Source organism: Trachurus trachurus (assembly GCF_905171665.1).
Source record: "Trachurus trachurus genome assembly, chromosome: 23".
Taxonomy (NCBI): Eukaryota; Metazoa; Chordata; class Actinopteri; order Carangiformes; family Carangidae; genus Trachurus; species Trachurus trachurus.
In genome coordinates, this window is record NC_139912.1 from 10224347 (window position 1) to 10327856 (window position 103510).

At 41.3% G+C, this 103510-nt stretch overlaps 1 protein-coding gene across 1 annotated transcript; it reads right to left on the reverse strand.

Annotated features, from left to right (window-relative positions):
- Nucleotides 1-4402: 4402 nt before the first annotated feature.
- cacna2d1a (calcium channel, voltage-dependent, alpha 2/delta subunit 1a) lies at nt 4403-92042 on the reverse strand. Its single transcript, XM_083999615.1, has 38 exons — nt 91773-92042; nt 73917-73998; nt 71495-71611; nt 55413-55472; nt 50368-50403; nt 49601-49724; nt 40626-40757; nt 39771-39840; nt 39016-39066; nt 37509-37608; nt 33252-33410; nt 32698-32802; nt 32515-32593; nt 32133-32182; nt 31874-31963; nt 31169-31231; nt 30349-30432; nt 30164-30238; nt 29503-29574; nt 29302-29373; nt 29123-29184; nt 28643-28719; nt 24728-24788; nt 24506-24612; nt 22429-22513; nt 22282-22344; nt 21626-21741; nt 21446-21517; nt 20986-21053; nt 20844-20882; nt 20660-20731; nt 17967-18116; nt 16799-16851; nt 16235-16290; nt 14289-14415; nt 13401-13513; nt 12594-12676; nt 4403-9085 (listed from the first exon to the last, which is right to left on the reverse strand). Exons 1-38 carry the CDS (start codon nt 91850-91852, stop codon nt 8963-8965), a joined length of 3228 nt encoding a protein of 1075 aa, XP_083855741.1. The 5' UTR covers nt 91853-92042; the 3' UTR covers nt 4403-8962.
- Nucleotides 92043-103510: the final 11468 nt, after the last annotated feature.

Sequence of the window (103510 nt, forward strand, 5' to 3'; positions counted from 1 at the left end):
TACCCAACTGAACCGAACCTAACCCTGACCAAGAGTGGAAACTCTGTCAGAGCTTCAGTTTCAGTTTTCCATCCTTATGTATAGTATAGTGGTATGGTTCGAACAAGACCTTGGTTGTTTGTCTCTTGGTCTCTCAGTTGTCAGGATTTGGTATAACTGTGCAACAATGGCTGTGACTTTCCGAAACTGGCAACAACAACAACACAGTCCTTTTTAATTTGAAATAAAACACCAACTCCTGTTGTTTTGTGGTGCACAGCGGAATACAACAGCATCTGCGGAGGGTCTGTCTAAACATGTTTGCCATTAATCCCATTTGTACAATCACTTTGTGTCAAAACTACAAACACATACAAAAGCCACAGTTCCCGGAGAGATCAAGCAGACCAGCTGATGAAACCAAGGTGACGGCTTTGACAGCAGCAGGGGTTGTCTCACTCAAAACATTTTCCATTATTTACTGAATTTTTCTGAGAATGATGGAAAGATCTGAAAGTAATTTAGAGCAGCAGTGTTAGACAGTTGGTTCGGTGGCATCATGCTCAAACAGGGAAATGCACAGATTTTTTCCACTGTGGACAGATCATGCAAACAGTGGACATGAAGCCTGTGCTGTTGGTGCAGAAAAAGCACATGCTAAAGGGATTTCCTCCCAGTAAAGCAAGTGCTTACGGGATCACGGAATCCCATGTTCAGAGAGTCTTACCGACTTCAGATCACTTCCCCTGAAGAAAGGATCCCCAAACTCTACAACTGAAGTGATGCCAATGCTTTAAGGCTATTGTGGGAGCAGAGTGAGGGTTCAGCTTTAAGAGAAGTTGTCCTTCCTGGTCAGTTGCTCAGTTTTTATCAGTAGATACAGTCAGGGATCAGAGTTAGATCCGCATCTGCATCTGCATCTGCGTCTATGTTCATTTTTTGCCCTCATAAAGGCCCATCGAATGGAACTAGAAAATAAAACTGACAGGCAACAGATTATGATGGAACTGTTATGATTGTAACCGTCAAAATGTTGGACAACGAGAACATCTAATGAAATGTCAGCTAATGGACGACAGGTCTTTGGGGGTCTGCCTTCAAGCGTGTCCCAGTTGTTTTGAGCATGCTGAACCTTTTAGAAACCACAGTCCAGAAACAGCTGCTTATCTTGGAGTAAAATAATAATCGGAGACTCTAACACTAAATCAAATTCACAATGATAAAAGAAAAACTGATTTGGTATCGGCAGCCCAACTCTTAAGGATAAATAGGGATAGATGTAATAGAAACAACAGGCTACCTGGATCTGCTTGCTGTCTGTATGCCTGGTGAAAGAGCGCCAAACTTTCTCTGTAATCTCCTTCATCGTAATCTAATATCTACAAAAACATAAGAACGTAAGGAGTTGCATGCAGTTGACTGCTGACCCTCGGGGTACAGGCTTTCTGAATAAGAGCGGCACTGTGAAAAACGAAATTCTGTGGGGAAGAACAAGATATGCTAAACATATCAATCTCAACTTTCCTGTAATGAGATCCCCTTGTGCCTAAAGTATCACAAGATATTTACTACAGCAGTTGTGATTGGGTTTTGATCCTGTGCCAAACAAATGCCTTTATGAGGTGTTTGAATTTGAAATGAGGGGGTAAGGACTTCATTTGGGATCAGGGTGGTTACAGATGTCCCGCCCGAGCACAGAGTCAAAGTGACAAACTTGAGATGCACAGGACAAGAGATGTTGAGACAAACCCAAATCTCAACAATGCCTTGGTGGTCTTATCCCCACTCTTTGTTGTAAATTCAGGGATGAAATCTTGATGGGTTTTTTTTCAGGCATAACCCACGAAACAGTTTTTCGGTCTTCCTTTCCAAGAAACATGTGCCCACTGGCTCCGTCTGTGGCCTGCATCTGTGTAAAAACAACTTTCCCAGTGTTGGTCAGCTGAGTTTTTCTTTCTGCGGGCATTAAACAGGTTTCGTGTGGGGACAATGCGCTCTTCAGTAATCCAAAACCGGTCACACTGCGGGATCGCTTCCACAGAATTGGAGGGGAGGGGTGGAGGGGGGACTGCAGAAACCATATCTTCTTCATCTAGCGCAGTGAAGAATGTGAGAGTAAGCATTAGCCGAGAAGAGGGAAAGTGAGGGTTTCGAGGGCAGAGCATGCATATAAATGAAGCGGAAGACTCTTGTATGTGACCGTTCGCAGTCAAGCATGTGGGATCCCGTTCTATAAAAGCACTTAAAGGTTCATTCTGGTGCACAAACGACATGTGACACCGGCTCCACACTCTTTGGAAAGCCCATTTTGGAAAAACAAACCTGCCTGGTGTAATGAGACGACTGTTAATACTTACAAATGTAATTACTTACATAATAAACTTTTCGTATTTACCCTAGAGGCCGTTTACTTATGGGACTTCAGGCCCAGATATCAATCAGTGACAGAGGGACACAAGCCCGGAGACTTAGGATAACAATCAAAAACACAACAAGAATGACCTCTTCGTGTAAACCGACTGGGTCATCTTGTTGCCAGACGCAAAATCCAGAGGCCCTGGCAGGAAATCCACCGTGTGCTGTTGACATCGCAACTCATCCGTGACGGACAAGGAATAACACTTTTGGAGAGGAAGAGCTCGGGAGAGAAACAGTGGAATCCAAAAAAGACAGGGTGCTGTCACCGGAAAACACAGCCTGTTTTTTCTTTTTTTCAAAGCATAATAATAAATCTTTCATGCAATACTCACTCAAGCTAAGAGAATGCATTAAAAACAGAGATTACGCATGGTGAAAAATATGCTGTGGTTCCAAAACATAACAGACAGGGCTTATAACTCAAAATCCAAGGGGGCTGAAGAAATGTACTATGTAATTTCTTTGCATTGCGATGTTGATAAATCATGTTTTGAACTGGTATACAGTTTCTTCACTGATGCAGAGTCCATCGAATCATATACTCACCTACTATGGCAGTTTCACAAATTCTTGGTGGATGTTGTTGTAATGAATTTCTGTCACAGGGTCTGTAAAATATGTAATTTCATATTATTGGTCTCTGTATAGTCATTCACCAGCTGCTCTACCAACAATAAAGGCCATTTTTTTATTAAAAAATAAATATTAAAGACATTGTAATTGGTCTCATTTAAAATGTCCCCATGCACCTAAAGGATTTCAGTTTTTCTTCTTGGGCTAGCACCGGGGTTGGTTTTAACGTCCATAATAAAGAGTAAAATGAGCCTGTAGTTTGTCTTTGGGGGGCAGTGAGGAATAGTGGCTCTAAGAATCTGGATTTGACCACAGCTGGTTTCAGGTTCAAGTGTAAAGCAGACTACGCTAACGAGAAAGTCACTTACCATTTGATCAACATGCAACAGGGAAAAAAACAGAAATTACAGAAAATTTATGAGCAGAGGCACATTGCAGGTCGTTGTTAATGGACGTGTCCTTGAACCAAATTCAATGTTGTGGAGAGATGTGGCTGGACCCCGCGCCTCCGTCGTTTCTTTTCCTGGACATTGTTGATTTTGGCTGGATGTCAGTTTCTGATGTTGGCTAGACACTGGGAGAGTAGACTCAGGGTGCTTCCTTCTCATTCTCACACACATTTGGATGGGAAATGTGTGTTGGCAATTTGACAGAAGTCAGTAACAGAAATCCGATCCACTGCTGGAAGAAAAAAAAAAAGATATTTTGCAAGAAAAGGAGATCAGCCAGAACTCTTAATGCAAAGCAACAGATAATAATCATAAACTTTTATTCTGAATATACCTTATTTGCACATACACGTTTGTCCTCCCCATGGATTATAAACATTGCTCTTTTTTTCTTTTTGTTGAGAACAACATCAGTTTTGTACAAATTTTTTACATGACTGATTCTGGAGAATCAAGTTCCACTAAAGTGTAACATCTTAAAGCACAATCGAGGGAGACTGAGAGGACGGCCCACCAAGACGCTCCCAAAGCTGCTGAGGGACAACCTGGTGGACGCCTCTATCAAGCGCCTGCCTTCAAACCGAAGGCAGGGAAAAGAGCGACCAGTCGTCTTCTAAAGAGGGGCAGCAAAGGTAACAGACACGAAAAAACACACATGAAGCAATCGTCAAGACTCCAGAAATAAAAAAGCCAACCCACACGATCCAGAGAGAGAGAGAGAAGAGCACCAACAGAATCAAAAACACTTCATATCACATTGAGAGAGAGTATATTATTTCCTGAGGTGACAGCATCTGATTTTAGCACTTAAAGAGTCGAATGGAACATGTGGACGACTACAAAGCTCATGTTCATTCTCCAGTGTTTTCTCTGTGTTGCTAGAAGGGTTCAGTTAGAGCATTATAGGTGGTGTGTAATGACCATGTCAGAGCTTCAGCTAGTTTTAGTTTCTGGATTCATAATTCCCTCCTTTTTTTTTAACATTTGACATTTGGGTGTAAATTTTTCAGGCAGTAAATTTGCTTGAGTTGTGTGATGAGACACATTGAGCATTAGATCTGCATTAATCAACTATTTGTGTGTTAAACAGAGCTGAGAGTTTTTGATTCCACGTATTTAGAAATTTCTAGTAAAAACACAAAGCTAGCAGAGGATTTTTAACATTTAAAGACGTTTAGAAGCCCCATTTAAAGGTGTTAATTGTCCATCTAAATCTTGCAGGCCAGAAAAACTAAGTAGAGTTTGATTAAAGTTTGATGACTCCAGCCAACTTCAGGGCTGTTACCGATTTGCAAGGTAATTGTTTCTAAATGTTTGATTTGATTAGATTTCATTGCAACACATTGCATTAGAAAAAAAAAAAGATTTAATTCCTCAGCACACCGAGTTGCTAGCTAGGGCTGATTCAGATAGTTACTGTGATATAAATGCCTATCAACATCTGCAACATGATCTTCCTTGCTTCTTCGTTTTACCAGACATGTGAAAATATGAAGAATAAAATAACAGTGACATCTTTAAATGCAGATTGATTTGATTTTCCTGCACTATTTTTTTTTCTGCAATATGATAAATATCAGTTACGACAAAATTGTTCCAGATTTCGGGTTCACTGTGATGTATAACAATCAAATAATGCACAAGAGTCAGCTATTTGATTACCATACTGGAGTCAAATGAATGGGAACTAATGGCTGCTCCATGCGAGGAACAAGATTAAAGGCTACACTAGCAGCTCTTAGCTTTGACCCAGTTGCTAAATTACCATGTAATGTGCTGATGATAGCAGGTAAACATAAAAATAAAACTTGCTAAATCACTGAGATGGTCCTAAATTTTCACTCTGAGTCACACATGGCTTGAACCAATCAGACAGAGAATAGTGCAATCAAACCTCTCACACTGGCCAATCAGACGCCCCTGTCCCTGGTCGATTCAGACCAGAGCGGAGCCAAATGCTGTCTCCCCAAGAGAAAGGCAGTAATAGCTGTTCATACCGTATCATATCATGAATAAATACCTGACACCCAGGATATTAATGCTTCCCAAACATTACACACTAAAGCAGGAGCACAGTGAATATGATATTTTTTCTTTCTTTTTCTTTTTTAAACAAACTGTCAGCCACTACCATGCAGCACAGGAAAACAATTTTTGAGACTTGCATCTTGCCTTAGTAACGTTGCATAAATTTTATAGTAGGATAATAGGTTTCTCCACAAGAGAATACGAGGGTCCTATATGGCACTTGATCTTTTGGAGTGTTAGTAAATGTAAAAGTAGCATACATACCATTGTTAGCTTCACCACATTGTTTTAGTTGGAAGGTTATAGTTAAAGATGAAGGAAAAGAAAGAGTAAAAAGTGCACATCAGACATGGAAAGTTACTGACGAGGATGATGGTGGTAGTGGTGGTGGAGCTTTGCCACAAAATAAGACTGGGCTAGGATTCCTTGATCCAACATGGAGAAATGCATACAATAAAAAAGTGTCATTGTTCAGATTGATGCAACAGCAATTACCGGGCTAAAAGAACTACGAAGAGGGTCAGAGACAAATGTCAGTAATTATATGGTTTTCACTTTCCCACAGAATAAGTAGTTTCCTGCAAACATGTGTCAGTGTTTATTTGAATAGACACTTATAAAAGATGCACTCTCTGGTTTGTTTTAGTGGTATTCTGAATTAAGTGTCCCCCCCAAATTGCTACTTCTGATGATGCTCTGAATGCCAAACAGATGAACAGCGCATCCTTAAGCCGAGGCATCACACAGAACCTACAGTGGCAAGAAGATGTGTGTATGAACCCTCTGGAATTACCTACCGGTAGATTTCTGTGGTGATAATCTAAATGTGCAGACAACAAACATGTTCTTTCTTTATTTTTGTTGTACCAAGCAAATTAAATGGGCTTGGTGCTGGTGGAAAAAGAAAGTGAACCCTTGGATTTAATGACCGGTTCAACCTGCTTTGGCAACAATAACTTGAAACCAGCTCTTCAAGTAGCTGCACAATGTTCAGGGCTGGATTTTTTGGACCGTTCACCCAACAGAGCTGCTTCAGCTCAGACATATTCTTAGGGTGTTTGGTGAGAGTGGCTGTCTTTAGCTCATCCATCATTCATTCGTTATGGTTAATGATATCAAGCTGTCCTGAGTCAAGTTGCTTTTTGGAAACTTCAGGTACAGTGACATTTCTTTGGAAGGCTTGATTTGTGTACGGCAGACTCCTGAACAGCGATATTAACCAGATCTGTTGAGTCCTCTAAGCCTTTAGCTGCTATTCTGAGTTTTTTTTCTCCTGCGCGTTACTGATCATTCTGTCATCGTGTCTTCTGAGTCATCTTAGCCAAACGCCAACTTTTAGGGAGAGTAGCTACAGAAATAAATCATTTCCATTTATCCAGAGTTTGAATGTGGACTCATGAATGTCTAAACTCTCTGGGGTGACTTTGTAACTTTCAGTTCTTGTTAATGCCATTAGCTGAGGGTTCACATTCTTTTTCAAACCTACACAACAATGTACAAAGATATTTTCAATATGGACATGACCAAAAGAATGATTTGTGTATTTTTTAGCTCAAAATTTGAATTGTGTTTGTTGATAATTGAGGATGTGATGATATTTCAGGACAAAGGTTCACTACAGTAACTCTTTCTTGCCACTGTACATATGAATCATTAAAACATGAGTGTCAAACCTTTACTTGAACTGACCCCTACATCATGATCTGTCTGATCACTCCTTGGTAGCTTTGCCAAACAACAACAGCTGGTTTAAGTCTGTACGACATTTTTATATCAAGGAGCTGTTTTCTTCAATCTATTGTTTTTTGTCAAATTGCAGTAACTGATCCTCAATTTTGTGTGATGACATGAAATAACCACTGCCCTCTTGCAAACAAGATGACTCAACAAGACTTTCTTTCTCCGGTTAGGTACAGCTTCTTCTATATAATGTACTTGAAAAAGCAACAAAAATGAAACAAGATGAATTTATATTGGGGAAAATGAAACTAGAGCAAGACAGAAGCATACGCATGATCTGACTTCTGTGATACCCACTTGTTGATCTCATGCCACAGAATAATAAACAGCAAGAGGGACTCTCATAACGAAGGCAAAAAGAAGCTGTTCTTCAACCAGAAAATCAACCTGCAAAGAAAAATAACAGCTGCACTTAGAGCTGCAGTGCAGATAGTAGTCATTTAATTTAAAAAGTGACAGCAGTGAATACAAACGCACTTCTCCGTCTTTTGTTGAACAAAATGTGAAGTACAAACTCTCATGTCGCCCTCACTCATTTTCTTTAGTAGTGGCAATAAAACAAACAGTAGCATGCTGTCCCGATTCTTTCTTCAGATAACCAATAAATAGAAAATAAATAAAAACTACACTTCTCTCCGTTCAGTAGCCACAGTCTACAAAGCTAAAGGGTTCATCTGAGTCACACAGTCCACATGGCACTAGAGATTTTGTCCACTGAGCACACACAGCGCACCAGCCAGGCTCATCCTGAATGGTTTATGGGTGCTATGGCAACAAAGATTGCACTGGAGTGATACACCGAGGCGGGAAATCCAGATACATTTACCACTCCCGACGGGTAGGTGGTACAGCTACAAAGTTAAAATCCATACACTCAGAAGTGGCCGCGCTGTGGCAGCTGATGGGTTGGTTTCTGTGCATAAACATAACATAGACATAGAGACATAGAAATTTTCCACACTGCAAATACGGCATCTATATGAAAGAACACCGGGCGAGAAAGTGAAGGCAATGTCCTTAAGAGACACTGTGAAAATGTTCTGGATGATGCAATCTAAAAATCAGACTGGGACGACATTATATTACCAGAAACCCAAGTGAGGCAAATGAGGGGCAAAAAGCTTGTGATGTAACAATTTGGCATCTCTTCCTGCAATCGTGGCCAAATTCTCAACCACAAAACAATAAATACCAAATACCTAGCCACTGCAAATCGATTCAAAATAAACTGTATGCTTGCAAAGGGCAGCACTGTTTCTGGCAGTGGTGAATAAAACTGCTTGACATGTTCAATAAACAGCAAGTCCCTCCCATCGTGATTTCAATCCCTCTGGTGCTATAAGGCAGTCCGAGCTCCCTCCTCAGTGACATCAGGCCAGAGAAAGTTCGGAAGTCGCCAATTACAATTCTTCTCTGGAGTCGTCTAATCTCAGCCGGCGGGAACCGTTGAAGGGATGAAGGATAACCGTAGGTCGAGGTCTTTGTCATTGTTCAAACAGAACACGTTTCTTTTGTCACTTGTACCTTTGCACCAGGTGAAATCACTTTGAGAAACCCCTGAAAATGAAGGTATCAAAAAAAAGAAACTGGCAGGATGTGTTATGTTTTTTGTTTTGTTTTTTTTTTTAACTTTTTTTTTCTTTTTTCGTTGCTTATTTGTTATAAGCGCTTCTCATCAGGCCGGTCATCATTTCTGTGGCAGCGTTGCATGCTGGTTGCCATATTGGAGTTACGGAGGGAAGGCGATAGAGGGTGTGATCAGGGTGTTCGGGGGGTCATGATGGGGTGGCGTGGTTTCTGGAGCCGGTCAAAACCCAGAGCAGCGTCAGCTGAAGGCCGATCATCAGCCAGAGCGAGGGGCTCAGGCCGGATGCCCCGCCACAGTCAGGGTCCTCCTCCTGGTGCCGCACAGGGAGGAGAAGAAGTTGAGTTAATATTTGTTTAAAAAACCAACACAATTAACATTTTTTCCAGCTGGTCATTACAGTACCAAACTCCTGCTCACAAACAGCTATTGTCCAAATATAGCTGAATCCACTTAAAAAGGGAGGTAACGTCCTGCTACACTGGAGTTAAAACATCTACATTTCCTGATATAGTGTTACATTTGTAAAACATATTCATATTTAAATCATCTTTTATGATTCTAGATTTAAAACAAACCAACAAATCAGCTAAAGACATTAAAAAGTCAACTAGTGACAGTATTTTTAACCAATATATGACGCCAGTTTGTTTAATTAGCTAGCTAGCTACTGTAGAGGCTACGTAATGTCATTTCTGCTGGTGACCATTGCTTTTTTCTTCCTCTGTACACTGTAAACTGCGTGACAAACGTAGCTATTTAGCAAAACTAGCAAAGCCGGGAGAGGCTCGGCAAATGGTCAAGTGAAGCTCCACAGGGATGAAGAGGTTAGAAAATAGAATACGGCTTCAAAATGTTTTTTTTGTACTTGACTGGAAAACTTTCAGCCGTTATGTGTGACAAAAACGGATATGATACTCTCTGAGTGCTTAGCATCTGGAGAGGTAGTGAGGGAGGAATGTCTTTCCTCGATATATTTTTGGCCGAGACAGAAACAGTTGACAATCATTAAGAGACGTACAAGCGTCTGGATGCAAATGAGTAGTGAGCGGTCTGTTTTAGCTAGCGCCTGGCTACATTAGTAATCAGATGTCAGTTGAGATTGAAGCTAGAATTTATTGCCTGGGACGGATAATGATAGATGGGGAAAGGTACAAAGAGCATAGTTTGAAGTTCAAAGTCAGGTGGGATGGAGAAAATGTTGGCGAGAGTCAGAAAGAGACAGGGAGGTAAGTTGGGGGAGGTGAAGACAGATGGGTAGAACGTAAGAGAAAGTGACAGGTAAAGATGATAGCTGAGGGAAAACAATAGAAAAGGCATGAAATACTGGAAGAGAGCAAAGATGTAAAATATAAGAGAAGATAAGGTGTGGAAAACAAACTGAGAAGAGAAACATCAGGGGAAAGAGAGCAAGGGTCACAAGCCAATGACTGTTAGATTGAATGTAAGATGATGATAAAATGTTAATGAGAGAGAGAAAGAGCTAGCGTTATGGGACTGACCCGAGACAGCACATGAACAGTGGCAGCAGTAACATGAGCAGAGAGGAAACCAATGGGGAGCCTGCGCTCCTTCGGCACATGGCCTCATCCTAACCATCAACAGCCAATCACAGAGCAGGAAACAGAGAAAAGAGAGAAAGAGAGAGTCATGCAGCAAAAGGTCCACATAGTTAGCAAGAAGTTAGAAGCAGAAAAAATTAGTTTAAGTGGACAAATAGTACAAGACGGATGCATTCACTTCTGTGACACAAGTGTGAGAGGGAGAGTTAGTGTGTGGGTGGGTGGATGTTTGTGCGTACGTGAGTGTGAGTGAGCAGCACAGTGCAAGCGTTAAGAGTTAATACAAAAGACCCAAATAGTCCGACATTGGAAAAAGACTATAGAGTGAAAACAAACAGAGCAGTCAGGCACAGAGGTTTCACACGCAGAGATCCTGTGCTCCTCCTAAAAAATGTTTGTTTAGCTTAGCTACTCATAAGTCGAGCAACAGCCGACTCTCTGTCTTTGCGTGGGAAATCCGCGCACGTAAAGCTTTTGAGGGATTGCAAAAAAACAAAAAAACAAAATGACATGCTCCATGTAAAGATATTAGTGATGGAAAGGTGCTATGGGTAGGGTTTCTTCACTGATATATTGTTTCCATATCAGGAGAGCAGCTTAGGGATTTTGGGCTCTGGCCAGAGAGGTTTAAAAAAAAAAAATCCTTCTGGTCTGTGTTTTTTATTGGTCCCTAATATGCTGCTGTTGCTACCTCTTATTTTCCAGGTGATGTGTCAAAACAGATCAGGATGTACACTCTTAGAAAGAAGGGTTTCAAAGGGGTTCTTCTAGAAGGGCTGAGTTTCTACCCAGAAGAGCAGTAATAAGTAAGAGTAATTATATGGTTTTCGCTTTCCCACAGAATAAGTAGTTTCCTGCAAACATGTGTCAGTGTTTATTTGAATATACTGTACACTTATAAAAGATGCACTCTCTGGTTTGTTTTAGTGGTATTCCGAATTAAGTGTGGAACTCCCTGAGTGAGTTCTAGGTGGAACCCATAGAAGTCGTAAAGGTTCTGGATGGAACCCCCAGTAAGGGTTCTGTCTGAAACCAATACACCATAGAAAGGTTTTTTGTAGGACCTCTCATTGGGGGTTCTGGGTGTAATTGTTTATGTTGGGTTCTAGGTGAAACCTTTATAAAAGGTTCTACCAGGAGCCAAAAAGGGTTCTTCTATGAGGACAAGCTGAAGAACCTTATATGGTTCTACCTAGCACTTCTATTTCTAAGAGTGTATCATCATGAGAAAAAAAAACAAATGAAAAAAATGCCCTCAATAGCAGACACTCAAGATAATATGCACCTACAAGTATATGACAATAAATTATCACATTTACCTTGACAACCTTTCATGTAACTGTAATATTTTTGGCTGATAAACTGCAGTCTGATCAGTCACAGATGGATTTTTTTGTGGCTGTGCTTTTGGTTACATGTTGTAGATATTCTCAGCTAATGGATCAAATGATAATGGGGAATGTCAAAGGTTTTGGCCAATGGGAAAAAGTCGATTTTTTATTCTGGTGTTGTCTACTAATATACCGTTTCTATTTCTTATTGTATGTAATCACTTATTTCTGTCATCTTTTGGCATTGGTGTTCCATGAGTCCTATTTGTATGTCTTTATGTGCTGTATACAGTATATCCCACTGCTGTACACCCTGAAAGCATTGATTTAAGTTATGTAACAGTATCAAACAGCTAAATAGCCTTCAGTAGTTATTAAAAACAAAACAGAGCTTAAAGGAAAAAAGTTTCCCCTGATTCATGACTCCAAATAAATGATGTTTGTAACCAATGTCTGGATGTATTAATATCCAACTCTTTTATAACACTGACCACATAAACTGTTTAAGGTTTGATTATATTGGATTCAGACAATGTGATACGGTTAATTTAGGGTCATACTGTATAGTTACATTATATTGCTGCTCCGATAAAATGTCAGGTTTGGATTTCCAGATGATAATAATAGTCTTAGTTGGTGCTGTGAGTCGTGAACTAATTGAGAACCTGTCCTGTAACCAAGCCTTAAATTTCCTTGACATCGTCTGATTTTAGCAGTCAAACCTAAACAGTGGCCTCGGGGGGGGAAAGCAGTTTAATTTGAAAGGCTTTTCTCAATTTCAGGCTGGATTTTCTGCAAACTTATTTCACTCTTATGAAAGCAATAAAGCAGCAACCGTCTCACATGAAACTCTACACAGAGCACCAGCAGCCACACATTTGCACAGTTCAAATTGTCCTAGACTAGAAGCAGTCAGACAGCTACTTACCTGTCCAGTGTTGTCGAAGCAGGCTGACGGGCCTTTCCTGTACCGAGGATTCAGAGCCAGTTCACAGGGGTCAGGACCATCAGCTGGATGAGTGACGTCAGGAACATAACATAGTTTACTGTATTCATACGAACGAATATACTTGAGCTTGATTACCACACGGAAGATTATTATATTAAACATTTTGATTGCTCAGGACAGGATGTTATTACATTAAGCTTCAAAATGAGGTAGATCCAGAAGGACTACGGAACCAAGTTGCCTCTTTATAGAAGCTGAATACATTGCTCAATACCTCAATGACGTGGAAGTCATTTTCAAGCATTGTGTTTTCCAAGGAGTTGAAACTATAATTGACCACAGCCCTGTGTACTTGAGAGACTGTCATAGGCTTGTTTATAAGCTGTTCGGCTGTTACCCTGTACAACCATCTGCTAGACAGACACGGAGAAGCACCCTGAGTAGACATGTCTAAACTCTCGCTCATTATTGTTGCTGTGGGATTTGTGAGGCAAATGAGAGAAATGGCGAGTGGTGAGAACCGCAAACGATGGGAAACAAGGCTTTTTTTTTTTACAGAAGCTTTGGAGAAGGATCGTTCTGTTGTTTACGGAAAGTTTTTCTTTCAACACTCAGTGGTAAAAATATCAGCTAATAGCAACATGTCATAATCAGCGTCTGTTCATGTTTATCTCGTCAAAACATAAACGTTTCAAACATCTGCTGACCGAATCAAAGATGTATATTTTCTGCCAGATGAAAGCTGTGTTTGGTAAAAAAAAAAGAAAAGAAAAAAAAAAAGGATACACGGCTCCTCATCCTGTTTCATCGGGGTGGTGTCACAGTACAAGCAGGTGTGTCTTGCATCAGCAATGATAAAGACCAGGTTTGTCTTGGGCAGCTTTTCAGCGTGGTACATCCTGGAGAGGAGCAGACACACGAGAGACACAAGAGCAGTTGTTGACACATGGGCCTGAGTCCAGGAAAGACGGAGATAAAGTTTCAATGAAACATGCTCACAGGAGATACAGGAAGCTGAATATTTAACCAGAAAGCAATGGAAGCAGGAGACTAGTCTAGTCTGTTACTTTAATATCGTTTTCACAGAGGAGCTCCGAAAGTAGACAGTAATTACTCCTCATACATGACTAAGCAACACTCCACAAACCCTTTAATCTTGAACACAACCCCCCAAGTCTGCAAACACAATGAAAAAAAACACCGTGGGTCACTAAATCAAGTTCCTTAACTGCTTCTATTCCTAAGGGGACAAAAACCTGCTGTGCCACCCCACTGTCGTCCAAGACCTTTACTGAAACCCACATGTCGCTGGTGCACAAATGATTTTCTCTGCTTTTTTATGGCGGTCGTTAAAAAGAAACGTGTGTGCGGCTAATGTGCAGGAACGCCGCACGGCATGCGGGCAGGCACTCCATTAGCCGGCACGAGGGGGCCTTAAAACGGCGTACGCACACACGCGCGCAAAGTGCACAGTCGGTCAAGACGGTGGTCCGTGCGAGTGACTTGACTTCACCTTCATGGCATGTGAATTTTTACGGCCCTGCATCTCTCTTTCTCTCGAGCGCCACCTCTTAGGGACTTCATTTGTATCTCATGGATGCAAATGTATCACTGCGGGTCAGGAAGGTGTTTGGACTTTAGCTGTACTCTGGGAGCTGGTTTTGAAACTTTTACCTGGAGCAGTTTTCACAGTCGACTGAGCCTCTGAAAGACACGTTGTTGTTCAGAAAGAAATACTGAGTCTGCTTGGTGATGCAGACCTCTTTAGTCAAGGCATCGGACATCCCATCATCCATTTCAGCTGTAGAAGAACACACGATTAGATCAAAACATGTTTAATGTAGAAATGCATTTTTTGCTGCTGAAATGTAAAATGTAGTAAAAACATTAAAAAAAAAATATTGAACACGAAAACTTTCCATTTGGTAGAAATGATAGAAATATAAGCAAGCGACTGCCTCATTACTTTTCTACCAGTCAAAGAGCATTTGGCAGACACACTTATTTGCACACATGCATACATGACACCCATACACACTCAAACACTGATGCAGCAGCTTTAGATTAGATTAGATTAGAGAACTTTATTGATCCCCAAGGGGAAACTGCTTTGCCACGCAATAAAAAACACAAACATCCACTTAACAAACAATACAAACATTTCCATACCATTGCACAAAACTTATCAACATGATTGGATACTTCATACAACAGAGTAGGCTGCTCAAAGCAAGTGATTTAAATTGATATTAATATAGGCAAGGATAAATAAATAAATATAAGAAAAATATACACCTCCAGAAGATTAAAAAACAACAACAACAGCAACAACAATAGACAGCCGCTATTTGTGGTTAAAATATCTGACTGCTGCAGGAACAAAGGAGCGTCTAAGTCGTTCAGTAGAACACCGAGGCATCACTAAACGCTCACTGAAGGAGCTTTTAAGATCCTTAAATATATTGTGGAGTGGGTGGTTATCATAGAAGAGGACTGTTTTCAACTTGGTCCTTGTTCTCTTCTCCACTATTACCTCAAGCTTATCTGGGTTAAAACCAATCACTGAGCCAGCCCTCTTGATTTTTAGGGGCTATGTGGGGTTTCATTTTGCCACTTTGATACACAGCAATCGAGCCACCGACCCTCTGGTGGACAAACTCCTCCTTTTAGCTCATTTTTGGTCTCCTCCAACTTGTGAGGGAAATACCTAACTTTCCCTGCTAAATGCTCCACAAACTCGTCTGATTATTGAGACTTTTTTTTAGCAGCTGCCCACTGCTCCTCGATAAGCTCGGTGAGAGTGACCTAAAACTGTGGAATTCTGGGTGATAAAACCAAAACAATGAGCTGAAAGATACTTCAACAGAAGCTTTAAGCCTCCGAGGACTCGTCATTAACACTGATGTCATTTCGGCCATTAATGAAATAAGAGCAGCAACTGAGCAGTTGAGCTTTTAAAGTCTTTGTCCATCAGCCTCGTGGATCTGTAGTGGTACAAAATAACTTGAAAAAGAAAAGAAGAAAGATGCATCCGTGCCAACATCAGCTGACTGTCTGACTCCTACTGTACATCCAGATGCAAAAGAGCATATTGGATTTCAATTTTTGCAGCAGACTTTTCAGACTCCATGGTGCTTAAGCCTGGCTCTTACTGAGTTGTTCCTCCACTCACGCAGTGAACAGTCGGTTCGCTCCAATTTTCTCACTAATTCTCTGTGGTGTCTCTGCTGATTTGGTTTTTGAGTATTCTGAGCTACAAAACATTTCTTAAGAATAATCTTAAATCAATTATGAAGACACATGTTGACCTTTTGTTTTGTTTCAGATCTGTTGGAAATCTGAATTTTACGAGAGCACATTTGCACATCATGAAAACATCGCTCACAAACAAAATGTTTTCAATTCACACCCATCTTCCTCAGAAAAAGAGATTAACTGTTTTTATTGTGACACTACATGTTCCTTGTTAGTGTTGATAGAGATTTCCCGGATAAATAAACTGCTCCACGACAGTGTGTTTTTTTCCTTTGTCTAAGAAAACACTTAATGACATTCAAGTTATACAATGAAGCCACTGTTTGGAGTAGCAAAGCACTTCTCTTTTATCTGGGTTCTCTCACCTGCGTCCAGGAAGTTGGGGAAAGTGATGCTGACCAGTATCTGTTGCAGTATTGACCTAATAACAAAAAAAAAAAAAACCCAAGGATGACAAAGTGGATAACATCTTAGAGAAAATCATCAGTGTAGTTGCTAACACGATTCAAAACCTCAAAACATGCTGAACCTCATAAAGGATTTCATCAAAACGTCTTGTACGCTATGACTTAACTCTAAATACGACCACATTGTGTGTGACCAGATACAAAATTTTTATTGGACTTATTGTAAAACAAGCTGTTAATGACATCAAGTCATAAAGACAGAGTATAAATCAAGTGAAGATTTTGTGGAATGTCGACTGTCTTGGGAATAATTCAACTATTAAACAGATGCTATACAGTACATCCATCCTGGAGGAGCGAATCCCTGCCTGCTTTCCATTAGGATCTGAAGTTAAGGAATCACATTTCTGGTTTTATATTGTTATTTTGTTATTCATCACTGGGAGTAAAAAACGGGATGACACTAATACCAACCATATTGGAAAAGGTTAAAAGAAAAATCATTTTTTCTTTCGAACTCACCAGGCTGCAGCCGTCGCCCACCATCCTAAACTCAAAATGTCTGCTATTGTGGGCTGAGAGGAGAAAAACAAGAATGAAAATGGATCAGAAGAAAACAAAATTATGACTATAATGAATTGTGTAACAAATGGTTTTTGAGCTGGCTGATTCCAAACCTGAACATCCTGCTTGTGTTTACAGTGGCTGCAGACAGTTCACTTTTGCCAGGCACACAGACCAAAAGGTCCGGCCAGAGATTTTATTTTCTTCCCTCTCGGAGGAAATTAGTGCACAATCCCCCTCGACAGACGCAAGTATAAATATGTAAACAAAGGGCTAGTGAGAAAACAAAGTAGCACACGGTTTAAATAAAAGGCCCAACATGCTGTTTTGATTAAACTTAGCATGCGAGGGCCTTATTTTGGTCAATCAGAGCTGTATCCTTTCCCTTCAGTTGACGGTGTGTTGAGTCATCAGGCAGTCTTAACTAACCGTGTTAGAGGCATCACCAGTTGTTGACGGTGGCTTTGATCAGAAGGTGCGTCCTGCTTTCATCTCACCTTGGCGTTTTGTCCGTGTTTAAAGTCATAGATAGAAAATTATGTGGAAATTTGTCTGGTTTTTTGCCCAAACTAAACCCCTTCCTCTTTTCTTTTGTTTCAATTTATTACCTCGACCTCGCTCGCGCTACCACTAACATCAACCCCTCAGGACCTGAGACCAATCCATCCGTTCTGGGGGATTGTCTGCCCAAAATCTGCATCATTTCACTTCAACTTGTGTGTTTCGTAAGTGATGAAAAACAGTGCCGCTTTCTACATCGCTTGGTGTGTTAGCCAAGCACGCCAGACCACCTAATCCTGTTACTGTTACTGCAACTCCCGCTCTAACACTTTCACCATACCCTCTGCTTCCCTTCTCATCTGCTCCACACAGATTTATGGCTCCCTGGTGAGTGATGGTTTGTGTGTAAGCATGGGCGTGTGAGGGAGCACTTATTAGTAAAAAAAAAAAAAAAAGGCTCATGTGTACTTCTGCATCTGTCTGTATGTTCATGAATGGGTAAATGTATGGATATCAAAATGTGTGAACATGTATGTGAAGGGGATGTGGTGCTTAAGTGTGTGCGGTAGGTTGTGTGTGTGTGTGTGTGTGTGTGTGTGTAAAATCTCTGGCTTATGTAACTCACCACATAGACGGATCGCAAGCCTGCATCCGTCTTGCCGCCCTTCTTGGGGTCACAGAGCGACTGGTAGTCGTAGGTCTGCTTCAAGGTGAACAGGGAGTCGTTCAGGCTTCTCATGAGGGCGGGGTCGATCAGTCCAAAGAAACGTCCAATCTAATAGAAGGAAGGAAAATGTAGAAGGAAGTAGAAAATGTTAAAGGGATAGACAGTCACTGGGACAAAATTGGGAGCATATTTCTAAAATGACCAAAAGCTCTGAAACCTTTACTTTCCTTCTGCAAAAATAGTTTCATATCCATGAACCTTTAACACAAGATTAAAATTTCATAAGGTGACCCACGATGGAAGTGGAAAATAATATATCTCTGAATAATATATGTGTGCAGTCAAATAGAAACTCTACAATGCAAAACCACACCAGACTTCGTTAAAAAACACCGTCTTTTTAACACACAATAATGTAAACCAACCCTTCGTCCATTATTACGCCTCAGTACCAGCATATGACCTCACAGATTCATAGAGGAAACAATTTCAGTAACAAGGGTCCACTGAGAAATGTTTGAACCCTCTGTGTGAGCAAAAAAAAAAACTTTAACTTGCACATTGTGTGTCAGGGACTGAGGATTTCCTCAATATTTCTCATTTACAGAGTGCTTAAACACTTTTATACTTTGGGCTCGCAGCAGTTAAATCTATGTAAAACACATGCACAAAACAGCCAAGAATGTGTAAACATGTGCAGAAAATGTTCACAGTAAATTTATAGACACACACACACAGTAAATCTCCCTCAAACCAGGATGATGGACCTCACTTTAATCTGATTAACACAGTTCACAGCACAACTATAAATTTCTACTCAGAGGAAGTAGTTTGTCTCGGCGTCTAAGAGGTGTGACACCACCGCGTGCACGGGAGTGTTTAAGTACTTGTGTATCCAAGAGGTAATATGTAAAGTTAGTAATATTCATCTGTGTGTTTTTGCTGAAAGATGTGGAGCTGTGCATGCACTTGAATGCATGTTTGTGTCATGTGCACAAACTATCCCTTTCCATGCACTTTGTAAGGTCACCGCTAACAAGCCGTCCTCCACATATCCATTCCTCTTTAGTCCAACAGCCAAAGGATATATAAATCTTCCAATCTATAAGGTAAAGGAAGCCTTCACTCCTTCCCCTGTGCAATAACACAAATAATGAATTAACAGTCACAACCCTGTTGGCTGCAGACTCCCTGAGGGACGTGGAGAAAGAAAAGAGAACGAGCCGGAGTAGAGAAAGACATAAAGCGGCAGAGAAAGCAGAGAAGCTTACAGAGCGAGAGAGAGACTTCGCTCCTGTAGGAAATATGATTGAGGGCACACGGCCTTTTCCAAACAAGGCCTCAGGACCCCGGGTTTTAGTGCCGCTGCCAAACTTCAGAGGGCCACTGATTTATCCAGCGCACACCCAGCCCTGATTAGGAAGGGGCCGAGGCCGCATGAAAAAACATTTACTCAGGCGACAGCAGGGGCCCGCTCTGAGTGTTTAGGATAAGGGCGAAGAGGAGCGGGGAGAAACGAGCGTGCTTACTGTATACTGTAGGTGTTTACACGTGCATCTGTCAGTTACTGGAAAAAATGTGTCACATTTTAGGCATTTGAGAGGCTTCACTGGTTTATTTTAGTTCAGGTTGTTATGGTTGATTCTGAGTTCACAACAGGTGTGAAGGTATTGCCTCAGGTTTGAACATTTAGATTATGAAGTATTTATAGTTGACTTCAATGCAGTAATCAAAACTTTAGAAGTGCTATAACGTCAGTGAGGTGAGTGTTTCATACACAAAAAGGATTTCCACTGAAATTCAATTGAAATTCGACTCAATTGCACTTCATGTACGGGCTTTGCTCTGTTTTCAAGGAGATGGCGCAGTTGTGATCATACATTTGGGCTTGGAACCCTTCCAGTCTGGGAAGTGATAACGTGTGTATGAAAGCTGTTAAAAACACAATATTTACAGAGTTAAAATTAACCCCTAGATTGTCATAAAACACCTAAAATATGAATCAAACAGAGGGGAAACTGTCATGTGGAGCATTTTCCCATGAATTATGGAGCTAATTAGTCCATTATGCCTAAATGTACAGAAGATTTCCATTACTGTTCCTCTGTGTTGAATAAACTGTTAATAATCCTTTTAAATTTCTAATGACGCAACCTTTGGAAAGATGTTTCATCATCCTATTTATAGTCAATAACCCTTCGCTAATGCTGATAGATCTGGTGTAAGTCACTGATGATATCATCTTCTGTGTTGCCAGGTCGTGTGAAACATTTTAAGAGCTGAAATATTATAGACACTTACAACTCAAGATATGATAGGATAACCTTAATTAACTACTTTTTCATATTTATAACTGCTGACCTGCTGGGAGTGTTAGAAACTGTGAGACCCATGAGCACAATAAAGGAATAATAATAAGCAACACAGAAAACTGTTTTTCTTTTTAAATTACAACTTAAACCTGAGCTATAAACCCGAAGTAAATTGTTTGATTGATGCTTCACCTATTAACCTGCTTTAAAATGTGTCTAATTAGATAATAGTGCTACATTTTAGTAGTATACTATGCACTAGGGGTGTTTTATAACTTTATGTAGTATAACATATCTTGAGCTACATTTCTGTGAGTGGTAGTAAAACGCAGCACCTACCTGATCATTATATTGATCTCGATTGGACATCACCAGGAAGCCCCCGTCATCCAGAATGACACAGTCTACGTACTGGAACCACAGAGAGAGAGGAATGAACTGGCGTTGCACTCCCCCCCACGATTCACATCTATAAATAACTGCTGAATTATGAAGCATGAAAATATTCAATTAAAGCTCTTACCACATCGTCTCTCTGACAGCCGCAGATCTCATCATTGCACTGGAAAACACAGTGGAGCGAGCAGAGTGATGAAAGCCACAGTCTGGATCGTGTGCGTGTCCGTGCACACATGTGTGTGTCGTGCGGACAGAAAAATACTCACATTCATCCTCTGCGTCGTGTTGATGAATCTGGCCATCCAGTCACTTTTGTCCAACATCACGCCGACCACTGGGATAAAACACAAAAGCCAGACATCCTACATCATGTTGGACCTCTACGTCAACTTTACTCTCTGAACTTCGAAAACGCAAACTTGGCCACGGATCAGAGGAGACGAGACAACCTGATGTGTGGTTTGTGTGTGTTTGCGTGCATGTGTCAAGGGGAGGGGGAAAATAGACAAACGAGGAGTAGCAGACTTTGAATAAGAGCTGGAGAGTGTGTCAGAAACAACAGAGGCATGAATAGGTTTAAAGCTATAGGGTTGCAAATGTATGTGTGTGTTTATGTGTTAATGTCATAGAGAGCGATTCAATATGAGAAATGATGCGTATAAATGTGTAAATACACTCCCCTCAGTCTCTCTGTGTATGTGTGTGTGTGTGTGTGTGTGTCCTCACCAGCTGGTTTCACTGTGATATCATCAATTTGGAGGTTTACTGCTCTGCTCACCAGGACCGAGTCATCGCTCGCTGCAAGAAGACGGACAACAGAATCACTGTGTGTACTGTATGTTCAAATACATAAATGAAAACACACACACACACATACACATACTCCACATGGTGGCCGTTACTCACCGTTCTCTTTTTGGGGGTAGGGTGTAGGAGTGAAGATGTACACATCATTGTCTAAACTGCGCTTATAGAAACTCGACTCGTACGTCTCTGCTTTTTCTTTCCAGTACATCCCGGCACTGTGAAGGCATTCACACAAAACAACACACACATGGACACAAATGTACAATTTAGCAATTATCTGAGAAACCAAACCATGTCTTAGATACATTTAGCAACTATAGACCCATTCCTAATCACCATGTTTTTTCACGTATGATAATGGCAAGTGCCCCTGACTGACTGTATGACTGATTGTATGTCCACCATTGGTCAGTCAAAAAATGTCATGTGACTGAAAATGACCAGTGAGGAACTCCAACTCAAACTGATTTAACAAACTGTTTCTATACAGTATGTGGGACGTTTACAGTCCTCAGTTTGACCAACTTAGTGCATTTGTTGCTTGATTTTAAGACTTTCTTCAAACAAGATGAGGTATAAACTGTAGCAGCTGATGGATGGAAAGGAATTCAAAAGATCTGGTTCATTAAAAACCATCTCAACCATCTAAGATGTGTTTTTCTTGTCTGACCACATCACGGTTTCTTATCAGGGAAATCCCAAACATTATCTACTCCCTCCCATGCACCTAAATCAACCCACACACAGACACAAACCTTTTGGGGAAGACCCGAGTGATTCCTCCATCAGTGGCAACAAATCTGGCGATGACACCGAACCTGACAAGCAGAGAAGATGAAGCTTTAAAACCACAAATCACAACCACATTTGTGCTGGAAAAAATAAAATTGTGCTCGACTTACTGCATCTCGGTCTGTTTCCAAATCTTGATCAGATCCGAGGTGATGCCGGCATCGAGGAGCAATCTGTTCACCAGCTCCACGTTACCTACATTACACAACAAAAACAACAAAGTTCAGCTTCAATCTTTGAGTAGCATTGAAGCGTTTGAATGCACGATCCTCGATCAGTCAGACATCAGCTCTCCAGAGTGGCTCATCTTAGCAAAAAAAAAAAAGATGTTGTAAATTTGTTGTAGCCAGAAAGCTGCGACGGCAATGTGCCAGAAAATGTAATTCAACAGAGAACCAAACAATAATGTAATAATGTGAGAAAAATGAGAGAAGGAAGGAAAAGAAAAAGGAAACATTTACATCACATTTCAGGCATCCATAATGAATGTCAAATCGAGTTTCAAATGGGAATAAACTTCACTTGATATATTGCTAAATGTTGAAGCCTGTGGAAGGTCCAAATGCAAGCAAACGCAACAAAACAAACAAAACAGAATCCAACTGAGAGAGAAACCTTTTTTTTCTACCACTTTTTAAAAAGAAGAAAAGACTGTGAAGAAAAAGGTTATTATCTCAAAATGTCCTGTGAAACAAAACAGAAACAGACTCGGTCCAATAATGAAACTGACGCAACCAAACCGACTTCCAATGAAATATGTATTTAATTTCGAAAAAGATTAAACAAACGTGTCTGATGCTGGCAAGGTGCGAGGTGTAGGTGCCGGGTTGATATAGGTGTAACAAATTATTTTCTGAGACATCCGACAAGACCACATGACAAACATAACAGGCGATAAAAGCCGTTCGCCCATTTTTTGGGCCGTGTCCGTCCCTTTGAACCCTCCGACGACCCGCTTCAGTCCATTAACGTTGAGGCTCGTCGATACGCCCCCACCACCTCCTCCAACCTTTATGACACACCACACACATCAGAGAAAACAGCTGGTGTAACACTTTATTTCTCCCACCCCACCCCACCCCACCTTCCCTCCGTGTCCAGTGGTTTTCATTAGGGATCCTTTATTGAAGGCAGCCCAGGAATTCCTAATGTACTTCAACTTCTTCGCCACTGCAGTGGCTTAACCAAGTAAAGCGTGTAATGATACTCGAGCTGCCAATAGTCCACATGGACCGTACTCCTCTCCCTCTCTCCCTCGACGCTCCCTATGGACTCCATTAAACTAGCAGGTAATAATGGTGAAAGAAATATTTCAATTGGGTGAAAAGTTTTATTGGCGTGATCATGTGGAGATGTTTGAAGTGAAGTTCTTCAACGCAACGCATCAAATTATACTGCGGGACAAAATAAAGGATTCTTTTATGAATATCTGGGGACCTTTTGTTTTACTCAACAGGCAACAAAAACCGAGCGATGCATATCAATGAGTGTATGCAAGAAATGGCAAGGATGTTAATGCGTTGGTCAGATGTTTGGGAGAAGGTCAACTGGGCCCTGATTTGTGTTTTATTGCTCCGCTCGCGCTCTTGGCTTGACGTGTCCTGCTCTTTCTCACAAACACACAGTAATTGGATGAGGTCGAGCGGCTGTAGGTGGGGTGTGGAAGGAATATTACTGGTGAATATTGTGTGTGTGTGTGTGTGTGTGTGCGGGCGCGCCTGTGTCGCATCTAAGCCGACGCACCTCACACATGTGCACTTAGGCGTGTGATGGTCAGGCTTTTAGAGTTAGCATCAAATGGGTAACACGAACTCAGGGGTTCCACATTACAAAGCTTTGCCTGGTCATGCACAGCAAACCATCCAGCCAGACCTGGGTTTCACTGGAAGGAGAGACCTCTGGGGGGAATGGGTTTCGGTTGGCGCTCCTCCATTAAAATGTTCAATGCACACCTCGATGCCAGGCCAGATGTCTGAGATTCATTCACATATTCATACTACAGCAAACACAGAGAGGCTCAGCAGCTCTTTGAGATGTAAATAGGAGTCTGTAGTGAGAGTGAGGTCCAAGTGCTGCACAGTACATGAAGATCCAGTGTAAAAGCTTTGAATCTTTAATGAAAATGTCACAGCTGATGGCACCAGGAGTGTTTAAGATGGGAAGAGGTAAGTTACTGTAGATACTCACACATGGGGTTGTTAGGAGTCTTTGTGTCGATGTAAGCGTTGAACTCCATGAGGAACTCTGTGTTGTTTTTATTCTTGTCAGGTGTCTTCAAGTCCTTACAGTACTCCCTATGAGAAACAAAAGTCAGTCATAGTGAGCTAATGTAAGAAGAAAAAAAAATGCTATTAAGTCATGTTAAAAAAAATCAGTAAATGAAATTTAATGAACTAAATGTCATCTTACCTCGGTGCGATAAACGTATAGCCGTATTCATCAAACTTGTCCGCGAGCAGGCTTTCAGAAACTAATGAAAAGGTACAAAGTATTATGAGTTTCCCATTTTAGATCAAGATTAATTAATATCAAGCTTAAAGAATCAATTTATACAGATGAAACTGAGCTCCTTTGAATAGAGTGCTAACACCTGTTGAATATTTAACAGTGCACCAGTAAAAGAGAAATCCTACAGGGACCAAAAACTGAAATGAGATTTCATGTCTAGCCAGGAATGAAAAAAAAAGAAATGAAAATCACCATCATAGCTCCATATAATTAGCATTTCTACGCTTTCCTTTTAAAAACAATAAAAAGATATTCAGTTAATATGCAGAGGAGCTTTGTAAAGTGAGTGGCTGGTACTTTAAGACAAAATAGGGAAATTAAAAACCAAACTCATAAAAACGGACTAACTGAAGCTTAAGACAGTTTTACACTGTACAGATATAGAGCTCGGCCTTGCACAAATCAGGTATAAATAAGAAGGACCAGAATAGACTTGGCCAGACATGCCGGGTAAAAATGACCGACAAGGCTCAAAAAACAGGAGGGAGATGAAAGTAAAAGGAATAAAAAAAAATACTTGCCATTTTTCCCTGGAGTGGAAAAAAATCCCAGCAGAGAGAAAGTGAGCGAACAAGAGAATCAGCCCCCGGGGAGGTTAAAGACGAGAGGGAAAAGAAAGGGAAAAAAAGACAGGGTAAAACCACAGGGGTCAAAGGCGACACAATATTTTATTCACAGAGCGAGTCCTGAATAGAAATATTGCATTCCAAACAAAAGGTTTTAGGCCTTTGGATGTAAATGGAGACAGTGCTGATGGAGAGGCTTAAAAATGTGGTCACAAGTGTTTAAAGTGATGATTTAGAAGTTTTCTTAGCATTAATATTAGCATTCTTTCGGTGATACAGTAAATCCGAGGACTTACTGCTCTTCATTGATGTATTCGCATCAGAATATGAACTGAGGAAAAATTAACCGCAGCTCATAACCTTTACGTTCCTTTGACATTCTCCAAAGCGCACTGTGTCGACACTTGATTATACAGTGCGGCAGATTTTCTCATGACGACATGGGCTACTCCTTGTCCTCTTTGGTGTTCACGATTGGGAGATAATTGCCCCCATGTGGTTTTCCTTTGATATTGGGTCACCGCTTGCTAATCCAACAAAGTATCTAGTAATGATGGATAGCAGGGAGATTTTTTAGGGGGGGGAGTGACGACTGCATATATTTCCTCCAGCCTTGCACGCTTTTTCACACTGACGATGACATTCCTGCCAGTTCTGTGAATATTTGGAGTCAGTAAAATATCCACGAAACGCAGCTCAAATTCGCCCAAAGTGTGAATTGGATTTCAGCACGAATCAATCTCGCACACACAGAAACGTGCGAGACGAGAAGTGGTGACGACTTAACAAATGCATGACAAGTAGAGAGGGGAATTGGGACATGATACGTTTCCAAATTGACATTTATATTCGCTGTCTGAAAGAGCATAAAACAGACATGAGTCAAGCTTCAGTTTCAGATAAAAACCGCAAGAGCTTAACAATGTCCTGTGAAGAGTTTGGACTTGGACTGCCACAAACAAGATGAAGATGATGACAAAGCACACAGAAGGACGAGCAGAGGAGATGAAAGTTAGTGTCCTAATAGGGAGCCTGTCTTTCATTAGGAGTTATTTAACAAAGTTGTAAAACTCAAAGTGAGTGGATAACAAAGAAAAGCACCGACTCATGTTTTGGGTGCAGACCTACAGCTCTCCTTTATGGCTTCACCTTTAAATAATGCAAACATCCTGTTCTCTGTTGTTTCTGCTACACTGGGTTCGAGCCAAAACCACATCTGAGGGCCACTGGAACAGGTGGGGGTTAAATACATACATGCGCACACACAGACACACACGCACACACGCGCTCTGTCTGCAACGTGCTGTGTGGGCACGCATCGCATGCGAAGCGCTGCCTCTGGAAGCAGATGCCAGTTTGATTCAGTGAAACACAATCGTCATTATTTATTAGAGAACAACAGATAGTGAGAATGAATGAGTGTTTATGAGTCCATCACCACATTTGATGCACAAAAGTTAGAAGTGATGTTACATCCAAAGTCTGATGGTAATGGTGGTGGTGGTGATGTGAGAGTGAGAACAGGACATGGGTTAAGAGGTAAAGCACAGGAGGAGAATACTTGCCCAAAAATGCTGCAGGGGGTCCAACACAGCAGGAATGGTCAGGAGTTGAGGAGGGGAACAGGAGGAGGGGGGAGGAGGAGGAGGAGGAGGAGGAAACAGGGAGTTGGAAAAGAGAGCACGGAAGGAAAGAAGGTTGCTTAATTCAACTCAAAGTTGAAGTAAGGAGCCAGACGAGGATACACGGGGTGTTTCAGGTAATTTAGGGTGAGTTTGTGTGTGTGTGTATGTGGACACAAGATTGTTACGTTGTGGATTCCAGCTAAAAGTTGAAGTTTTATTAATAAAGTGTGGTTATGGTTACGATTCGAGTGAATTTCCTGGGAAACACATGTAAATCAAGACAATGTGCTCCAGAGGAGACAAACACACTGAAACGTCAAGATGATTTTCTACAGATTCACATGTTTTAACTGAGTAATCACCGAGTGTGTTACGCTTCACTGCTTTAACTACATTCACACAGTATTTTCACAGGCGCATGTTGAGTTTTAGATTGAACACCTATCGTTCAACTAATTTCACTCGCAGGGATTTGGCACAAGCTGAGGATTCATTCTACATTTTGATACCTTTAGTAAATTAAGTCATTAACTGTGTTTAATGATGTTCTTTTAATGTTCGGATCCAGATGTGAAACAAAAAAAACACAGTTGTAGGAACAACTGTGAGAGCACAAGCGGACCGAGTTTTCTTCCTGCTCACAACTGCACTTAATGAAACTCTGCTAGAAAAAAAAAAAGAAAGGTGGTGAAATGTTCACTGTGATGGATTACCATGGTCGAGAAAACTTCAAGCTGCTGCCAACTGATTTTTACAGCTCTGTGATATAAAGAGCAGTCGATTCCTGCCTGTATGGTAGACAGAGTAGTCCGGAAAAAAAAGTACCATGTGCTTCAAAAAGTGGTTGTTATTCATGTCAAGTCAATGGAAATCTATAAATACGTGTTCATTAAATGGATTAATTAGCTGTATAGCCTGGTTTCAGCTACAGAGAGCAGACAGACCGACAGACCTTAAGCAGGGATGGCTCCATCCTAACACACACTATAAAACTGTCCTTTGAGTAACACTATGAGTCAATGACATCTTTTACTAGTGGGAACAGTCAGGACTCAAAAGAGACATGAGACGACAGCGCTGCACATATGGAGCGTCTGATCCAATGTATCCATTCACTAGGCCTGAGCATGGACACACACACACACACGCACACACACACACACACACACACACACACACACACACTTGTGGACAAACACATTCGTACTTACACACACTCACAGGGTGAGGCACTGAGCTCTAAATGAATTGATGAGTACTGTATGTGTGAAAGGCGACACTGGAGCCGCTCGTCCCGCTGTCTGGCGACAAAAAACTTTGAAACGGTACCACAACTGAGGGTGTGTGTGTACGTGTTACCATAGCGATCAAGAGGCGAGGGCATGCAGCGGTGGTGTAGATGGATGTGTGTGTGTGTGTGTGTGTGTGTGTGTGTGTGTGTCTGTGTGTGGGTGGGGGGTGCTGTGAATGATGGATAGGAACCATAAGCTGAGGCACAAGCATTTCTCAGCCTTACATGGAGAACAGTGACTGGACAACGTTAGAGTCGCTTTCCACCCGGTGCTATTTATCTAAAGACTGTAGAGGTGGCACAAGAGGCTCGACCGATTTAAGGTGGAACTTACATTTTGCCTGAGTGATCGTGTCACCGATTGTGGCCCTGATGTAGTGCATACTGTACTCAGGAAGGACCAGGCCCAGGCTGAGAGAGGAGAGACAAACACACACACACATGAACACGTCATTGCAAAATATCAAAACAGTGTAATTTTTCACCTTCTGTTCTACATCTATTTTGTTTTTCCAATAACTTCTGTGAATCTGTATTTCTTTGTTTTGTCACATTCTTTCACAAAATACGCATTGCATTGTCTGAGTCTGAGTAACTGTGTGCACACAATCTTGCTCAACCAAAAACACAAAAACACCTAACCAAATTATAGCAACTTCCTGACCCCTGAAAATTGTTTTATGAGATTATGATGACATTTTTTTTAGAGTCTGCCAACACGAAGCATCTGGAGCTCCTCAATTTCTGGATGTAATTTGGTTTAAAAAAAGGACTTATTCAAATATAATGGAATATCACTTTGTGGCATGTATACCTGTAATCCGTCCCCTTCACTGGTCCATACGCATACAACCTCTGACCCTGGTCCATGTAGCGCTTTGAAGAAAGGAAGGCGGTTTGGTCAGTAAACACAATCGTTTATCAGCAGATTCACTTATTACTGACATACTGTAAACTATGAAACAAAAATAAAAAAAACATTATAATAATTACCTCATCTTGGGATTTCACCAGTGTATTTATTGTGTGACGTCCTTTTTCTCCGTCAATCATTTTTGTGCGCATCTGTTGACCGTTTAGAAAGAAAAAAAAAGTTAAGAATAACCAAATTTGTTATTATGAGAAATTGCACTGCTACTGAGTCTGATTTGAGCTCATGAAATCATACAAGTTGGGGTCATTCATTTTTTCTACCTCCACTTTGATCTCATTCTCTATCTCTGCATCCAGGAAGTCCAGCGTTACAGGTTCATTAAACTTGGCCGTCTACGTGGAAACGCAAGCAATTAGTCAGTCTTACAATTAATCATTTGAGTACAAAGGGGAAAAAGTAAGCAATGAACAGCAGTTACTCATCTTCTCTTTTCAAAAACAGACTGACATTTTGTAGCCTTGAAGAGGAAACAAATTATAGACCAAACTGTTAACTCTTGACTTTTTAATGTTGTGATCATCTGTGACCAATGTGTGTGCGATTCACAAGAAGAGTGCATATCTAAAAGGTCAATGGGAAACACATTGGGATGTTTCGACAAACATCCTGAAGCCATGTGATCAAATTATTTATAAAAAAAAAGAAAGAAGACAGGAACTGAAATGTCAGCCAAGTGATACAAACTGTCATGTTTAAAATGTCATGTGTGATCAAAGCGTGTTGTGTAACATGTAACAGTGGGCTGCTGACAGGTTTGACTGATGCTAATGTGACCCTAATGGGTTTTTAGAAAAATAACTGACCACATTCGTTCACTGAAAATAGGAAACATCCAAATCCAACATAGGAACAGTCCCTGTAAACAAAAAAAAAAGTAATGTTTGGTTGTTTCTTTATCAATCTGCGACAGATTCGGCCTACCAGAGGCTGGAGGTTAGGATGAAGCAGCACATATCCGTTGGGGTCAATGGCAAAGTAGTAACCATTTGGTCCAAACTACAGGAAAAAGAAAGAAAAGAAGGAGATATCTGTGAAAGCAGGGAACAAAATATGACATCTACTGTATCTTCTGTACAGTGTTACTTGTGCTGTGTGTGAGCTCTTACAGTAAACCGAGGTGTGAGTCTCTTGATATCTTCCAGGGAGACATCAACAGCCATGACCCCCAGGATGAGCTGGTTTTGGGATTTCTGAGAGAAAACAATAAGAAAAGGAAAAAAAAAAAAGACAGACAGACGGACAGACAGAGAGAGTCACTGTTAGACCTGTGTATGAGTCTTGTTGTTCTTTCTGGATGAGTCAAGTCCCTCTGTGCACTCTGAATGATTTCAAGGAAATGGAGTGCAACAGAAATCTGGTCAGTCTCATTCCCAAAAGCCTTACAGGCCGCCATGACTCACTGACAAGGCATTTCCAGCCTTGTGTTCGGTCGTATTGGAGGTAAACCCTGAAACCTGCGAGGTAGACATGTAAACTCATCTTGAAGCACTTAGCTACTGGATCATTTGTCTCTCTGATGTGCAGGTTTGATCTCATTTTGATTCCTGCTGCAAGACATCCTAGATTCTCTTCCTGTGGAGGCACGTGGGAGAGCTTCGAGGGGCCTCAGCGTCAACAGAGGATACAAGGAAGAGCCACAAGAAAAGCAGAGGATAAAAGTAAAGGATGGGATGGGATGATAATTGAGAGTATTCATGTTGTATGTTTGTTTTTGTTTTTTTTTTGGTTCTGGCCCACATTATGGAGTGTCACGAAACTGCAGACTCTCATGGGGTCAAAGTGTAAGCCACAGTCAATTTAGTCAGTAAAGTCAGCTGTAAAAAGATGGATGTGAGGGAAGACAGAATGAAAGAATGAATCAAGCAATTTAAAAATGGAAATGTAAAAGAAAAAGGTGGGATTTACATTGACTCGCTTTCTCCCAACCTTTGAGCCTGTGCTGGTTTTGTTGAAGACGGGCAGAGTTCCAGTTATCACCAGGTCGAGCTCCTGGAAGATCAAACACAAAACAAATTGTAAACACATTAAGTATTTAAGCAGTTCACTCGTGTCGGATTCATTTCTCATGGCCTAAATTCACAGAGGACTTAGTGTACTCGCTCTGCATTCACTGTGAGTATAACTGCGAGCTATACGGCTTAGAAATAAGAAGTTACCCTGAACAAAAGGCAGATGCATTTCTGGTGCTGAGGAGGTCAGTACAGTCACAACAGTTGTCAGCGTCTTATCAGCAAACTGATGGCAATATCCAAACCATTTGGCTCAGTTTACCAGTCTGCTTTCTTATCTACACTCTCGCCTAAAAGTTAATCTTGACAGAAGCTTAAGCGCCACTTTAAAAAAAATGGCTCCATGTAGCCTGTTTGAAATGACGGTAATCTGTCCTTTCACAAACACAGGGTTGTAGCGGGGTTGAAGTTGAGTTTACCAGGATGGCCAACAGCAAATGTTTGGCACGACTGGACGAGACTTATCTGAAATTCTTCATCTGACAAAAAACAGATTTCGTTCACGTCTTGTGAATCTCTAAATGTGAATACATATCCCACATTCACAGTTTTAAACCCCCCACATCTGTCTCCCGGTTCTTCATGTCTTCGCTTAAACTTGTGGGAAATGCATGCGACATACCAGTGCATCCAGGTAGACATTGGTCCACTGCACCTGCTTGGCCCTTTTGTCTGCCTTAACCATAGGCCTGCCCAAAACATCCAGGTACTCCTGCAGTAAAAAAAAACACCCAAAAAACAAAAGGAGACCAGTTTTATTTCTCAACCTGCACAGCAGCCATTCAACCACAAGAGGGCGTAATATACATCTGGTTGAGTGAGCCACAGTAGCAGGGATACACAGTTTAAATCAATGTGTGTACAAGAGTGAATGTGTTTACCTGGGTGTTGAGCCTAATGGCGCCTATGGATGGGATCTCATAGTAATAACCTGAGACAGAGAAATAAGTCATCATCTGATTACAACATGTTTAGCAACAATACTCACATTTATCCAGTACCCAAATGTCCAAAAGCTAAAAATATGCTTTCTTGGTAAAAATAACCGGATTTGCCAATAATGGAATTGCACTGATAAGCAAACACTGCTGGCAAACAATTTAAAACAATAATTTCTTTACATTTCAATCATAGTAATCAAATATTTTTTTAACCTCATCCTAGAAAAACAAAACAAAACACACACACACATATATTCACATCAGATTTATGAATGAAGACAATGTGTCATAAGATCAGTGGAGCTCTGATGCACCCTCATACCTTTATTTGCACAGGCCATCCACTGTATTGGTCCCTTGTCGTAGTTGTGTTGACCGACTGAAAATGTGAAGATGCGAACCTGAAAGAGGGGGAAATTAAATGTAGAAATCAATGACTGAATATGATGAAAAACAAAAAGCTTTTGCATTCTTCTATGTGAATATTGTGTGTCGTCGGTCCTACCGTTTGTTTTGGGTTGTATTTTTCAAAGATCTCCTCCGCCCTTTCCTCTCCTCCGTCGGTGAAGAGCATGATGATCTTGTTACAGTTTGCCCTCGACACATTCGTCTGTGGGATACGAAGGCAAATTTGAAAAAAATCTGTTGAACTAAGAGAAATGAATGACAGATCCAGGGCCGAGGAAGTTGCAAAACCGAGAAATATGAGCAGAAGCATGGGGGAAAAAACCTGCACTGTCCAAAACAACCAGAAGAGGTCGACACATACTCACTCTTCCAGGGGGACACAACTGGGACTGAGTTGTCAGTATGTCCAATGTCCCATCTTTTTTTTTTTAAATAATTGAATAAAATGATAAATTAGATAAACAGAAGTGTTAAGTGGATTTAAGTTAAGAAGTGTCACTCTGCATATTTTAGGGGACACTGCTGGGTAAGATAATTAAATGCAACAGACTGCTACATCACCACACCTACACACATCCACACACCCTCCTACATCCCTTATGTTAGCCAGACAGATATATTCCAGCACGCTCTCCCACGCTGACACCTTACCTGTGAGAGCTGGTCAAAGGCCAGCTCGAAGCCGCCTTTGTAGTTGGTGATACCCTTCGCAAGGATGTTCTTAACGGCGTCCTTGAGAATCCTCTTGTTGCGCACGTTGGCCTGAACCAGGTTCTGAAAGCACGCTGCATGTGTGGCCTTTTCATTGAACTGGAGGGGAAGAGGGAAGGAGGGATGATGGGAAGTGGTGGGAAGGCACTTGCACATATTTTCTGTTAAATATGTGGCCTGTTTTCCCTTCGTTGCAGAGTCATGCTATGTCCCTTAAACATATGGGATGTACTTTAAATACAATATGTTAAGAGAGATTAAATGATTCCATTATGAAAGAAAAATAATAACTAACAAAGGAAATAAAATAAATAGATCTGCTTTAGTGAGACTTTCACTTCTTGGTCTTGCTGTTGTAAAAAAAAAATCTGTGTGAAATGAAATCAATTTTAATCAAATCTGCACAAACCGAAGGGATCTATAGGAGCAGAAGGAAGGATTGGCAGGAGAGCAGGTAGGGACGTGAACACAGTGGCATAAGGAGGTAAAAAAAACAAAACAATGTTGATTATGGTGAGGTTATGCCACAGAGACAAATATTAGTGTAACTCCATTTTCACAACTCTACATGTTAAGTATGTTTAGATTAATATTGGTGAATAGTTAATGTGGGGAAACAGATGGAACCCAATCAATTCATGCACACACACATATAAACATACACAGACTCACACCATCTATGGAGGACTGGGATGTGGCTCATTAATACCCAACATCTGTTTTGGCCTTGACTGTACCCCTCCAATTATGGTCATGAAACCCACACACTCTTCGACGTGTGCACTCACAGACACCAGAGGTGTGAGCTGCTCACTTATTTGGGGATCACCAAAAAACTTTGCAGTACAGTAACACAGGCAGCCACAAACAGAAGTCTGGCAACCAGTAAGAACAAGCTTTTAAAAGATTATCCTCATTTTTAAGTGCACTGTCGGAACAATAGTGAGTGTTTATAGGCCCATCAGGCTCAAAATAACAGCTAATTTCACTGGTGCAAGAGGAAATATTTCAGAGATCACTGCAACATATGCCAAACACAGAATAAAGAGTAGAAAAATGTGCCTGAACTAAAAAAGAAATCTATGTTATGAGATTCACACAAAAAACAGGATGTCCAAGGAAAAGATAAAATCTAACAGAACTCGTTCCCATGAGCTATTTTTCTCCATCTACTTGGGTTTATGTTTTTAGAGCGCCAAAGGATGCTGCAGCTCATAATGTCTCTTTCCAACTATTCAACATGTTGGCGGAAGTTTCAGGGCAAATAGCTGCCAAGACATTTGTCCTCTAAACAGAAGCACGCCTCCGCACACGCTAATATAAACCACAGTGAAGCCCAGAACTTCATCTAACTATAATGCACACATCTTAAAATATCACAGACACAGTAATATGGTCTCTCTCTATATATACACACACAGTAAATATACACACTGTATGCTTGTGTACTTGTCCTAACAACAACACTGTCAAGACCCTTTCAGTACAAACACAGATATGTATCCAGACTCAAAGCTTGGATATAAATTATACTAAAAGGGAATTAATTTAGTTTAGAGTTTTAAAGTCAGTGCAGAGCAGGCTTGCTGTAGACAAATTTAGAATAATGTACATTTGTCTACAAACAAGCTTGTTGTTGAACAAATAGAGTGAAAGATGAGTGAATAATAAAGATTTAAATGGAAACTGTCAGTTTTAAATTAGACTTGATGGAAATTTGCTCCAATATTTTTAACTCAATCCAACTCAAGCAGCTGTCTTTGAATATTGGCACTATCATTTGCTTTAAATCAGAACCAAATTACAAACTTCCCCCCAAGAGGATTTCGAGAAGTCTGATGGGACCCAACACAAGTTTAATACTCGTACTCTTATGCAAGTCCTGGTAATGACAATAATTCACTACGATGGCTAATACACTGTGTGTTTGTGAATGAGACACCTCAAAGAAACATAAAAAGGAGGAATAAAAGATTTAGATGTAAAAAGTCCAACTGAAATATAAATGTTCACATCACAGGGAAAAAACTGTCAAAGTCTACAATCACACAAAAACTTACTGGCTGGGTGAATGAATCGGTCAGAACAGCTCCACGCGCACCCATCAGAGCTGTGAGTAGACCCAGTTCCTTTTAATTACAGTTTTATTATGAAAGGCTGCAACAGACTGCACCTTCAAAAAGCTTCAAAATGCTACTGGAAGGTCTACAAATTGAGCTGGATGCCATCAATATCCTTATTACGATGCTGCCTGACTTGATTAAATTCAAAAGCCTTTTCACTTAGTTGATTTGAAAGCTCCAAACAAAAACATAAACCTCTGCGTTATTAAAGGAAGTGAAAGAAAATGTAATTAATGGTTCATTTGGAAAGCAGACTGCAAAATGAATTCATAACCACACTCCCCGCATAAGGAAAGAATAAAGGGATGACAAAGAAGAGATACACACTGTATGGATCAAGGAGATTTTAAGTACATTATTCGCCCTGTGCCAAAAATGTCAAGGTCCATAATGTGACATTTTGCTTTTGCACGTCGAGTCCATTGTGAGATAAAATAAACCGAAAGCAAAACGTTGTAAAAGACAGAAAAAGATGGGGAAAAAAACAGGACAGCATTTACTCTCTTTGCCAGAATTAGCCATGACCGACAACACTCCTCTACGCTTATCTCCCAAACTAACTGTTGGCCTGTTTCTGTTCTTGGCCTTCTTTTTCAGTGTTAGGTGGACAAGGTGCGACATATTCACTTAAATTAAACAAAGACATCTCAACTTAATGGGATTTCTACTTCAACCCAGAAGGTTTGACATGTCTGCCTTCCTCCTGCTAGCGTCATCGTGTTTGATGCTTGGCCTGACGACTTTGTCCTTTTAAAAGCTACGTGGAAGCAGTGTCATTGTGTTGTTGTTTAAATGTAATTATCATGGAAAATAACAAATGCAACTAAGGGCAAAAGGCTTAAATGACATTTTGGCAGCAGACGCATCTATTTCATTACTTTCAATGTGCCTTTGTCCAGTCAGACACAATGATCACTGAGGCTTCTCCTCTTACTTTCAGTGTAAACTAAAGGACAGTTTGGTGGTGATTAATTCCCCTCCATTTGTTTCACCAGAGAATATGTAATTGTGTTAAAGTGTTGTTAGTGTTCTTTGGACAGCTAACAACATTAGCTAACTTAAGGTACGCTTACTAAATAACAGACAGCAGCAGGGTTTCCTGGTTGCTTAGCAACAGAGTAAAGAGCAGGATGCCAGCGCTGTCTCCGAAGGGCTCAAAATCAAGTTAGAGTGGTAACCTTCACATTTCAACGTCTAATCTCATCTAGCGGGATTGCTTCCAATATATCTTAGGTTAGGCTACTTACAAATTTCTCGAGCAGAGGCAAATAACCACGGTAACCACTTATAAAAGCCATGTTATTTTTCTTTTCAATGTTAATATTGCCAGGAAGCATGACCGGGCCATGGGGCTTTTTTAAATGATGATGGATGAATATTTCCTCGATAGCAATGTAAGTAAATCCTTTGATAGCTGAGACCCATACTGAATTTCAATTTGACTAATATTGACTTTTCCACTCCAAGCCACTGATGCGATGTGTGGGTCATAAAGCAGCGCACATTCATTTGTCAAACTTATCTTGCGTCACTCCAAGGGTTTGCTCAAATTGTGTCATGAGTCCGCTCTATTAGGCACACACACTTTGACTCAGCTCTGACCCCCTTGACATATTTCTCCCATACATACATACCACTACATAAACATGAACACACATACACACTCATGCTGCATACATAGCTACACATAGATTTGAGTCAGACAAATAAGCAAGCCGGCAAGCATGCAAGCACATATGCAGCCACAATGAAGATCCATCCATCTGTGGTAAATTAAGTCACTCGAAAGGTCACTGCCATGTTTATACCAATGACTCAGACCACAGGAGTGAAGCTATGTAAACAGCCAAGCCACAAATAATGGCCACATTAACATTCAGCAATGTGTAAACCTGGAAATTTCGCACATGTACATAAACACAAGAACTTTCTTGACAATATTTTACAAGAAAACATACAACTTTATAACTTGAAGTCATAGAAAATGGAGTATTTCTCCAGTAAATGTTATTATAGGACACATTTATTTGTATTGGTGTTCAAATTCTCAAGTATTAGCTGTGTGAATACTCACGGAGACGACGTTCACGTAGTCGTCATCAGACAGGGTCTCCAGCATTTTGCTAACGGATGTTCGGATGAGTCTGAGGGTGAGACCTGAAACGCTGCCACTCCTGCAGGAAAAAAAAAGATGATGTGCATCATACAACATAAATCAATAAAATGGTACAAAAAATTTAAAGTGAAAATTAGGTAAGTTCTCTTTTAAAGCTACTTTTTTGTTGCCACATAAGGCAAAGAATAGACGGGTGAATAAACCAAAACCTTTTAAAGGACAAATACCTTAGTCTGTCAGTTTACCCTTTGATATTTTGTGCAAAGAATAACGGACCATCTGCCTGGTCAGGGCGCTGAAGGAAGGGTCATTGGGTATCCAAATCACAGTTATCTGTATCAAATGTCAGAGCAATGTGGCTTGCTGGTGAGATATCCACATACGGGACCAAGTTTCTTCCATTAATATGAAAGCTAAGATGTAGATTTACGCATCACATTAAAAAAGGAAATCAATAGTACTTGTTAATGACATGATTTGAGTGCCACTGGCATGTGACAGCTAATGAACTACATACAAATTGTTAATGTTAGCAGAAAATGAATGTCTCATGTAATAATTCTCCATCTTGAAAACATGAGCCCGGTCTAGACACATCTATAAATATATCACTTAATTGGTTCCTCCAGGTGACAGAATAGAAAAGGAGTTCCAAGCGTGACAGTGGCAGATTTGAGTACCAATTACCAGCGCTGTGTTAAGAGCTACGAGTGGACAAATTTAGTTTCTCATTCATCATGCTGCATTGTCATTGTAGCCCTGGTGCAGTGCAATGGGTGTCATTTATAATGAAAACTCCAACCGAGTGAAAATTACCAGAGAAATCTATTGGATGCCGACAAAAATGCTACACAACACGAGCAGATGTTCTAAGTTAAACTTGTGGTAAATAAGGAAGAAACTTATTTCATGTGTGGGTTAATACACATTCTGTGAGCTTTTTTTTTTACAATGTATGTACAGTTGAAATGAACTACAGTACCCATGTTCATGGTAATGAAGAGACATATCAACCAGTGATGGTCTATTATTTAACAGTTCTTGGACAAAAACTGAACTCTATGGCACAGAGGCAAGAGCTATATCAGGATTTTACTATTGACAATAATGAAAACACAGAACATTTCTAGGCTTATCCTTGACGTTTGGGTCGCTCTTTCCACTTACGTAATGTAATGCTACTTAAAAGAATATGTAAACATCCTCTTTGAACAGCTTAGTACTTCTAAGCTTTAATATTTGAGACATAAACCAGAGAAAGACACAACCAGACTGTAAATGATGAGCTTGCCCGATACACTGATTGCGTTTTGTTTCGTCAGTGTCACAGGGGCGCGGAGGCAGCCGCGAGCACAGTACAGCAGCAGCGCCCAGCGGGACGAAGCCAGTCAGAGAGTTAGCATCTGGCGTGCAAAAATAAAATAAAATCTGACTGTAATGGATGAATCATGGGGTCGTCACTCACGCATCCACCAGGATCAGCATGTCCTTGGGTGAAGCCGCCCCTTGAATGTACCTGGTGAGCAACAACACACACATAGGTCGTGGACAGTGAGAACATAAAGAGATTCACATGTGCACACAAGTGGCAAAAACACAAAATGGACATAAAGGTGACTGTAAAAATGCAAAATGCCTGTTTTATGTTTGTTTCTACACTGCACAAAGACTTAGCACATCTAATAGTGTCTTTCATAAATAAACAGCATGTCTGTGTTCAGAGTTTGGGTACACAGGGGCTGAGGGGGCTTTTGCAAGTAATGAAATTTAATAACCTAGTTAAAAGAGAATTGGTGGCTTCCAGCCATATTTTAATCATTTTTGGATTTAATGAAGCTTTTGAATTGGTACCCTTTGATCTGCAGCAGCTTTATCATCATAGTGCTCTGATGTGTTTGTTTGGCTTTGGTCAGAGACCTGGATTTGCTTGTTTTAAACTGTGTGTGTGTGTGTGTGTGTGTGTGTGTGTGTGTGTGTGTGTGTGTGTGTGTGTGTGTGTGTGTGTGTGTGTGTGTGTGTGTACAGGTCTTATATGCAATCAATTTATGTAACATGCAAATATAGTTTTGGCAAATGAATCTTTAATGTGACTATTACACAGGTAGATTGAATGAGCTTGTGTGTGTGCCCTTGACAAACACTAGAATAATGACTGACAATGAGATGATAAGAGACACAGAAGCACAAACTGCACGTCCCATAACAAGTGTTTGCACTCACCACGGTCGCCTGCGCACGTCGTACAGGTCGATCTTATTTTCTGAGTTGCTCAAGTCCATCCAAGGGGATGCTGGGGTTTGGCAGAAGGAAAAAAATGGTTGACAGTTATGCAGCATATTGAATAAACACACTGCTCTAAGGTGATCCCAATGTAAGATGCTTTATCTCTGTATTCTTAGCGCTTATACCGTAAAGGAATCGTGCCCACCGCTGTCAGCTCATTGTCTATGTGCAAGTAAATATCCAACAAGACCCAGGAGGCAACATTTAGTCTGGCTCTACCTTAGGAATTAAAAAAATGTGCTCATTGGCCTGTCCAAATATTTAATCTGTACACAAACCAAAATGTAATAGCAACAAGTTGTGTTTTTTTAAGGAGGTTTCCTGGAGCAGGGACTTCCTGGACCTTGCTGCGACTGCAAAGACTAAAGAAATATGAGGTAGTTGTTGTTACTGCATCCTGTTTTTATGCCTGAGCTAATTGCCTCATGATTCCAGCTGATTCTCATAACTTGTAGTTTTTGTGATGATGAAGATCAGCTGCAACAACAACAAACATTATGGGAAAAACAATGATCATGGCTGGTGTTCACACACGCATATGTTTATGTTTTCATAAAATAACTCATTCATGACTGTGTGGCCTCTCTCAGCCCACAGTCACGAGACCGAGTTGTGACAAAGTCGGCCAACAGCAGCACAGAGTTCAGAAGCACAAGTCTGCATGTGTTTTTACATCTGTCGCCAGCTTGATGAAACGGCCCTTTGGTGGCATTTTTTTTGTTCCCATCATCGACCACGCAAAAGTCAGTGGGCTAGAGACGGAGAAACCTCATTGGCTGCTGGGCTGCTCACCTGGGTAGTAGCGAGCCAGTCCAGTGGCAGAGCCAAACACCTGCCAGAGGAGCGAAGGGTCTTCCTCTTTGTTTTTACGGAAAACATCCTCCAAGGCTTCTGTCCAGTTTAACTCGTTCAAAATGATGGTAGCTAGAATAAACACACAAACAGAGATTAAATGAGTCACATTTGTGCAGAAGTGAAAAATCATAAAAGTCACACAAGCAGAAAATGCCAAGGCTTTTCAAAAACCATTTACTTTGAAAAAGTAATTCTGAGGAAGGAGAACCCATGCTTGAAAATTTAACACGCACAACCACACACACGCAGATTCAGTATTAGGCTGCCGACATTGACGACTTTGAGGAAGCCTCCTCACATATATTGAAACTGACGTCAGTCTGCTTTGATGAGATATTTCCATTTCTTTCAGTGAAAAAACTCTGAAAACACACACTCAAAACACACAGCACAATCTGCTGCATTAGAAAGTGAGCAAAAGAGAGGGGGGAGGCACAAAGGAGAGAGAGAGGGGGTGAAAGAGGGGTTAAAAACAGGGTGATTCAATTTGATATTTCTGGAATAAGACAAAATCATCTTGTGGATACTCAGGGGACGGACATACAGTAAACGTTTTTGTTTACCTGTTTGTCTGCAGGAGCTCTTACTGCCTTAATGCTCCAACAATCTAGTTTGATCCAAAAAGGCAGCGCTCTGCCTGAGAGAGTGGGCTGCATGTCAAACTGATGCTGTGCATGACTCATACTAGTGTGATGTGTGTGTGTATGTGAGAGAGAGAGAATGTGTGTGTAAAATGCCGCCATCTATAAGTATTTACATGCTTTTGTGTGGAAGCAGCTAGATTTAAGAAACATGAACAAAAAAAAAGCAAGACAGGGGACATCCAGGAAATATGGGGTTTGCTGAGGCGGAGTCATACGTGACAGATGACGAGTAGGTGTGTGGTTCAAAGTGAGTTAGTGTGAAGCACCTGTGCCCGTAACGCCGTTAGAGAATTGTATAACTCAGCAAAAAGAGAAAGCATGGCAGAGGAGAGAGGGGGAATTGAATTTGATCTTCAGCACTTGACTGACACATTTGCCTGAAAAAAAGCCCACAAACCTCATTTATTTTTAGCCAGTACTCAATGACAACACACAGGTTTTTGCCAACTCATAGGATCTTACAGAAGAATCAAATTCAGCCAGTATCAAGAGTCACTCAAATGGCACTGTGATGTTCTCTAAGCTAATGAACCTGTGCCAGCATGCTCACATTGACAATACTCGCGTAGCAGCTAAGGCTACACAGGTATTTGATTTTGCCAAGATGATGGAGCTAGATAAAAAAAATGTTAAAAGGATAGTTCAACATTTTGGCAAATCCGCCTATCGCCATAATCCCTGTAGTTTTAGGAGTAGGTTAATTACTTTTAATTGTTGGTGCAAGCTGTTTTTAGATCGGCGGGGCAGAGACGCGAGCTGCACGGTACTTTCGCGTTTCCCCTCATCAAACTAAATCTAAATCTAAAAAAATAACTGGCACCGACGACAATTAAAGGTAATTAACCTACTCCTATGACTATAGGGATTATGGCAATGGAAAAATTTGCCAAAATGTTGAACTAACCCTTCAACATCTCAAAAGTTCAAAGAATTCATCCTGAGGTCACAAATTAATATCTGCACCAAATTAGATAGCAATTCATCCAATGAGATCAGACCCAAATGATAACGTCATACATATGTTTCTAAGAATTTGCCAATACTATGTATGTTAATGAGAAGAGGCTAAATATATATACTGTATATATATAAAATCCTATCTGTGTAAAATGCAATTGAATTCATCAGCACCACAAACTGAAACTAAGCCCAAAAAGAAAACTGGTTTGCTATGTAGAAAAACTAAAAAAAAAAAATTTAAAACAAACTTTTGAACCTTTGTTTCCTGAGAAAATGTCCTTTATACGATCCCTGAGAAAAAGGTTTTGCTGCTGCACAGTGAGAATTAACTGAGTAAACAAGCAACGTCCAGCCTTAAAAAATATATATTTTTCCTGTGTGACATCCCCGACCCCCCTTCATTTTTTCCACTGATTGTCCTGAAACCTCCCTCAACAAGGCTCTATTCCCATGCTTTGTAGGTTAAAGAGAGGGTTTTGGCTTTAAATGACTCCCTGTGGCACTGTAGAGGAAAAGCATATCCCAATGATAAGTGGTGACAATGTGTTCAGGCCTGATCTCTGTACTCCCCGAGGACGGCCCTTAATGGATTAGTCCTGCTAGTTTCCGTGACATCAGTAACAAGAAGTCTCATACAGGAGGCACTGGCATGTTCCACCCCACACAGCTCATGCTTATAGAGATCTACCAAGAAAAGAGCATATTCAGTTTTTCAATTCAATGCTGTGACCAACCCATTAGGTGATTGGGGTGTGTGTGTGTGTGTGTGTGTGTGTGTGTGTGTGTGTGTGTGTGTGTGGACATAATGAGCAGCGACTGAGTCTGTGTTCTTACTCACTGTGTGTTTTTATGCTTCCTTTGTGCAAAACTGACAAATCCATTATAGTCTCCCATAGGAGCTTTGGATACAGACACACACCACACCAACTCCAAGCTCACACACTAAAATGACGGGCACGGTCAGGCACCAACGATAAGCTCACAGCAACATCAAAATCAAAAGGCGTGGCGAGGCAGCGTCCTCTGATCTCAGCCAAATACTGCAACAAATCACAGTTTCAGTGGAAACAGATCCATCTCTGTGGAGATGTGTGTCGGCGTCTCGAGGTTGCCACGGCGAGTGGCCGAAATGAGAAGCATCTCCAAACAAACAAGCAAACATGAGAAAAGAATAACAGTTTTATTTTCTGCGACATTTACTCTGTCTCTTTTCTCAGGATTACAGATGTTTCTGTTCGATAAATACTAGTTGTGGTGGAAAAAAGCTCTGCAATAATTCACAGTGAACATAGCTCATAAGCGACGGCTAATTTTGGACCTTCTGGCTCTCCGTACATTCAGAGTTCAGCTAACTGGTTAACAATACAAGTTCATGTGACATAATTCACCAAAGCTGAACTTGAAAACAAATGACTATTTCATGTTTGGTTGCCGGTCTGGTCCAAAATTGATATATACAGTATATATAATGTTTTTAAGGTTGGTTCCAGCACTGAGCTTTCAGGATTTGACGTTGCTTCTCTTTACCCATGCTAAACTCTTGTTGAACTTAACCTACTTTGGGATTTGAATTCAGATTTGTCACACAGAAATAATGAATTGAGTGAAGATGCCCTAACAACAGGCCTCATAAATTGCAGAATTCAAATATCACATGGTTAACAAGTGGGAGATAAGAAAAAATAAAAATAAATGAATGATTCATGGGACGAGGAGAGACATGGGAACTGAATATGGAGGAGAAAATACTAAATATCCCCTGCGAGGCATGTAGATGCTTTCAAAAACAAATCAAACAGGATTCTGGCAGTGAGTGATGAGGGTGGCGGCTGGCGGAGGTGAGGGAAGGAGCGGGAGAGAGAGGAGGGAAAGCTGCGCCGTGCTATGCCAAGCGATGCCCCTGTGGCGTTCCCTGTCATCAGCTAGCTGGTGGCTCAAACTGCCTGTGCATTTGAAAGTAATTACATGGTGGGGGCTGAAGTGGTGAGAACCTGTAATCATCGTATCAGAGGGGGCGCCTCCACTCGATGATACTTTGCTACTCACGACTCATTGTGATGTGGGCACGAATACGTACTGTTCACACACAGCGCTGATATCCCCTTTAACTTGTGACACACCTAAGGATCAGCGGTTCAACAGAGGATGAACGCCCATATATAATACATCCTTTCACATACATCCACTTTTATACGTCTTGACAGTGAGAGGAAATACTTGCATACTTAACGACCTAGCGACGACCTAGCAACCGATATTTAGGGCAACACAAACCAGCAGCGTGTGATGCACATCAAAAACACTTGTTCCTATTGTTCATCATGACGGCCCACAAGACACACTACGCTGTTTCCCAGCACCAACACTTGTCAGCTCAGTAGTAACACAGCAGTGTTCGAGATCATCACATCCCCCTTCCTGAGCGCTGACAACTTTATCTGTCTGAACGAACGGCACCTCTGGTGTGTGCTGGGAGCATCAAATGGCATGATGCTCTGTCGAGCAATAGCACGCAAACCCTGAAATCCTGCATGAACACAAATAGTCATTTTTCTAGACTAAATAAGAAAGGAATGTGTGTAAAAAAAAATGAAAATTTTGTTTTTTTTAATGATTTACACAAGAAACTGAGAAAGGGGCAAACATTTGGATGAAATGTCTGATGGACAGGCATGGACAACAAGAACAGCTGGAGGAGAATAAACTTTATGGGTGACTTGAGCTGAGCTGTGATGTGCGATGTTGGATTATATAAAAATAAAAAGTCTCATTTACTCCATGTCACACTATTTTACTGCATCTGATGTTTTCAGACATTTTAAAAGATTATGATTTGTCCTATTATGTGATGTTACCATTCTGGAGTTCAGTCCTGGGATTGGCTAAATCCAACTTTATCTATTTGGCCATAAAGCCTAAAATATAAATTTATGATGTGATGAGATGGGTGAGAGAAAAATGAAACCTCTAGTCCAACATGTGCCTTGTTGGTCCTTGGCTCAAATATGGCCCATATACCTCCAGCAGATTCTGGCTGTTACCATCCAGTGTTGTCTGGCATGTGGAGGTAGCATCATGCTGTACTGTATATGGGCCAAGTGTGGGGGCCAGATTTATTTTGCTACCTGGGTAACAAACACATGGATCGATCGCACTTCAATTGCAATGACGTAAATATAAGTGGACATACTTGATTTCTATTTTTATTTCTGTAGCGTGAGGAAGCTGTTGAGATCATGAAGGTGAGAAAAGCCCTTTTTGTAGTCTCCACTGCTTTCAGATGAGTTACACACTAGACACTATTGACTATCGAGTATGTTTAAGCCTCATAGGCATCATAACGTCGCAAATTTTTCACTAAATGACATTTTACCATCACAGATATAATTTAACAATACGCCGCGTGACATCCAAGAAGTCCTTCATTATTTTCTAAGAGGTTTTATGGAGAGATCAAACAGGATTACAAGGAAGAGACTTGGTCTGGGGACTTTCTGGCCTGGAGGGGAATCCAAATGAGAAACGCAATCAGCTGATTAGAGCATCCTGGGAAGGTATCCAACTTGTCGGAAGGACACGGGTCGCGGGAGTAATGACAGTGAAGGGGGGGACAGAGGCGGGACAGAAGGATGTGGAGAGAGATGGAAATGAAGATACCTAAGAGTTTGGCAGCCAGCACTGTAAACGAAACAGGACATGTGTCAAGTGGCACAAGCCTGCAAAAAAAGGAAAAAAAAAAGAGGAAAAAAATCAATTTTTTACACTGTGAGCTTTGCCACGGGGGCCGTGACTTCAACACAAACACACTCACACACACTGTGTCGGAGTATCTCAGCACGTCACAGTGTGTGCGTGTCTCGGGCTGACAGGTGCCACACAGCGTTGATGCAAACGGGCATCAGACGAGCCTCGGATCTTCTTGCCAAGGCCGCGATGCTCTCCTCTCCTCTCATCTCCTCTCATCGCATCCACGCCAATCTGCCTAATGAGCGAGAAGCCACGCATACGCAGCCATGAGATCCGTATACAGTACAGTAGAGGTGCATGTGACGTGACGTGACGCACACGCGGCGACTCTCACAGCCCGAGCGTTTCTCTTTCTTTCTTTTCCATTTCTCTCTCTCTCTCTCTAAAACATGTTCACACACGCAGACAAACTCTGATTCATCTCCACTGTGCGTGCACACACACACACGAACACGATAATGAATCCCGGTCTGACCACCCACACTGCATCAGTGGGGGGGAATAGATTCCAATCAGCAGGAGTAATGTGGGAGAGAACGACAGTAGCACATTTGTCTCAACACACCCCGCTATTAATATGCTTAATAAAGCGAATCAGGGGATGAGGGGAGAGGTGGATGGAGGTCAAGGTGAAGATGTAGAGCTGTAGATGGAAGGAAGCAAGGTGGTGGAAAAGGATGAGAAGGGAGAAGAAGGAAGAAAGAGGAAGAGGAAGGACTGACAAGGTGTCGCAGTGGTGGACAGTGTGGGACAATTAAAGGAGAGCTGGATGACACACCTCTCCTTCAGCAGCAGTAAAAAGCCACAAGGACGCCAGACAAAATCCTCTAATCAAGTTACCACTCTTTCCCCCACACAACAAGATAGAACATCAGGGCGTGTCCCACTGTGTGTGTCTCCTCCTACACACACGCACACACATACACACGAAAACACATTGCCATAGCAACGCTGACAGTGCTGGCCAGCCGGAGTGGCATCGATGTGGCAGCCCATCCTTGGAGACAGAGAGAGAAAGAGAGCGATAGATAGATAGAAAGAGAGAGGGAGAAAAGAGGAGGAGGAGGAGAGAGGGAGAGAGAAAGAAAGAAAGAAAGAAAGAGGACCAACATCAGCTCAGCTTCACCACTGGAGCTCCACCTAGAACCGCCCTCCACCACCTGCCAGAGAGCTGAGAGAGATCAAACAGATGCAGCTTCAGGAGAGACCAGTTAATATATGGATTATGAAATGAAAGGAAAGAAAAGAAAAGAAATGAAAAGAGAATGAAAGGGAGAAAAAAAAAGACAGACATGAATCACGCTGGGACCAAGCCCCAACCCTCCCCTCCGCCCTTGCATCATTATAACTGCTGCCTGTAAAAATAACTGAGTGCATTTGGCCATTTGGCAATGACAAAAATGTCTGCACACTCAGAGGCCTCAGAGGCCCATCACACTGCACATTTATAGTCCAACTTATGTTGAGTGACTCACTGTATAAGGGCATTAAAGTCATGTGACCCAGTCCACTGCATTTAGCAAACCCACTGTGACGACCATTAGTGAAATTGATATTGAATGCTCAATCAATGCCAGGCAGGCTATTAGCTCATGCTGCATATGAACTGGGAATAAGGAAATTATTTAACTGTTTTGATCCCTGCTAAATTTTATAAGGTTCAATGAATTTACAATATAACAATATTAGTGTTCCTATCATTTCTTATTTAATAATCACCCTTATTTTCTGAAGCCAGGCGATCATCAACCTTCTTTTTTGCCTAATGCTTTTTTTCCCCTTTTTGCCATATACTAACTGTGTGTATAAATATCTCTGTGAGTGTGTCTACAAGAAAGGACATCCTGTAACTCATATTTCAGTGTGCAAGTGTGTATTAAGACGTGTTGGCACCCTTTTGTGTCTTATGTGTGTGTCAGTCCTTCCACTGTGCTCATCATTGTCCTTGAATAAGAGTGTAGTAACCCAGAGGATTATGTCAATGCATGCGTGCATTTATTTGTGTCTATACTGTATGTCTATACTGTATGTGTGTACACAGTCAACCATCTACGTTAGTCCTTTTATCTCTTCTGAGGAAGCTTGTGTTTGTTTCACATAATATTGTTTTCAGAACAAATGTGTAAACAAAAACCAAGGCAATGTATATTTCAAATAATCTAACGCAGCATATTGTTTCTCAACCACATATAAATGCATTACTACAACACTCACCACCACATATCATGTGTCATATTGTTGTCACCTCAGGTTTTCCAAGGACTTACTGCAGACTGTAATACTGTGCATGTCTTGTATGCAATTATCACATAATAAAAATCATCTAGATTGGTATCCGTGTTATTCAGAGTCATAAAAAAACAACAAACTCCATGCTACTCAGGCAAAAGCCATTAGCCTGATAATATTAATTTTACAGTAATGTCTGTTTTGGATTTGGCACTGCTGGGTCATAAAGGATAAAAGTCCAATTATGTGGCTCTTGATGACTCAAATTTGTCTCAAAGAGTTTCAAGCTGGCCACATCAGGTAATAGCATGCTTCATCATACCAGATTTAATCACTGTAAACCAAATCTGGTTTGACTGGTGACCTGTCTAATGTGCTTTCCTCCGTTATGTCCAACACATACTGGGAGAGGCTCCAGGAGGGAGTGGTGGAGAGTTATCCCGATGAAGTTAGGGCTCTAACTTTAGATCAGCTCGATGTGAGAGAAGTGTAATTAGACCACATAGTGACAGCGGTTCGAAAAAGGAGTTGTGGAAAAAGTGCCCAAGGGCATTTGAAGCCCTCCTGTACCACCAGTGCAAGATGCACGTAAATATTGTTATGCTATATTTCTGTGTCTAACATATCCCTGTTAGCATGTGCTATAGTACCATGTCCTAACATTTGGTAACTGGCACTATGAATAAAACACAACTACATGAAATGAAAAATCTATTCATGGTCGTAACTATATAGCCATTATGATGCATCACCTGGGCACCATGAAAGTATTTACAAAATTTCCCCAGAGCTGCACCACTCACATGACTAAATTAAACTTTAAACTCTTCACAGCACAAATAATTCAGAAGATTAAAGGAATGAATATACAGTATAAAGTAAAAACCTGAGATAGTGGAAATAAAAACTGTGAAATATAAACCAAAAATAAAAACAATGTCACACTGGTACGAAGCAGCCACAAAAAAAGATCTGACATCCTGTACAACTGTCCCGAGAGGTTGAGGAGGGTCAGCTATGAGCGGGAGGGAAAGGAGCAGCTGGTGACCAGGCTAAAGAGAGGGCTCGAGTATGTTGGCCATTGGCCCTTTTGGTAGCTGGGCTATATATAGAGTAGAATGGCTCGGTGTGGATGTGTCTACACTGCAGACGGCGCTGGGAGCCCGAGCTCCACATCATGGGAACGTACAGTAGATACTGCACATAGTGATGACGGAGATACTGTGAGACAGAGAGCAGGGTGGGAGGTGGCAGCTTGCTATGTTTTACTATTTATAATAGAGGTGTGCTCGGACAACATGAGAGAGATTTTAAGTGCGTCTTTCAACTTACAGCCTTCATATATATCCGTAGGGATGTGGACAGCAGTGGTGTTGTAAGAGACGAGTCGTTTGAAGTCCGGGTCTATGTGGAAGTCATCTGGAACATACCGGTTCTTCTTGTCTGTTTGATTCAGCTGCAGAAAGGAAAACAAAAAACAAAAAAAAACAGGACATCGAGTTTTGAAACTGTCTTGCAAAGCATCTTTTGGCTTGAGAGCAGTTTGTGTATCCATGTCCACCCTAAACAAACTGCATGTAGTTCCTTGTTACTGTGAGTGACATAGTGTCAATGTTGAGTATTCACTGAAATGTCACTACTGACGGATAAAAAAAAAAGAGAAACTGAATCTTAATTTTGGGCAGTGAAACATAAACCCAGGCATCCAGAGAGAGAGGAACGGGGGAGACAGCCTGTCAGTCAAATACAGAGTGACATTAGTGTGCTGTGGGTGTGTGGCTCTTTCCCACTGGGACAGTGCAGAGGAATTAGATGCTGATCCCTGTTTATCAGAGCAGACAGATGACGTCTGAGGCCAGGGGAGGCATTCAATGTCTCACGCATACTCATGTGTTTTTGAGTGCGAGGCGGCTAAAACATACATTGGCCCCGACAAGAAAAAACTGCAACTTTGTTGCACAAGGGTAAAATATATACTTACAGGTCATCAATAAAACATACCATCAGGTTTGTTGCCATGGTAATAATTTCTTAAGGGGGTGGATATGGGTTGCTCATGGGCTTTTGATATCAGAATGGTGGAATCAAGTTATACTTACGTCATCTTTGGCATTGTAGTAAACAATCTTGTCGGCCTGTAGAGGGATTGGAAGAAAAGAAACAATGAGTGATAAAACAGAGGAAATACAAATCCATGAAGAGAAACTTAATAACAGGTAGCTATATAAAAAAAGAAGGTGTTTCTCTCACTCCACTTTGGTTTAAAGTTTTAACTGTATCGTGATTAACATCAGTTACTTTGTCACACCTGTATGACAACACCAACTTTGATAGACCAGACAACTCCTCATGGACTCATGGAAATGTGTTTATCCCCACCTTATTTTGCTATTGCCATTCAAAACCAATTTCAGTAAAAACCTGTGCCTGATTTTGAAAAGCAGTACTTTTTATGGGTGAAAAAAGATAAAAGGAAAAATGCTAACTGTATATCACAGAGGCTAAAAGATTCTGTCATGGAAAAAAAGCTTTAATCCGAGTAAAAAATAAAAAAAATTAAATAACAAAGTCAAACTGCCACACCGGGAGGCTTTTGAAGTTACTTCTGTGACTGTGTAAATGGTCTGAATCTCGCTGTGTTACCTTACAGAGCCGTGGCCTGTGTTTGACGCTGAGTATCAGTGAAATAAGTGGTGTTGTTTTGCTCTCACACTGCCGGGCTTCCTGTCAGCACACAGGCTAAGCAGGGCGCTAACGAGCTAGCCTAGCTGCTGACATAAAGATGCCCTGCAGCCACAGAGCTGGCTCACTGACTCCCACCACCTGCCTACCACCTCTGCAGCTGCAAGCAAACAGGACAGCGACTCCGCCTGCCGCTGCCACCGTTAGCTTAGCTTACACAGTTTAATATCAGCTCACAACGACTATTTAGCTGAGTAAACGCTGCCAAAACAACAGCATCTGCTCTCTGTTGAGCTGGTTTTTTAAACTGTTAATGACTTAGGACAAGGAAATGTGTTAAGTTCAACAATACGCACATTGAACAGATGTGAGGCAAATATGCCGATATGCACATGCAAGCAAAAACAATATGCACAACAAAAGAGATGATAACAGCAGACCGTCCCATGATGCTCTCTGTCAGGTTATGTTACTGCAGACGATGTGCACCTTAAGAGGTGATGATCACACCAGGGTCACGCCTTCACACCCCTCAGGGGAGGCTACTGTGTGCAGGAACACTTAATGTGTGAGAGCTGCAGACTGATGATCAAGGGGGAGGAAGTGCTGCAAAGTCAATAAATGATTTATGCCATTACTTCCATGGCGTGTTGTGGTGGGAGTGTGATGTGTACTGCCAAGTGAATGTGCGTGTGATCTGAATCTATATCTTGTCCAGATAATAAGATGCTTTTAAAACATCGTTATTACAATTTTCTGTGTGACAGCGGATTGTGTCCACATTTGTAAAAACCTAATGACTTAATATGCCATCCAATCACTGTATAATCCTCCTCCTTAACATCATCATCATCATCTGCTCTCGCCTGTTATGGTGCTTTTCCTTCACAGCAGCTGCAGACACTCGTCTGTCAACAGAGTTGTAAAATTTGACCTTTTTCTCCACAAATGAAAGTTTATACGGGCCGTAAAGTATCACATTTAATGACCTGGAGTGTTTATTTTTGACGTGCCAACTCTTAGCCCATTCGTGCATAAAAATGAGATTAATTCAGACTAAAAGAACTGTAAATATATAAAAACCACCACGTAAACATGAAAACCGTACTTAACTTTATCTCTGTGCAGCAGCCTTTAGAAAGAGGGTTGAAGTCATTGTGAGACACTGAACAGACACACACAAGTGTGTTGGTCAACTGTAGTAGTCGCATCTTTAAGTGTTTATAGTCAGCAGGGAGAGGTGCCCAGTAGAACTGGCCCAGTTATCAAAGGTGACAGAGAACAAGCACATGCACATGGACATACACACACACCACAGCACACTCTGCTGATACTCATGATTTATGATGATACAAATCCAAACAGCTTGTTTTCATTAAATGTAGACTAATGTAGAATTTCCCCAAATTTGATGATGGACGTCTCACTCAAGATGACCACACCCAGGGCCGTTGCATAGACAATTCTAGGGGCCCACAGCCCAGTAGTGGCCACAAAACCCCCGGTGGCCTAATCTTTCTATGATTAAATTATTCTCCATATAACCCTGACTAATATCCATACTGTGCATCAGCATCAAAACAAAGTATGCAATGTAAGTAATAACCCCCTGCCTCCTTATTAAAAATGGTTTAGTCCATGCTGGAGCAAAAGTAGCCCACCATGTGTATCAGGCACTGTCAAGAACATAGAGTAACAGAACAATAAACAAAACAAAAAAAGATAATACATAGTGGCAATATCAAGTCAGGGGGAAGGGGCCCACTTCAGTATTCTTTCAAGGGGCCCAGAGTTCCTAGCAACGGCCCTGACCACACCCAGTGCTAAAAGGTTTTTACATGCACCAATTGGCTGCTTTGTTAAAGCAAACAAATGCCACATATTACACATACTCAAGTGCACAGTGTTATTCAGCTTCTGGTATACACTAAAGGACACACATGATCTGTGTGTAATGAAAGCACCAACAGGTCCATGTGGGGCTGAAGTAGCCTTGGGCAGACACAGCACTGCACAGTTACAGTGCAGCTGTGGCCTCAGATGCGGGGACACCATGATGATGTGCCACCATGTGTGAGTGAGTCTCAGGCCTTTATGCATGTCCTCAGTATTCTTCATTCTTGTGTATTAGTATCAAATCAAATAAGTATAAGAGCTAATTACTTAAATCAGTTGCTTTTAGTTTAGATGAAAGCATATCCACAGTTAAGGCCAACTTGCTAATTCACCATAAAACTGGATCAAGTGTTACGAGTTGTGTACGTGTCACTTTGTGCGCTGCAAATACACTGCGACAAACTCACTCTCTCATCTTTCTGATCTGCGATAGCACCGGTGTGAATTAATTCCCTGCACACATCACACACCTTTGCCTATTTACAATGCAGGACAGATATTTAATTGGTTCAGGTACGCAGGAATCCCCATAACATTAACCAAAAAATTAATTTTGCTTTCTAGCCAAGCGTCTCATGCCAAAGGAATATCACACTTGGTGACTAATACAGCGGGTAAATGACTCTGTTCCCAGAGAGGATATTTCCCTCCCTGTTGTCTAAGCACAAGACAGCATGCAAGACATGTGAATAATGAGAAACTTTTAATGGAAAAGCACCATTAAAGGTTTGGCAAATATGACTGAAGAGTTTCCTCAAGCTAATAGGCTAAATGGCAAAGTTGAGTTGCTCCAAAGTTCTTCCACTTGAGGATGTAAACACAATACCATTAGTCATTTGTTAAAGAGCGTGAGGATTTTCTCACTGCAAATCAGGGAGAGGAAATAACGCAATTTGCATTTATTATGGATCACAGGCAGCGAAGAGCTGAGAGATCTGCATTGTAATCCCCAGAGAGAGAGAGAGAGAGAGAGAGAGAGAGAGAGAGAGAGAGAGAGAGAGAGAGAGAGAGAGAGAGAGAGAGAGAGAGAGAGAGGGCCACTACTCGAGCAAAGTAATTGAATGAGTAAAATAATAGTGAGCTTATATCATTTGCTGTATATTCCCTTCTCATGTGTTCTTAAACTACTACGGTATCAGAGTGTGGTGTGTGTGTGTGTGTGTGCGTGTGCGTGTGCGTGTGCGTGTGCGTGTGCGTGTGCGTGTGCGTGTGCGTGTGTGTGTGTGTGTGTGTGTGTTTGTACAGTATGGTCATCATAATCATGCCTGGTTGTTTCTGCCTATTATGTTAAATAATGAAATTCAATCTAGTATGAAGTCATTACAGGATGATTGTCATTGTAATGGGATTTGCCATCCAATTATACCAATCATACTGGATGATGATGTAGCGGACATACCGGGACCCGGCATCAGCCACAAACCACTAAAGAAGTTAATTGTGCAGACATGCAGAGTTACGGATCCAGAATTGACACTTGATTACTCTTCTCACCAACTAACTGTCAGTTTGACAGCAGACAGACCAAAATAACCTCCTCTCACAAACAACAGACCTTCTTTTAGCAGGTCAGGGTGGTGGATGACCAGACTGTGGGCCAAATGGTTAACGTCACAGGATCAACAAGTGGACACTGGGCCAACTGGAGAAAAACCTCCATTTAAACCTCAATTTAATCACAAAAGACTCTTATTTGTTGGATTTTTTATACAGGTCTGTTACTTGGCAGCAGGTTTTGCCTATCTTGCTGTTTCAGCCATTTATGCACTTTATGATTTTATACATGAATTATTCTTCATTCTTTCTTTGCCACGGCTCCAAGAAACTTTTTCTTCTTTGTCAACACGTGTGATCTCTTTTTTTTCTAAGCCAAGTCAAAACCAATTGAATCAAACAGCCGAAGTGTGTCACAGTAATTTTGTGTAACTTTTTGATAAATATCACGTTTTTCTTTTTGAAGCCTTTTAACAGCTTTTGAGTCATGCCTGCCTCCTCTAAATTTATCCTGCTAAATAAATGCAGGATAAGTTGAATGCATTAGATTATCAGGACAGAGGCCATCCCACAACTGCCTGCAGAGACACAACATCTACTGGCCAACTCCAGCCAGATTCGAGGAGAAGTCACCTGGATACGGCGGTTGAGGTTAAAATCTAACAATATTCATCAAATCTCATTCATAGATGCAGCAGTTATTATTTGTACAGCCTATTGTTAAAATCCATCACATGTTCTCTCCCACCACCATCAACTTATTATGCATTTCATTATTTTTTTCACTATATTGCATTTGCTCTGTAGTTAATGGTTTAGTCAATAAATCTCATTATATAACTAGAGACTAGAGAGGTAGCTGCTAATTGATATGACTGACTGATAACATTAATCAATAAACTGATCCAATAATGTTTTCCTCTCTGAGGACCCGTGCCCCCTTTTCAATAAAGAATTCGTATTCATAAATTGAATACACTCCAGCTCCTCTTGTGGAGTTCATGCCACCGCTTGATCTGTACGTAACGCAGCCGCTGTTAATGAACATATCAGAACATGGCCGCTCGCTCACCTCGCTGTCGTCCCTCCACGAGTGAAACATCTGATACCGCTCTGCCTCCGACGCCAGCCTCTGAGAGAGGAGAGAGAGACACAGCATGTTAGAATTTATTCGAGATTCCTATAAAAAAAAAAAAAAAAACGTGAGGTTAAACATCTGCTCCAAGCTGTGGAAAGGAGCAGGGTTACGTTTGAAATTGTGACATTTAACCCCAAGGCAGCTTTCAGATGATGCTGCTGCTGATGCAAACACAGTGTTTCACGGAAAATACCTAATTCCCTCTCAGCATCCACTGGTATGAATTAGGCCCATACAGTGACACAATGTTACGCTAAAATTAGACCCACAGCTATTCCATCTTTTCCCCAGATCTGGTCCTAATGACTAGGTTAATGGGTTTATAATGGCCCCAGCTTTTAATCTGTACCTGGTCCAGAAATGCACTGTACTATTAATTTCCCTTGGGAAATATCAAATCCAGCTCTTTTGCTGCTTATGTGTACGAGCACAGGAGGGTCTGGCGTCACACACACATACGGAGAGGTGAAGATCCGGCGGAGGCACAGGAGTAAATTAATTTATGAAACGAGAGGCGGAGGGAGGTGAAACAATGAATTATTGAATTAATTCTGCCGTGAAATGAACAAGACAGCCACAAGAATATCATGCCGGGATATCACCTGCAGCGTTTGCGCGCAAAATCAGACATTAAAAAATGACACCAACAATTTTGCACTGTTGATAATTTCAGAATCACTCATCCAAAATCATTAAGTTGTACCTTTTAATAAGACTTCAACAGATATTTAATGGTTGTAACTATTCTGTTCTGCTGCTTCTGCTTTTTCTTTTTCTCTTTTAAAAAAAAGGAAGACCCCCACCACTCTCTCCCTATATATTAAATTGGGACTGAGGCAACATCTTGATAATGAAACCTCCCCTCCTGCAGATCTGGCTTCACATCACTCGTTATGCCTGTACTGTACGCCGTGCTGCCCCACAATGTCTGCCGCCACGGTGGTGGGCTGACACTCTTAGCGGTCTGAAACACGGTTACCTCGGCTATGTCTCATTAGGGTTGGGAAATTCTTGCGGCGGCTGTCACAGAGGACGGGAGCTCGTGCGCGGCTGGCACAGGAGCAAAGGTGAAGCTGTGCGTGTTATCTGCGCGGTTATTGCAGGGGAGGAAAGTTTTGCTGCACCTCTCTATGCGTCAGTGAGAAAGCATATGTCACTGGAGGAAAAAAAAAGTTATAATTGGATTACATTTACATGACATTTCTGGTGTACATCCTCCCGGTTGGCCTCCCTTTACCACATTAGACCTTTATGTTTCTGTCTCTCCATCCACACAAAAGCATCTCTAGTCTTCAGCTGCCGGTAACCACCAAGCAGCATGGACTTGATGGGAATACTGCATGTGGTTGGTTTCCAGTCAGGTCATCATTGGTGAGAAGAAACATTCGGGTGTGTGTTTCAATCAATCTACTTAACTACTTATCTGACCCTGTGGTTACAAACCAAGCAATGTTGATTTACTCTGGAAGTCTATTCAAGCTCAAAGCACCATCAAAAGAATGAAATATGATAAGATTGAAGGACTGAGGCTAACGCTGCTGCGTCTGACACGCTGCATTTACTTCACTGGGAAAGCCAAGCAGTGAAAAGCTGCTAAATCTTTACATCGGTTTTCATTTTAAATACGCATAATTAGGTAATTTCTGAACATGCACAGGGATTATTCCAAAAGATACCACTGCTACTGATGTGTACTAGAAAGAAAATTATAATTACACAGCAATGCATTCACTCACCTATGGTTTATCTTATCTATGGCTTTATTGAGTTCACTTTGTTGATTTAAACCATTACAAAGAGAGCTGCTGACCTGGTCTTTGACTCCTGTTGGCTAAAAGTTACAGCTGTCAGGACGAATTCCCAGCAGCTACACACACAGACACACGCTCAAAGGAACAGGTTCATTAATGAGCGTTTCTAGGAGCAGGCCGAGGGGTCACAAGAGTCAAAGGTCAGCAGCTGTTGCAGTTTCCTCCACTTTGTATCTGCTGCTTTCATGCCGAGTCCACAGCGTGCACATGTCGCCTCTCCGACTGGTGCCAAGGCTACGGTGCCTTCACAGGTGCCACGTGAAACACATGTCAGAAAATCTGGGCTGCAGCACAAATTCAAAAGTGCTGTAAGTAATGAGAATAAATAAGCATGGCAAAAATATGGACTGGCTAATGAGCTGGCATAAAATTTTATGATGTCAGCATGTCGTTATAGAATGACTAATGAGAGCATATTGCTGAGGTGCAGATAATGAGGATGATGTGTGGCTGGTTGATGCTGTGCAGCCTCCGAGTAAAGAATCAGACGGTGTAGCTGTTGTTCCACTTCCTGTTGCTGGTGAGAGCAAAAACCTTTTTGTCTCTTTACTTTTAAATGCAGTTAACATGCAGCCACAGGGGTAGAAGAGATATACGTTTATATGCTGCGATATAAATAAAACAGCAAATAGAGAAAACTGACAACAAGAGGGAATAAAAGTGTGTGTGTGTGCAGGCTGAAAGTGACCACCACACAGCCTGTGTGTGTTTGTCTGTACGTGTTTGGAGAAAATGAATCATATCCACTGTAATGCACTAAATCTCCTACTGATGTCGATGCACAAGGAGCCAAATGGAGTGATTTACGCTACAAAAACCTGGCTCTCTGAGGAGCTTCTCCTCCTGTCGTATGTGATTAACCGAAAACAAATATTATCATTATTACTGTATGCACATAATTGATGCATTACACAGTTCTATAAATAGGGAAATGTGACTGAGAATGTTAAAAAAAAGAGCAAATATGACAAATAATGTTTGACCTAAATGTGTGTTTCTGTCTACAGCACAAACACATGTACCCTGCGGAGACACAGTGGTTCCCTCTGTTTCCAGCGTCAGCAGCAGCTCTCGAATGCAGCTTTGTGGCTTTACAGTATAAACCTTCTGTCAGGTTTGATTTCCTCTACCTTTGGTGTCTTGTTGGGGGGGGGGGTGATGTTGGAGAGTTGGAGCGTAGGTAGATGAGAGGATGGATTAATGTAAGGTAACACACAGAGTACAAAAGTCTCCCACGGTACCCTACACGTCTGACATCTAAAAAAAAACATGGGATTACCGATTTAAAACGTTTGCGCCCGGCAACCTCCTCTGATTCTGATTCTGCCTTTTGTGAGCGACACACAGAGATGTGCCGCGTAAACACGCACACTTCCTTCGCTGACACACGTTTCCTGGCAGTATGATTAGAGCATCTCGTCCTGCCAGGACAAGAAAACACACACACAAAAACGTGCACACATACACTCACAAAAGAACGTACACACACACCTGCCATCTCGCTGATGTGTAGGGAGGCATGGGAGAGCAGAGGAAACATGAGCATCTGCTGTTGTGACTGGCAGCACTTTAGTCAGATCTATCCTGCTCAGTCTGTAGGGAGCCAGCAGCAGAGTGAGAGAGAGAAAGAGAGCGGCAGTCTCTCAGTCACACACACACACACACACACACACTACGAACTAGGGTTGCAAATTTCTGGGAATTTTCAAAGTTGGAATTGGAATTTCCATGGGAATTAACGGGAATATATGGGAATAAACAGGAATAAATCCAAAATTTACAAAATTGAAGGTTGGCCCTTAATCCTCAACATTCATGTTTTTGTTGTTCAGTAAAAGAACTGATTGTTCATTCAAGAATTAAAACTTGATAAAGTTCTACTCACAAATAAATCTGTTGAAATGTTTTTTAATTGTATCATTTTGCATGGATGTCTGCTTAGAACAAAACAAAACATTTACATTTATGTTTGGATATGATATAGTTTGTTTAAATTACCCCCAATTTCCAGTTAATTCCCATAAATTCCTAATAATTCCCATAAATTCCCATAATTCCCATAATTCCCATGGAAAGTTTCCAATTTGGAATATTTCCAAAATTCCCTAGCTTAACTTCCCATGGAAAGTTTCTGGAAATTTACTGGAAATTTTCCGCCCCTTTGCAACCCTACTACGAACACACAGACTCAGACTAGCAGGACAGTAGTGGACAGCGAGCGTGTACAAGATGAAAAGTTAACCATATTGTGCAGAAACTTGGTCAGGTAGACAGGGAACAGCCTTCCACCAACACACCCACTTGTTACCTCGCTGTCCACCACCGTGCTGACTGGTCTGACAGCTCATCTCTCCTGCAGCAAACTCCTCTCGTGTGCCAGCTGGCTGCAAACAACTCCCTGTTACAGCTGTACCCGGCTACTGTGTTGACATGGCAGCTCTCTACACACACCTATCCCTCCCTCCTCCATCTACACACACAGATTTACTGGATGTCACATATCGTGCAGGAACATCACAATTTCCATCACCTTGGGATTCTGGCTCTTTGTGTCTCTTTTTAAATGATTAGAAGGATAATTAGCCTGGTGGAGCCTCCTTCAGCTCAGACAGTGTTTTGGCAACAGCGATGTGAAGATGTGAGGATTTATTGTCTGCAATCATTTCACAAGACAGTTTTTTTTCACTCTCAGTGCTCATCACGCCGAGCTAATGTTGATGTGTCAAGCCCTAGAGAGAAAAATCCGCACACACAAAACATGTCAACTATAATTTTGCAGATTGCACACCTTTGTTCTGCAGCTGTCTGAGGCTCATGAGCAATAATGAGTGAGACACATCAAATGTTGATCCCAGTGTGGCTATACTGATAGGTTTCATGGAGGGAAACAGAGACGCCAAACACAAAGCAGGAGCAGCAGAGACAGAGTGCGACAGCTGGGCTGACAATAGCAGCCACACATACACACACTTGCACGCTGCAGGAAGTGGTAAATAATGAGTCACTGGTGGCCAAAGTCACACACACATGCACACACTATATCCCACTGATTCAACATTTTCTGCAACATTATAGATATGAAATATTAATGGATTCTCTGGTGTGAGGAACAGAAACGTGTTTGCATCATATTACATCACACACACACACTCCACAACAGGCCCTTTAAATAATCCCAAACTCTGAATGGCTCCACTCTCAAACACTCGCAAGTTGTATCTTTAGAAGTGCAATGTCACAGCAGGATAAAACAATTCATCTCCATTTTGTTTGGGAAAAAAAAGAAAGAAAGTTTGCAATATGCTTTGCAATAGTTTTGTGCATTTGCCAAACCATCTGTTTTTAGCTTCTGTGTGCCGCCTCCTCACTGCTAACTGTGTATACATCTTTGGCTAAGGTTGCCTGTTTTAAATATGCTTCATACTCCTCTGGCATGGAAACACAGAGCAGGAAGTCGGCCACTTTGGCTCGAGGCATGGGAAGAATCATCCTGGATCTATAATTTAGACAGAGAAGAGGTTTTGGCTGCATCATATAGAAAACAGCAAACTAATATATCAGATCAAGCCAAACGTGCCTCTGAAATGTGACCAACTGGTTGTAACTTTTCGCTGCTTTCTGATCATTTACAGGCCAAACAATTAGAATCAATACTGAAATGTGTGCTTGTATTTGTCCAGTATAAGTTATTTACACCTGTAGGCACAATTAACACATACACGGACAAAAAAACAAAACACAGGCAACACAAATCCCAAGACCCATGCTAAATGTAAATGTGAAAACACATTTAGTAGCCTACAACTATAGTATAGTATTATACTGTACACAGCATGATTGTTTCTTAGGCTTCTAGGTCCCTGAACACAGATTAAAAAAACTAATTGGAAACACACTGACAAATTCAACAATTAGTATATTTTCCATTTTGCTTTGTCTTTACCAATCCTATGATTTATTATGCGTTTCCATAACAACGGAAGCTTTAAATTTTTCCCCCTTCACTATGCAATTTGACTGCGACCAAAGGGGGTCATATTTTAATGCCTTGCAACTACTCACAACATTAATCATACCCACTAAGATCACTCTGCGAGAGGCCAGTTTACTCTGAGAGGCCTCGCCTGCAGCCTGCGACGCCACCCGCATAAATTACCTGCCAATAATACTGTACTGTACCTCTGTGGCATGTGACATGAGCAGAAATTTATGTTGTTTATTCAGCAATTTCAAGATAATAAATTGCACCTCTCTCACCTTCAATGAGAGACATCCTTGGAAGGACATAATTGTGTAAAGTGCCCGACTGTATATGCTCGGCTTTCTTCAGAACGGCATAGAAAGTAGTGGAGAAGTTATTACTTCATTATTTCAAAGTGATGTTTGAGCATAAGTGGACACACACTGATGTGGAATCGCACAGGGAAAACTATTTTCAGTTAATAAAATAACGTGTGTGTGAGTGAGGAGCTTAATGAGCATCTGAATGTGTGTGTGTGTGTGTGTGTGTGTCTACTCTGTGATTAGGGTTCTAACAGCAGTGTCTAATGACTCACAGCATGTCATCCAGTGTCAGTTTAATAACGCACTTCCAGACACTGGAGATCAGTGACTCCTCTGTAATTACGCACCACTACATAACACAATGCTTAGGAGTTCTATTCAAGTGTGACGCTCTGGCTCTCATCCCTCTCAGACAATTTAACGAACACGAATGCGACCATGGAGGTAATTTTGTGATAAACTCATCCATATGGTAGATTACGGAAGATGAGAGCACTTGAATGAATGTTTTCTCATTTCGGTTGCTCCTCGTTGGACGTACAAGAGAGGGGCAGTGAGAGAGAAGTAGAGACTGACAAGTGATTCATTTTTTGGAGTCAGGAATCTGTTTATGATGCCCATGTTGCTTAGCGACCGGGCTCAGGCGTGCTCATGGTAACATGCCACATCCACGGTCCATGCACAGTGGAGAGCCAAAGCTCTCGTGCGATGGCAACACAAGAGACCCGGAACATTTTCTTCCATTATGTTACCACTGTAGCGCACGCCATCTTTTACTCCTCATCTCAAACCTGTCGCTCTGTGTTAATGCCAACATCCCACTCATGATTAAGAAAATTTGGTTTCGAGTGAGTGATCAAGAGGCCAAGGTTGGAAGGCAACTGTTGTTTTTGTCTCAAAAAAATGGCGACCAATTGTGGCTCAGACTCTGGTGGTCAGCCAAAGCCTTTTGGATCTGCTGCCAAAGTGCTAATGCAATCCCAGGCCTGAAATAACCCCCAACCAATCAATATTCAAATGGCACAGCCCTCGGCTCTCTGCTCTGTAGACCTGTATCATCTCCTCCCTTTATGCCGGGGGATGAGAATGGAGAACCTGGCTCCAGCTGAGAGCTGGTTCGAATTGACCGAACCATTGAAACTGTACGCCAGTGAGTTCATCATTTGTCAGGAAGCAATCTCTGAAAGTTACTTCAGTTCACTTCAAAGCCGTGCATCTACATGAATGGAGACCTTCAACTTTAGGAGGTCATGGTGGAGAAGAAGAAACTGTCACCAAGAAAGATGACAGCTTGCATGTGAAGCGTTTCACTAACATTAGTTAATTGTAACGTCTATCAATAATGTGCATGTGTCCTGATTCTGATATATAGTGTTGATGCTGAAAACCTCCATAAAACCTAAAAAGAAAAAAACGTTTTTCTGCCCAACAGAACATTTGTCAGAAATCGTTATGGGGAATCAATACAGGATCAGACTGATAAGCACAGTGCACTAAGGCACCGGTATCAACGAAATCTTATCAGTTTCCATCTCTGAGCTCTCCCTGTCTCTGTCTCCTGGGCGGTCTTTGTCTTTTTCTTTTGACTTCCCTCAGACAAAGGACGTCTCTCTCTCTCTCTCTTCTCATCCTGTTCTTCCTTTTATTCTCCGCCTCTCTTTGACTTTAATCACAGCGTCTTCAGCACAGGTCAGTCTGCTCTCCTCTGTGCAGGCAGTCTGTCCGGGAGGAGATCTTGGCCGGCCGCCACGTCCCCCTAAGCAGGTGCTTATGTCAACAAGCATCCCTTCAGGCTGGTACAAAGCATCAGAATCAGAAGGAGTTCCTTGAAGCCACTCACACAGAACAACCCCCCCCCCCCAAATGTCCCAACAATCAGTCCTCTCCCTTTACTTTCAGGCCATCTCGAGACCGGCCATCAGCTAAAACTGATCTTGGCAGCCAGAGTAATCCCTCTTGGCTTTTGGATGTCAAAATTGAAGACTGTAAGGATTTTATATTTCAGAGGACACAAAAAGGATGTGTCACTCCTTTTGCAGTCATTTTATGTTGTCTCCAATGCGTAAATATTTCAAACGCAAAGTGAAGGACACATTTGTCAGCAGTTACTTTCAGTGAATTACCTACTAGCATAAAGGATGAACATAACAAAACTTAATTAAAATGATGAAGTACTGAACTTAGATCCTGAATTTCGTAATGAATCTCTATATTTCAATCCCAAAGCAAATCAGTAATTTATGTTTTTTTTACACTTAAGAGTATGGAAATGTCATTTTTGAACTTAACAGCCTGAATCTTTTGAATCTGTTTGAAACAAGAACAATCACCTCAAACTAATGGCTGCACTTTCTTCCATTTCAAGGTTTGAAAACTTTAATTTGACTAAAATAATTCAGTTAGTTTAAGTGTTTGCAGTGTATTTTGTTGCCGTCAATTGTGAAATTCTGCTTTTGTAATAAAAAAGAAAAATCTCCTCACATCTATGATTGATAAATGAACAGATCTGGAGATCTGTGTCGGCGTCACTGTCGGAAGAGAAATGACCTATTCCGCTGGGGGAAGTTAACCACAGGCCCCATCAAAGAGTATTGGTTAAGAGGAACGAGTCAATAATTGATGAAAACAGAGCCAGAGGTGGCTTGGATATCAGAGAGAGGTGATCTACTGTAACTGTCAGGACGGGTTAAAAAAAGAAGCTGTGGTCAATGGAACAAATGGACTAAAGGTGTGTGTTTGTGTGTAATCTGCCCTTACTTCATTCACAATTAATCAACAGGACACGTCTTCTCACAGTTACAGTGGAATACAGGGTGGATGTAATGATGGAGGCAATTGGAGCGTAATACAGTGGAGGAGGCTCTGAGTCACAGACAGAGACAGAAACTGAGGAGGGAAACAAAGCATGGTAGCAGTGAGGCGAGACTCTTCATCCCTCCGTCAGCTTCTTTCTATGACTGAGTGAGTCAAAGTAAATCACACAGTAAGGAGCTTTCTATAGGCGGTGCACCCTGCCAGGCTTTTTCATTGCATTGTGATGTATTTACAATGATTTTTGTAAATGTCTGAGATTTAAGGTTGACAGCATGACAGGTTGAGATACTGGGAGCTCAACTAGGATATGACAGCATCAGAAATAATGTACATTTCCACCGTTTTCACAAGGACTGAACGGGAAAACACTGCACAACCATGCAGTCTGTATCTCATTTTTTGGCAAAACTGGTACCAGAAAATGATCCCATATAATCAATAATACTACATTTTATTAGTTAGTGCTTTTACAAATGCTCAAAGACACTTTAATTTTATTTCATTCTGACTTTGCTCTATTTTATGATTTTTAAAGTGTACACACAAAATTATATATTAAAAGCCAAATTAAAAAGCTGAGTTTTAATGTTTGGAGGTGTGTGCAGAATGGGTTTGGTATACCCAGCTCCAGTTTGCAATGTACACGTAGATGAAGAGACGAACTTCAAAACTTCAAAACGTCATGGTTCTCAGGCGGTTTCTAAACTGATTTATTGATGTTCATTCACACTAGACACCACAGATAATGGCATTCTCTGAAAGTGTAACCTAGAAATGTACCTCTCCTGTCTGTGTACACACATCTCTGAGTTATGAGGGGAGTTATTTCTAATGCAAACTGCATGCCAAAACAGGGGCCCAGAAACTTGCTCTTTTACTTTCACAACTTTAGGATTCAACTCTCTTTTCAAAGAAGTGGTTATATCATTTCAAGGGCAAATTTCTTCTTTTAAATTGAATATATGCCTAAGCAGACACTGACTTCCCTTTCTATGCTGTAAGATGTGCACAGATAATGATTAGCAAACTGAAAATGTGCTTCCCATTATCACTGTTCGCACTTATCTTTTTCTGCAGGGTATGCCAACGTTTACACAATGACACCTCTACTGCAAATAAGAAAAGCAACAGTCTGGCTGCTGATATCCATGTACAATGTTAAGATGAAACATTTTCTTCTGGTTTGTTTTTAATGCACACTGAAGCTTTGCAGCTTTAATAGGCAGAATTGCCTGAGGAGGGAAAATGTCTGCAGACGACAGAGATGCAGGAGACAGGCAGGGCACAGAGAGGGGAGATCACATTTTAAAGTGAAACATTTCTTTACTTTCAGAACAATTTATCGTCCGTATTCAAACTGTGCCACAGACACACACACCCAATGTCGTGGACACACACATCGGAAAGGGGAAGGGAATAGGAAAGGACAAGAAGGGAGAAAAGACGAACACAGGGCAAGGCAAAAACCGGAAAATGGGAATAAGGAGTGACAGAGAATCAGGGTGAAGTTATGGGAGAAGAAGTTGAGAGGGAGTTTGGAGCAATGAGGATGGAAGGACAGGGTTGGAGGAGGAGGAGGAGGGGATGAAAGGAGAAAAAAAGGCAGACCAGGAGAAATACAACGGCAAGATAAGAGAACGAGGAGAAATTTTAAGGTTGGATAAGGTGAATGCGCTAATGTATGTGTATGCAGAGCCATAGGCAGAGCACGGTGTCTGTGTGTCTGTAAAGACCCAGCGAGTGTAATCTCCAGAGTTGTATCAGCAGAGAAGCTAAGCTGTGACAGCACCCGCCTTAAGAAACTCATCTTCTGAAGAATCAAAGAGATGTGGGAGATGACTCTCAGCCTGGCTGGCACACACACACACACACACACACACACACGCACATCCACATCCACACACATCAATATCTCCCCCTCAAAAATAACTCAAATAATCAGCCACAGCATACTGAATGCAGAATATTGTGGCGCAACATGAAAGAGGCAAATTCTTTGATCACCCTTGAGTGGTTTGGAAATAAAATTATTTCCCCAGTCAGATCACCAACGCTTTGGGAACATTAACTTGAAAAGGTTGAAACAGACGAGTAAGGAGTGATGAACCAGACAGAAGAAAAGCGAGAGGGAGGGAGAGGGAAAGAGAGGGAGGGAGAGAGCAACACATTTGCAGCCTTTAATGCCGTCACACTGACACCTGGCACCATCAGATCGTGGTCCAGTCTTTTCAGAGTGGACAGTAGATGTGTGAATGTGTGTGTGTGTGTGTGTGTGTGTGTGTGTGTGTGTTTTTGATGCCTCAAACAAGATGAATTGAAAGAAAAACCCTGTGACAACATCACAACAGAAGGTAACAGAGAGAAGCATGCTGGAGCAGTGGGAGGTACAGTAGGCAGAGAGAGGAGGAAAACTGAAACATGAAGAACTTAACATAAAAAAAGTAAAAGTCCCTTTAGATATGGATACTGATGCAGACCCAAACTCAAAATGAATGTTTTAAATGAGCACTAAAAGCTCCAGCTATGCTACGGTCACATACAAGAGCAAAACACAACACGAATGTTGGCAGAAACTTACATAATGGGCATAGATTTAAAATGCATATTGGTTATAGATTACCAATAATGATTACTGATTTCCAAATGGAGGTATTTGTACCGCTAGGAGGTACAGCTGCAGCTGCCTGGGGATGTAGAGAGATTGAGGAGCAGGAAATTGTGAAAATCAGATACTATAATTGCTTACATATCTGTGTTGGATGAGTGAAAAGACAACATACAAATATTATTGCAAACTGATTGCAGATTGGTGTAATGCTGATGTTTAGTATCTCTTGATTAGTCATAATAACCATCACTCAGCATAAATAAGCAAAGACTTTTATTTTGAAGATCACAGGTTATTTGGAATACCAACAAGGTATTAATACACTTGATTTCACTGAAGGTCATATATTTTAATCTTCCTAAGTGGTAAGTATAGCTGTTGTTATATCTATATCTATATATCTATATACAGTATATCTCTCTATCTCTCTATACTGTATATGACAGTGTAAAAGAAATGTATTGATTTATATGAAGATCTATGAGAAGTGATTGTAGAAGTATGTACAGTATCAGAGCAGCTGTTGTGATCCAGGTGTGCACTTTTTGCCACAACCAACACCTTGCATTTAACAACTGACGGACATTTTGATGGTGACATAAAGATGATCTGTACCATAAACTATTTGCTCTGATGTGATGAAAAAAGCTCTCTCCCTCTAAGTAGCCACAGCTGCCAACATTTGAGAGATTGCATGTCAGGGGAGCGCCGGCGTCAAACGCTGCGATTGAATCGAGGTGACAGGACGGGCAGATGTCAGACTGACAGACAGCAAATCCACGCGGGCCCCTGATTAAGTTAATGACAGCGGCCGTCATTCTAATGGGATTGTGCTCACTGACAATGGCTGGAACACACACACACATATACGCTTAGGGACGCTTGTACACAAACACATAAACACTTGCAAAAGCATCGCCAGAGGAGACGACTTGGCCTAGTGAGAGAGAGAGAAGGAGAAGGAGAAATGCCACCAGTGAGCGGCCGTATCTCTTCTGCCTATTTCAAGCACAACTGTACAGCTGAAGGGGATGTACAGAAGATTTCCATGGGTTTCAAAGTGCCCTGGCACGGCGCCTTACAGTACTCGTACTCGACTGACTCGAAGGAAAGTTTAACCCTTTAACACTTTGTGTGTGATAGAGAAAATGTTACATCATAATGGAAATCAATCAGAAAAAGAGAAGGGAAACATCTCATTATGGCCACTTCGGCTTATAATGGAAAATGGTTGGTGGTGTATTGTGCAATAGGTTTTACCTTTTCCCATATATTTTTTTTCTCAGTTTAATTTCACTTATTAATAGCCTATACCTTTTCGGAAAAGGTAGGCCTACATTTGTTTTGTTTTTATATTTTAAAGGAAAAAAAGAAATGAAATATTGTTTGTTGGGTATTTATGTTTGTATGTGTATATAATGTGTATATAATGTTGTTTATTGATGTGTGTGTACTTAATTTTACAAGATTTTAAACTCACTAAATGAAACTAAAATATCGTATATACAGTATCACACACAATATTACATATATTTGCCATCATGAGAATATATGACTTGTTCAGTAGATCTTGATGTATTTAAGTACTGAAGTAAACTATTTAATGTAGGCTTTCACCACTTTCTTTGTATTACTTATATTATTACTTACTTATATTATTTTTACATTCTTCTATTACTACTTTTAATTAAGTAGACAGGAATGGACCCATAGCTTACGAAACTGTATGGTCTTACTACTGTTCAACACATATTGCCAAAGGTTGTTGTGTAACATATGTCAGATGAAAAGATGCCAGTCAAAAAAGCCATTCGTAGGATTTAATGACAATAAAACAAGACTTTGGTGTTAGAGTAACTTTCTTCCTGCACCTGTGCACATTGACTGTTTGTTGGTGTCTAATGACACAATGACTCAGTTGAATGGCTCATAAAGTTGAAGCAGTGCTGTGTGAAAGAAGAAGTGGCTGCCTGTTGAATTGCACACTTAGAGGCCAGGATCCTAATAGATGGAGGGTCTGCAACAGGCTTCCAGGCTTTTATGTGTGTGTGTGCATGTTGGCGTGCATGTGCGTGCGTGCGTGTCTTAATGCTCTCATGGACTTCCTACCACTATCGCTCTCTTTTCCACTCATCATCGTTTGTCTCTCATACACATGAGGCCATTGAATTTCGCCCCCTCTCTCCGACAGAAAGCTATAACCTGACGCAATCGCTCTCATACATGATCCCTTCATGCTGTGTGTAATCGGCCCTCCCAAATGGAATAAGGGAGAGACAGAAGGACATGAGGGGTGGGGGATGAAAGACAGAGGAGGAAGAGAGGATGATAGGGAACAAAGGGGGGAGGATACTCAAGGTGGCAAGGCAGAAATAGCGGATTAGATAAGTGCCAGTCAGGTCAAGAACATTACAGATGCTGCGGTCGTCCTCTCCCCAGCTCCATTTGGAGTCATGATTCAGCTAAGTGGACCCTGTGACTATTAACTTAGATAAATTGATCACCTTAACGCTGGCTCATTCCACTTTATTACCCTGAACACCATTTACAGTAGACAGCAGACCACCGAGAGAAATCTCCTCAACGCTAATCCAGCAACGAGTAAATGTGGTTTCTAAAGGGAACAAAGAACATCAGCATATGGTGTTAGACCCTCGCTATTCTCACATTTCCACCAAAGAGCTAAACAACTGGCGGTACATGTAACTCGCGCAGGTGGACCACACAGCAGATGGTGTTGATGGGATGTAAGAAGAACACAGCCTACAGTTTCAACATCTCTATTCTGCCGTCATCAACTCACTGAGCTGCTGTCTCTCTGTCTCCCAAGGTGCGACACGACAACAACAAAAACTAATTGTCCCTCATCCCTTGGCAGTTATTGGGAGGGATGTAAGAAAAACAAAAAACGCTTGGTTGGATTGATGGACTAATCAATGAGAATGTAACCATGGCAACGGGCTGTCAAGGCTTTAATTGGATATTTGTGGCACTCAGACCCAGATTGATTGGGAACCGGGATTGCCTCGAGATCCTTATTTAGCTGGCCTGCTACAGCCGAGTTTAAACTAAGGAGCAGAGGAAAGTGGTGTGGATCAATTCAGCCGCCCCTTTGTTAACTCCATGCAAACAAGGACCAGAGTCTAAAGCCACACTAGCTGCACTAGATCTCCACCCACCATATTAGTTTAGGGAACTAACATGTTAACTTTTTCATGAGCTTTGTTTTGTGTGTTGTATGGTTTTATAGTTGGTGACAAAGAGGAGCTCCAGGCATCATTGAAGCCATAACAATTCATGTCCATTTTTTTTTTTGACAAACTATACAACAGCTGTTAAGGCATTGAATGTTTACACAAAAGCTTGTGTCGGTCCATTTACCAGATGTTTTGACCTGCAACAGATGAAATTTGTGGGGATCATCACCCTAGTTAGGATTCAGTATGAGTGTCACCACTATGTTTGTTTATTTGGAATAATGAGCCTAGTAGGATTAATCTTCTAGGCACAAAGAATACATTTCTTGGCAAATGAAAAATGTTGGCCCGATAGTAGTACTGAGTTAATATACAGTGAGCAGGATGCATCCTCTGAAGACTCTAGTTGAGTTACTTCAGGACCACAGTCATGGACCATCCAGCCTTGCTCTCCTTAGAGAGCTAGAATAGGTTCAAATGTCATGCTGTAACCAAGGTGTCCGTGGTTTGCCAAACTGTTTTACTGTATAAACCAATTTAAAAAGACAAACAAGCAAACAGGGGAAACAAACCTGACACAACCAAATGTCTAGTGAGCCACTCAACCAAGAAGCTACATGTGGCCAACACTGTCAGGACCACTTTACGACAAAATGAAAGCATTTGGCCAGCGTAGCCCTCGTAGCATTTTCCTTCAGTTCAGCTCAGACAAATGACCCACGAAGGCAGCCAGTCTGGATTAGGTACAAGGGCGCAGAAGGCCTCAGTGGTCACAGGAAAGACAAAGGTTTCCTAAAAGTTGAAACTGAACATGCTTATCTTTGACATCCCCCCCCCCCCCCCCCCAAAAAAAAAACACAACGCAGCACAAAAATGATACAACACATACACACGTAATGGAATTTTTTATCGTTATTTGGCATGTAGCAACCCAGACTGGTAACTTTGAATTAAGTCATCTGGCTGGAGGATGTCTGCTTATATTGGATCAGTGGATGGCCTGAAGCGGTGGCTGTGTTCCAGTGTCTATTCTGACGTGAAATGAGGAGAAGCAGATTGTTTCTGTGCGTTTCCTTGGGCTCTAGCCACTGTGCTAGGGAAGATGTTGAAACTGATTTTGTAAAATAAATGAATTTAAAAAACTGTAGAGAATCTGTATTATCTTTGGTTTGTTTCTCTAAAATCAACTCCTCTTAAAAGTCAGGGTTGATGACAGTTAGGTATCACTATGACCAAAGAGGTTACAACTACACCTTATCCTCCATCACAAAAGATAATGCTGTGTTAGGAAATCACACTGACCTTTAGGGCTTCGGAGCGTTTGGCCAGCAGTGTCTCGAATTTCCCAGCAGCCGTTGCCACCAGTTGAGTTGCATCGTTGTACTCGATGCTGAAGTGAGCTTTGTGGTTTTTATATATCTGAGACAATCAAAAGAGAAAAAGATTGGGTCACAACTGAGCAAAACTTCAAACTGAACAAATCCACATGCCATTGTTGTTAAGAGTTAAATCAGCAACCAGACATTCTGAATGAAACAATCATTTTCTGCAGGAATGGTTCTCTTTTTAACAAGCAAACATTTAAAAATCAATCTAAGAAGACACAACAACACAGATCAGAAAACATCCATCAACAATGATGAAAAAGTTTTGTTTTAGTTGCGATGATCACAAGATAACCACCTGCTCATCATGAGGTTATCATATACACAATGTGCAGTATAGATATGATCAGTTGACAAAATGATCTTGCTTGAGTTTTCGATCCACTGACTTGTGGTATATGAGGCTGAGAGTGTTAGTCTACATCAGTGGTCATCTTCTATTCTTCACCAGATCTCACTGACCAAAGTACAGTGACGGAAAAAAAAAAAGGAATCTGGGCGTCCACTGATTAAACTGCGATGTCAGGTTATGTAAGAAGACCGTTTACTCTGCTATGGAATATGCTCCAGCAAAAGATATAAGAAATACAAATGCCACACAGCCAATTATTTAGCAGCCTAGAGGAATCCTATTGTCCGACATACAAACCACAGCACTAGGGCGCGTGCATGTACAGTATTTGTCTTCATCCATCCAAGCAATCTAGATAATTCCTCACATGTATTATTAACGTGCAAGCTGCATAACACTCCCTTTTAAATTCTGCATGCTGTGTACAGTAGACTCTGTTTAAGGAGGGGCGTCCCCAAAAGCTTTCAGCCTCTCTTACAAAAACAATTCAAGTGGAATCAGTTACACAAGAACATTGCTAGAAATGTTTAATTCTCATTTCTGGGAACAAGTCATGTCAGTGCAGGAAACAAAAGCATGTTTTATAACGATTTCAGCGATGCATTACAGCCGACTGATCATATTCTTGAGGTGAACGGGGAGTAAAAGTGCCAGATGCATCATGTCAATCAGTGTCAATCTAAAACTCTCTCTCTCCTTTGTCAGATATGAGCTTATGCATGAGCATGTGTAGGGACTATAGGCGCCGCAGTATGGTTGTGACGTAGATCTTATCTGAGCGTGTACAGAATGAAACGATGCCGTGCTATCTGTAATGAGAAGCTTCTATAAATAGACTGGCGATGTCTTCTGACAACTGAGGTCAGGGACGGAGCCTTAATGAAAGCAAGAGAAGTGACAAAAAGTATACATGATGGTTCTTGTCAATATGGAATCTGTGTTTTCTTAAAGGTAAAATTCACATTTACTGTAGCTATAAGACATTCATATAACCTACACTATTTAGATCACAGGGTGGTACAGTATACCAGGCTGAGGGGACAGAAACCCTCACGTTGCTGCGACTTTTGATATTCGGATCATTTGAATGAAAAGAGACAGCTAACACTTCCGATACCTCACTTGTTTGTGTGTGGGATTAATACAGAAGTGAGTGTGTGGAAGTTTGACAGTGCAACAGGTATTTAGACTTAGACAAAAAAACAAGTCAAGTTGGTATCTATGCTTACTTTAGCAGATAGACTACTGTAAGTACCTTTCACTTTCTCTGGCCTTGCTTGCTAGCTTTCAATTTCCATGCAGAATTCAGACTCAACAGCACCGTGGGTCCTTCTAAACGTTACTTAGGGGTAGAGGTCCTAAATGGTACATAGCTAATGGTAGTTGATCGAGCATAAAAATGGTAACAAAGCATCCTGCATCAGTAACAGAAGCTGATAAACTATCCTCTTGCAATGCTGACCCTAAAATGTTAGTCATGTGTTGCCATGTAAAAGTAAAGTTTAGATGCCGTTTCCATACATATGTCGAACTATTTCCATCTCTTTACTTCCTTTAAAGGGGACATATTATGGAAATATCACTTTTTAAAGGCTCTTGGGTGTTTGTCTTGCCTTCAGGCCCCCAAAATGTGAGAATTGACCAAAAAAGTCTGTAATTTGCAGGAATTTGAGTCATTTGAATAATACCACCCCTACCTGTTAAGTAGCTGTACCAGGGGCAGGGTGGGCAAGCAGTGGCTCATTTACATTTAAAGGGACAGGCACTGAAACCAGCCGTTCTGAACAGGGCTGTTTTGAGCAGATGAAAAGAGCTGTGATGTTTGATCCTTGGGGTATTTTGACCGAAGCATGTCACAGATATATCTTTACGACACCTGGGAACTGTTTTAATTTGTGGAAAAGGGGCAGAATATGTCTTCTTTAACAGAAAGTCAGGAATGCAAATTTCACATTCTGATTTAACAGTGTGTGTTTATCGTGTTTACCTGTATAAGCTCCGGCAGGCCACTGGCTGAGTCTGTTATTGAGATCAACTCTTTTTGCATCTGGTCCACCCATTCCTTCACCCTGAGAAGACACACAAAAAAAACAATCGATTAGCCAATCACACTTCACCCACCAAAAAGCCTCCTTACTGGCCTGCACAGTCTAACTCCATTTTGTTGGAGCTGCTCTAATTTCATTTTGTCCCAATACAACCCACATGATCACATGACCTGAAGTGAGCTTTGCTTCTTACCATAACAATATGCTTAAAAAAACATAGGGAAGGGAAGCATGAAATAATAATGCTTAGCCAAGTGAATACATTGCTCTATTCCACATGGACTGTGCATTATGGTGAGAGCTATTCATAGTTGACAGCATGAGAGTGTTGCATCCTCTGGAGTAAGATGCTGGTTAATGTAATGCTCTGAAAAGAAGCAAGACAAAAGGAGAAAGAGAAAGAGCCATATAGAAAAAGACAAATGTTTAGGGATTAGGGATTAGGGGTTAGATTTGTTCTGATTTTAAGTCATATTAAAAAATAACTCTAAGACTCCAGCAATCAAGTAAAAAAAAAAAAAAAACTTTGCTGCAGTTCAAAAGGCTCAGTATCAGTAGTGTACAACAAACTCTATGTATGTGATGTCCTCAACATATTTTAACACTAATTATTACCTGCATGTTAAAACAGTTGTGAATCAAATGTGTTGAAATAGTCAAGAGGATTTTAAGGACAGTGGATCCTTAAATGGAAAACTTGACATTGAGTTCAGGTTCTGTGTACATGTGCATGGAGTCTATATGAAACCATGCCCAGCACACCCCCTAGCTGTCAAAACACCAATGAATTACTTTACACAGCAGGTGAGACATGACATGGCTACACACCCTACAGGTTATTTTTGTTCATTTCTAAAAATGAATGAGGCAGACCAACTATATTTAGGCAGTAGAAAACCTCTTGGTTACATATAAATGTGGATATACTTCAAAGACATAGTTCAAGCTTTTAGGAAGAAAAAGAAAACAGGTCCCCAGGTAATAAAACCCCTTCTGCTGAACATCACATAACATGTTCTGTACCTGCTGAAGACAATACACTGTGAGTGCACATACAAACCCTCAGCTCCTTTACAACAGCCAATAAAAAATACATGACATAATCCATAAGGAAAATTGCCTTTTCTCCCCTACAGTGTGAATTAACCTCTTCACCTCCCACACTGCCGAGGGGGCCTATGACACTTGAGCCCCGCCTCTGTTATCTTATTTAAAAAATACAGTGTAATGTGAGCAGGGCTAGCTCACACTGGAAATGTGTGGCGTAGCAGCCACGTAGTATATTTAGCCTTCTGAGAGACAGCTGCTCATGGCAGAGGATAGATATAGGATGTGCATGGTGTCAGCACATAACTTCATGGACCCCCCACACCCACCCCTAAGTCACAAACACACACATACAGTAGGCTGTATAGGGGAAAATACAAGATAATCTCCTGCTGATATTGTGCACTAACGATGGTGAGCTGGTTGTTATGAGTGTGAGTTTTCTAAATGTAACATTTGGCCTGAAGCAAGAAGGGTGGGGGCTTTACAACAGCTGTCTGGTAGGAAAATGCAGACAAGGGGTTGATTATTATCCTTCCACTGTTTTCAAAATTGCTGACTTTGCCCTAATAAAAAACTGAGCAAAATTCAATGTTTAATGACCATTTCTGTTTATGATCAAATATACATGTACAGTACCACTCTTTTTTGATATTATTACCGCAGCATATTCTCATTCACACATCCTTATAAAAGCCTAGTATTTTATTTCTTAATGCAGACAGTTCTGCTCATGAACAAGCCAACACTTAATCAGTGTTTGCAGAGCGTCTTTGCAGAACCCTGATGAGCAGCGGACAGTTACAAGTAGGGCCTAAAGAAGCGCCTGATTACAGTTGTAATGGTTTGAAGTGATTCATGCCCTCTCTCGTCTGTAGCAGCCACATGTAGCAGCACATGTGCGAGGTCAGTTTGTAATGTCATAAAACTCGTTTGCTTACTTTGTGCTGTAATTTAGTAATCTCTCTGATCTTGGTTTAATAAAATCTCATGGGTGATGCGTGAAAGGCTAAGCCGTGCTCTGATGAGCCAATTTCCATAAATAACCATCCTGCTCTTATCAGTCAAAAACATAGATGCAATGCATAATCCTCAGCAGGGAGTGTGGCTTCTGCATTACCAAAGAAAAAAAACTGTATTTCTGAAGAATGGAAGCAGATGAAAGATATTGTTTGGAAATTGGGGTTTAACAAAGAAATGTGTATTTGATGAGAGGATGGAAACTTGAAGAAGGGCATGGGAAAATGAGATAGCATCATAATCCTTGGGGAAATTTCACGGGGGATGGAAGGGAAAGGGGGGGGGGGGGGGGCAACAGGGAAAGGAAGGAAGTCACCAAAATGGCTGGTGAGCCATGTTGAAGCCACTCGGCTACAGTGGTGGCAGACTGCGGGGTTGGAAAGGAAGAGGAACCATGAGAAACTCAACCAAGTGTGAGACCTGCTGGCAGTACAAGGCTCTTTTCTCTCACACTCGTCTCACTGAGTCATTAATATCATCCATTTATGCAGCAGACTGTTTTTTTTTCTGTCAGGAAATTGTTGAAGCTTCTTTTTTCCTCCTTAACTCCCTCTGTTCTTTTTGGTAGCTCATTCATCCACCTGTTTTTTTTTTGTTTTTTTTACTAACTCTACTGGCAAAAAAAAAAACACAGTGTAGATCATTTCACTGACACATCTGGGGATGATTGATTTGGGTCACAACAAAATGATCTCAGTATTTCTGCTGCAATCTTATTAAGATTCTCAATTTTGCAGAGAGATTTAATTTGAAACACTGCATATACAAAGTGGGGACACACGGTGACACCTAGCCAAGGTGAGAAGTGAGAGAGAGTAAAGAATAGAAAAAGAAACAAGAAATAAGGTGGATCCAACTACAGTATAGCTGACATTAAAGCAGAAGTAAGTGGTCCGGTCGTTTTCGCTAATGCTGCGTTCCAGGCAGGCTTTTGAAATCGTAAATTACAGCTTCAAGTCACAACTTACGACTTTGTAGCGTTCCAGGCAACCCACTCGTGTTTTTCAGACCAGTTTTACCGGTGAAAGTCACTATAACGGCCACTCGTAACTTCTGACTGTGAACTCGTACCAGATCAAACTGGTACGACTTCACGGTCGGAAAAATACGAGTTTCCTTGAACGCACCATAACAGTCCTTGTCCCTACGTCACCACATTCACGGCGTCCCTTGGCTGCACACACAGCCCTTTATGCCGTTCTCTCTCCTCATTGGATAAAAACTGTAGGATACGATAAATGTTTTCTCCTCGGCGCAGAGCAGAGTGACTGACAGACCCGTGTTTCAAACCAAACACTCTAGGTAAGTGATTGCTGTCGGAAGATATAACTATTTAAGACTTATATTAACACAAATATATCACTTACTTCTGCTTTAATGTTGCATGTGACAAGACAATCCCTGTGCTGTTCTTTCACCTTTACTAGGCTAATTAAAGGGGCCAGGTAAGAATGTTTTTGTCACCTTTTTGTTTTTAGTAACTGTATTGAACAAATTTAACAAAGTTAGCAGGGAAGTTCAAATGTCAATAACATTAAAACTATTTTCCTTCCTTTCCTACAGCTGCATATATATTGTATGAAGGATACTCAGATATACAGCCAGTCTATACTGACGTCACATACTTGTGTTTCTTGTGGACACCATGGCCCTAGTCTGGCTCATCATACACAGCATGATTATTAGATGCTACTTCCACATCTGGACCAATTCTGGCACACACACAGAAATTCTTCCAGCTGTCGGGTCACTCGCCAACGCCAGAGGATAACCAGCCAGAATGTGCCCAGATGTGGAAGCATATGCGCCAGACTCGGACCAAGGACCCAGGCATATGTTGGGTCCGAAGGAGCATTTTGCCACCTGTTGCTGAATCAGTAGTAAGGCTTTGTGTTTGAACAGCAGTGATGTCATCTTTTCACCCCTTTTACTTCAAATGTAGCAGTGTTAGGGTTAGCTAATATGACATCACAAAAACAAAATTGTTAAGAGGATTAAAACTGCTTTAAAGTGGGGTAACTTATTTTGTCTAGTAGAAGATACAATTCTCTACACTGGATATTGAAAGAAGTAACAAACCGGCTTTTAAGAAATGTTTCAGGTGGAAAATATCTGTCAGGTTGGATATCATTTTTCTGTCATATGCAATATCTGTGATACCGGTGGAACTGAGCCTTAGACACACACACACATACACACGCACAGTCCGATACCTGTCTCACCCACATGTTTTTGATAGCGTAATGCGACTCATGGTGCGTGCGCTACAGATCATCACAGGTTCACTGACTTCAGAGAGTCAGGGGACACACTTGGTTGGAGCTCAGACGAACAGATCGTCTGATACGAAGGCTCCAACAGAGAAACGGCGACATTAAAGTTTCATCAAGCTCCTTCCCATGTCCTCAGCCTACGAGCACAAATGTGCCAGTGAGTTAAACAGTGTGAAATTAGATGAGGTGCTTGTGAGTGGTGTCAATATTATCACTAATAGTGTCACAACACATCGCTGCTCCCAGCTCGGACCAGTTCAGAAGAACACACGCACACAAGACGACTGTCATCTAAGGGTCAGGGGGTTAGGGCGGTGGTTCCCAACCTTTTTTGGCTTGTGACCCCATTTTGACATCACAAATTTTCTGGCGACACTGCGATCATGTGCAGTCACGTGATTGCGGCCGTCAATCGAGATGCCCCAGCTCAGATATTTTTATATGCTGCATTTTATTTGAACTCGATTTATATTCGAGAAAGTGAAAGTATAAAATACAGTTGTTTAAGATTGGGTGTGGTGTTTTTAATTATAATTTAAAAAAGAATAATAATTAGTTTAAAAAAAATATTTTTAACAGTGTTTTTTTCCCCCAATTACTAGACATTTCAGATGACCCCATTTGAATTCCAGGCGACCCAACATGGGGTCCCGACCCCAAGGTTGAAAAACACTGGGTTAGGGTTAGACACACACACGAGACTTTGTTCAGTGCTGATTTAACTCATACTGCGACTGGACTGGTGACCATGTGTCTTCATTTGTGCTTCACCCCTGTGGCCTCAAGTACAGTGACTGTTGGGTAAACAAAGTAGCCCCGCCCCCTCTCATTTGAGCCTCCCATCACTCTAATGACTGGAAGAGAAGCTGCCTCTATTAAGACAGCTGTCCCATGAGTGTGTGTGTGTGTGTGTGTGTGTGTGTGTGTGTGTGTGTGTGTGTGTGTGTGTGTGTGTGTGTGTGTGTGTGTGTGTGTGTGTGTGTGTGTGTGTGTGTGTGTGTGTGTGTGTGTGTACGCCTACATGCACATGTTAACGCCTGTATGTAACCAGAGCACTGGGTCTTTCAGAGGGCAGTAGGGGAGTTGCCCGGGGTCAAAGGTCACCAGGACAGGTGCAGCCCTTTTGAAAAAAGCACTTAATGTAATGAAGTGGGTGTCAACCATTTGTGTATGTGTGTAGGATCAGTGTTAAGTCAATATTCAGAGTGATGGAGCAAAGAAAAACTGAAAACCAAGCTGCAGACATAACTTTAAAGCTGCACTTGTCTTATCAGTGTTTCACACAAACGATGGATTAAGTTACAGTGTGTAATGTAAGTGGTGGAGAAATATGACCTGACTGCAAATTCTGCCTTCCTTTTACAGTACTGTAGCTCTTTATTTTGACTCAAACTTCAAATTCAAACAGCTGCGTAAACAGTCTTTGAAATAACTTTATTAGATCATAATATGTCACTGTTATTGTGAGTGTGTTACCTTGTGATTACATTGTGTTGAGGTTAGTGTTAATGCCAGTCGGTGACACAAAGCATCGTCAGTGCTTGTTTTTGCAGTACAAGGAAGAACATGATCATCAAAAAAACTGTTTTCTATTTTACAAGGAACACCCCGACTCCACATTGCAAAAGAAAAATAAACAATATAATGCCGCTCCGCCAGTTTGGAGCAGACTGTCCAATCAGAGGGGTGAACACAGGGAAGTGGACACAATCCCAGAATAGAGAGCATGACTCAGCATGAGAGCACTTCTGTCTTACTTCTAACCACATTAACCCCCCTGGCCCGAGCTGTTTGCATTTGCTGTGGTTCTCCTCTCCCTCCGTTTCTACACTTCCACACCACAGCCTCTGGCCGTTCGCTGTGCAGCTGCGTGTTTCACTCCGAGCAGGCTTACAACACTTGTAGGATGATCAGCTGGGAGACAGAATACCCTTCAATTCTCAAAAATGAGGCATTTTATATTCTCTGGGGTTCTACATATCAGGAAACCAATTCGATGGAAGGATAATTCAAGCTCCAAGGAGAGTGGTTGCATTTCACATTTTGAAATAATTAAATTATTTAAAGGATAAAAAGATAAAGACAGCAGATGAGGCAAGAGATCCACTCACTTCTCTTCACCACGATTGTGGAAGAGAGAATAAAAGCAAACAGTACAATGATGACACAAACTCTGTGACTGAAAGTTTGTTCTTGACCTTGAAAAGTTAATTTTATGAAAACAAAAGCGATCTTACCACAGGCCCCTTGGTAGCCGGTTGTGACTGGCAAGACTTCTTGTCAACTGCAGTTTCCACAGTCAAGAATAAACTTCACGTCATACTAAAGTTTCCATGATCATTGTACCGTGCGTTTTCTAAGTTCTAAAGGTGTTGTTTTTGTCAATTACCCAACATCCATCACACTGTATAGGCCCACTTCCTGGTTTAACCAACCTACTGGATGATGAGGGCTTATTAACAACATTTTGGATGTGCCCGTGGCAGTTCGCAACGCTGCGTGTGTGTTTTTAGTCAATTATTAATCAGCATGATCATATCCTGTCATCTGAATTTGTGTTGATGCCCTCAGGGCGCCGTCTTAAAGCTCCACTACGGAAAACCAACCATTACTCCAGATCATTCATCCCGTCTGCTATCAGACTCTTAAATCTAGACCCAAGCTTGTGGAAATAATGATTGAATGATTTTTATCTTTATTTTTGATTATTTATTGATCTATTTATTTTTGATTTTTGATTTTTTTTTTTTTTTACACGCTGGATTTTTTTTGACAAAGGTCATCTTTTGCTTCCACTGACATTGTAAATACAAACTGGCACCTGTGCATATGTACGAATGTGGATGAGTCTGTATTGTTGAGTTTGTATTGATGTGTTGTTGTGGATGAGCTTGTATTATTGTTCTTGGTGAACTGCCGAACAGAATTGCCCTCTGGGATTAATAAAGTTGATCAAATCAAATCAAATCAAATCAAATAAAAGAAAGGGGTTCGGATAACCTGGCTACAGTTATAGGTTTGTTTTATGTCTGTTCCAGTCACTGCTCATTTTCAGCTTAATTGCACACTTCATAGTAACAGCGTTGCCATGTTTGAAGGTCTAGTTAGTGCAATGTTTATTAATGATAAAGTTTTATTGAACCTGAATTCAGATTTAGATACAAACTGACCTCAAACTGTCCTTGACAGACACTGCTTCTCTTTTACAATTTCAGTAACTGACAATGTAGGTTCAGACCAAAAAAAAAAATCATGAGTTTGTAATCCAACTTTAAAAGCCGGTTCCCAGATGGAGTTCATGAAGGGAAGATTGGGAGGGTTTATCTAAAAGATTTCTCTGCAGAGTCCTGTGTGTATTTCGTATTAAACTTATTTCTACGTCCTTACAAGAAAGAAAGCAGCAGCACAACTTTAAATAAATACCCTGTAGACTGAGTGCTTTGGGGCTGTCAAAGTATTGGAACAGTTTGTCATAAAAAACACTTTTTTCCATCCCGCTGGTTAGGGGGAAGCAGCTGCTTCAGGTCTTCTCATCTCAACTTGAGTTTCTCATGGTATTAATAGTATAATTGCATGCAGAGGGTGTGCACAACGCCTTTGATCAACAGGGGAAGAGAAAGAACGTCCAGGGGGAGCACACACATTTTTAACGACAGTAACCTTACATTGTCATTCAGGAGCAGAGGTTTTCACATATATCACTTCCATAGCGTTTTAACTAGCACTTCCCATGTCCCTTCCCTCTTACAACAAGATAATCCTCACACCATAAGCCCAGTTGAAGTCCTGAATATTGATCCAGAGATGTTTGGGAGCGCCATCGTTCCAACCAAATTGCAGAAAAAGTCGGCTTCGGTCCGGCTCCGAGGCCCAACGTGCTTTTGCGCGAGCGGCTGCAAGAATCCAGGGCTCAACATCCAATCTCAGAATTTCCACTCCAGCACCCTCACGTCTTGTAAACATCCTCATGTTTTTATACTCGGAGCCCAGTCTGTGGGTCCACAGTTGATCTCTTAATACCAGCGAAACCTTCGTGGAGGGAGAATCCGGAGGCATACTGTACACTATTTTACTTTTCTCCCCTCCATCTCATCATGCTGTGGAGACATGGTTTCCAGCAGCGGGAGACCGTTTGAAACCTTAAATCCTCCTCTAATAGTAGTAATTTGGGCTTCTAATCTGTTCTGTGAAGCAAGAGAGGAGATGCACAAAAAAGATAAGGATGTTCTAGGATGGAGTGTGGATGTAATTGAGCCACTGGGGGATAGCTAATAAGAGCTCTGCCTATGAAGCAAGACCGACAGCGCATTGAAGAAGACAAACAGTCGCTTTCTGCCCTTCCCTCTTTTCTCACAACACCTTTATCCTGCCTGTGTCAATGTGTTTCTTACGCTGCTTCTATTTCGTCTGTACTCCCTCTTTCCCTTCCACCTCTCTGACTCCACTATCCGTTTGTGTTTCGTATCAAACTGGAAATCTGGGTGGGTTCTTTTTTTTCTTTCTTTATAACGTTTTTTCAATTTTACAAATTCCACTTATTTAATAGCCTCACTTGCCATCTATTCCCTACTTCTAATCTAAATTAACATATAATGTTATTATATCTTCCATTTGCCCCCTCCCCTTTCCCTCCTCTTGCACCACGTAGCCCAAAGGAGTCAAGTGATGATATCTTCTCCTTTTATTGAGGTCAATAACGCCATAATTGCAGGCTTTGTAAATGCCTTGCAGCCTCATTATCCTCTATGGCAAGATGTTATTGATGTTTCTGCCGCTCTTCCACCATTTTCCTCTTAGCAAGTCAGTCGGGGCGTTTTACCACTGCCCCCCTGCCTCGATCTCAAGAGCAGTGTTTAAGTGAAGCCTTGACAACAGTATTTTCTGCGCTCCATCAAGCACTTATGCGTGTTATGTTGTATTGCAGCTGTGGAAGAGCTGACTAGACATTGCATGAGATCATTATCAAATGGTGTGCGTTACAGGAAGCTGGTTCCAGAGGGATTGATTTAACAGGTGACTTTTGGCCAGAGACAGCCACATATTGACTTTTTATGCTCAGTTTATCTTCTAAGCTACACACTGTGCCGAGGTAGGAGGAGAAAATCAATTTTAGAAGCTGTGAACAAATTGCTTTCTCAATTAACCACCAAACCTAGTGACCTAAATATTTTCCAATTAGTTGGATTTGAGTGGCAGATTTATACGAGAGGCAATTTTTATTTTTACTTGCACTATTTTAGTCACGAACAGTTGACTGTACAGAGGTCAACGATTACTGCAGCCAGCAACATACTGTCTTTTTACATATACTGTACACACACTGCAAAATGTTCACTCCACATTTTTAAATGATAAACTTGCATGATGTCGTCTAACAGGCAATTAGGAGACGTCTCTTTTTGGGCTTGGGGTTGACATTTCATACACTAAATGAACAAATGATTTATTGATGAAGAAAATAAACATAGCATGAATATAGAAAACAATTATTAAATAAACCTTTTATTTGCCAATCTTTTTGTCTATCATTTCAATAAGCCATCAACGGCAAAGCCAAAAAACAAGCAAACAATACATGACAAAAAAAACGAGAAGAAAATGTGTCCTAGTAAAATAATTGTTTGCCCAAAAACCAAGAGGTTTTGTAGCAGCAAAGTGATTAAGATGTGGATCAATATCTGTAATTTACATAGGATTTGATTTTCTATGTTTCCACATTTCTCTAAGGCAAAATAAAATCACTAAAATAGAAAATGTTCATTCCTCCCTTCTTCAGCAAAGCCACATCAGACCATTTGGATATCTGAGCACTGCTTCAGTCTGTCCACAGTCCGCTGACAGAGGGCCAGGGGTCTGTCTATCTTCCTACCCTTGCCCACGTTTGACCTCACACTCTGGATCAGGGCTAGCTGGGACTGACTCGCTGTCCCCCTAGCGCCTAGTGTGTCTCGTCCACACCCTCCATGTCAAACGGTATATACTTCCTGACAGAACTAACAGCTCCCATTGTATCACCTCTCCCCACAGGTGTCCGGACACATTAAGTCAGAGGAAGCAGAATTGTTGTGACACCTGCAAGTGTTTGTACTCGCTGCATAGCAATCACACCTGCTGGTGAGATTCCAGCATCATACCAGACTAAAGCACGACAACAGCAGCCAAATTGAAATTACACTTGTGTTGTCCACATAATCTTTCAACAAAGCCTTTAGTCTGTAGTAATGGCTCTGGGTGAAAGATGTGTCCTCACTGAAAAAGTTGGGGATAATTCCCTTGGATAATACTGTAAATGTCCAGGATAAAGAGAGGTGACATCCGACTGGAAAGAGCCAGAAATAAATGCAGCATCCTGTTTACACATGGTATTAAGATGTGATCTGTATCCAGATTCATTATCAAGATAAAGATAAAAATATAATGTGATCAGATCAGACAAGTTCTGGAGGTAGTTTTGCTCGCATTTTGTTTTTGAATATGTGTAAACATAGTCTTTGACACACCTATAACTGACTTGCCACCACCTCAGTTACTCATGCTCAGGTTTAGCTTATGGAGGACAGTGATTTCAAAGGTGATAAAAATAACACATTATGGTTGTTAATTATCTGGATATCACATTATAATATCAAGTGTAAATGGGGCCTAGGTTGTAGGTGCAGTGGAATTTTAAATTCATGTTCTAATATAAAGATGCATGAGACACTAGTCCGTACAGATTTTAGGGTTCTCATTTGCAGATTCAGATTCTAAATAGACATATATCTTTCCCTTAGTCTTTTAAAAAGTATCACTGGAAACTAAATTGTCATTCTAGTTAACAGTTTCTGTGCGTTTTTCCCTCTTACTCATCCTCTCCCTCCAGCTGTCTTTCTCCCCGCTACATGTCATTTTGAACTCTGCTCAAATGACTAAACCTCCACATCCCTGTCACCTTCACACTTTCTGAGCAAACTCTCGACCCATCCATCCATACATCAACGCTACCCTTCTGCCTCACCACACACACACATACACACAATCTCGGACAATGTGTATAAATAGAGAGATTAGAGAAACCCCCCTGGCCAAAATGTCCAATTAACGTCAATCTAGACGCCTACACAAGCAGGCCACCGTTAGTGCTGTACTGAGCAGTGTCCAGTATGGTCTGAGCACTGACATTAACAGCTCTTATGCTGCAATACAACTCCATTAGGGGGGCTCAAGAGAGGCCATCACAGGCCATCATGGGTCCACTTTTCTCTGTGTCTCCCTCTCAAAATTACACACCAGATGGGCTTATGGTGTCTCACTAGGGACATTTTAAGCATTTAACACCTCTAGTGTGTGATTAGGATGCGTAGGCTTATAAAGTCCCTTACTGCATTCATGGATATTTACAGAAAACAAAATCAAATTTAGACAAAAATTAGCTGAGGAGGAGATTAACTTAGCTGAACACAGAGACTGGAGATGGGTGGGAACGCCTCGCTCAGCTGTACTGTGAACGTAAAAACAAGACTCCACTAGCTTCCCTGAAATTTCATGATACCAGAAAGTCACTGTGCCCAAGCTTACAACACTATATTCAGAGAATACATAAATGAGTGAGCTTATCGTGATGCTATTAGGCTAAGTTTTCAGCTTAAGGAAGAATCGGGCTAGCTGTTTCCCTCTGTTACCAAGCTAAGCCAAGCTAGGCTAATCAACTCACTGTGCCTTAATATTTACATACAAATACCAGTGCATAAATGTGACGCAGGGACAAAATCTATTCCATCACTATACATGATGCAGCATCAAATGGATACTGTTTGTTGACAGTTAGAGTGGATATTTCTAACTGTTGCTATTTCTCTCAACTGTCATGAACAAGTCTTTAATGTTAGTTTGATTACACATTTTTGGCGTTAAGTAATGAGCAGGTCATTAAAAAATCTTCATGACGGCAATATACTCAACACACAGACAAATATGTGGTCGTGAACTTAAAAGACGAGGTGACAGCCACAAACACAACTGGTGTGACAGCTGGCGAGATGAGCCAGAGGGTTTGATTTTCAGCTCTCAGTCTCACACAGCCTCTTTTCTTTCTACATTTCACACTTCCTTGCTCTTCTCTATCTTGTGATAGCTTAGCCTCCTTGTGTTTTACAGCATTGCACCTTTTATTAGGCTACTCCACTAACTATTGATTAGTTTGGTAAGGCCCTCTCTCTGTAAGGCACTCTCAGAGGCTCATACATAAATAAAACTCAAAATCAGGAAGTAGTGCTTTAAAAACTACACTCCCCATGCTTTATATTATGGTATACAGATGTGCCTCCTGCACTGGACACGGCTCTCATCCAAACAGCTGTTTGCTATTCCCAAGGTTGCCCAGGCAACGCTGTAATGGAAAATTCTTGGGAATTTCCATGTGGCAAAGGATTTGTGGGGAAGTAGTACAACACCCCGGTTGATTCTTTACTCCCCGACCTCCTTTTTCGCACATGCTTCACGCTTTGCCGAAAGGAACTTGGGATGAGAAAGTTAAACCAGACACTAAAGCAACAGCCAGAGGCCACACATAAGCAAAGGGGTCCACAAAATGTCAGTGGAGAGGCCGGGGGGGGAGATTTATGGGAAGCCACCACGCCACCCTACTCCCTTCTGTCTTGTATCTTTACCTACATCTTAGTAAGGACAACTCAACGCCCATTCCCCACGGACAAAGGCTTGTCTAAATATAGCCAGAGCTGAGAAAGAGCAATAGGGAAGTGAGTGGGAGAGGAGGGGGAGAGTAAATGAGTGAAAAATGAAGGAAAGGTTTGGGAAAAGAGCAAAGAAAAAGTGCAAGAGAGGGGGAAAGAAAATTATGAGAACAAAAAAAGGGCAAAAATTATCCATGGATCTTGCACTTTTGCATTTGTGTGTGTACGTGTGTGTATGTGTGTGTCTGTAACAGATACAGCCCACCAGCTGCTTGACTCCAGGCAGGAGCATGCCTCCTGAAATATACCTGCTATAGCACCAACTCCCCCATGGCGGAGAGGTGCAAATCACAGCCAAGGAAAGGAAACCCTAGACAGCCCTGAGCTGATCGTTTCTATCTGCTCATTACATTTGATTCATCCTCTTCGAACCTCTCTGGATTATCTTTGTTATACTCCAAGGTAGATTTTTGACACTGGGATAAAAATTGAAGGGAAATCTAAGTCACGAACTGACTAAGACAAAAAAAAAAAAGCTTTTCATTACTTGATAATATTTAATGAGACACTATTAATTCCTCTGTCTGTCCCAAAGCAAGGCACAGGTCGGGTCCAAGGCTGTGTGATTCAATCAAAAAATAAAGCCTGGAGCTTTTTAAATAGACAAAAATAAAACTGACTTTGTAAAAATAATAACCAAAGACTAATGTGTTGGACACCGTGACTGCGGCCAGGGTGATTTTCCAGGGATATAGCCAGATTTTCTGGTTCAAATCTTCTGACATCACGATGACGTAACGCAAATGTGGATGTAAAAGGATTAACAAGTTTTTGGGTGCTGCAAGCCAACTTTTAAACCATAAATGGTTGCAGAAACTGAGATTAGGTTATAGTCTTTATCTCCATATTTGACAGAGTTTTTATTGTTGCAATCTATTATGTTGTATGACTAATGTTCAGTATCAATGCGTCCAGGAATCTGGAGGCTGCAGGGAGCTTGATCAAGAAATAGGATGCATGTGTATGTGTTCAAGTCGAGAAGTAAGACATATTCATTACAGGCCAGTCAAGTGTCAGGTCACTGAGATAAAAGTGTCAAGGCAGGCACACATAAATCATATGAAACTAAGTAAGGCAGGAAACTAAAAATACCGTGAATGAAATTAGACCAGAGTCAATAAATTTCTCCAAGATGGATTGAAAATAAACAAAGGAATAGTTTGACATTTTGGGAAAAGCCCAAAATCATCTTTGTCCCTGAGGGTTAGCTGAGAAGGATGATACCATTAATTTATCTGGTAGATACTGTATGAAACTGGAGACAACCAGTTCAGATAAGTACACCTGGATTGGAGTATGTGAATTGTCTGAATGTGAAAGTGAATTTGAATTTTTCATTCTATCTTTATTTATTTTTCTTTCCTCATCCTGTTTGATGATAAGACATAATGACATGTGTACAAAATTAAGAGCACCATCCTGTCCCTAACAACAACAACAACAAAAAGAAACAGCTGCTGGTTAGCTTACCCCGTTCCAAAGGCAACCACATTTGCTTATCAGTTCCACTACAATCTCTTGTGTTTAATCTGTGTAAGGAGTTTGTGGAGTTACAGGAGGGGTTGATGATGGATGATGACATGACCATAAAGGCTACTTTCCAAAATATCGGCCCGTTCCTTTAAATAACTGTTGTTGACGTCTTGTCTGGCCTCTATGTTTTGATTACAATCCATACCTCAGCAAATCCTGTGTATAGATGTCTGTTTATTATTAACACATAGCAAAACATAATGCAGCCTGATAGAACAGTCCTGTGAGAAATCCTCCTTCATATGGTTTCAAGAGGTGTTGCCTCACCTATGTGGTCATCTATGTGAATCTAAACATGGCTACACAGACAGGTGTTTCTATTACTTTGTCAATCTCCATTCAAATTAATGTGGCAAGGCTAAACAACACACGTATACATATAGTTCAACAGCACCAGTAATTGTAAAGACTCCAAAATGATCATCAAGTTTATGTTTCAACAAAAACTGAACATTACAATCTCCATTAAGGTATAGGGCTCCTTATAGGACATGCTGGGACTTTATGTACCTAACAAAGTGACAAGTTTAGTGTATATCTTTTACACTCTCCCTGTTCACAGCTGCCTATGTTGCTCTCTGTTCGGATGAAGTGCCTCCCCACATTATGCCCACTGATCGCCAGAGATGAGGCCACAAACACAAGAAGCACAGCTCTTAAGCTGGTTAAGCATGAAATTTAGTTAGCCTTTAAAAAAAAAAAATACGCACGAGAGTGGGAGAAACTGAGCAGAGGGTGACAAAAACTGTGGACAAGGAGGGAGGATGGAGAAGGTAATGTATCCGTTGGTGACTAAGATGATCACATCTTAGGTTGAATATCTGAATTCATCTCAGTGAACTGGCGAGTTGTGGTGATGACACAAAGAAATGGACATGTCTCTGGGATTTGGCTCCGACGGTGTTAACAGTAAACGGTCCTCATGCAGAATCCATGCAGCAGAGTAGATATAGAGTAGACGTATGGGATCAACAAGGCCAAGTCTAGATTTTCTTGCTGTCTCTTCTCCTCTCCATCTCTATCTTTTCTTTTTATCTCCCCTGATATCTCAGTGTGTTAGCTGGCGCCAGGGTCTCTGGGGCACAGTCTATGACATCAGACTTTGCAATTCAGATTCTGTGATGTTAATCATCTGCCTTCAGGCAACAAGGAACAGAGGAGAGAGAGAAGAGAGAGAGAGAGAGATGAAGAGACACAGGGAGCCGGACGGAAAGAAGATGGACAGGGAATGAACAAGACGGAAGGAAGGGGAGAGGGATGAGAAAGCGAGTGAGAGGGGATGCAGGAGAGGGCTGAGAGAAAGAGAGAGGGGGCATGAACATCTGAAGCAGACAGATGCTGGCATGTGAGGTTAAAGATGGAGCCTAGAGATACAGTCACACTTCAAGCCAGGGAGGTGAGAGAAAGAGAGAGAAGGAAACAACATGGCAAAGCACAAAGTACACACGCTCTTTGTTAATGTCCCTTTAAAAAAAAAAAGAATTCCTCCATGTTTCCCGTTTTACCTCGAGGAGAACAAGCTGGGTCAGACTCTCCATCTTTGCCCTTCCAGTTTCTCTCTTTCTCTCTGACTCTCACCTTCAGGACTCAGCCTGAAGCTTGTCACTCAACATCACCATCACCACACAAGCACAGCAAGGACCAAGACTGGATGCAGTTAGAGACAGAGACACTGAGAGAGCGACAGCATCATTTTTGCGGTGCTTTTTAAATGAATAAAACTGTGATTACAACTGACGGCTAAGATGCAATATGTCAAAACAGAGGCTGTGCATGATGGCTGAATCTGGCATCATCTTTTTCAGAAGTTTTGTTATCGTTTCTCCTGCCAGACTGCCGGTTTCACACATCAAGTCCACTGTGCAAGGGAGAGTGGGTCTGCAGCTCGCCGAGCCTGTGTGAATATCATGTACACATCCCACAGATCAATCCACTTAGTGCCCATGAAATATAGGGAGTGGGCAGGCCACTCTGCTAGTCTGACATCATTGTACTCCACCATTAGGCTGAGTGCCATCATGTCTCACCACCCCTCTGGTAGACTGTACTCGGGCTGCATTCAAAACCAAAAACGCTGTAGCCTTGCCTCAGTTGGAACCATCTGGAAAGTCTTAAACCTGTTGATTAAGTGCGAGGTGCAGCATGGTAGACGAGCAGCCTCACACACCTACACATTTGTTTAATTTGGGAACTGTATCCCTGTGTCTGTGGGCATATCGCGTGTTATATCTATTAATGTCGCACTGCAAATATAGGGGTTGGGAGTCAAATTTGGACACGCTCCACTGAGCTAAAGCATCATCTCCACTTTATCGCGCAAGTTCGTAGGCCGAGTCACCATCCTGCAAGGACCAGTGGAGACTCCTCAGCTCAGACTGTAAATGAAGCCAAGACTACTGGGACATCTCACTGTGAATAACAGAGAAAAACTAAAAACTGCTGGCCTGCGTGTTGGAAATAAGTAAAAAATGTAATTCAAAACAAACTAGCAGACACGCACCTACTGAGAAACCATCTGGTTACCTCTGAGTTTGAGTATTATTTTAAAAATATGCTATGTTTTTTTTTTTTTTTTCTCCAAAGGACAAGGTTGACTAGATCCACAGTCCCACGTGGTCTGCAGCAAAATGAGAAAAACTCTTCTTTAACTACCAAAACTGTCACCTCTCTGGCTACAATTTCAACTGCCCTGTGATGTAAAACACATTTCCTCTCTGTGGATCCCACTAAAACATAATAATCAGTGGGAACGCTGAAGAAGAGGGGAGGGAGGGGGGCTTTGGGAACCTCTGAGCCACATTCAGACCACAGTCTACCTTCCTGGGGGATTGATTTATGTAACTGCAAGCCACATGTCACACCAGTGCATGCAGGCTGGTAACAAATGTGCAGCAGCTTTAAATAGCCCGTTTGGCAAAGTGAAGTTGTGACAAAGTAATACGCAATCAATAATCATGAATTGGAAAGAAGGACACACATTCTGCTTCTGCTGGAAATGACCAAAACAACCCAAGTTAAAACAGATTGTAAATCTTAGTAAATGGTGGTTAGAAAATAAATTTAACACATCGGACAGTTAGAAAGTTCAATCCTGACTCTGATAAATAACATTCGATTGCAAATCGGCTACAAAAATCACATTATCCAAGACTTTCAGAAGCCAACAGGCTGTTTTTGAAGCTGTACTCACATCTGCGCTGATGGGAATTGTCCGGTGGACACAGACGAAAAGCTTGACAGGAGTAAAAGTAAGCAGACTGAGTAATCCATGGCTTTGTTTATTTCCCTTCGACCAGGATCCAGACACAGAGAAGATGAACAAAAGAAAAACAACCCTAAAAAAAAAAAAGAAAAAGCTCCACAATCCCACCGCGCCGTGCGTACTTCTCAGCCAAACGCCTCACACCGCCATCGGTGCGCGTTTGGAAACAAATCTCATCTGGTATGTCCCCCCCACCGGTCGAGTTGAGGAGGAGTGCTTATTTTTGGATCATCGAGTTGTGTGTATGCATGTGTTTGTGTGTGTGACGGGAGAGAGTGTGTGTCTCCAACTGCGATAGGCTATTAGAGCAGATCTATGGCGTGTGTCAAAAAATAAAAGGAGAAAAGGGGAGGGCTCATTTAGATCCTCGGCTTGGCCGGCGGAGCGGTGCCACTCCGCACACTGCAAAAAACGTCGTCCCCCGGCGTTCAGCACTCAGGGTCTCCGCTGTTTAAACACGTGGGAAAGTGAGTTAAAAAGTGGGTGGGATCGGCTCATGGTCCGTGCGGTTTCATTTACATTATTTACTAGGATTAAATGCATCACATCGAGCGCGACTCCTCCACTGCACTAAAATTACATTAGATATCATTTCTTGTGGATATACAAATGTGGATGACTGTTAATGACATTTTTTTTTTTTTACAGTGTGCGTTTTTTGTGTTTGTGTTCCTGACTCACAAATGTGTTTCCGGGCGCCCTCTCTACCCACAACACACACACTACACACTTAACGCACTTGCGCACGCTCTCTCTCGCCGACGGGGTCTTATCAAACACCGGACACTTGACCCGAACTCCACCTCGACACCTCTCAGCACCATGCAGCCACTTTCCTGTGAACCGGCTAGAGAGTTTTCATTCAGACCAATGGGGAGCTCTGCTTTTATCAATCTCATATGACCTCCAACTGATGATCACCACAGTCCAAACAAGCAATAAATAAAACCAATAAAAAAGAATGGTATGTTCTGTCTCCTTAGGTTATTTCTCCATAGGATGCAAAATCCTGCAGCAGCCAGTTATTTCTTATTATTAAGCATAAATCTGCCTCCGTCACATCCCCTCCCTGAATGAAACCTGCCATTGCTGACTTTTATTGTGCTTCTCCCTCCTCTGCATAACAAATATAACCCACAAACCAGGTGGGACCTGTGAGTGCACATCAGGACGGGGTTCTTTCTATCTGATCACATGTTGCTGAAAGCGCTTCCCAGACCCTCCAAGACACTCTTGTCCATGCCAGACTCAGTGAATCATCATAGGAAAAACTTTGGCTTTATTATGTATATCATTACGAGGCCTCATTTAATTTCGCAAGAGCGCAGTGTATCTACTTATGCAGAATTGTTATAATAAATTCTGCTTGCTTCAAGGGCCGTGGCAAACTTAATATGAAGTGACATTTCCTGGGCTGGGACAATCAGCAAGGTAAATACCAGAACAATATACTGTACTTTTTAATGAGATTCTCTCCAAAGCCCCTTGTCAGATATAAAACTAATCCCTGACTAATTTCCTCAGAGCTCTTCCGTTATTATGGAAGCCCAAAGTTATTATTTTGGAGTTTAATTTTTATCTACTTGCTTGTGTATGTGTGTAGAGGCAGGGAAGGGTCACAGTACACAAACAAGGCAGAATGCTGCTCACCTGCTGTCAGATGAATCACACAAATAGATTTACTGCACAAGTGGTTGTCCATGTTCCCCTAACTCAGGTTTCACTATAACCCATATAAAAGCTGCTCCTCTGGGACCTCCTGCCAGGCAGGGCTTGGAGGTGGGAGGGTGGGGGTGTGTTTACAGAGCAAAAGTGAAGAGGCTGTGCAGAGTGCAGTTAGAGTGTCAGCCTGACAGAAGAAGTAGAGATCATACTGAAGATTATATAGTTATATGAAGGTAGCGATACGCCTACACATGCGAAAGAGGAAATTATTGGTTAATTACAACAACAAAAAGAAATCCATCAGAAAATCCATCAGCCTATTCTAAAATTGATTTTTCAGGACATTTTCTGGAAGGAAAAAAAAGGCACCATGTGTTGTCACTACAAAAAAAAAAAAATCCAACACCAATCCCTCATGCTGCTTCTGTTTTTGTACCAAGGTAGCGAATGCAACACTCTCTTAAATAGGATTATATGGGATTCTCCACAGGGATTAGTTTCGTTTCACAAAGGCCTCTCAAAAACAGCAAATGCAGTTTGACTAAATACAACCATTTCCAATTAATGATAAGATACAGACACACAGTGTTGTGTTATGTACTGTTTATCCTTAAAGCATATCAGCAAGTCCTATTTGTAGGTTTTTTTTTAAATGTCGCTTGACAAGAGCTTGAGGCATTTACAAAACCAGAGGTTATACTGTCTTGTAAGAAGCACTGCATGTCCAGATTGGAGATCAAGTTACTATCGGAAAGTGACAAGAGGGGCCATGGCTAGTTGTTTAGCATGCTACCTTCAGTAGCAGGAAAGACATAATAGAGTTAAAAAAGAGTTAACATCAGTCTTGCTTTCCACTGCTGGGGACAGCTCCAAACACTTTAACCCTCTGTGTGGAACCTGCTCAACAAGCACAAGTTATCTTATAGTTGGTGATCATTAAGGAGCTTTAAGCACCTAAAGAGCCAGATACAGTATAACCTTCAGAAGTGAGTGGAAAGCAACAGAGCTAAATGTAGGATGAATATTGGACTGCTGGATGTGTAAATAGTAACTGTTTGCCAAGACATCTCCCTGAATCAATACAGGTTTAGGTATTAAGTAACAGGTTGGTCTTTTTATTTTATTTCTAAAACTGTAATCATGCACACTGATTATTTTTGTGCAAGTCACAATGAGCAGAAAGGCTAAAATGAAATGAAAAAGCTGGTCAAAATGGCTTCAATTGGACATGGATGCTGCAAAAATGTTTTTCTGTTGGGCATTTTCTGTAAAGGTTGTGTGGTTCTCAGGTATGTGGTTCACTGCACTTTGATTTTAACCTGTTGACCACAGAGTTGCATTTTGCTTCAGGTCATGTTTCCGGAAAAGAGCAGCAAAAGAGGTAAAATCCAGAGAGCAAAGAGTGTGTGTTTAACAGGCAGCGACAGGGAGGGATGATATAAAGGTTGTGTTTCTGAGTGAATTAGGAATGTGTGTGTGTGTGTGTGTGTGTGTCTGCCAGGCAGCAGGTGTGGTCTCTATCACCAGCTCTCAACCCCACCCACCTGTAGAGGGAATTGCCCTGCTGCTGTCGCCTAGCAACCTCTTTGCCGTCTCCACGCCAACTTGTCACCACCGCGCCACAAGGCTGTTGTTCTCCCCAACTAGTGAGTGCACATCTGTGTGATGCTACACCGAAGGCAAAACGAGAGAGAGAGAGGAAAATGTAATTTTATCAAACATAATCAGTCTATGGATTAGTGTTAAGTTCACCCTCTCAGCCAACATCATCTACAATGAGGAAGGACTTTAATTTTCTGAAGGAAAAAAAAGTCATTTAAAAGCCATTGGATTTTTATTACACTTAGCTGTCAAACAAAGATGGCACACGGTGTTGTCGTTAAGCCTACTCCTGCAACTGTGATCATCCTAGTTCTTTTGTTTTTACAGCTGCTTTTCCTAACGCTGACATCAGTGGAAAAATGCAGGTTGTAAGCATTCAGAGAGCAGTCCCATGCGGCATGACATGATACAATACGGTGAAGCATCTGTCAAATCTTACTCCTGTCTGAAAAGTTAAAATGTCACCTCTCATATTTTTCAGAGTCTTGCAAGACAAACAAATTGGGGTACGTACGTACATACTGCTGAGCCCTCGCTAAAATCCTGAGAAAAAAAAAAACCTGCATTCATGCAAAAGAAAAAATCCTTGCCTTATACCGTAATCATTTATTAATTCTTCTGGGCAAGTGCGTTACCCTGGCAACAAATGATTGCCGAGTTTAAAGTTTAATCGGCATCTCCCCCGCACACTGTCTTCCTGGCAAAGATGATGGGACATGTGTTTTATCTCCACATAAGCTGACACAGATCCATCCTTCATTGTCAGATCCAACTTCTTACAAGAAGAAGAGATGGAAAAAAAAACATTCATGTGAGAGATATGGGTGTGATTTTGATTATTTAGTGTCTTTTGAGGAAAAGCGTATGCTAAGGGTACAATTACAACATTTCTGTGGAAATATGTTTTTCTTTCCAAGAACTTTCATGGAGGACTATACATCAAATATGAAGCTTGGGCCTGCAGCTGGTTAGCTTTGGGATAGAACAAACACAGGACGAAACAACCAATTCTACTCTTTGGGAGTCTTAGTCTTAAATTATTTCCAAAACCAATTTCAATGGGGAATCGGACTTTAAAAAATGTTCTGCATTAATTTGTCCTTTTTAGCCATGCTAACTACACAGTTAGGTATTAGCACCATGTTATGCTACCATGAGAGGTTGACATTTGTCTTTTTGTGACATATTTTGACAGCAAATGGTATTTAATTTCACAAAGTGCCAGAGACCAGCTTTGTTCTCGTGTCTGCCGTTAAATATGAAGCTTCTGCGGGCATTGAGTTGATTAAGCTTGGAATAAAGACTAGAAAACAGCATATCAGTGTCCTCTGGTTGGGCAGCAACCCTAGACCCATAACTCCCTGTAAAACTACAATATTTCATTTTTACTCCTTGGTTTTTGTATGGATTGGTTAGCAGAGATTCGTCACAGCTTGTGACAGAACCAAAGTGTTTCCCCATTATTTCCAGGATTCTCGGACTAGCTAACCGGTTGCTAGCATGTGGCTTCATATTCACTACAAGTGTGAGAGTGGGGTGGGGTTTTCACATCTATCTCAACAAGAAAGCTAATAATCAATTTAAAAGTATCCCTTCATGGCTGATTGATATTGCGTCTTTGCACTTTCATAACAACTGTTGAACATCCATCTCTTTTTCTTTGACTGGTCATCGACAGTTTGATACGCTCAGCTTTTGTCGGTCACCACACACATACACGCCCACACAGTACACCCACATCTGTTTTTTCTCGCGCCACATTCTCCTCCTTGGTGATGGTCGCCATGGCTGCGCCTTGTTGACTCAGTGAAAGAGGAGTGATGGCGAGTGTGTGTGATATGATGTCTCACTTGGGACATGGGCAGCCTCAGTCCCCTCTGTGCACTGACTGATCACATTACTATTAGTGAAAGCTATTCTGTCAGGGGGAGAAGTTATGACCCAGCGAAGGAACGACCTCCGGGTGAAACAGGCATCCAGTGACGGGAAGTCAGCTCCAGGGGGGGGATTTGAGGTGATCGGACATGAAGGGTCCTTGCTGTCTTGTTCAATTTTTTTGTACTTCCAAAATCTTGTTTCCTTCCCACAAAATTATGTTTTGCTTCAGTACTTTTCAGCGTTGTCATTTGATAGATGCTTTATATGTCAATGACTGGTGTCAAGATTGAAAATATGGCCCTTGGTTAAACCACATGTAAAGCAATAAACTGTCAAATGTGCAACAAGTGGCTCTGACAAATGCCTCATGTGTAACCATACTTCCCAGACTTCTTTATCTACGGTTTCTTCTTTGGACATGCCTCTGTTTTTTAATTCACATTTTATGTTCGACTCATCTAATTCATCTAATATTAAGACACCAACATTAGTCACTGGTTAGTGACAGCAGATCCCTGTCTGTGTATCATCTGGACAGTTGAACTTTTCCAGATGTCCATTTCCCCATTTCGTATTTAAAAAGACAAATTTAATAGGAAAAAGGTTCTGGTCATTAAATCAAAGTCCAGATGGTTTCTACCCTTCTGTTCTCCAAATAACAGGCCTGCTGGTTTGGTACACAGAGTATTTCATCAGAAAAGGACACGCAATTTGCCTTGAATATCATCATCAACTGTAATACAAGCAAACTGCAGTCTGTAAGTTTGACCTAAATTTTATTGTAACATAAGGATGCCATCATGTTCACAGCAGCAGGATTTTGCTTACTTGGTATAATGTTCATCATTATCTTAGTTTAGCATGCCGTGCCTCTAAAGTACGGCTGAGGCAGATGGTCGTGTCTTTAGTTTTGCAGATATTTTGCCATGAATTAAAAGTATTGAACAGAGTCAAAGTCAGCAGGATTCATCATCCTCTGTAGATCCCGAATGTCTGCACAAAATTTCATGTCGATCTTCCAAATTGTTAAGCTGGTGATGATGAAAGTGATGAATCAAAGTGATTGATACAGCCATGCCACTTAAAAACCAAACTAACACAGACTAGTATTATTTTTCATTGACTATTCATGCTCTAGTGCAGCTCTAATCCCCTCTGCAACAAGATCCAAAGCTACAATGAACAAATATTGCCAACTGACACCTCAGCTGAATGTTTCCTGCCCCTCTTTGGACATCAAGCCATGTTCAATGGACGTGTGACCCCCTTCTGACCTTAGTTGAGATGTTGCATTCAGCGCCGTTACCTTGTGTGGCCTCGCCAGATCTCATTCTCTCTCATTCATTTTGATCATCAGCCTCACAGACGCAGGGCGACATCGGCGCATTTCCAGCCCCCCTTTGTTCTGACGCGGGCCACATCTTTGAAGGCAAAAAAAGAAGGGAACAAACATCTTTAGAAGTGAAGGATCTGAGGGATCCATCAGAAAAAAAGAGAGGGATAGAACAGAGGGAGAGTTGCCGAGAAGAGGGATGGAGAGGGTGAATATGAAAGACAACACAGGGAACATTAAACGAGAGGGGGAGACTGAGAGGGTATAATGTAGACAACAGAGCGGGATCTGGCAGGAGAAGCCTGGCATCCTTTGATCAAATTGTGAGCATTTTCAGCAAAGAAGCATATGAGAAGTTAACCATGGCATTTACATCACAGTGTGACAGACACTTCCGGAGAGGAATAATACAGGGAATTGTACGTGACTACAGTAAATAAGATGTTTCATCACAAAATGGAAGCCAAGTGCCAAATGAAGAGTCCAATATCATCATTATCATCAAACAAAGCTGGGCCTATTCTTTTAAAGCTGACCACTCTCATATCTGCCCACTAAACATGAAGCTACAGCCAGCACGCTGGCTGGCTTACCTCCACATTTTCCACACACACACTGAACTATTTCTTTAAATACACAGATTTTTAACTCAATAATTCAGGGTTTTAAACCAAGTGCGGCTCTGAATCTCTCAACACAGCCACATGTCAATCTCTCTGAATATAGCATGTGCCAACACCTCAGCAGTCCTCTATATTTAAAATGTTATATCTATTTAAAAGTACAGATGAGACTCGTTGCCGCGCACTGAGCCACATCGCAGACATCACATGGCGTCTGCAACAGGTGTCTATAAAAGTTGCACTCTGTCGTCAATATGATGAAAAGTCCCTGCATTAGTCATCACGTCTCAAGCAAATACGTTTCTGTTGATTGTGATTTAAAGGAGGACAGCACTGATCACCCGAAGGAGCTGAAGCATTATTAGTGGATCCAAGTTCCTCTCTGAGACTTTTTTTGTTAATACATGTGCAGATCCACACTAAGGATCAGGGGTTTGCTTTCAAAAGCCTGATGATTTCTTGTTCATCATACACAAATAAGAGAGATAATTCTTCTCTTGCCTTCTAAATGATTAGTTCTGATGTTCCTGTATATTCAGAAACATTTTTGGTGACTAGTATACCGATTACAAATACAATTCCAGCTAACTTCTTTGGGGATGTTTGATGATGAAACATCATCTGCACTGTGAGGAGCTGAGGTGGTGTGTTTTTTTAAAACAAATCTGTGCTTCCAACTCATTTTCTGTAACGGTTTGTTTGTGACAGACTCAGCAGACAAGCAGGTGGGTTGTAGCTCCAGCTGCAGAGTCACCGCCCAGCAGGTGCTGACACACACACACACACACACACACACACACACACACAATCCATCGACAGGCGGTCGGTAAACACACACACACACTCCTGTACTTTCATTTTTGTAAGGACGCTTCCTTGACATGATTCATTCCCTAGCCCCTTTATCCTCACCGCAACCTTAAGATGAAGTCTTAACCTTCAAACAACCTTTTTGAGTTGTGCTAAAATGTTCCGCTTTTCAAAACCATCCTCACACTACAGTATGACTCAAACTGGTCCTCACAAAGGCAGAAACAGAAGAACACACAGCCCCACCCAAACACACATGATGCTCTACATCAACAAATGAAAATGCATTCAAGCATTTGAGTGCATTTGTATCATTTCCCCCGTGAACCCTGACAATATGCATTTGTCAGAGGGGGAAATGCACAACAGGTTAAAGGTCCAAGAGAAATCCTCAACAGAGGAGACCATTGGGTGCGTCTGCAGAACAGGTCCACCACTCCCCCTGCAGGTAGGAGTAGAGAAATGCTGGCATTCAAATTAACTGCTCCCTCAAAATGTGATATCATTTTCAACATTGGCCTCATGAGATCAAGTGACAGCCAGACAAGTGTGTGTGTAGACTTAGGCACATTCCCTATGAGCATGCCTCACATTTTATAAGTGTGAACAGTTGACTTTTATACACAGAGCTTTCAAAAGAACTTGGACAGATGGATTCCATTACATATTTATGTCATAATGAGTTGGAAACACAAAAATAAAAACTGGATGACAAGAGGGCTTAATGATGTGGCTTAGAAAAATAAATCAACAAAATGTCTTTTCCAAATGTGAAAACCTAAAAATGTTTTCATTTGGTAACATTTGGAGCTGGAGTATTTTCAGCCTGTGGGTCGTCAGACACAAAACCCAATCCAACTAGCTACACCTCATACTCAGGAAATAAACAACACATGTCCAGCCTTTAAAGCTTTTGGCTGCATCTCAAAGTGACGATTATTTCCTTTTCATCAGTGTGTGCTGTCATTGTTTTCAGCACATAATTCATCGATGTGTCCTTCAGGCTTATTCTTGATGTCTTCCTTGCATTGCATTATATGTAGTTTGCATGGCAACCACAGCTGGAGCTCTAAAAAAAAAATTGCTGATTACACTGAGCAGTGAACAGCAAGTCTTTGTTTGCTGTGCTTCACACAAAACATATGTTGACCTCTACAATGTGAACAGTGGCCAGAACAGCACACAGCTGCTCAGCTCTAGAAACTTCTCAGCTTGTCTGAGCTTTTATCATCCAACTGATTTACTTCTGTTTGAGCTGCACCATTATAACTTTCACAGCTGCCCAAAATATACAGAATCCTTGATTTTAAATGCTAAGGTCCAGACAAATGCCATGTTTGTCTCTGGAATAAATCTAGTTTGCAATCCAAGATCTAGCAAAAACCTATTTGAACATGAATATTTGTGTGTGATGTTTCAAACTGCATCACTGGCCTCTGAAATGCCTTTGAAATAACCTCTATCCACTCTCACTGCACAAATCAGTAGTGAGTACAGAGAGGGCAAATGACACTCAGCTATACAGCCACTTAAAAGTACACACAAGGAAGTTGATGCATAACCTAGGCTACTTGTTGATTCTTTTTATGATATGAGGCACGGAGGACATATTTTAATTTGTACCAGCTGAGTGGGATCTGAACTTATGCCATAACCTACTACAATGCAAAATAAGGACATAAAAAATGCTGTTGCTTAAGTAAAATAGAAAGTTACTTACTTACTAAATGAAGGTGGGTTTATGACAAGATAAAGTCCAATGCTGCTTTCACCAGATCAAACATTTGTTTTTTGTTTTCATATCATTTTGACACATACCAGGGTAGCTATGTCATGTAAGTATGTGAGGATTACTGCAAAGGATCCTAGTTAAATTTGTGTTGCATGCCTTGCCTTCCCTGTTTCCCTTCTCTACCATAACAACAAAGGAAGAGCCCCAGAAATCTCTTCAAAAAAGAAAAGGAAGACAAGGGATTGGGCCTTATTATCACTAGCTTAGCTAATGAGAGAGGTGAGCTGAATAACAAAAAGAGGCTTGAGAGAAGGCTGACCATGACAACAAGCCCATTACACATCACAGTTAGGAAAATATGTTTTGACTTACCACTGGATACTAGGTCAAACCCGTGGTATTTTGTAACACTTCTCCTCTCCTACATTGACAAGTGAATGTCTGACTAAACTAAATCATCCAAGACTCAGTCAGCACAGAAGAAATACAACAAGTTTGATAATGTAGGAAACACATTACCTGGCTGTTTCCTTATGGTAGCCTAACAGTTGGTCTGACTTGCAAATGGACACTCTGTTCACGCACTTTCATTGCTACACAAATGCCACTTTGACTGCTAATATGGGCATTTAACGGTAGTCATCTTGGCTACTTAGCGGAAGAGGAAAAGCCCGCCAATTTACCTTCAAACATTTCCGGTGACTGATAAAGGCCTATCACACGCACTGGTTCACCTTGGAAGACGGACGGCCCAACGACATTGGAGAAGATGGCTGTCAATCAAACACACCAGCCCCACCCACCCACGTGGTCTTGAGACGAGCCTGTGCAGGTGTTCCCGTGAATGACAAACGACGTAAAACAGATAGCATGAAGTCATTCTTCGACTGTAGCTTAAAATGAAAGGCCACAGCACCACCGTGTGGTTATATTCTGATACTACGTCTACTATTGGTGTCACACCTGAAAACACAACACTTAATTTAACATAGCCCAAATATATATCGATAAGAAATCAATGCTAATGGCAACAACTCTTAATTTGTACTGATATTTAATATTTAGACATGGGGCAACAGCCATTTTTACAGCACAATTTGCATAATTTATCAATACCTCCTGTATACAATCACAAAACCATGACAGTAGATTTTTTTCTGTTTACTTACAAGTGAAAAACCAGACAGGTTTTACAAGCATAATCTTTGTACAGTCAGCATACATCATCGATAATTTGAATACGTTTTTTCCATAAGTTCCCTCTCTATAACATGTTCTATATCTTTCTCTACCTCAATCTTTTTTTTTCTTTAATAATATCTGGACACAAAAATAGTATGAACCACCAACGAAACATGCAACATCCAGTGTGAGCACATTTAGATTCTCCTGCAACTACTTGAGTTGTTAAGATAGACGTCTGTGTAGTTAGACTCTGGTAAACCTTTAGTGTTTGGTGTAGAGGGTCGGGTTAATCTGGGTCCCTATAGACAGACATAAAGTCATTTCTCAGTCTATCCACTGTACATTGATCAAGAGAAAAAACAAGTTCCTGTTACTTCTATGATCACACACCATTTTGTTTGTCTGCTAAAAGACCTATTGCTCCCCAAACCCCAGTATAAAAAAAGCTATGTATTTACAAGGTTGGAAATAGAGAGATGGCATCTGTGTGTGTGTGTGTTTGTGTGAGTGTGTAAGTGTGTGTGATTTTCCCAGTGTAACGAGAGATTTTAAAGTCGATATTTTCAAACAGACAACACTTAAAAGAAGGGATATGCGTTGGAGCCAGTGACATGCATGGACATTGTATGGAGATGCCAACATACACAAGCACATGGGTATAAAAATAAAACAAAATAAAATAAAAAAGACCACACATACATTGACCTCAAAACTACTATTGTTTCAGGTATAATGTCCACTGATTACAATGTTCTTTTTTTGGTCATTTCTCATACACTTACTGGAAAATTCAACTATTGAAAGGGGGAGTGCATAAAAAGATGGGGCAATCGACACA

Coding starts and splice junctions, on each gene's coding strand:
- cacna2d1a (XM_083999615.1), bottom strand. CDS start 91,852: ATGGATTACTCAGTCTGCTTACTTTTACTCCTGTCAAGCTTTTCGTCT. Junction 71,612..73,916: donor GCCTGCCGGAGCTTATACAG/GTAAACACGATA, acceptor TGATTGTCTCAG/ATATATAAAAACCACAAAGC. Junction 22,514..24,505: donor GACTCCTAACAACCCCATGT/GTGAGTATCTAC, acceptor TGTGTAATGTAG/GTAACGTGGAGCTGGTGAAC.